At 35.8% G+C, this 102,336-nt stretch overlaps 2 protein-coding genes and 1 pseudogene across 2 annotated transcripts; 2 read left to right on the top strand and 1 right to left on the bottom strand.

Annotated features, from left to right (window-relative positions):
• The first annotated feature begins 5,162 nt into the window (after positions 1-5,162).
• On the top strand, positions 5,163-7,975 carry LOC120270955 (annotated as a pseudogene).
• A 20,422-nt stretch (positions 7,976-28,397) lies between these two features.
• LOC120270274 (rho GTPase-activating protein gacV-like) lies at positions 28,398-30,248 on the bottom strand. Its single transcript, XM_039277292.1, has 6 exons — positions 29,859-30,248; positions 29,196-29,447; positions 28,919-28,964; positions 28,787-28,818; positions 28,567-28,669; positions 28,398-28,486 (listed from the first exon to the last, which is right to left on the bottom strand). The coding sequence occupies exons 1-6, from the start codon at positions 30,246-30,248 to the stop codon at positions 28,398-28,400; spliced, it is 912 nt and encodes a 303-aa protein (XP_039133226.1).
• Positions 30,249-44,969: 14,721 nt separating this feature from the next.
• On the top strand, positions 44,970-101,394 carry LOC120270161 (mediator of RNA polymerase II transcription subunit 23-like). Its single transcript, XM_039277183.1, is given in 24 exon segments — positions 44,970-45,068; positions 45,151-45,194; positions 47,551-47,650; positions 47,745-48,702; positions 48,705-48,721; positions 50,574-50,762; positions 50,764-50,811; positions 52,541-52,786; positions 52,950-53,163; positions 53,973-54,253; positions 55,519-55,602; positions 73,310-73,404; positions 87,307-87,469; positions 87,554-87,652; positions 87,654-87,800; positions 94,576-94,746; positions 94,829-94,942; positions 95,138-95,263; positions 96,649-96,797; positions 97,998-98,238; positions 98,315-99,086; positions 99,628-99,809; positions 100,635-100,738; positions 100,868-101,394. Coding segments are annotated over 24 exon segments (4,830 nt in total). The 5' UTR covers positions 44,970-44,981; the 3' UTR covers positions 101,067-101,394.
• Positions 101,395-102,336: the final 942 nt, after the last annotated feature.

The following is a 102,336-nucleotide window of genomic DNA, read 5'->3' as shown; positions in this document are numbered from 1 at the left end:
TAAAGAATGCAAAGGAATGGAAAGGGAGTGAATCACAAAGGATGTGTGGGATGCCCTCATTGATAATGAATGGGAAACAAATGCATGGCAGTCTAAATCAGGAAAAGCAAAGGCAAACTGCTTAACAGAGAAAGAAGGAAGTATTACAAAGCACACAGGCGGTTCATGACCTTTCGATGTTCATGGTATCAAGTTGGTATGTATTTATATTTTATAAATATCATGTGATATGTTAGACAAGGTAGTCTCATTAGCCTTAATGCACTAATAATCCCTTAACTACATCATTATAGCACTAGTATTATGATATTGCTATTTTTTTGTCATTTTGAAATGAAGTGCTTTGTGTCACTTTTGTTAAATTATTAGTACTTATAATGAACAATCTATTTCTTTTATTTATATCTTTATACACTTTAAATTAAAATACAGGCTGAGAAGCTAGGTAGGGAGGTAGGATATTCAGAAATTTTTCAGGCTACACAGAAGCGCAAAGGTGGAGAAGGTGAATTTATAGACAACAAGTCAAGAGTTGTCAATGTAAGTAAATTTTGAGTCATGTCTCATTTTTTTTAATTATTATCATTAAAGTTTTGATTCACAAGTGTGATGAAAATGTTGGTTTTATATATATATATTCTTGTTTATAATGTTAATTCTTAGTTACCATTGTTTAAGTGTATTAGATGTTATTTGCATGAAGCCATAAAAGTTAATGAGCTTTCCTTTTTATCATTCATTTTTATTGTATAACTTATAAATGTTAATATTTACTTTTAAATGTGTTATAGGAAAAGTATAATGCTGCATTGGTCGATAAATATGGTGATGATACCTTTGTCCATCCAAGTTTCGATGGCCAGTCATGGTATGATGTAATTGGGGGAATGAAGGCTACACGCACTAGTGTATATGGCTTTGGGAGTAGGCTAGACTCAAGACAGTTGTTTAGATGCATTAGTAAATTTTGAGTCATGTCTCATTTTTTTTAATTATTATCATTAAAGTTTTGATTCACATGTGTGATGAAAATGTTTGTTTTATATATATATATATATTCTTGTTTATAATGTTAATTCTTAGTTACCATTGTTTAAGTGTATTAGATGTTATTTGCATGAAGCCATAAAAGTTAATGAGCTTTCCTTTTTATCATTCATTTTTATTGTATAACTTATAAATGTTAATATTTACTTTTAAATGTGTTATAGGAAAAGTATAATGCTACATTGGTCAATAAATATGGTGATGATACCTTTGTCCATCTAAGTTTCGATGGTCAGTCATGGTATGATGTAATTGGGGGAATGAAGGCTACACGCACTAGTGTATATGGCTTTGGGAGTAGGGTAGACTCAAGACAGTTGTTTAGTGCGGCATCTACATGTCCTTCCACATCTGATTCAGCTTGTGGACCTTCAACCTATCAACCTTTTGCAACAAATGAATCCATGTTGCAAACCCAGCAACTTGCAGAGAAAGTAGAGAATTTAGAAAATACAGTTCTTGAAATTCAACAAGGTCAAGTAGGGTTACAAAGTAAATTGGACAAAATCTTGGAGTTGGTGGAACGCGGTAATCCAACACTATTCTCTCAAGCAAGCCAATCGGGAATTAATTCAAGGGATGCCACTACCGGAGATGGTGGAGAAGATGCATTAGTAGATTGAGATGAACTTTAGAATGGTGTTGTTAACATTTGTTTTGTTGGAGTACTTTTAAAACTACTTTAATATTTTCGATGATTGCTTGCAACTTTATAACTTCATATACTTTACATGTGTTGTTGGATTGTATTAGGGTTTGTAGGATTGTTAAATGAATATGATATTATGTTCATATTATGCATAATACAGGTTTAATGTGTAAAATATGTATATATAATGAATTAATAATAGTATTCCCAACCGAAAAGTATATTATTTACCGACAGAATCGCAATTATTACCTACGGAGTAATTAATTTTTGGTGAATATAAAATACATTTACCGACAGAATTCCAAAATTTTAATATTTATTATCGACAAAAAAATACAATACCGACGCAAATTATAGTAATGATATTATGCTTCACTGACGAATAAGAATATTTGCTCCGACGGAACCATAATTTTTACCGACGAATACTATTAAATTAATATTTTTTACCAACAAAAAAAAAACTTGCTACCGACGGAAAGCTTTCTTCACTGACATATTTTTCATTATCAAATTATTTTTAGCGATGAAAAAAAATACCTTTTACCGATAGAAATTTGCCTTTTACTGACAAAATTATCATAGCCTCATATTTTTCACCAACGGAAAAAATATTTTTTACCTTACAAAAACATTCCATTAACGACGAAGAACACCGACAAAATGAATTAAATTTTTATATTTAAATAATTATTACTGACAAAAATTTAATCATTACCAACACATAGTTCTGTCGGTAATTATTAATTTGTACCGACAGAAGTTTTTATTACCGGCGAAAGAGCATTACCGACATGAGATTTAGTGACGGATTATTTCTGACCAAGTTTCCGTTGGTAATGATATCTACCGACGGAATGTCTTCTATTACCGACAAAATATTCTGTCAGTATTGGCCAGTTTTCTTGTAGTGTTTGTGTTGTTGTCTCTTCACCCTAAGTGATTCGTGTTATGTTCCTTTTGTTTATGTCTCCCCTCTGTGACATCTTTTTTGTTGCAATAAATTCGTGATTTATCCAATTTTTTTAATATATATATATATATGTTTTCAAAAATCTATTTCGTACGCAATATATTGACTTTAGTTGTGCATGTTGGGCAAGTGTATTAGAGTTAAGTGGTATTAAATTAATCCAGGTGATTTGGATCTTAATATATACTGTAATTTTTTTCACCAATTACCCGAAGTTCATGTAAGTGCTTTTGATGAAATCTAAATTAATTGAAATTTTTATAATAATACATATAATTATTTTATCTTTCATGTAATTAAATGCTTATTTTTAGAAAAAAGAAAGAATGGGACGTCTATTTTGTTTAAATTTATTTCATGCATATGCATTTACAATATATTGAAATTGTTGGTTTTCTATAATTGTTATTATAGAAAATATATTTATTTTTTAATTAATATAAAAGAATTTGAATTGTTTGAAGGATTATCTACTGATCTATATTTTAGTGTGGTAGTATTCTAAATTAGAACTTGTGAACTTTTTATTTATTATTCTAGATATGAATTTACAAAATGTGATACTTATAATTTGATTTTCAAGTTAATTTGATACTAGTTAAGTTAAATTCTTTTAAATTTCATTGCTCACCGATTATGCTCATCAGCTCATTTAATTTGATTTTATTATTATTAATATTATTAAAATATTTTTCTTAAACTTATCCCAATACTGAAAAATTGGATAAATTTTCAATTTTCAATTATTTTATATTATTATTTTTTAAATATTACTGTATTTAAAAATTTCACAGTAAATTTTTTTTTATAAGAAAAACATGTCAAATCTTTACAAACTAGAACCAAAGTAATTCATAAATTATTAAAAAAAGTATATAACCGGTTACATGAAATTGTTTATTTTATGAGTGTGATGTATAATTGAAGCTCGAATTTATTTGCCCAAGAGACGGGAACTGATGTGCTAAAAATTTTTTAAATGAAACCCCAAAAAAAAATTATTTTCTGAACTAATACTGAGCGGGAGTTGTTCATTTACAATGAAGTAATTGAATTAATTCAAATAAAATAGTTTTTAAAAAAATCAAGTAAAATAGTTAGTCCATAATTGTTCGTGTAATAATTTGGATGTGACGCGATGGGCGGACTGGTGACAATAATTGTACTGCACAGTCTTAGAAATTGTCATATCCGATTGACAAGCTTTGAAAATCCACCCCTCACAAACAAAGGGGACAAGTAGACAGCCTTTCACATTCAAAAGAAAACAGGGTATAAGAGGGTGATGCCTTCATGTTAGGGATGTAAATGAGATGAAGAATCCTCGTTCCCCGCGGAGACCCACCCCGGCGGGGAGGGGATTCCCCGAAATAACCCCAAGTGGGGCGAGGAATGGGGGAAAATCCCTCCCCGCCTCACGGGGCGGGGCGGGGGCGGGGAGGGCATTCCCCGCCCCGCGGGGATCCCCACGGAGATTCTCCGATTTTTAATAATATATATATATATATATATATTGAAAATAACTTATATAATTATTTATCTATTTTTTAAAAAAAATTCAATATGAATATAAGATTATAAGAACCAAATATTTGGATTTTAAAAAAATATATTTTTGGTATTTATTAATAATGTTTTAGACTTTTAGTGATACTAGTGGTACTCCCGTATGATGTACGAATATAATTATATGAAAATTTTTTAAAAAAAATTAATAAATTTTTTTTTATTTTCTATAAAAATTAAGATTAGATAAAATAAGCTATTTATCAATTTTAAAGATATAATATTTTTAAAAAATTAATTTTATTATATATTATGAGATAAAAATTAGTTTAAAATAATATAATTTAGTATTATGTTATAAATATTTTAATATTATTAAAATAATATTGGTAAAATTTTTATGAGAAATTGACAAGTGTCAAATATGTCTTCTATTTTAATATATATATATATATATATATATTGTGATACATAGTATTATTAGAATTTTATATAATAAAAAAAATTGGTGGGGGGCGAGGATTCCCCGACCCCGTGGGGATCCCTGCGGGGGAGTGAGTGGGGAGAATTTTTTCCCCCGCGGGGAATTTGGAGACGGGGAATCCCCGCCCCGTGGGAAGCGGGGATGGGAACGGGGATCCCATTCCCCGCCCCGCCCCATTTACATCCCTACTTCATGTGATGTGCATGTGGTGTTTATCCAGCGCCATCAACTGTCATCAGAATGATCAGTTTGAAAATCAAGAATTAATTAACCTGTCGTAATTAAAACATGAACGTGAATATCCATCCAACTATAAATAGAGGGGGCAAAGGATGTAATACCTGCATCAACTTTGACCAAGTTGACTGACTTTGGATGCCAGGCAAGCCCTCCTCACACTTTTGGCTTTATTACCAGATTTTGTGGATCTGAGTAAAGTTTAATCATGGTTTAATTGGCATGATTGAGCTGGAATAATTGATTAGCAAACTTTCTCCTTCAAAGCATGCTCCTTCTTCACCAAATCAACTAAACCTCTTCTTGAAGCTTGGGGACGGAGGAAGGACCTCTTCACCGGCGGCTCATCGGAGAGACTAGTGGTAGGTGATCCTTGTTGTTGTTGGTTTATTAGGTTCTTGCTTGTTGTTGAGTTTTTGATGGAGAAACACCATGCTTCATGTTTGTTTGGAGCCTTTTCTTGTATTGTTTGTTTGGCGTCATGAGTTGGTTTAAATGTCATTGTATCTAACTGTTTGTCTCCTCTGAATTTTTAGTTTCTGATGCTTGAAATTTTGATTTAAAACCCTTGTTAATTGCTTGTATTTAAAGATCATGTTTTAATGCTTTCTCTCTTTGAAATTCTTCGAATTATTGCACTTGCACATTAAGTGTTTGTAGTGATGCCTAACTGAATTTCAGCACTAATTAAAGCTTGTTTTCCTTCTAGTTTGTGGTTGTTAATGCATGCTTAAATACCTAGTTACTTCCTAATTTTTTATTATTCTTGTGCCTTGTTCTATTGAAGCGTTTTGGAGTTTTTAATATATTGAGTTTATTATTTGAATGTTAACTTACTTTGCATGAATGTTTATTCATCCTTGCAAGTATGTAACTACCAAAGAATGACTTTACTTTAATTATGATATTTTTATATGCATCTTGTAAGCTTGAACCTGTAAACTAAAATTTATGATTTAAATTATTTAGACATAGGTTTGCATGTTTATAAACTTAGAATTGTGAGTATGCAGCCATGTAATAATTCAACACTTTGGTTTAAGCATGACATCCTTTAATCATGTATGATAGTTTGTTATATATATATATATATATATAATTGTGAACAAGGTGTTTTGATGCTTTAGTTGGCCTAGAATTTCTGAATTTTGATTATCATGTTGTGATAAGGAAGATTGTTGGCTGTATCCTCATTGTTTAAGCTTGGTTTTTAAATGCTTGTTCATTTATTTTATTTATTGCTTTTAATTTAAGGTTGTGGTTTAAGTGAGTGTTAATTCATCCTTTGAGGCTTGTAAGTTTAGGCCGGCCCAAGGCTTGTTTTTAAGTATAGTGGTAGATCCTGTAGTGAGCTTTAATTTGCGGGATTTGTTGAACTCAACTTCGTAGCTCGGAACCAGGTAGGCTCTCGCACCCGTGTAATTCTGTATTTCTAGTGTGTGGTTAATTAATAAATTATTTAAAATTTATTTATTTATTTATTTTGTTCTTGCAATATTTATGTTGGTATTTTGTTTATTATTCTGAAGCGATTTATTTGGTACTTTCTCAGTCTGTACTCTGTATTTCTGAGGTTTTTAGTACATCTCCATTTCTGAGAAATTACCCAGCTAGGAGGAGTAAGGTTTAGCCATGTGCACATGTTTTCTGTAGTAGCGCTACTGGACATGTGTATCCATTCCAACTACAGTCGAAGATCCAGTTTCGGCTGTTGATAACTAGTCTATTATGTTCCGACTTCACAGTCGAAGATCCAGCCTCGAGCTGTTAATTCTGTTATTAGTCAGGGAGATGTATACGTCTGGTTTTATATATTTTTCTGTATTTTGAGCATTTTCTGTATTTCTGTCTAGATTATGATTATTCTGCAATTATCTGTAATATCTGTTATTTCTGCGATCCTATTGGGCCCTTGTGGCTCATGTACTCTGTGATTTTTTTTCGCATGAGAAGATTAAGCTTAAGATTGGAGGGTTGTTCTGGAGTTTTATTTCTGTAAATGCTATCTTGTTGAAATAACTGAGTTTTGAGGTTGTAGACCTTACAGTTGTTTTCTGTGAGTGAGATTTGTATTCCATGTGTATTCCTGATTCCTTTATGTTAAGTGTAGCACTGTATTTCTGTAAAGCTACTCAAGCCCATACTTGTATCACTTCTGTTACTGTTACCTTTGTTTGTAGTTCTGTATTATTATTCCTTACCTATCTATTGGGGTGACTCTGACTAGATTTAAAGTCTGAGGCCTTGCATCCAATGGGGCCCAGCTCTATTGGGTGCGGCTGATTTGTCAGCGGGCCCTGCTTTGGGGCTGGGGTGTGACAAAGGAAAGAGCAATGCATTCAAGTTATAGTCCGGTGAGTTTGTTCGAGATCTTCTGTGTTATATATATATATATATATATGGCTTTCTCAGGAGCATTTTCTTCCCTCTGCCTCGCGCTTCTCCTTTTTGCATCTCCCTGCTACTGCATGCAGGCTGCTTTTTCCTCTACTCTGGAGAAACCCTCCGAAATGAGCAAGAGCTGAATTGGGGGAGTTACACTTTTATCAAGCAGCATGACTGTAGTCTTGTCCTGTATGAGAATGGTGAGCCACAGTAAGCTTCCAACACTGGAGGCCTAGCGGAGCAATGCTACGCCACTCTCGAGAGTGATAGTAACTTGGTCGTTTATGATAGAGAGAACAACATTGTGTGGTCAGCCAACAACAAGGGACATGGCAACTGCGTCCTCGTCTTGCAAAAAGATGGCAACCATCTATGGCCCTGCAATCTGGGCAACCAACACCAACAGTACTATCAAGGGCGTCTCTCGTGGTATGTTCATCTAAAGGAAGGCCACCACATTTGCTGCTCTGCCGGCTAATAAAACTGCGGCAAAAGTCAAGACTGCACGAGTTTCCATGGTCGTCAAGGAGTGATGCTGAAGCCTACGTTCGAACCGAGCAATAAAATAAACACATTTCGTCGTGGTTTACACATGCGCACATCATAATAAATGGCCGTGCCTTGTATTATATATGTATAGCCTGCCGGCGTGTTTAGTTTCCACTGTTGCTCATGGTAATGAGAACCAGCTTGTGATCATATGCTATCCTGCCTCTTCTTCAATGGTGGTCACTTCTGAGCTTCAAATTGTTCAACGGCATGCATTCACTACTACTACTACTGTGACTAAATAAATAAATTGTATGATTTTATAAAATTTATTAACATAAAAATTATTAAGGAATATTCCTCATTTTTTGTAATTTTTCCACCTAATCAAATCTATAAACGATAGAGGCAAATAGATTTCAAAATAATTTTTTAAAAATTATTAAAATAAAATCTATGCAACGGCATGTAGAATGGTGAGGATGGTTGGCTATATCATTAAATAATTGAGCTGAATGCCATAATCTTGATTATTTTTTCAACTATAGAGAAAATTATATCCATTGTTTAGTAAACTAATTTATATATAATTAAAACATAGAAACTTTTGTATATTTTAGTTTTTATTGATGCAGATTTTTCTTAAGAAAAGTTTATTTAAATTTTGTTGGTAGAGCTAATTAATTAAAATCCATCATAAAGATATTATTAATATATTTAAAATTCCATTAAAACATAGTTATTTAATAAATTCTTAAATATTATTAACAAAATAATTAATAACATATTTAAAATTATATTTCAAAATAAATATTTAAAATATAATAAAAATGTTTTATATTATTTTGAAAAAAATAATTAGTTTGTGATGCGAATAAATAAAAAATAATTTATCAAAAATGATCAAGAAATAAAAAAACAAATTATATAAATTAGAAAATAATAAAAATATTTCATAATTAAAGTCATTAATAGAAGACATAAAAGCATTAATTTTCATTTTCCTTCACTCCCAAGTGGTGCCAAATATGCTCTACTCGATCGAAGTTGATGGTGTACTTTTTTATCACTTATTTTGGCATTTCTTCTTATGTATTGTTGAAAATCTTGAGTGCACCCTCGAGTGACGAGGAATGGAGATTTACTTTTTCAAAATCCCAATTTGTGATTGTATCGCCTTCATCTTCAACAATCATGTTATACAATATTACGCATGTGTACATTATATCTCCCAAGTTTTGCCTATGCCAAAAACGAGGAGGGCCACAGACAATAGCCCATCAAGATTGAAGCACGCCAAATGCTCGCTCAATGTCTTTTCTTCTAGCCTCTTGCATTTGATTGAACTTGATCCTCTTTAGGTCTTCTGGATATGAAAAACTTCTAACAAATGTTGCCTAATCTAGATATATGCCATCAGCAAGATAATATCCATTCGTGTATATTATAACATTAATATTGAACTGAATTTCTGGACCATGTCCATGTAATACGTCGTTAAACAGAAGAGATTGTTTGAGCACATTGATATCATTATTAGAACCAGCAACTCCGAAGAATGCATGCCAAATCCATAGGTCTACTTAAGCAACCGCTTCTAACATAATTGTTGGAACCCCTTAATCCCCTCGAGTGAATTGGCCTTTCCAAGTGACTAGGAAATTTTTTCAATGCCAATGTATCCAATCTATGCTACCAAGCATACTAGGAAAGCCATGTCGCTCAGAATGTAGTTGAAGTAAACATCCAACATCATTATTATTAGGTCTTCTTAGATATCTTGATGCAAAAATTTCAATAATACATCGACAAAATTTAAATAGCCATTCAATTGCAGTACATTCTGCAATGTACTCACCATACTGATCAGCCGATGCCTCATATGCTAACTGGCGGATAGCAGCAGCACATTTTTGAAGTGGTGAAAGCCCTCGTTTACCAGTTGCATCAACCCTTAATTGGGAATATTCTGAATGACTTGCTAGTGCATCTATGATTCACAGAAATAACACCTTGTGCATTCGAAATCTTTGACGAAATACATTATTAGGATAAACTGGTTCATTGGCGAAGTAGTCATTGAAAATCCTTTCATGTCCTACTTCACAATCACGATTCAAATGCCTTCGGCTTCTTCTAAGGCCACTAGATGATTCACCCTTTTTCCGCCTCTCCCATTCCTCTAGTAACACACACATCTTTTCTTCCTAATCATCCATCAACTCATCTACCAGAAATTGCTTGATTTGTTCCAACTGGGCAGGATCCATTGTTTAGAATGTTAACAAAGTGATGTAGTTTACAAAACATCGAATTTGTTAAGTGGAGAAGCATGGAACTCATTCTCATATGTATATATATATATATATACATATAGCACAATGTAATAACTAGTTTTCAAATGCCTAATTTTCAAATAGCTAGTTTACAATGGCTAGTTTTCAAATGGTTAGTTTGAAATGGCTAGTTTATGACGCCTAGTTTCAAACAGCTAGTTTACAATGGCTAGTGTATATTTAAATTACATTAAGGTCGCATTAATGATAAAGTGCATTAAACACATATTACATTATAAATAAAATTTGATTACGATACCACATTAATTTACAATTACATTGCATTAAAAATATAATTATATTACATGACCGGAATTTAAAATTACATAATATTAAAAATACATTATGATAAGTGCTTGTGTATTAGTAATATGAAGTACTATTTTCTTATAATGAGCATTACTTGTCTCAGATTTTATCACTCATACATGTGTATTTATGTTACTTTTGTGCATGTAGGGTTGTGGAGACAAGTATGAAAGAAAGAAGCCAGAGTAGATTGTGAATGCACGTTGTTGATGAAATCTTGGAGTAAACAAATGTGAAGACACAAGTTGTGCTCAAAGACATATAAGTGTGTGGCAACCTCCGTTGTGCTCGAGTGAACATGCAAATTGGAGGGGCACAAAGGCAGTCACACTCATGTGTTCCGACTTGTGCAATGCTAGCAAGATTATCGTCAAAAGTGATTTTATTGAAGATGCAACATGATCTATCGCATGGATGTGTTCTCGTTCATGTGGCAGAGCACTGTAGCAGGTTACTATAGTAAATCACTGTAGCAAATCACTGTAGTAGTTACTATTCATAGGCCGCTGAAAAATCGATTCTTGCAAATTCACACGCCCGTGTGGATGCCGATTCCAGTCTATTTAAGTCACGACTTCAGCCCTTTTTGAGGATCTTTTTTCCCATCTTTTGGCCCATCTTTTCTCATCTTTGGAGGCGCTCGCAGCTATGGTTTGGAGAGGCTTTGGCAAGGGTTTTGAAGTAGTTCTACGGCCTTCAACACCGTGTTCCTTTAGAAGATAGTTATTAGGGGAGCTTTCGTCAGCATCGATTCAGCGAGGTGTGCCCTAGGCTTGACGAGGGAACCTTTGGAGAAGACGTGGCTACTCCATAAGACCATCGAAACGAATACCAAGGAGGTTTTACTTATGGATTGCATGTTTTTTACTTTCGATTTCATTATTGATTGTATCTTGCTCCATGGAGAGCTAAACCCCTAGTGAGTACTTGGACTTGTAAACCCTAGGATGATATTGTTTCTCTGACCTTTCTATTTTGTTTTTTTAAATGATGTCTTTAATTGTGTTCCAATCTTGAATGCTTGTTGAATGGATTTTCCCTTAGAGTGACACTAGAGTCGAGAGTCTATATTGGTAATCCTTGTAAGTGAGTGACACACTATGAGGGTTAGAAAAAGCAAGATTGGAGAGGGTCGAGAGGGTGAGTCGAGAGGTAGCGGAACTCCCCCATTTTCCTCCGGTGTGATTTATCCTACCTCCACGTTCCAAGAGTTCTTTGCAGTCACAATAGAGTGAAGTGCTAAGAGACAATCTCTGCTAGGGCTTAGTTGCGCAAGCAATAGAGTGAAGCGTTGAAGTAATCCTTAGTATCTAGGACTTAATTGTGACTAGGGGTCTTTCGCCTGTACTAAAGGGTTAGATCTATATTAGGGAATAGGGTTTATCACTTGCAGTCCATAGAGCTTTAAGCAACCTTGCACAGTGTGAGGCGTCGAGACTGAGCGATTTCTCCGCTAGGGCATAGTGTAGGGCTAGTCACAGTTGACCTTAGGTTTGGGACCGTGTGTTTTAAGATTTCCATGACTCTTTAAGCATCGGTTAAGAGACATAACGGTTAGTCTTGCACTTGAAACACTAGTCCTAGGGTGAGCAATGTCCGAGTACCCCACTTTTTGTCAATTGCCTCTCTTATCATTTACATGCCCTTCATTCTTCTTTATTTCTTATCTATTTTCTTTGATATTGTTCACACCACTATTGATTCATCTTCACCATAGTTAAATATCAATCTTTATGTTTTTTTATCACTATTCCCTGTGGATATGACTACCCACGCACCAGGGTATGATTACTTTGACAAACCCGCGCACTTGCAGTTCACACGCAAAAGGACGTTGTGATAAGTACTTGTGTGATAAAAATACGAAGTGTTCTTTACTTATGATGAGCATTACTTTTAGCAGGTTTAAGCGCTAATACATACGTATTTGTGTTCTTTTGCGCATGTAGGGTTGTGAAGCTAAGTATTGAGAAAAGAAGCCAAAAGTAGATCGTAAACGCATTATTTAGTGGAATCTTGGAAGGAACAAATGCGAAGACACAAGTGGGACTCCAGGATACGTGAATGTGTGCCAACCTCCATGAATTCAAGTCATTATAATGAGTTAGAAGGGCACAAAGGCAGTCATATTTGCGTATCTTGGCTTGTGCATTGATAACAAGAACTTCATCAACGAAGCCTTTGATTGAAGAAGAGTTGCGATCTATGGCATAAACGTGTGTCTGTTTATGTTGCCTCGATAAAAAGTGTGGAATTGGGAGTGTTTTAGCTGAGTATTGGACCAGGTTACTGTAGAGAAACACTTTAGCAAGTATTGTAGCAGTTACTCTTCACAGCCAGACAAAAACAGGATTTCCAGAGAATCCACAAGGACGTGTGGAAATTCCCCACGCCCGTGTAGAAATTCTACAGGCCCGGGTGGCAAATCCACAAGGGCGTCTGGATGCCCGATTCCAGCCCTATTTAAGCCGCGATTCAGCCCCAATTTTTAGAATCTTTTTGCCCTCTTCCCTTCCACTTTTCTTCATCGTCTGGGAAGCCGTCGGCTAGGGTTTGGAGAGGCTTTTGGCAAGTCTTTGAAGTGGTTTGAGGGATTCGACACCGCGATTTGCTTGGAAGAAAGTTATTGGGGAAGCTTTTGTCAGTATATATCTGGTGAGGTGTGCTCTAGGCCGGACAAGGGGACCTTTGGAGAAAACTTGGCTACTCCACAAGACCATCGACACGACTACTGATTGGGTTTTCTTATGGAACACTTATTTTTACTTTCGATTTCATTGTTGATTGTATTGTGCTCCATGGAGAGCTAAACCCCCTACTGGGTACTTGGATTTTGTAAACCCTAGGATGTTATTGTTTTATTGATCTTTTATTATCCTTTCCTTAATTGATGTCTCAATTGAGTTCCAATCTTGAGTGCTTGTGGAATGATTTCTCCCCTAGATTGACACTAGGTTTGAGAGTCTATCTTGGTAACCATTGTAGATGAGTGACACATTACGAGGGTTAGACATTGCTTGATTGGAGAGGGTTGAGAGGGTGAGTCGAGAGGTAGCGGAGCGTCCCTTTTCCCCTCCGGTGTGATTTATCCTATCTCCATTTCCTTGAGTTCTTGGCGGTCACAATAGAGTGAAGTTCTAGAGGCTAAACTCCTTTGGGGCTTAGTTGCGTGAGCAATAGAGTGAAGCGTTGAAGGGACTCTAGTGTCTGTGGCTTAGATGTGACTAGGGGCCTTTCGCCTGGAACAAAGGGTTAGGTCTATACATAGGAAGATGGTTTATCACTTGGATTCCCTAGAACTCCATGCAATTTTCAACAGTGTGAGGTGTTGAGACTGAGCGATTTCTCTACCGGGACATAGTGTAGAGGTAGTCACGGTTGACCTTAGATTTGGGACCGTGTGCTTAAGGATTTCCACGACTCATTGAGCATTGATTAGGAAGTATAATTGTTGTTTTTGCACTTGAAACATTAATCCTAAGGGAGCATTGCCCAAGTACCCCACTTCTATCGATTGCCTGATCTCTCGCTTACTTTTGCCTTTCATTCTTGTTTATTTTTATCTTTGTTTTCATTTCATTTTATCAACACTATCATTGTTCACTTTCACGTGGTTAAGTAGCAATTTAAGTATTTTTACTCCCTACTCCCTATGGATACAATGCCCCACTCACCTGGGATTTATTTCTTGACAAACCCGTGCACTTGTGGGTCATACGTAAGGGGTGTTGTCAAGTTTTTGGCGCTGTTGCTGGGGAGTAGGCGTTTAGAGATACTTTGCACTTTGATATCTTTGCTATTCATTCAATCTCTTTCATATCTTCTTATCCTATCATCGTTCTAATTTTGTTTTCTTTCTTTTGGTGCAGCTCCAGGTTATGACCCGAGGGAACCCTTCGATACTATTGAAAGTGATCCTGAACTTGAATGTACACTTAGAAAAAGGTGTAAAGAACCTGTGCAAGAACCGTCGAATCTAGCTGACGTAGAAGTTGAAGGATTTGACAACATGGCAGAACAGAATGAACAATAGAGAACACTCTCTGATTACCCCAGACCTTCAGTACTGTGGACACAATATAGCATTGTATGACACCAGATTATAGCTCCGAACTTCGAGTTGAAGCCAGCATTCATCTAGATGATACAGCAGTCAGCGCAGTTCAATAGTTTGGCTGATGATGATCCAAACAATCACATTGAGAACTTCTTGGAAGTTTGTGACATGCTGAAGATCAATTGTGTTACGGATGATGCTATTAGATTGAGGGCTTTCTCATTCTCTCTAAAAGGAAGAGCTAAGTAGTGGTTACATTCTTTACCACGAGCATCCATCATGACATTGAATGAAATGGTCGAAGCTTTTCTTGCAAGGTACTTTCCTCCAGGGAAATCGGCAAAGCTTCACAATGAGATATCATCGTTTGTTCAAATGGAGCTCGAGTCCTTATTTCAGATATGAGAGCGATTCAAGGATCTGTTGCGGAAGTGCCCATAGCATGGATTCCCTGAATGGATGATCATTCAGATCTTTTATAACAGGTTAAATCCAAGTACACGACAACTTGTAGATGCCGCCGCAGGAGGTACAATGGAGAATAAGACCCCCGATGAAGCCTGACAATTAGTAGAAGAAATGGCCATGAATAGCTACCAATGGAATGCAAGGGAAAAGAAGAAAGTGGCCGGATTCCATGAGATCGATACGGTTACATCATTGGCGGCCCAAGTGGAGGCATTGAGTAAGAAGTTAGACAGTCTAACTTCTCCTAGATTGGCGGCCGTAATGAATTGTGATGGATGCGGGGGAGGACATGCCCCACTCGATTACTTGATAGCCGTTGGTGGTACTTTATCCGTTGAGCAACTTGACTTTGTGGGTAATGTAATGAGAAACCAAGGCAATCCTTATAGCAACACCTACAACCAGGGGTGGAGGAATCGCCCAAATTTCTCATGGAGTAACCAAGGGTAGCAATAGGCCATAGCACAACCGGGTTTCCAACAACAACAACAAGCCCCGAACATGAAAATAGAGTTTCAGGTTTGGAGACCCGAATGACCGACTTAGAGAAAGCCTTGACCTGATTTGTGCAATCATCGGATACACAGTTCCAATCGGTCGAGGCTACACTTCGTAAGCACACCACTTCATTGCACAACCTAGAAAATCAAGTGGGGTAAATCGCGAAGTTTCTATCGGAGGGACCACAAGGAAGCTTACCGAGTAACACCGAAACCAACTCATGAGAGCATGTGAAGGCAATCACTTTAAGAAGTGGTCGTGAGGTTGAAGGTAGGTTTCCAAGTGAGAAAGACAATGTTAAAGCACCGGAGGTCGTAGAGGTTGAGAAGGGAGCAACTAAGTAGAAGGAGGTGGCACCCCCACCTTACAAGCCAAGAATCCCTTATCCCTCTAGATTGAAGAATGACCAAAACTATGAGCAATACAAAAAATTCTTGGGTCTATTCAAGCAATTGCCCATCAACATTCCTTTTGTGGAGGAATTGTCTCAAATGCCTCGGTATGCTAAGTTCTTGAAAGATCTATTGACCAACAAGAGGAAGTTGGAAGAGAGTGCATCAGTGATCTCAGATGCTTCTTGTTCGGCGGTCTTGCAAAAGAATATGCCGAACAAGAAGAAAGACCCAGGAAGCTCCATTATCCCGTGCAACATTGGCAACTTTGGTGAAAAGATGGCAATGGCAGACTCAGGGGCCAGTATCAATGTCATGCTATACTTTTCCTTTTGAAAGTTAGGCTTGGGAGAGCCTAGGCCAACTCGAATGACTTTGCAATTGGTAGACCAAGACGAGAATGTTGAATCCGGATCTATACAAGGGGTTGCTAGACCAAGACGAGAAGAACGAGGAATTAATGATTCTTGGTTTAGAGGAGAAAGTACTACCTACTCCGGGGATCATGAAAAATATGCTCCAGAAGATGAATCGAGCGAGAAGGAGCCATAAGAAATGGCCCAAGGTTATTGGGGATGTACATGAATGGAACAAGGGTGACAAGCCTTTAAGTGGTAACAAGCTCGACAACTGTCCCTCTACCTTCAATAGGCTTTGCTCATCGTGCTTTCAAGTCATGGGTAAGAGAGAAACCTTTATCTATGAGCCCCCGTGATGTAAGAAAAAGGTACGCCAAGCTAAGTGATGTTAAACAAGCGCTTCTTCAGAGGCAACCCAAGTAATTACTGTTTTGTTAGTTGTTAGTTTAGTGTTTGCATGAATAAGATGTTGAGTGTTGGTGTCTATATGTTTTGGTGCATCGCTCTGATTTTCTTGTGGATGAGTTGGTGTTATCGTGTGCTTAAATGTCTATGGCAAAATTGTTGGTCGTTTGAGCATGTTTCGTGTTTTTCTCTGGTATATTGTGCATGCTAGAAGCAGGCTCTGAGTGTTTTTATATGTGCAGGAATTTTCTACAGAGCCTGTAGTTCCCCTAAGGCATCCAGAGAAAATACACGGGCATGAGGATTTTCCACACTCCCGTGGGTCTCTACTGAGAGCTCATCCAGAAAAGGCACAGGGGCGTGGATTCACACCTGTGAACGACCTTGTGAGATACACATGCCCGTGGGTAATTTTCGCACGGGCATGTGTCTTCCTGCAGAGATTCAGAGATTTTTCCCGAGAAGGCACAAGGGCGTGGACTCACCCCTGTGGATGGCCCTGTGATAAATACACTGGCATGGGTGATTTCTGCACGCCCGTGTTGATCTCTGCAGAGAAGCTCTCTTCCATCCCGAGAATACACAAGGGCATGCGAGTGCCCCTGTGAACTGGACTTGTACATGTTCACGCCCATGGGGAATTTCCGCACGGCCGTGTGAAACACTTAGAGTTTTCTCAGGTTGGACAGAGAAACTACAGGGGCGTGGGAATGCCCCATTGTGTCGGGTGCACAGGCGTGGGTATTTTTCGCAAGCCGGTGTGTATGCTTTCAGAAAGACTTTAGTGTTTTCTTGAGAGCGCATAGGGGTGTGTGTCTGCCCCTGTGAGTCTCTCTGGTAGAGGTGCACGGGCGTGGGTAATTTCCGCATACCCGTGCGAATGAGCAGGAACGCAAGAGCCGCGGGTTTTCTTTAAAAATCTTTCCACTCTTCTTCATCCTCACACCCCCAGTTACTCAGAGAACACTCCTAACACCTTTCCAGACCTCACACAGTTGATTTTGAGGAGTTTTACTTGATTTTTCTACCGATTTTGAAAGTTTCATCTTCAGCTCATCGGTAAACCCTTTTTCCTTCTTTTCTCCATAAATTCTTGATTTTAAGCGATGAAACTAGTGAATGTTGCTTCGTCTCTAGAATTCGAAGGGGTATACATGATTAGAAAGAAATTAGAAGGGATATAATGATGTATTTATGAGTTTTTAGCATGCGGCTGTGAGTTTTTCACGCCCAGTGGATCTACACGGGCGTGTGGAATTTCCACACGACCGTGTAGATTGTTGCAGCATTATTCCTTCAAGCCATTTTGAGTGATTTCATTTTGATTTTTATAGATATGGTACTTAGGACTAAGATCACGGTCGGCAAACGTCCTAGAGAGTAGTCCCCTGAGGTAGAGCGCAATGAGTTTACTATTCCCGAGCATCACGCTCGTTTTGAACATTTGTGGAGGCTTCGGTTCGAACAGACTCGCTTCCTAGACACGAGCGTATTGCGAGATATATAGCAGGGAGGCGAGTTGGCGAATGAGGTAGAGGATCTTGTCTTGGTTGGAGGTTGGAGACAGTTATTGACAATCAGAGAGCCTACTATCCATACACTTACACTCGAGGTGCTATCATCATTCGAGTTCAACTGTACTTATGATAGATTTGACAGTGGCGACACTATACAGTTCAGAGCATTGAGGGATCACTACACCATGAGTGTGACACAGTTCTCGACCCGGCTGGGATTGTATGAGGAGGCATTCACAGATACTGAGGCTTACGCTCAATTGCCGATAGATTATCCGGGCACCTTGACCCCCCAGAGAGCGTATGGAGTGCTATGCCGTTAGGGCCAGTATGAACCAGGAGTGTCCAAGGCCACGTGCCTTTCTCGACCTGCATATCGATATTTACAAGTATTTATGAGTAGGTCAGTGATGGCCGTGGTGACAGTACTAGAGTCCTGAGCCGGCAGGAGCTTCTGTATCTTTATTCGATGGTTTAGAGCACACCGATCCATCTAGGACATATCATCGCAGAGTATATACGGCATTAGGGGCAGTATGCCAGATTAGGAGTGATTTTCTCAGGCCCCTACATCACGAGACTGGTTATGGGTATGGGCCTTCTGGACGCGATTCGAGGCGCGGAGAAGGCTAGTATACCTGCTCCCCTGGGCATAGAGACGTTGAGGCTGATGGGGATGGTTCACAGAGTCTAGTCCGGAGTGTATGCTCTGATTACACCTACCCCAGAGGTAGCAGAGGGAGATGATGATATTATTGAGAGTTCTCAGCCTGCTCCCGAGCTTTAGCCGACACTAGTGAAGACCGAGGCACCTCCTGTGGCAGAGGAGCCACCCTTAGTACGCATGTTTTCACCGTCTTGAGCCTATAATCATTTTGAGAGATTCAATAGTGCGGTGTGGGTGTTTCAGACAGAGATCGCTGAGGTCCGGGCTACACAGGCCGCGTAGTACACAGAGTTTATGGCACATTTTGATACATTATAGCAGATTCTTGAGCGAGACGTTGCTTCATCATTTGTTCTAAGACCTTGGACCCCTATGGCTCCTCCGGCCTCACCATCACCTGATCCACCAGCACCTTTCGACTATCCAGCGGTAGCAGCAGAGCCAGAGGATGAGACCGACACTTGATGCATTTTTTATTTCTTTATTTCTGCATTCTATTTTGGACTTATACACTCAGAAAGGATCTTTATTCTAAGTTTATCTTTTATTTTATCTCGAGTATATTCATTACTCTATCTTTTATATACTCGAGTTGTTTTTGTTTTCTTGAGCTTCACTGAACCCCCTTGTGTATGCGTGCAGATGGTCTTGTTAGTATGGGAATCGAGAACTAGTCATAGATACGGCCAAGGTGATCTAGCACTTGGCCGTGTATGCTTCACAACCCATTAGAACATCACTCCCAAGGATTTAGCTCCATCACATGCAATACTAGGAGTCAGGGGAGTATTGTTCTGATTGCTTATCCCACATATATTCTTGATTGATATACACTATTAGTGAGCTTGCATGTGTACATTGGGAACAATGTACAACTTAAGTGGTGGGGGGAGGGGGAGTTCACATTGCACATGTCTTTTATATAAGTTTTGATTTACATACATGCTCACATAGCCAATGGCAGTTCACCCTAGTTGCAATGAATGTATTTTTGAGTTTAGGAGAATTTTTAACATTGAATATTCTCATGCTCTAGTTTTAACTTAAATTTCTAGGAATTTTTGCTCGAATGACACTTGTTGTACTACTCGCTTTTAAACTCTTTTGGAAACTCAAGTTTAATGTTAAAGGGACTAGTTAGTGTTACTTCTTGTGTGAATTCTGCTGATATATATATATATATATTTGTTGTTTGTGCATTAGGGGTGGAAAGAGCAACCACCTATGTTTTATGTAGCTACTCTCATAAGTCGGATACCAGTTATGCCCTAATGAGAGAAAGAGCTATCTCATGGGATGAGTGAAAGCTACCACCCCGGTAGAAAAAGCTACCACCTCGAAAGTGTGAAAGCCACCTTAGCGGCCGCTTGGGAAAGGGCTACCTTAGAGGATTTGTGAAGCTACTACCATTTTTTTTCTATATTTTGTTATGTTTTGTAGATAAATAAGTCCCTTATACTTAGGACTTTGAGGAGTATACTTTGGGTTGAATTAAGTGAGTTTACACACACTTACACCATTTCAAGTTTGTTGTCTTTTTTTATTCGAGTTTTTGGATAGATCATTGATTTTTCGTATTTGGTGTTGAAATTTCCCTTACTTGAAGAATGCTCTCCGTGCATGTTTTGGTGAACCTAAGGCCTAGCACTTTCAATATTTCCTTCTTCTATGTTTCAATATGTATTTCTTTGCTTGAGGACAAGCAAAAGCTTAAGTGTGGGGGAGTTTGATAAGTGCTTGTGTGATAAGAATGCGAAATGTTCTTTCCTTATGATGAGTATTACTTTTAGCACTTTTAAGCGTTAATACATGTGTATTTGTATTCTTTTGCGCATGTAGGGTTGTGAAGCTAAGTATTAAGAAAAAAAGACAAAAATAGATCGTAAACACATTATTTGGTGGAATCTTGGAAGGAACAAACGTGAAGACACAAGTGGGACTCCAGGATACGTGAATGTGTGCCAACCTTCATGAATTCAAGTCATTATAATGAGTTAGAGGGGCACAAAGGCAGTCACATTTGTGTATCCCGGCTTGTGCATTGATAACAAGAACTTCATCAACGAAGCCTTTGATTGAAGAAGAGTTGCGATCTACGTCATAAACGTGTGTCCGTTTATGTTGCCTCGATAAAAAGTGTGGAATTGGGAGTGCTTTGGCGGAGTATCGTAGCAGGTACTGTAGCAAAATATTGTAGAGAAATACTGTAGCAGTTACTGTTCACAGCCGGCCGAAAACAAGATTTCCAGAGAATCCACACGGGCATGTGGAAATTCCCCACGCCCGTGTGGAAATTCCACAAGCCCGTGTGGCAGATCCACAGGGGCGTGTGGATGCCCGATTCCAGCCCTATTTAAGCCTCAATTCAGCCCCGATTTTGGGAATCTTTTTCCCCTCTTCTCTTCCACTTTTCTCCATCGTTTGGGAAGCCATCGGCTATGATTTGGAGAGGCTTTTGGCAAGTCTTTGGAGTGGTTTGAGGGATTCGACACCGCGATTCGCTTGGAAGAAAGTTATTGGGGAAGCTTTTGTCAGTATATATCTGGTGAGGTGTGCTCTAGGCCGGACAAGGGGACCTTTGGAGAAAACTTGGCTACTCCACAAGACCATCGACACGACTACTGATTGGGTTTTCTTATGGAACACTTATTTTTACTTTTGATTTCATTGTTGATTGTATTGTGCTCCATGGAGAGCTAAACCCCCTACTGGGTACTTGGATTTTGTAAACCCTAGGATGTTATTGTTTTATTGATCTTTTATTATCCTTTCCTTAATTGATGTCTCAATTGAGTTCCAATCTTGAGTGCTTGTGGAATGATTTCTCCCCTAGATTGACACTAGGTTTGAGAGTCTATCTTGGTAACCATTGTAGATGAGTGACACATTACGAGGGTTAGACATTGCTTGATTGGAGAGGGTTGAGAGGGTGAGTCGAGAGGTAGCGGAGCGTCCGTTTTCCCCTCCGATGTGATTTATCCTATCTCCATTTCCTTGAGTTCTTGGTGGTCACAATAGAGTGAAGTTCTAGAGGCTAAACTCCTCTGGGGCTTAGTTGCGCGAGCAATAGAGTGAAGCGTTGAAGGGACTCTAGTGTCTGTGGCTTAGATGTGACTAGGGGCCTTTCGCCTGGAACAAAGGGTAAGGTCTATAGATAGGAAGATGGCTTATCACTTGGATTCCCTAGAACTCCATGCAACTTTCAACAGTGTGAGGTGTTGAGACTGAGCGATTTCTCCACCGGGACATACTGTAGAGTTAGTCACGGTTGACCTTAGATTTGGGACCGTGTGCTTAAGGATTTCCACGACTCATTAAGCATTGATTAGGAAGTATAATAGTTGTTCTTGCACTTGAAACATTAATCCTAAGGGAGCATTGCCCGAGTACCCCACTTCTATCGAATGCCTGATCTCTCGCTTACTTTTGCCTTTCATTCTTGTTTCTTTTTATCTTTGTTTTCATTTCATTTTATCAACACTATCATTGTTCACTTTCATGTGGTTAAGTAGCAGTTTAAGTATTTTTACTCCCTACTCCCTGTGGATACAATACCCCACTCACCTGAGATTTATTACTCGACAAACCCGTGCACTTGCGGATCACATGCAAAGGGCGTTGTCACGTTGTCACATTGCATTAAAAATAAAACAAATAAAATTTAAATATTATATTTTTATTTTGGGAAGATGGAGGAGTATTTTTATCCATAATATAATTGAAAATTCAAAAATGAAGAAGTAGAGAAGAATGTAAGTTTTGTTTGAGTATGTGGGTGTATTTATAGAGGTAAAATAAAATTTTAAGAATTAAAAATTAAAACAATAATAAAAAAATATGATTAACTGTTGAATTTTAAAAATAATAAAAAAAACAATTTAAAGATATGATTGAATTTTAAAAATAATAAATAACTTTAATGATATAATCAAATGGTTGAATTTTAAAAATAATTAAAAAAAACTCAAAAGATATGATCAATGGTTGAATTGATTAAAAAAATTAAAAAAAAAATCGTGGGTCTCACATTGATTAAAAAAATAAAAATTAAAAAAAAATTGTGAATCCCACGATTGAGCGCTCAGTGGCCACTGAGCTCTCATAATGGGGGGCAATTCCATTGAGCACTCAATGAGCTCATGTAAGCCACCGTTAAATTAAGAAACATCATTTCCAAGTTCACACATATATGCATGATAAAATTTTTCAAAAGCTGGTTTCAAATTTAATAAGCCAGCCGTTTTATAAATTAATTCAAACTTGACTTTTATTTATTTAGAAATCCCAGATAGATAGACATAAACATGCAATTTCTAATAATTCAAGTTGCTTCTAAACTACAGGGAATTCAGTCACATCAGTATGGTACAGTGGTAGAAGGGAGTTCAGTCACATCAGTATGGTACAGTGGTAGAATAGATATAGATGTTTATATTAATGTTGATAGAGGGTGCATTATTGTCAACTGTTTATCACATGTGAAAATTAATCGTTCCATTTAAAAGTGGCAAGGGATATATATATATATATATGGCCATTTAATAAATAGTGGCCACATTTGGTAAAAAATATTTTAGAAAAGGTCTAGAAGTGGCAAGGTTGCCACATTCACATTCAATATTTATCTGTAATAATTAGCTGTATCAAGCCCACCCACTTAGGATATCAAGAGTACAGTTCCTTGAGCATATTGTAAATTTTTTTTATAAACTAATAATTTCAGAGAATGATGAATATCTAATATTCTATTATATTTTATATCATTTTATACACTCATTAGCTATTTATGAGAAATATATTGTGGAATTTAACGCAAAATATACTGTGTTTTATATTCATAGTCTTCAGGAAGCACTTAAAAATGAAAGAGAGCCAAAAGAAGTATTCTAGAGCCTAAACAAAGCATATGGAAATCTCTCAGTATTAATTGAATAAGGACAAGGCAAACAGGATGGCTTACGGGTAGCTTACGGCCTGACTTACGGCCCGTAAGCCTCCTCTAGAGAACCTTGTGGGCAAGCTTATGTCAGTAAGGAGGAGTACAGAGTCCAACTAGAGGACCTTACGGGCATGATTTACGCCCATAAGGAAACCCGTAAGGACCATCTAAAAGAGCTTACGAGTAGAGTTTGCGCCCGTAAGGGCGGTCATAAGGGGAACACATAGTTTGCTCTCATAAGGACGGCCCTAAGCTGGACCGTAACACAAGATAAAAGACCTTACGAATAGGACTAATAGCCGAAAGGTTCTCATAAGGCTCATGACCCATCATCTCCATCTTCTTATGGCCATGACTTTACGCCTGTAAGCAGCCCATAAGTAGCACAGTATAAATAGATTTGATAAGGAGTTTAAGGGCAATATTTAATTCTTTTCTTGGAGGCGAGGATAGGGAAGAAAGGAGCTGAATCTATAGGGATTTAGAGGTGACTTTGAAGGAGATTTGAATCCATCATCAAGAGGAGGAAGATCGTAACTGTCAATCTTACCCTTGGCGGCATTTGCGGAAGGTTCTTGGGAGTTTTCCAGCCATCAACCTTTGGTATGATTGAGAAATGGGTTTTAATGCTTATGTTTATCCTCTTCATGTCTTGTAATTTTAATGCTTTCCCTCCATTAATGGAGTTTTAATTTCTTAGATGTTTGAGCATAGTTAAACTATAGGGTTTCCCTGTTAACATTGGTTGTGGATTTTGTTGCTTTACTTATTCTTAATTGCAAACTGTATTATTTGAATGTAATTGCGTGTTTGTATTGCTTGATTGCTATCATGGAAAATGCCCTAGTTATCATACTCGATCCGCTTTACGATGATTATAAATACCAACCTAGCATAAACATACCAGGATTAGAGGGGATTGTTAGTAAGCCTAACAATAGAGTAATTTGGAGAATTCTTCTCTCTTAATCCTTCCTAGTGAGTTAATGAGTATTTCCGCTCTCTTTACAATCATAGGAAATAGATTTTAGGATAAATCGCATCTTTATTCTATATTTGGATTAGGGTAATCTTTTTTGCAAGAAGGATTGCTAATTAAGAAATTCTTGTAAACTCACATTAATATCTCATAGGGCGTAATGCAATTGTGCGGTGATTGTATCGGCACTATATAGATTCAATTACTTCTCACCCTTGAAAGGGAGGTTTATTTTAATTTAGAAAATCTCTCAGTTCAAATAAGATTGCATGTGTTAGTGCAAAATGCACTTTAATTGGCATAATTTGACACCTAGTCAAGATGATGTGGCATCCATGGTAACGTGCCATAGATGATGATGTGGATAGTATGGTGACATGGCAAATGTTCTTGGCTTGGAGGTAAATATATTGGGAGATCTAGGTAGAGCTATTTTTGGTATGTGTTACAAATTTTTAGGCAAGTTCTTATCAAGACCATATTTAGGAGATTTGATTGAAGACTAAATATGGATGGAGGCTAATTGAAGAAATACCTTTCAATGATTGAAGAGTTACTTAATTAAAGACATAATTATTATTGGTATGATTTTAGGAATTATTGAAGGTATGATTTGAAGAACCTTAATAGTATGATTGAAATCTATTAAATGTATGATTGAAAATATGCCAAATTGGAAAGATACATATGGTTATTATGATTGGTATGAATAATTGAAGATCTATTCTTTTGAAGATTTGTAGGCCAAACTTGGGTGAATTGAAGATCAAGTTTTGGCAAGTTGTGTGAAGACGCACAAAGTTGTGCGCCCCTTGCATGGGGACTGTGTGGTGAGGAGCTGAGGAGATAGGCTAGTTGCTGGTAGTCAGGATCGAGAGATCTGGCTGCATCGACTAGGATTAAGCATGACTAGGAGGTTGATGGGTCTTGTGCTACCTTTGCAATAGAACCAGAACTTAGTCAAGTTAGCAATCATGGCCATGTTGGAAGTCCGGTTATAATAAGAGTTGCAATAGCTAATTTTGGAAGGTACTAAAGTTAGTAGCTGTGGAGGTTCTAAAAGAAGTATGAACTATATTTAAGATGTCGAGCCGTCTATATAAGCTACCTTGCCCTGAGATTGTAGTGGTGACATAAACTAGATATGGTACAAGCACTTGACAATCTAGTAAAGGTAGTGATCTTTATTTTGTAAGTGTAAGTAACAAAGTATTTGTACTCATGTATTTTCACCTCTTTTAGTGGATTATCTATCTTCAATCTTGGCCCCCTAGAAGTAGACAGGTTGATGCCGAGCTAGGTTAAAAATTTTGTGTGTCTGTTTCTTTGGTTTGTATGTGATTTTTTTTAGAGTGTTTGAGTGTTCTCTAAACCACAAACCACACCAATGGAACTAACAAGTGGTATCAGAGGCAGGTTTTCCTTATTCGCTTTGGTTTCAAAGTTAGTGAGGTCTAAGTAAGTTTCATTGATGACCGGAAGGGAAGGAGCTTCCGTCACACAACCACTAATTCTCATTAGATCTAATTATCCATATTGGAAGACATGCATGAAGGCTTTTAATAAATCCATTGATGAGAGAACATAGATAGCAGTGGAAGAAAGGTGGACTTCTCTGATTCAAGTTAATGAAGACACAAACAAAACTATGAAGAAGAAAAGTAACTGGAGTGCTGAAGATATGAGAAAAGCTAATGCCAATGGTAAGGCTATTAATGCAATTTTTGGAGGAGTTGATGAGAACCAGTTCAAATATGTTGCTATATGCGAGTGCGACAGAGAAGCTTGGGAAATTCTTCAAACTATCCATCAAGGTACAAACTTGGTTAGAACTTCTAAACTTCAAATGTTGACAACTTTGTTTGAGAATCTCAGGATGGGAGAAAATAAGACGATAGCCATATTTAATGCTATGTTGATGTACATTGCAAATCAAGCTTTCCAACTTGGCAAAAAGTATTCAAATAAAAAAGCTAGTGCAAAAGACTCTTAGATCTCTTCCAAAAAGGTTTGATGGAAAAGTTTCCGCAATATAAGAGGCAAGAGATATTACAACCATGAGACTTGATGAGTTGATGGGGTTTCTACAAGCATATGAGATGAATCTCAATCATGAAATAAAAATATAAGATTTGGCTCTGAAGGTAAAAGCAATAAAGCAGAAGGAGTTACAACAAGCTGTTGAATCAAAAAATAAGGATGAATGAGATAGTGATATTATTTTTCTATCAAGGAAGCTGCACAACATGATCAGAAAATATAAGACAGAAGATAATAAATTCAAAGAAAAGATGTCCTTAGTGAAAAAAAGGAAGAAGCTAAAGATCATCAAAAGAAGATCAAGTGTAGAGAATGTGGTGGCTTTGGACATTACCAAGCCGAGTGTGGTAACACTCATAAGAGGAAAGGAAAGTCACTGAATACTAGATGAAATGATGATTCAGATGGTAGCATAGAGGAAGAAGATGAAGAAAATATGATCAACCATCACTTCTCTTAAAATGATGTATATCCTAAATTATTTGTTAGAATTGCAGGTTATTCTTCATTTTCGTCAGGTTATTCTAAGGAGTTAAGGTTTAGTTAAGCTTACTTTCAGCTTACTTTCCGCTTTTCAAATGTGGTACTTTTAATTTTAAGGTTAGGTTAGGCTTTTACTAGTTAGTTGGATCAGTTTCTGGTTATTTTCGTGTCTTCAGATAGATAGTGATCCCTATCAATCAAGCAAGTTCATTATTACACATCGACCTGATTATATTATTTACAGAAACTTCACAACAAACTGAAAGTAAACGGAAAGTCAATTGAAACTTAACGACCTGGCGTCAAATAGAAACCGAAACCATCAATAATAAACACTGTCAATTATAAACACAAACTCTAACAAACATCATCCTGTCTTGATGAAAATTGTTTTTTTGATCTCTATATCCTCAAACCCAAATCTTCGTGTTTTTGTTTCTGACAAAAATGGATGTTGCTTGACGTACTCTACAACATCGTTTTTATTGGCCAAATTTTCTAAAAAAATCCGAATGTTACCATCTTTTCCTGTGATCAAATGGAAGCGCAAGGATTAGTAAATAATCTTTAAGAAAATATATGCGTGTATTTAAAGAATAAATTTCTTGACTGGGGAAGTTACCTAATTCATTATCATCAGGGATATTGTGAAAAGATTCAGGACAAATAAAATTGTATTCCTAACACGAACATAATTGAAAACATAAGAATAAAGCCAATAACAGATCTCATGACCAAATAGAAAAATGAAAAAATAAAGAGATGTTTACTCACTGGATTCATATCAACTTTTTTGTCTTGAATCATCAACTAACAAAGTATTTGAAGAGTTATATTGCTTATAATTATGCCACACTTCTCTGAGATCTTTAGTGAATACATGTTCATCTGTTAAATGTTGTTTGCATTGATTTTGATCCTGCATAAACACACACAATTAACAACAATTATTTGGATTAACCAATAATTTTTGTTTAGAACTAAACATAAAAAGAAAGTTACCCAAATGAAGAAAAACTTGTTTTTGACGTCTTCTTTCAAAAATGAAAGTGCTTTCCTCAAGTTATGGATGTATCATTATTAAAATTAAATCTCTTATTAGAATTATAAAAACTGAAATATCCAAGAGTAATTCAAACTACAGAGGAAAAATGAAAGTTTAAGGACATGTCTTACGGCTTCTTTGATGACCAAATGGCAACTTCATAGTGTTCAAAGCAAAATTCTAGAAAATCTTCAACAAAAGGTCTTGGTGTCACATCTGCAAAAGCAAACAATTAGACAATCAACCTAAAATAAACATGCTAATTGTTGAATAGAAGAGCCAAATGCATTTGGTACATTTGTGTTCAGTTTTAGCTAACACCCCATTAACATCAAAAATGAGAAACTTCTGCTTCAATGAGCCATGATCGACTTTGTCTTGCTCATTCTTTGTTTTGTCCTGTAAACCCAAAAAATAAAGAAGCAAAATGCTAACTAATAACTACAGAACATAAACCGAAACTCAAAATGATAGCAGTGATAGCAAAAAACAATTACTAGATTTTTTCATTCTAACCAGTGTTTCCTCATTAGGATTGACACAGCTTTCTGAGAAAAGAAATAAGAATTTAAGTTTAAATAGAAAAGACATCAGAAAAAGAAATAGTGTCCACACAATCGTTCTTACATAGAAAGTGAAAATGAATACCTGACTGTGACACAGACAATTCGTTGTGATCCTCTATTTTTTCCTGCTGCCATGGATAAATAAAAATGAGTATATAATTGTAACATTACAAGCTATTCATAATTTAAGACACCTAAACATATACATAACATAATTTAATATTTTACCTTTTTGTGCTCTTCAATTTTCTTTTTTCTTTTATTATGAAGACCACTAACAATGTCGTCCCTTATAAAACAAGATTGTTGAAGGTTTGTTGGGGTCTTCAAGGGCCTTAATTTACCAGAGCTCAGAATGCCTTCCAGTTCATCTTCTTTTCTTCTATTTTTTGAGGACCCAACTGCATTTTATCCATCAAATGAGTGCACTGCTGATCCTCTACCTCCTGCTCCTCTTCAACCTCCTTCTCCTCTTCCTTCTCCTCATCAACCTTCAGCTCCTCTTCCTTCTCCTCCTCAACCTCCTTCTCACCTTCCTTCTCCTTCATAACCACCTCAACCTCATCCTCTTGCTTCTCCTCCTCCTCCTCCTCCTCCTTCTCCTTAACCTCCTGCATATTTTCCGCACAAAAAATACAAACAAAACAAAAGATCAGATACTTATTGTAAGTTGAGGAAAAAAAATTAGTAATTAAGCTAAAAAAATCAGCCACTTGTACAAATATTGCCATCCACTAGAATTCGTGCCGCATATTGATGTCGCAAAACATGGGATATCATTGACATCCAAGGAGAGTTCCTCTCTATTCAGAATTTGCTCCATGAACAACATCAAATATAAAGAGCAGGAAGCACCATCTACTTGTTGTGGCCATTTGTGGACATGGGTCAAGGAGTAGGACTTGGTTTCTTCATTTTTTACTATGATGCTGAGGCATTTCTCAAAAACCATCCTCTGCAGTTGGATCAAGTAAATATTAGTTAAAGACAAAGGAAAACATAAAAGTTTTGATAAATAATACCATTTTTTTGGCAGCATCATTATATGTTTTTTTAGAGATGGATGAGAAGTGCAGATATTCCTTCTTCTCCTTGTCAAGGACAAGGAGATGGTAGTGATTATCAACAATTATTGGAATAAGGACCACCTCCACTTGATCATAGACACTCAAGGGATTGTTCATCAAATTTATTAAACTCTTGTTATCATCCTTTAATTTCGATAATTGAAAAGCTTGTGGTCTTGTGGCAATGCCCCGCCTCTTGTACACCGACGGTGTCTTCCTCAAAGATTCATTCAGCATGAGGCAGAAGACATCAACCACATCATCAGCTACCATACGCTGGCCACTCAGGAAATCAGAAACTTGGGCATGATTAACACACCCATACTCATTCTTCCACACATCCATCCTTAAATGAAAACGAATATAATAAAAAAAATAGAGCAATAAAACATAAGAATTAAATTATTAAGTATGCATTATTAATAAATGGAATGATACGGAGAGCTTAGTCTTTATGATACAGAATTTATTAAACTCTTGTTATCATCCGGCGCTCTCAGTGAAGGTTCAGGTTAGTTCATGATTTTACTACTTGGTTTAGTCAGTTTCTGGTTATTTTACATGTCTTCTGCTTCTTCAGTTTTTTCCTTTTATATATCACCAATAATCTTCATCTGGCTCCTAAAAAAATCTTAATTTTGGCATTCACAGGACCAGGTGTTATGTACAGGAACAATAGCCATTTATGGGATGCAAAGTATAAGAAAATTAAAAATGAGTTATAATTAAGGGACATGCCGATGATTGCCTTCCTCCACTAGTTAGTTCCATCTTTGCCTTATCTCTTATATATATGTCTGATTTTCATAGTGAAGGTTGTTTGTCAAGCTCTTTAGTGAATATGTTCTTATTGGATCAGGATATGTCACAACTAATGCCGAATCAGATGCTGATTGCTAAGGATTGGCTTTGAATGGCAATTCAAACATATATTCAGTGGTAAAAATCTTATCATCCTTGCACAATGCCTGTTTTGATTTTTTGGATATCATACATAATAAGTATGATTCCTGAATTTATTGGTCAACCTATTTGTCCTATAAAGTTTTGAAACTATTGGTTCATGATAAGTGACACTCCAAAGTGACTATAGCTTTGTTTATTTAACATGATAAGTATGTATCATGTTGGATTTGTACCCATATCACCAGGAAGAATATCTTATTGTCGAGTAATCTTACATGCCAATAGAATATATAGGAAGAATTTCAGTTGGAAAAAAATTTCAGATAAAAAACTGAAGAACAGTAAACATGTACACATTATCAGTTTTAGATTTTCAGAATCTTATTGTCAAGTAATCTTACATGCCAATAGAATATATAGGAAGAATTCAGTTCGAAAAAAATTTCTAGATAAAAAACTGAAGCAGTAAACTTACCCGCCCACAGCAACATTAAAAAAGTTGCCCATTGTCTTTCGCTACCTGTTGTCCAGCATCTTGTAGACTTCTGGACGCCTCCTTTTGTATGTTCTAGGAGTAGTGAGAACAGTCTGCAATTTGTCCTCCTTCGGTTCATCCTCCTTCGGTTTATTTATCCAATATTCAATTTTATGCATATTTTGTCTCAATGAATCCAGGAAGCTAGAAGGAGATTGTCGGAGGAGTCTTCTCTTGTATTTTCTTGCTGATTTTGTAAAGTGCACAACTCATGGGTTATTGCCTGCACTGCTCCCAATAAGTTGACCGTAGCATTATATCTTTCTTGGCTGCTCTTTTCAATTTTATCATCTACTGGCCTATCAACTCTAGTCCAAGTGGTTTCTAATATGGAAATCTCTTCTTTCTTGACGGGAGTGAGCTCTGAAAGCTGGGAGTAGAGAAATAAAAACTCGTAAGCAACAAATCAAATAATCTAAAACTCATAAGACATGAAATGTGCTTACTTCTCTCCTAGAGAGAGATTTCAACAGAGCACCCACTAATGCTGTCTTTCGAAAGTTCTTTTCTCCATAGCAAAGAGCTCAGGGTACTTTCCCATTTTCTACATTTTTCCCCGTGCCCGTCAATTCATAAGACCACATGTTTAGAGCAAGAACACATCCTCTCACATAGCTAGTCTTCATCTTTGCACCTGAGCTCCTTGCTTTGACATTCTTAGCTGCCTTAGAGATATCATCCATTAAAAATTTATGAACAGCCAATGCCCATGAATAATTGCCCAGTGAGTAGAGTTGATCAACATATTGTCCAGCCTAGTTTGGGGCAGTGCTAGTGGAGTGGGGGAAGAGGAAGCAAGCCATCAAATAAACCACAAGCAATCTCACAAAATTCTCTTCTTCATTTATGTCAGAGAAAAGATGTAACAGCTTCTCCTTAATGTTGTCCCGATTTCGATCTTTGCATGTTGCCAAATACTTCTTCTCAAATGAAGAAAGAGGCTTTCGTTGCTTGAACACCACAGTGGTTCCATTGCAAGGTAGACCCAATATTAATGAAATATCCTCGGGCCTAAAGCTTACATAACTTTTGCCAATTTTAAACTTTTGGGTCTCTTATATATAAAAAAAAAAATACATCTAAATAAGCATTTGTCTGAGATGTAAATAATGAGGTAACAAATTTTTTTATTAAAACAACCACACTTTGAATACATAATTAGGAAAAAAAACATACAATAGTTATTTATGCATGCTTGAACTAGAACCGATGGCAGCACTAGTGCTAGAAATGTGAGATATGTGGCTAAGACTAAGAGGAGGTAATTGCATCTGTTGAGTTTGCATTTTTTTGAAAATGTTGTAGAATTGCTTCATTGTCTATAGTTGCCAAAACCTCATGCTCAATATAGACAACCAGGCTATCATTCTTCCACTCATCACCCATTTTATTGCGTAAGTCAGTTTTCACAATATTCATAGCCGAAAACACCTTCTCAACACTAGTTGTCGCAACTGGTAAAACCAATGCCAACTTGATAAGCCGATAAATGTGTGAAAAAATAATATGCTTGCCTGCCTCAACTATCTTCCTAGCAAAATCTCGCAAGTCCCCAACATTTATAAAATTTGCATCATGCCGCACATCATAAATAAAAGTACCAACTTGATCCTCAAGTATCATGAGCTTAGTTATTGAGAAATCTTTGGGATAAAGTTCTACAAGATGAAGTAGCTTGTGGATGTTGAATTTCAAAAATGAGTCCTTTGGATCAAGGCATGACAGAAGAAGAAGTAATTATGTGCTAGTTTCTGGGAAGCGGTTTTGCATTTCTTGTAAAATCAAATCAATGACCTAACATTGCAACAAAGATAAAATTACAAATATTTCTAAGAAACTAAATTAATGAGATTTACAAAAACATAATAAATATAAAAAATACTAACCTCACAAAAAATTTCGACGCGGTAATGGTGAAAATGAGTAATGACTTGCCTTTCCCATCTAGAATGACCACGGATTCACATATAATTATCCCCCATATTAGGCACTGGAATTTAGTTTTCTTCACAAAAAGAGCTAACTTCCTCCAAATCTGCCTCCCATCCTGTCTCCCTCAAGTCTCGAAGACAAGCCTTTACAGGTTTAATTAAATGCACTGCTTGAACAATATTTTGATCCTTTTGTTGTAAGGCAAGTGATAACTCATTTTTTATTCCCAACAAATGCCTCATCAAATATATCACAAACACAAATTGATAATCCACCATTTTTTTAATCAAACTTGCCGCTATGCCTCTATTATCATTTGAAGCACCATCACCATGCACATTTTAGAGTACATCTAACACTGAAGTCCACATTGAGATTAGTCGGAGAATGATAGTGTAATATGATCCCCAACGAGTATCACCCGGTCTTGCTAAGCTAGATTCTTGATTTTTTCCTCTACCACTAAATATCTCTACCATTTCCAATTACTCAACCAACTTATCATGGTGATGTTGCCTAAGTTGGTCTTTCATTTTGCACTATGCTCCCGCCGCATTAACAGTCATAGTAATATATTGGAAAAAATCACTCACAATTCGATTGTCTTTAGCAACAACTAGCAACAATAACTAATTGGAGCTGATGAGTAAAAAAATGGATATACCTTGCGTATGGATTTTCTTTTAAGACAAGTACCTTCAAACCATTGAATTCTCCTCACATATTTGAATCCCCATCATATCCTTGTCCCCTTAGTCTTGAAAGAGATAACCCATGTTTGGAAAATAGACAATCAATAGCATTCATCAATGAAATAGCTAATGTATCCGCACATGAACCATAGCAAGGAACCGCTCGATCACATACCCATTTTTATTCACATATCACAAAACAACACCCATTTTCTCCTTCATTGACACACCCCGGGCTTCATCAATCATAAGAAAAAAATACTTGTCTCCAATATCATCAAATAATAGCACATGTAATACCTGTTGCACAAGCATTTGCTAACTGCTTTTGAACCTTTGGTGAAGTTATTTGATTGTTTCCAAGAGCATTTTGATTAAATGCCCTAAAAACTTTATCATTCCGCAGGCTATACCACTCTAGTAACTCAAGGAAATTACCTTTTTTAATGAGCTAGAGGGCTCATCATGTCCAGGAAAAGCCAATCCTTGCTTCAGGAGAAAATGTGTCATATCCAAAACGGCCGTTAAACGAGTGCGGTATTCAACCTCCATCTCATGTAAATATGTAGCCAATTAGTGTGACACACTCTGCCTTTTATTTTGGAAACTCTGAAACTGTATTCTTGCATCATTATACACACTATTCACAGCACCAACATGCTCTACAAATTTTTCTAGAGCTTTTTCCAATTATTGAACCCCATTTTAGTGAAAGCATCTTCTCTTATTTGATTTTCTATGCTTGCTGTGAAAAGATAACACCAAAAACAAAAGGCCGCATCTTTAGTCACACTGTACTCCGACCATGGATGTTGTTTAAACCAAACATTTTGAAAACTCCTCTGTTGTTTGCCATACTCTTTTTTTGGGAAATTGTGCCCAATTGGTTGGCAAGGACCTCTAGTTAATTATTCCCTTCTAACTTGATCTCTAACCGCAACATCAAAGTCTTCAATTGGCTTTCGTAGTTCCAAGTCCCTAACAATGTCATTGGAATTGAAATTCACATCAATCTTTTTTTCATTTGATTTGGAACCTAGTGGTGTTTTTTGAGAATTGGATGATTTTTCACTTTGTGGTCGTTTAATTAAAAATTTATCCATGTCCAAATGGCTGTGAAAGTGTATAATGCTATCCAAAGACATAACAAACATGTATAAAAAAATTGATAATAAAATAATAGCTAGACATTCAAAGCTAAAAATATTGCTAATTTAATTAAAACATTTTTTCCTAATATATAAATGAATGGCATTTCATCAGTTACATAGTTCATATTTCAACAAATTGAAAAATAAAGTTAAGTAGATAACCTACTTCAAGTGCATTATAAAGGATTTTCTCAAAATAAGTATCAAGCAACTTATAGATGATGGCATGATCTTTAGGCTTTAGATCAAGGAACTCCTCCACATCAAGATGGCAATAAGGAATAAATAATAGCTTTTCTCCACACTACAATGCATATAACCAAGAGAACTAAATTAACAAGAGCAATTTAACACATAGCAAGATTTTTTAGTAGTATAAACATTTTTTCATTAAAAATAAAATAAAATAGTGAAACCCAACACAATCTAACCCGGCTTCGTTTGGTTCAGTGGGGGAGGGGGAAGGCGAGGTGTGAGGGGGAATAAGGAGGGGAGGAGTATGGAGGATTTGAAAAAAATTTTATGTTTGGTTCAATGGAGGGGTGTGGAGGGGTAATCTATTTTTTTTGTTTGGTTAGAAGAAGGGGTGAGGAGAAGTGAGGAGAGATCTGATGTGTATTTTACTAATTTGCCCTTTTATATAAAATTGATCATAATACTTTTTTATACATATCTAAAAGATTATTTTGTACAAACTTTGTTAATATTAAAATTAAAATTAATATTAGTAATAATATTATTTGTATAACTCAATTTTTTATATTTGTTTATCATTCTTATATTATATTATATTATTATTATTATTATTATTATTATTATTATTATTTTTAATTGTTATTATGAAATTAGATTTAAAAAAGATATTATCGTAATTTCTCAAATTGACAAAGGATACTTTAGTCTTTTCATAAAGATTTAAACATCAAAATTTGTTTTAATAATCCCCACCGCTCCAAAAGACCCCGATTTGGAGGGGTGGGATATGAGGGGTTTGGAGGGGTGAAACACCCCTCCAAACTCCTCCTCCTCCTCCTCACTCCCCCAACCAAACAACTTTCACCCCTCCTAACTCCCCCTCACCCCTCTAAAAACCTCCAACCAAACAAGGGGTAAACCTAACCCTCAGCCAAACAAATACATTATACAATTTTTTCATGTCTGGAACCCTGAGCTCATGGATTTTGGACAAAAAAGAGATAGAGTCAACTGATGAGAACTAATCTCCAAGTCAACTTTTGGCAAGTGGTAACTCTTAATCATTTTTTCTTCCTAATAAAATTCTCATAAAATTCATAGTTTTTTTTTTTTACCAATTTAACAACTAAACTAGAAATATTTTATTTATCCCAAGCCCATATACTCATTGTTGTTTCCCCAACCCCATGGAAATATAAAATACTCACATAAGTGCCTGAATTTTTTTTCCCCTCTCTACTTAAAACATGTTGTCCAACATTCATGAAGACAGCCTGACACACAACATTTGAATAAGAAAGACAAAGAGCACTTTGGTTGCATAATGTGGGGTTATTTTATAAAATCATCCTCCTAACACATTGAATCAGATGACTCAAATCCATCATAAACCCACTCAAACTAGTCCCTCCAACAATGTTGCCTCCACCATCATTCCCACATGTACATCTTAACCAGGTCCACATTCTCTCTTCAAAAGAAAAAAAACATTGCATGGACATCAACTATGATTCACAAGTATATATAAATGATGACAACCACTACCAGCTGAGCATGAAACTTTATAAAAATCTCCTTGCTAAAAGTAAAATCTTAACACAAATATAACTTGCTTTACATGAGTTATAAGTTAAAACCAGTAGTAATAAGTTGATAACCACTAACCAAAGCATAAGCATTTTAGCTCCATCCTCCATGAAACTAAATTCAATAATCATTAACCAAGCTTAACCAGTTAACCTTGTCATCAGTGGGAAGTGGCGGAAATCCAGGCTACCAATTTTGAGATTTTGTGAAATGGCCCAAACGGGCTGCAACTTGTAAGGGAAGGGAAAGGAGGAAGAAGGAGAAGAGAATATGATCAAAATTATTCTTGCTGCCTTTCAATCTTTCATTGTAATTTGTAATGGATGAGTACATACATAAGAAGACAACAAAGATGTAATAGCTCCTATTACTCTATGAGGCATTTCTACAAACATGTGTAATGCCAACCCATTCCCCACTAACTTCATGATTGTTCACAACCATCAACCATGCTTTTATTAATTACAAATTTGCATCTCAATTACTCTCTCGTTACACAACCACCACATAATTATTCTTAAAAAATAACAATATATAATAGTTAACCACAACATCACCATGACACCATCCATAATAAAATCATCCAGACATCCACTATCTAATGTCCTTTGATGCACTCATGGCTCATGCACTCATAAATCATAATAATGTTAGCAAACTTGGACCGGTGCTTGGTGAGTCCTTTGCTCATCGGTGTCCAATGTCTGGCTCGCCATCTCCGTCGCCAATCGGTAACTCGATGGAGATTCACAGCCATGAGCTAACAACCATGGCCCAAGGGGGTTGAACTAAAACTCCTTGAGATTGAGGGTAATGAGAGAGAGAGAGAGAGGGGGGCTCATGGGCCTGAACTATAACCACCAACCTGTCAACAGTTTTTCCAGAGCCAAGCCCCCTGGTTCCGCCACTATTGACAATTCTCAAGGGAGACTTGTGGATATGTAACAGACCAAACATTTCTACACCGAGGAGGAAGGGGGGAGGAAGCACCCCCTTGACCCTTCTTGTAAGTTATATGTATATATGTGACATATATATAATATATTAATATATTAATATATTAATATTTAACATTATCTTACATATCATATAGACTTATTTTTTTATTCTATGGTAACAAACTACTTCATCCTATTGGAAATTTATTCGAATGATTTTTCTGTATAAAATCTTCAAATTTTGAAAAAAAAACTTTAGAAAATGTTTTGATTTTATTTAATGTTATGATCTTGCAAGTCTTACTATGAAACTAGTTAAAACTAAAACTAGATTGTATTTGACTGAATGATTCAACTTTTACCTCGCTGTGGTAGTTGTTAGTAGTATGTATATTTTATATATTTTTTTTAAATATTAATCATTATTATTTTTTAATTTGAATTAATATAAATTTTTTCATATTTAAATTGAAACTAGATTGGATTTAACTGCATATAATTTAACTCTCATCTCATAGTGATAGTTGTTAGTGATATATTTTTAAAAAATATTAATAATTATAATTTCAAATTTGAATTAATATAAATTTTTTTAATATTTATAATTTTTTAAAATTTAAGTTAGCATCCCTTGGTTTTGGCCCTAGTTTTCACTGATCCTACAATAATTTTCTTTGTCCGTGTAAATTACGTGGACAAAGAAAATTATTGTAGGACCCATTGAGGTCATGCTTTCGAAAATTATGAGAGAGAAGATGTTAGGTATCTTTCATGTTTAAATGTAACCGTTCCCAATAGCCCATAATGGTCTTTAATTAATTATAGTGAAAATAGATAGAAAATAATAATGAAGTAGACAATTTGAGATAGAACATTATGATTGATATGTATGACTTCTAGTGGGATATGTGACTTTTAGTTGCTTGATAGATGGTGGAAGGGGAGATACAAAAGAGACATTTCTATAACATTTTGCTGTCGTAGTGTACAAAAGTAGAATGTAATCAAAACTAAATCTGTCCATAATACTATTAAAACTGATACATATTAAAAATATTTAAAAAAAATAATTAACATATATATAGGGCCTGTTTGGTGGACGGGATAGGATATGGACAAATATGATATGAGGACTGGATAGGAGTAGGAAAGGATATAGGCATGATAAGCTCATATCCTATCATATGTTTAATGTGCACCGGATAAACCATTAGATAACATTTTGTTATCTTATTTTATGTTTTAAGTGGACCAGATAATGACAGGATATGATATGAATGGTATGTAAATAGACAAAATTACCCTTTATAATATAGTTATATATATTTTTTAAAATAGACTTTTTTTTTGAATTTTTTTCCTTAATGATTTACTTATCTGTATATTTTAAATTTTTAAAAAATAAATAACCTATAAATAATGTCCACAAATATATAGATTGCAATATCACCAATTTGCAAAAATTATAGTTAATACTTATTTCCTTGGAGAAAATCATACACAAAGTCATCAATATGAAATAAAGCTAGAGTAACAAATTCATTAATGGAAAATAAATAGATCACATCAAAATCAATTTGAAAAAAAATCATCACACTAGAAAAACTAAAAATAAGACATGATTAAAAAGAGAGATTTAGATGAAAAATAATTTGCTCAAGCACGAAGATTGACGGAGAAATCTTTTAACCACTCTAAATGCGTAAAATCCTACTTAAAATAGTAAAATTAGTGTTCTATCTAGTTGTTAACATTTGACAAGCTTCTTGTCCCAAGTATCGTGTTTAAAAGATCAAAAGAAGAGATACAATGAAACCCTAGACAAGGAAACAAACCAAATAATAAGGCAAAAAAGTAAATTTATTTTTTTATCATATCCTACTTGTTTCTATCCTGACTCCCCCCTCCCCATATGACTCATTATCATGTGGCTGGCAGGATAAAGTGGGCCAATAGGATAAGACTATCATACACCAAACAAAGGACAACAACAGTATATAATAGTCTATCATATCCTATAGTTCTTATCATGTCCACCAAACGGGCCCATATAGTAATTAAATAAAAAATTATTAATAAACATATCTGTTAAACTTCAACATCATGTTTATCATCACTGTGAAACAAAGTCTGTTGTATAGGCTAAAAGCTCTCTGGACTGGAAATACTAGCTTGTGATGAAAATGCTATGCTGCATTGAATATTACATAGACTCTCTTACTGTAATAAGAGCAATATATTTTTAATTAATATGAAATTATACATCATCTTATATTTGTATATTAATAAGGATGCCAATGTTGATCCGTCTTCAACTCTACATGCATCCGTCATAAAACATACATTGCAATCTTTTTGTTCTTAACATAATAAATATTGTGCATCATTTGGAAAACCTCATCATGTTAGAGATATAGTAATTCACTCACTACAAAAAGTTACTGTTTAGAAACAACATTTTTTTTTGTTTCTAATTCATTGCTAATTCAGTTTAGAAATGGATTTGAAACGTAATTTATCTATTTTGAAAAATCCTTGTTTCTAATTTAAATAGAAATGGGGAAAATTTGTGTTTCTAAATTTAGAAATAGATTGGAAACATAAACTAATCCGTTTCTAAATTTTGAAAATTAAAATGGAATAATGTCTGTTGGTAATTCGTTTCTAAATTCCTTTATAATTCCATTTCCAAATTTAGAAACAGATTTGATACAAAATTGTTACCATTACAAAAATTAGAAATGGATTTCAAACGGAATATTTTTTGTTCCTCCCTTTTCAAAACTAAACTATTTTTGTTTTTAATCCATATGTAAAATCAATTTAAAAAAACAATATTGAAACAAATTAATCCATTTTTAATCTATTTTTAAAATTCAAGCAAAAATAATAATAATAAAAATTATATCCCAGTAAATTATACAAACCTCCTGCATGAATTTTTTTTTTTAAACCTACAATGCTGACAAATAAGATAAATTCATCAATTCATACCAAAAAAATGTTTAAGCATATATCTTCAACATAAGATACTAACAAAATGACAAATACAACTATAAGTCATGAAGATCAACATCATGATCGTCAGTAAATGCCTGTGAGTCCTATGTGGTAAGCTACGACCTCTGAAGGATGCTCTTCTAAAAACTCATCATCATGTCCTTCATTTGGTGCATGATCTCCTCATGATATTGGTCCCTCTCCTTCATTTCGAGCAAACTTTGTTGAAGTTCCTTGTTGTTATCTTGCACTTGGCTAAGAGTATGTTGAAGCTTATTATTATTATCTTGGACTTGGCTAAGAGTTTGATGCAAATCTCTAACCCCAGCATGTAGTGCCTCAGATGATGAACCTGTGAAAAACTCTGAGATGACTAGAGATAAAAGATAGAGGCCTGGGACCGGATTCCATAAACCAGACTTTTCTTTCCTCCCCCCACAACCTCATAGTATTGAATTGTTTCACTCACAATTAAGAGCTCTCCATACCCTTCTTGTGTTTGAGATGCCTACTCCACAAGCTCCAGATAGAGATCCCACATCAGTTAACTCAAGTCATTAAATATTATTCTCAAAGCAACTAAATATATACTCAATTAATATTGTAGACAAAGTCTATAATTGAAAACTCCATGATGAGTGCGTGTTATATAGACATTTTACATACCCTATTTGCATGATTAGCTTGTCTTTTAGCATGTAATTATGTGTAATTCAAGGCTACAATGGGAATTTGTGCTTAATTGTGCAGGCAAGCAGGTCTTGGGATAAGAGAATGAGATTAGGAATGAATTCGATGCAAAATGAGCTCAATTTCACTATAGCATGGAAAGCACAATCAGAAAGCATGCCTATGCTTCTGCCCATGCAAATCTCCAGACTTAGTAAAATTCTTCAGGAGAAGAGAAGTACAATTTCAGAGCCTTGAGTATAATCGTGCACTGGGAGCACGGTCGAGAAGAACTCCTGTGCTTCTTCCAGTGCAGTTTACAGGAGGTTTCACAAGAAGGCAAGCACAAGATTAGGGCTCTAAGCACTATGGTACAATGGAAGCACGGTTGGGAAGCACACCCGTGCTGCCACCTATGCCCGTAGATTTTAGTTTTACTACTCATTGTGCTGAAAACATATCCCAAGATATCTTGTAAAGAGCATGGCCGTGCTTCTATCAGGAACAACCTTTTTAAGTCCAAAGTTAGTGTTATGAAGGGCATTCAATTTCTATTCTTGTGGATAACGTCTAGGATGGCTACTGGCAGCGATTGGGGATAGATCTAGGATGAGAGAACACTTAGAGAGTGGAACGAAGTTAACAGTAACTTCATTGGGAATTCTTTAACAAGATTTGCGAAGTAAGAAGGGAGTTCATGGCTATGAACCTCGACTTGTAATGCTTTGATTTCATAATTTTTTAACTATGGAGTTTCCTTGCGATTCTTTCTGTCATAGTTGTAGTTACAAAACTCGATGTGCAGGTTGCCATAGTTGCATTAGGGAAACTCAATGCATATTCCTACCATAGTTGTAATTGCAAAACTTGATGCGTATTCCTGTCATAGCTGTATCTTGGTCAGCTATGTAATGATTGAGAAAATATATGCAAAATAATTGCTTAATAAAAATAAACAAAAATTTTATATATAATATTTTTTATATAAGTTCACTAATATATTTGATATTCCAAGAAAATGTTATCCCATGATTCATGGGTAAAGATATAAAAGGATTTATATTTATTTTTAATAAAATTTTAATTTAAAATCTTTGGATAGAAAAATAAAAAGATTTATGTATATTTTTTATATGGTTTAAATTTTCAATATCTAAATATGATCACTTTTATTTATTTGAAAATATATAGATGTTATAAATCAAATCTTTATTTGATAAAAACGCTTTGAAAACTCTAAAATTTTTGAGAGATAAGAGAGCAAAAAAATAAAAAGGGGGAGAAGAGGAGAAGATGGAGAGAGAGAAGAGGATCATATAAATAGAGAAGGGCGTGCATCAGCGGAGGAAGTGAAGGAGGTGCAAGGTCGGAGAATTAGCGTCGTGGGATGTGGTATGTTGTGATTGTGGTAATTGATTTTTATATTTTATCGAGGGTGATTTGGTCTTTTGGTTGTGCTATACCACGATAGAATTTTTGTAACAAGGTTTTAGTGGTACAAAAATTTTATCCACTGTCCTATACTATAACAACCTCTTATGCTGTATTCTTAGCCAATTTATAAATCAAACAAGAAACAAAAAAACTTGTGCTGTGCTGTACCTCAAAACTTTACGTATCAAACGGGCCCTTTATCTCTCTCTCTCTCATATGAATGTTCCGAAATATGTCTCAAGTTTTGATTCCCCTTATATGTATTTAGGGTCCGTTTGGTTGGAGGGCATGAGAATATGGGAATGGGAATGGGAATGGGGAAGGGGAAAGGGATGGGGATGGGGATAGAAATAGGGAAGGGGGATTGGAGATGGGAACAAAAGTAATGTTTGGTTGAAGGGAATGTGGATAGGGATAGGAGAGGATATGGGGAAAATTTTTAGTAAAATTACTTTTGTACCCTCTCATATTTTGATTAAATAATATGTTTTAATTGTAAAAAAATTATTAAATGGCTCCAATTTCTATAATTTTTTTAAGTAAGTTATTGATATATTTATTTTCTAAATAAAATTTTAAATTTATACATTTTAATAGATGAATACAATTTAATTATTTTATTTAAAATAAACAAATGTCCAAAATTAATTATTTTAAAATCACTAAAAATTTAATAAATATAAATTTTAAAAATAAATGAGATTTTTAATTTTCATCAAAAACATTATTAAAAAAATTAACAAAACTCAATTAGAGGGGTATAAAGGTAAATACATTATCTATAAGGGTATAAAAGTAAATTCCTTATTAAGGCATACTCAATCCCCCCAAAATGAGGGGGATGAGCATGAGGGGTTTGAGTGGCATGCACTCCCCCCTCATTCCCTTCCCATGCTCTTTGGTGCATGCCCAAACATGAGCATACACATGCCATCCACGGGATCAATCCTTGCATCCAAACACACCCTTAAATATGAAAGAGAGGTACGTCACTTCATAGGCAATTCCTTGTATTCGTTTTATTAATTGGTGGTCATGATGATTAATAATTGAAATTTTTTAATTAAGGCCAGTGAATGAATGATAAAACTAGGCTGGCGAATACCAAACTAATTAAGTTCATTACTAAGGCACAAGTAAATAGAAAACAAAAAAAAAAACTAAAGCCATTTCCAACCCAAAACAATAGAGAAAGAGAGTCTAGTTTTCGGCCATCTCCAACCCACAACCCCAAATTTTTATCCCAAATCCCAAATTTAGTTCTGCTACAGTAAATTATACTCCAACCACAAACCCCAAATCTAACCCCAAAAGAGAATATTCTTTTACCCATCTCATTTTTACTATTATTACAATTCAACCACAATATATTTGAAATTAATTATTTTCAACAATGGTTTAATTAAATATTATTTACAAATAATATGTAATTTTTTTAATTAGTTTGACAAATAATTAATAAACACATCGTTGATTATAATTTTATCAACAAAAATAAAATTACTTAATTAAATATTTTACATTAAAAACCATAAAAAAAACATACAACAAAACCAAAATATCACAACATAAACTAATTTAATTAAGAATTTTATTATTAAATAATTAATTGCACATAAAATTTAAAATTATATTAAAGTATTACTTATAATTATATTAAAATATTACTTAATTATATAAATTAATAACATAAAATTTTTTTAGTTATAATAATAAAAATAAAAAATATTGAATAAAATATTATAAAATAAATGGGACCCTAAATTTGGGTCACAATAGTTGGACCCCAAATTTGGGGTCCCCCCCAACCTGTAAAGTTGGGGTAAGGAAAAAGGGTCGGGTTAGAATCATGTATGACCCCAAATTTGAGGTTTGGGGTCATGGTTGGAGATGGCCTTTAACATCTTATTTACTTAAAAAAAACATATTAGATAAGAGAGAGCCCTTTTCGTGGGCCAGGCTGGGCAAGGCGGTATGGCCCATTTGACACAAAGGTTTTAAGATTTGGAGAAGGACTGCCGGGGGAAGAGAGAGGGGACATGGAGCAGGGGCAGAGAACCCCCAGGGCTCACCAGCTCCACTCAGGGAGGTCCGCCGTCGTCGATCTGTTCAACCTTTACCTTGGGGTAAATCACTAAGCTCCCTTTTGCTCTTCTCGCTCGTTCCTTGTGTTCAATTGCTTCTAATTCTATCTGTCATCACTTGCAGAGGAATTCTCGTTCCAAATTCGATGAAGCAAGCCGTGAATCACCGTGAGTGGTTTCCCTCGATTTCTATCCTATTTCTTACAATTTGAGAGACATTGACTTTTTCCATTTGTCCAAGATGGAATTTTTGAGCCATTTAGAGTGTCTCCTTTTAAGGGATTTGCTCTTGCATCAAAATAGTTGTCTGTATTTTCATCATGCTTTTTTTTTCATAGAGTAGCATCTGTGAGTAGCATCTGTGAGTAGCTTTAAAGCATGGTTGACATACTAGCACGTTTCTCTTGCAAAAACTTTTGTCCTGTTTATTTCTAGTGCTATGCCCATGCCCTAGCTCATGTGTTAAAATTTTGTGAAGCTCTATGGCTCCTTTAATGATTGGTTCTAATTAATAGACTTTCAAATCTTGTTCATAAAATGAAACTTCATTGGCGTTCTCATGAATTGAAAGATGGGACTAAAACCTAAAGGAGTTGGACAATAATCTTTATTAAGGGAATTTGATTTCAAGTGCAATGATTTGGCATTCATAGTACATGAAAATTGATCATTTCTAAGTTTGGAGGTCTTAGAGTGCTGGATGACAAGTATGATCCAAGCTTCTAATTGATGGATGTGTAAATACTGTTTGTGGGACTATTTATGTGAATTACCAGCCAACATTACAGTCAAATTTTATATTTATCTTTTAATCCACTGTTAATGAAATGAGTTTGAGTAGCAACATGCCATTGCGCATTGGGGAGACTATGAGTGGATTGAGGAAGAATTTGGAATTTTTTCTTTGTGTTGGTAGGGCATGATAAAGAAGTAATAACCTTTGGTCCTTTACACAAAACTAATATTGAATGGCTCTAGAATTTATATTTCTTTAGTTGTTGCCAGTCACAGGCATTTCACTAAGTTAGTAGTGGATGAAAAAACTTTAGTTTATAGAATAAGAGATGTAGACTTTTGTGTCCATATTGATATTTATGAACTTAACGAATGTGGAAACACTAGTTTCTCTAGTACGCCCATTTAATGTATGTAGGGGGTGTTTATTTCGGAGGAAGTGGAGGGAAGTGGGAGAAGTGGTCTGACTTCTCCTCACTTTTGTTGTTATTTTGATTTGAAGTGGGTTTTGAACTAAACCCACTTCACTAATTTTTTACTGAAGTGGGGGGAGGGGGGAGTGAGCCATTCTATAAAAACCAATTTTCTCTTATTTACAGTTTTGAACTCATAGAAGTTCATCAAACGTCTGAACTTTCTAGTTTTATTTTTATTTTCTGACAAATGAACACCAAAAATACTGGAAGTGATATCACTTCTCCTGAAATGAATGCCTCTTTGTCGATTTGAGCTAGCTGCTTTATAAACAAACTAATCAGTCCCAAAGATATTAATTGGGACTGATTCAGTCTATAAGAGACCTAAACTATATATTTATATTCATATTCACTAATTTATCTAATGTGAGACACAATTAATTACTCTTATAGTGGAATACACAAGGGTGTCTTAAGTCAAAAGTTGGCAAGGAAGTCACTAGCTGCAAGGCAAATCTTTTTGTTTGAGTTAGTAACTTAGTATAGCATGGTATAAAACTATGTTCTTTTTGAGATTTGCTGGTGTCAATAAAAAAAACCTGTTATTGTATAATTTCTGTAGAATTTAGATTTTGTCTGTTGTTGGAGTACATAAAAGGAGTCTTGAAGAGGTAACATGCAGTCATCATTGTATTATGCTCCAACAGTGATGAATCAAACCATCAATTTTCAAACTCACTGACCCAGCTGCAAGCCTGAAAGTCATCTTTTTTCCTTTTTGAACTAAAAATTAGATGTTCATAAGTTAAGGCTCCAAATCATTTGTCAATATAGAAAATTATGACTTCTTCGGTAGCATTAGCCAACAACTATAAACCTTGTGATATTTGATCTAACTCAGACTTCAAGATGCCCTAAAGGGATTAGGTGGTGATGGTATAAACTATAAAGTATGACTTGTTTCCTTCTTTCTCAAAGCGTAAGAGACCTTGAAAGGCTAAGGAAATTCTTGATTTTTTCCCAAATATTTCTCATTTAAGTCATAGTCTAAGTTGTCTAACTCTTCCCTTTATATTTGCAGCTGCAGATATGAACTATTCTGATTTATGCCTGGTTCATGGTGGAAATACCTGAAATACAGTAGATATTTAACACATGAAATTCACTTTATCCTTTGTAAAAGATAGATTCATTGGATATTACATGCAAATCAACTCGTTGGATTAATCAAATATAGAAAACTCATATTTGAGCAATTATTATTTTAAATTTCCCATGATCCTCTTCGATCTTCCTCCTGATGATGATGAGACCATGTTCTCTCATGAGAAGTAACTTTTGATGACTTTATGCATGTTATCATATATAATCAGGAACAAGATGCTGAAAAGAGTGACTGCTCCTAACAGAGAGCTTCCTCCAAGAAATGAGCAGTTCCTTTCTGACTTTGAGCAGTTGCAGGGGCAATTTGCTGTAAGCATTAATTTAAACATGTTTACTTCAAGCCATGCAGCTCATCATATCTTAAAGGTTTCATTTGTTCTCTCTCTCTACCATTCACATTCAGGACCGGGAGCAACTACGTGTGGTAACCGAGTCAGTTCTCTTATCTCTAATTATTCAGTGTAGTGGTCATGCTCCACAATCAGAATTTCTACTATTTGCATTAAGGAGCTTGTGCAACATTGGTTATGTGAAGTGGGATACATTTCTTCCTGCACTTCTCTGTACAGTTTCCAATGCAGAATCATCAGTTGGGCAAGGAAATCTGACATTTACTGGCATGCCATCAGGTAGCTTGGCAGCATCTGCTGTAACACCTTCAGCATCTTCAGTCACCACAAACTTTCATGTTTCAAATCCAACATCTCCTCTAGGGCCAATGCATGTTATTGGATCTCCTTCCCAATCTGCAACTGAGCAAGCTATTGGTGGAACTTTATCACCTGTTAGAGCATCAGATATTGCTGCTTCTGGACAGCCTTTTGCATTGAGGGTTAATCAGTTACCAAGGAGTACTGCCATAAGCTATCTACGCCAATTGGTATGCAAGATAATCTTAACGGGACTTGAATCCAATCTGAAGCCAATAACCCATGCTGAGATTTTCATCCATATGATAAATTGGTTGGTCAATTGGGATCAAAGACAACAAGGATTTGAGGAAGCAGAAAGTTTGAAAGCTTTGAGTCTTGAAAGACCATTGCATGAATGGCTACATATTTGTTTGGACGTTATCTGGATGTTGGTTGAAGAGGATAAGTGCCGCGTTCCCTTCTATGAATTGCTTCGGAGTGGCCTGCAATTTATTGACAATATTCCTGATGATGAAGCATTGTTCAGCATCATCTTGGAGATCCACAGAAGGAGGGACTCGGTGGCCACACACACGCAGATGTTAGATCAACATCTTCATTGCCCTTCATTTGCAACTCATCGGTTCCTGTCTCAGGTTTATCCTAGCATACCGGGTGAATCATTGGCGAATTTGCGTCATTCACCAATAACATATCCCAGTATTTTAGGGAACCATTGCATGGAGAGGTGAGGAGACTATACCTTTTTAAGTAAAGATTTCCTTTTACACTTGCCAAGTAAGATTCTAAGTTTTGTAGCTAGCTTTCTTGCCTTTGACTTTATATTTGATAGGTTTTATTATTTCCAATATTTTTTATACTTTAAAATCACCACCATCCATTTAGGCACATTGGCAGTGAGAAACAGTACCACTTTGGCACAACCTGACTGCTTAAAAATCTGTTTTGTTTGAAAGCTGGTTGGAAAACATAAATAGAATCTAATTGATAGGCCCAGTGGTTGCTAAGGAGTATTGAGAACTAGTGACCTGCACTGCAAAGAACTTTGGGGTCATCATAGCTGAACCCTCTATGCAAATTGGGTCACCACTTGACTAATGTTGCATATCTTGGATCTGAAAATGCTGCAAATAGATGCCCGAATTGATTTTTTTATTAGTTAGTCTTGAATGTTGATTATTCTCTATGGCTGAAGCAATGATTTACTCAAGTGGGAATGTAGTTAGAAGCTGTTGATTGGTAGAAATAAACAATGAAGATAGTTTTATGGTCTAAGGTCAGCATGATTTGCCTAGGCCTAATTAGGATCACAAATTGCTTTTGTTTATCAACCAGGTAGTAAGGAAGATGACAAGATACTTTCAACTTCTTTGCATTTGATTCAACTAGAAGACATAACTAATGAAAAATGTGATAATTTGCCAATTCTTAAGAAGACACACTCTTAAGTGGTGCATTCTTATGCTAGTAGATTCTATGTTCATGTTTCAAGAAATAGATTTGTTATTTGTTTAAAGCATCATTTATGGCTCCATGCTTAACAAGTTCTTAGTAAATTGCATATGGTTCATATTCCCATTAAATGAATGTTGATGAGATGCTTTATGGGCAAATTCCTTTTTAAATTAAGTGGTCTTCTAAAATATTTTTTGTAGCATGTTGATATTTTTGAATAAAGTGAAAACTCATTTATGTATATGCTTATGCCTTCCAAGTTGGTGCCATTTCCAAGGGTTCGTGTTCCCAAGAAGTTCATGGTGTGAGCTTGATCTCAAGTTCTCTGGGTTAAACTATTTATTAACATAGTTTATAGCTTTTTGAATGGTGTGACGAGTGTTGGAGACAGATGGTTTCAAATTTTTATGTCTGGGTTAGTTTCCTAGTCTCATCAAAGGATATTCATAATCTGACAGATTCAAAAGGTCAGCAATTAATTAAGATAGTTGTTCACTTCATCATTAAATGAGCAGATGAAGGCTGAGTATAATAATATCCAGAAATCTGCTTACTTTCATTAAGAGGAAGCAGTGGTAGGACATCGGGAATTAGTATAGGGAACATATAGCATTGTCAGATGCTATTCAGGTGAGGTAAGGTAATTTAGCTTCTTGTGAACAAAATTAATGATAAGTGGAATATGCCAGGTCCGAAAAGAATATATAAAGCTTTCTCTTCTGACAGAAGTGGAAGAAAATGTTGATTATAGACGTTTGAAGGTTAATGAATTAATTGTTTTCCTTCCATTTTTTGTGTCTGACAAAAAAATTTGAAGTTCCAGGTCAACTTTTACTCGTGATGCATGAGTGTGCGCATATATTATATATTATTGGCGGAATTACAGCATATTTAAAACATAAAATAGAAAATCTCTGTTTTCCTGAACTGCTTATGATTTAATATATGTTTTCCATGAGATTAACGCTCAAAGAGAAATTCAAGGGAATTGATGCAATTTAAATAAATGTCAAACTAAGCCCATAATGTCCAATTTCTTGAAGTTGAAGTTGTGCAAATGGTTTTTATTTGTCAGTTTCATTATTCTTCTAGTTCTTAAACTTCAATCAATGTCTCACATGCAGGACCTTGCCTTTTCTATTCAGAGGGGGAGTTTGGATTGGGAACGAGCTTTACGTTGTTTAAGGCATGCGCCGGGTAAACACCAAACACCAGAATGGTGGAGGCGTTTCTTCTTATAGTTCCTAGTTATAGGCCACGGGCTCCACAATCAGTCAATTCCTGGTGCTGTTTTCTCACCTGGAATGGTCACATGAAGCTGTCATTGATAGAACTGTTGACTCGTTGATGTCAACAAAATTCGTGTAGCACCGCAAAACTGACAACTGTGTTTCATTTTTCACCATAAATAGCAATATGATGGTCACATAGCTTGGTTTCAAATTATTCTGATTTATCCTTAATTTCTTTATTTCCCAGGGTGGTTTTCCTTTGTCTTTGTTGGAGTTTCTCTGTTTTTTTTTCCTTTTTCTTTTTTCCTTTTCCTTTTTTTTTTTGGAACATGTTCTTAGATGTATTTATTGATTCTCTATTCACAATCTTTTGATCCTTGATAATTTTTATGTCTGCATTTTCAATGGGGAAAACTAATATATATGACCATCATCGCATTTCAGATGCCTTTTGGACATCATGAAGATGTTCAGACAAATGGACGAATGCTATGAATAAGGGAGTTGTATCACCTCTGCTTTTAGGTCCTGTTTGGTAGACTTCTACTGAAAGATCTTTCAAACTATTTTTTATATTGAAGTGTTTCCTTTGAAGAATCTAATTCAAATCATCTTTTTTTTTTTAATTTATAAAAATTTTATTAGTAAGAGTGATTTTGCCCCAAGTTTCAAATTGGAGCTTTTGGCAAAACTTATTTTCTTTTTCATGTTTGAGGGACCCGGAAGTGGGTTTGGGAAATTGTTGGGTGATCTGTCTTATGAGTCAAAAGTGGAGCTATTGGTAACAACAAATGCTTTTGGAGGTGTTCAAATGTTAGGTCAAATGCACCCTTTATCCAATAGGATACGTTGCCAAGCAGCATACAAAATCTTTGGTTCCTTTTGTAGGTGTAAATGTTTTGTGGAAGTTAGTTATAAGAGGTACCACATGCTTCTTCTAGGTGATTAGGGAAACTGTTAAAAATGGGGAACGATGAAAAATGGAAGTAGACTCCAAAATTTTCCATAAACTTTTGTAGTCCAAAAGTTCGCCGGATATGGTTATGGAAAGAGTTATTCCTTTGTTTTCCATGTATGAGATATTCAGCATTATTGTGTTGATACAAGAGAACTGAACCATCCATTTAGCCTGAGCCTAAGGATGAGTTTTGCTGAAAAGAAGTGAAAGCAGATAGTGATAAGGATAGTGGTGCAAATATGAATCCAACTGTCAGGAAAATTAGTGTAGGATCTTTTGCAGGGACGCTAGAGATGTTATGAGTGAAATCAAAGAAAAGTTAAGCTATTTTTATAAGCATTGAACACTGCCATTCTAAGTGGCACTCCAGTTGCCACTTAAGTTGGCCAAGAATCAATCAGAAACTGGTTTGCAAACTCTATTGATATATTTTACTTCAATCTGATTGGAAAGCAAATGAAATAAACTTTTAAAATATTAGAGTTAATTGATCCTATCTTAAACTTAAGGTGATAGAAAGAGGAACCTAGACTGATATATTCTATCAAGATTGACTAAGGTAATTGATCTAGGACTATTAAAATTATTATCTCTAACCACCGTGATATGTGCTAGCCCTTTAGTTAGCAGTAAGGCAAACCAAAAACACCTTGATATGTGCTAGTCATTACCGCCTGCTTTACATTTTGATGAGATTCAGTTCAAATGATTAGATAATTATATGATCTTGACTATTTTCTTAATACCACTTGCATTGGAAGCTTTGATCTGTGTTTATTATTTTATATGACTAATTATTGATTGGTCTTTATATGCATATTGTCTAGATTTCGGCAAATTGACTTTTCAAATTTAGTTTTGGACTGTTTTCTCCTTATAATTGTCCTAATTTTTACTCCAGGAATTCAATTGCTTTATGTTTTTTGCAGAGACACAATGCTGGCAAGACTGGCTTGTATTTGCGGACATGTTTTTCTATCTGATGAAGAGTGGATCGATTGATTTTCTTGATTTTATTAACAAACTTGCATCAAGAGTCACAGCCAGTGATCAGCAGATTCTTTGGAGCAACCATGTGACATGGCTTCTTGCCCAGATTATTCGGATTGATGTTGTGATGAACATTTTAAGTTCAGATCCAAAGAAGGTTGTTTTCGTTTCAATATACAATCCCAAATGCATTCATAGAAGGACTTTCTTTCTCATATTCTTTCCCACATCCAAGCTTTATTGCTACATGCTTGTGTTGCATAATTTGTATCTCATAAGTTATTATTTTGGTTATATTCATCTGCTTTTTTTCATACCAGGTTGAGACTATCAAAAAGATTATTTCATTTCATAAAGAAGATAAAAGTCCAGATTCTAACAATATCAGTGCTCAAAGCATAATTCTTGACTTCATAAGCAGTAGCCAAACTTTGCGTATTTGGTCCTTCAACACTACTATAAGGGAATATCTAAATAGTGATCAGCTTCAGAAAGGAAAACAGATAGATGAATGGTGGAAACAGGTGACGAAAGGTATGTCATATATGTAATATTGTCATTTGCCTTGCTGCTTAACAAGCCATCTTTTTTGTACTGTCTGACCGTTATGTCATGCCCTTCATTTATTATTTTATCTGAAGGCGCCATATCTTTGTTAAGTATAATTTATGTGGTTGTGGCATCATATAGATAATGTGTTTTTTATTGTCCTATTTTTCATAATTTCACAAAAGGAAAAAAGAAAAAGAGCTGTGAGGTGTCATTTCTTCTTCATTTCAATTACCTACTGTATAGCCAGTTTCCTTAAATAAACTATAAGTAATTTTATCTTTGTCAATTAATTTGGTCCGAGATTTAACAAGATGGAAGCATTTGAGTTTTCAATTTCAAAAACTGAATTGATTTGATTGTATCTAAGCTAATAGTCCCACATTGGTCAAGATGGTGAAAATGAGTATGAATGTATAAATTTGGGTCTCTCATCTAAGCTTAAACTTTTGGGGTGAATTGGATTCAGATATTATGTTTGGATTGCATTTAACAATGCAATTAATTTGTTGGTGTCAATTTTGTTTTATATGATTTTTTTGCTTTTATTCCTATGGTAAGGGATGAGGTCCATGTTTCCATCTTCAGCGTCCTTTTCTCATTATTCTTTGATATTTCGAGGTTCTCCTTTTGGTGATGTACTATTGCTTTTATCATAATATTTCTTCTATTTGTGATGAAAACAAGAAAGTGAATTTTCTGATTATTTATTTGCAATGTAAAGGGGGATTTGGTACAAGATTGATATATATATATATATATATTTTGTTGATATAAAATTGATTTAATATCAGGAGAGCGCATGATGGATTTAACAAACTTGGATGAAAAATCAATGGGTATGTTTTGGGTTTTGTCGTTTACCATGGCACAACCTGCTTGTGAAGCAATCATGAACTGGTTGACCTCATCTGGAGCTCAGGATTTACTACAGGGTTCCAATGTACAATCTGGTGATAGGATGATGATGTTGCGTGAGACTTACCCACTGCCAATATCTTTACTTTCTGGTCTGTCCATAAACTTATGCATGAAGCTTGCCTACCAACTTGAAGAAACAATATTTCTGGGCCAGGTAGCTGAGGCATGATATTGATTGTTTATTTTTTTAGTGATTTATGGTATATTATTTATGTCCTTTCATAGCTCTCATGCTCTTTTCTTATTTTATGGAAATATGCACTCATCTGAATGATCATGGGCGAGAATGTTTTGTCCTACATTTACTACAAGCCTATAGAATTCTAAATGTATCAGTTGAATCTGTAAATGCTAGGTTATGATATGTTAAATTGCATTAACGTTTTATAAATTCATTGTCTAGTTTGTTCATGCAAGAAATATGCTTTGTCTGATGACCAAATTATAGTGTGTTAATACATTTGCTGTAAGAACTAGAAATTCTATAAGGCTTAAGAGCCTTGATAGCAAATTCTGTCATATTTTCTACCTGTATCTCCACAGCTTTTCCTTCATGGGAATAACATCCATTCAACTGGAAATAGTTGGATTGCCAGATGGCTGTTGGCTATGAATTTGCACTGGACATAGATAGTCTACTCTTCTTTAGATTGGAACTATTCAAATTGGCATATCTTGCATGTTATCTTGTGCTTCCTGGTAATCTTTTATTTTTTTGTCCCTTGTTCTGGCAAGAGAAGGGAATGAAAGAAACTGAAGTGCTATGTGATCTGTTTTTACTGAGTTGGTGTTGCCACCGGTATGATTATGGGAAGCTGATTTCTGGCTAACCTGTGCATGCTAAGCATAATAATGGCAATTCAACATGCTGAATCCATAATTATCATTGAGAATTTATTATTAAGTTGAGCAATTATGTTATTATTGTAAATGTAATTGGTCATGCTCACCTGTGCACACAAAACATAATGATGCCAATTCAACATTACCACTATGCTAACTGAGCCCAAAATATGGTGTTTTATCATCCATAACTATCAGCATCATCTGACTATTGTCTATGCATTATTTAAAAATGAAGCCAGATGCTTGATCTTCGTTTTCTATGTTTCTTTGGCCAAATGAAGTAACACACATTATACTCGATTAACAAATTTTGAAATCCAATCAGTATGGTTAGCCTTTCAACATGCTTATGTTCTGAGTTATCTGCTGTTAATTTCATTAATGATTTTCGATAGTATTTTCTGCAGAGACCCTTCTAGTCATTAAAGGGGCAATTATTATAGTTGCTTTCATGTTTTAATTTTTGAATTTTTTTTTGTTAATACCATGTTTTTTCTTCTCCAGTGCCTTTTTCCACATTTAGGCAGTTCAGGCCATTAACCTGTAAAAGTTTTATTCTGTTATACAATTCAGGCAATTCCTAGCATTGCGATGGTTGAGACGTATGTTCGGTTATTGTTGATTGCACCCCACTCTTTGTTTCGCCTTCATTTTACGGTAAGTTCTGGCTATTAAATTTTTTCTAACTCTCTGAATTACCTCCGGTTATCTCTGTTTGATTGTATCTAGCTGATATGCCTCATGGCCTGGTTTCCTTTACAAGTTTATTTGTCATTTAGTTCTAACTGATGCCTCATTAGGGTGTGATAATACTTCAGAAAGTTAGTTATGTGGTATTGTTGTATGACATTTGACAATTTTGTTGTGATGATGACTATGATTTCATAGAATTTGAGGCATCTACAAGTATAAGCTTGAACGAAGCAGTTACCTTAGGCTGCAAGTGTTATTTTTGCCCATATTGCTTTGCTGTTAAAAGCCAATGGGCATGGCAAGCTTGAAATCAAACTCATATTCAAATTACATACTTTTGTGCATGCCTGATTTGCAATTCTGAACATGTTTATTTCTACCCTTTGACTAAAAGTTGTACACCAAATGCAAATTAATTGGGTTTTAGTAATGGCTATGAACATCTACGTTGGGATCTTATTCAAATTGGCTTATTATCCATGATAAAAATACTTGAGAATAGACTAAGGGACTTAGGAGTGATTTCTGAGAATTGCTTGCGTGATTAGGCTCTCAGCAGGTTGGAATTTATTTACACGCATGAAAGAATAATAACATTTTGTATCTACAAAAATACCATTTAAGATACTATTATTTCCAATACTATTGCTGCTATAACCAACACTATGATTAACTGCTACTTCTATTTCTAACCCTCCCCCTCAAGTTGTAACATATAAATCATATGCACCTAGCTTGTTACAAATAATTGGACTTTGAGGACCTCTAAGAGCCTTTGTGAAAGTTACCCCTAGTTGATCATTTAAATTGACAGATTCAGTGACAATTTCCTTTAAAAGAATTTTTTCTCGAACAAAAGGAGAGTCTACATCTATATGTTATGTTCTTATGTGCAGTGTTGTTTGCTTATCACAATGTAACTTCACTTGTTGAATATCTCCAAATTTCAACTCCTGAGGAAGTTGTTCTATCCAAATGAGCTCACAAGTTAAGAGCAGCCATGGCTCTTTATTCAGCTTTTGTACTAGAGTGAGCAACAACATTTTGCTTCTTACTTTTTCAAGATACAACTTAGCACCATAGTAGTCAAATCGAGATTCGAATCGTGAATCGAAATTCTAAATTTACGAATCGAGAATCGTGAATCGAATCGAATCGTAAGATTCGGTTCAATATTTATATATATATATATATAACATGATTATACCAAAAAAATAAAAAATAATAAATTCTAAGTCATGCATTAAACATAAAATATATAATTAAAAACAACTTAGTTCAAAACACTTATCCACCAACCAAGTTAATATTTTAAAAACTAAAAAAAGCTCAAAGGCCCAAACTCAGTTCCTCAAACTATGAAATTATAAGTTTCATGTCCATGATGCCATATCAACACTCATTCAAATTTGTAACCCTTCATCGCCATCATCCTCATCTTCTACCATAACATCTTTCTTGCTCTCTTCCTCATCAGACAGCTTCGCCATCATCATCTCCTCTCACCTCCTCTTCAACTACAAAGGCTTTTCTTTTTCTTTTCCTATCAAGTTTTAAGTTTCTTGGTTCTATATAAAATACATTATACATTATATAAAATGTTAGAATTCAATATTTTAAATAATGAATGCTTATGCATTTAGAGAGTGAGTTATTTATCTCGTTTTCTTTTGTTATTCGATCCAAGCCCTCCATCATCTTCAAAACATTCATTCATATCCATCCATGAATTGTCTTGGGTAAACAGTTGCTTCTACTGTGATCCACTCATCATCTAACTCCATATCACTCAAACAAATTGGATCATATGTCTCACCTTTTTTTCTCCCTTTTTCTTGTCTTAATTCGGGTTGAATATTGTACTTGACAAACACAAGAGCATTTAATCTTTTGTTGCTCCAAACGGTTTCTGGAATGCACATGCTCAAATGTACTCCAATTTCTTTTCGCGATCCTGTGGCGCTACATGTAAGGCTTAGAACCCGAATGGCAAGATTTTGAAGCTCTTTGCATTCTTCCTCATAACTTTCCCACCATAAAGCTAGATTACATAAGATAGGTAGTTAGATTTTTATTTTTGAGCGTAACTAAAAACTATTCACAATTCATCTACAAAAATTATTACCGAGGTTGCTTCTTTTCTCTAGTTAAAATAGCCATGCTCATGCCAAATAATCCCTCCGCTTTCTTAAACTTTTCTAATTGTTGATCAATTTTGATTCTTGTTGCAAGATCGGGATACATTTTCTCTATTGTCTTGTACAATCCCATTTTTACTTCCATGTCCGCATTGAAAGAATCACTATATTGGAACCTAAAAAATTATAAAATTCAATGCAATGCAAGTAAAAATTAGCCAAACTTGAAAATGAAAATTAACAAAAATACTTTGTAAATTTACTTGGGATTGAGAAAATAGCCCGCCGCATGAAGTGGCCTATGGAGTTGCAAATCCCATCTTGTGTCAATAATATGCCAAATGCGTTCGTATCTTGCCTTTTGACAATTGAAATTTTGAGCAATTTGTTCTTTTGCTCTATCCATGGCTTCATATATGTAACCCATTGCGGGTTTTGCATCACCATCCACAAGTCTTAAAACTTTAATGAGAGGACTTGCACACTTCAAACAATACTTAATAGATTTCCAAAACTTGTCATCCAATAATAAGATTGCCTCTACTTTCTTTGCCTCCATCTTAGAAGAATAAGAACATCTAGCCCACTCTTCCGATGCAAGCATTGCCCTAAGAGCAAGTTTAGAGTCATCGATACTTTTCAAAGTGAGAAATGATGTAGCAAATCTTGTAACCCCCGGCCTCTTCAATTCTTTCTTCTTGGAGTAATTTCTAAACATGTTAAGAACCCAAACATGTCGATAGATGTAAACACACACTTCCTTTGCTTATTTTATAGCATCTCTAAAAATTGGCAATTCACCCATGTCATGCAAAATCAGGTTAATGCAATATGCAAAGACAAGGAGACCAAAAATAATTTTGTCCTACTTCGCATTAACAAATCACCACGACCACATAAGCGTAAGCACTATCGTCACCACATGCACGACATTTTCCTCCCCACTCCTCCACAATTGAATCAAGCAACTCAAACAACTCTCGAGCATCTTTTTACTACATCTGAGGTATCGACAGATTTAAGGAAAACAGTTCCACTCGGGCTATTAACCAAAAAATTAGTGAGAGATATATTTTTCCGATCACTCCATCCATCAGACATCAAAGTACATCCTGTCTTTTTCCACTCCTTATAATTCTCCATCATTGAGTTCACATTATCAACTTCTTTTTTCAAAAATGAAACTCTAGCTTCATGATATGAAGGAAGTTTTAACCCTCTCCCATATTTACCAACCATCTCCATCATTGAAGAAAATAGTGGACTTTTTACCAAAGTAAAGGGCAAAGCATGCCCATACAAAAATCTGCAAATGCTCTGGACAACCGGTTCTCTTTTTTTAACCATTGCATTTATAGTTTGTTGCTTGACTCCCTTATCTTTGATGATAAAGGCATCCATAGCTTTTCCTTTTCCTTTTCCTCCTACGCATTGAACATCTTCTCCCACTTGTTCTTGAAAGCATTCATTCCCATCTAAAATTTTCTGGCTTTCCATTTCCTTTAAAAGCTTGGTAAAATTTTCTCTCACATTATCTGGACATTGTTTGCAAGGAGCAACGTTATCATGAGTGCTAGCTAAATGATGTTTCATTCGAATTATCCCTCCCCACTTTTCAAGTCCACAATAATTGCATTTCAAATGCATTCTACTATCTCCAATTCGAGAGCAATATTCCCAAGTCGGATCAATTTTCTTAGTTTGAGATCCTTTTTTAAGCGTGGAAGACATTTTCAATTATTAGGCAAACCTATATATATTTAAAAAAAACACATTAGTTATTCCAAAAATAGTTCAGATTTAAGAATAATGAAATAATTTTAAATTATGTTACAGATTAGTTTTTTAATTAAAAAAGATTTCTTCTATAACAAGATTTAAAATTTAAAAAAAAACATTATCTTTTAACTAATCTTTAAATTTGTTATTAACAAATTTAAAGATTAATTAAATAAAAACTAATTTAAAGAATTTTTAAATAACTAAAATAGTCGATTGTATATATTATAATAAAGAATTAAAAAAAAAAGAAGAACCGCAAGAAAGATGAAGAGATATGAAAAATACCTTCTGTTGAGGACGTTGGAATAAAACCACAATTTCTCCTTTTATGCTTCTTTCTCTTTTTAGTCTTCCTTTTGCTTTGATTTTTTTTCCTTCGTCTATGTTTTTTCCTCTGTTTAGTCTTCCCTTCGATTTTTTTTTTTAAAATTTTGGTATCTAGATCGTCAGGCTCTTCGTTTTCTACAAGGACTAATTTGTCTTTTTCTTTTTTTTGAAAGGTCTGATTTGTCTTTTTCTTTTTTAAATTCAAAATTCAGGAAATCAATAACTGAATCGTTGATCTTCTCGATTCATGTCGATTCGACCGATTCAAACGATTCATTCACGATTCTGGATTAATTTCGATTCTTCTGTAAGATTCGAACCGTTACAGATGGAAAACGATAAGAATCGTATGATTCGTATCGAGAATCGTACGATTCTAACTACTATGCTTAGCACCAACAATAATAGAATACCTTGAGGTAGATCACCGCCAATAGGAGAACCTGCCTAGTGTGCATTGAAGTATCTTATGACTTAAGTGTATTCTTAATTTTCATATAGTAACACTTGGAGCTTTCGTAATATATTTGAGAATTTGAACAAAAGCATCCAATTGATCGGTATAAGGGGATTGCATGAAGTGACTTACTAATCCCATAGCTTCTCAACCAGTCTTCAGTATCTCTCAGCATCTGAATAGTGTTCTCCTTGATCCGAAAATAATTTATTGTTTGGATCCATGGGACTGTCAACAGGTTTATAGTCCAACGTATCAGTTTCCTTAAGAATGTCCGAAGTACACTTCCTTTGTGAGATAGTAATTCCATTCCTTGACTAGGCGACTTCGATGCCAAGTATTTTAGTTTACCTAGGCCTTTGCTTTGAAATGACTAAACAAATGTTTCCTTAATTGGGTGATCTTCTCAAGGTCACTGCATGTGATAATTATCATCCACATAGACTACCAGGTATTGGCAATAGAAAATTGAATGTTTAGTTTTGCTGCATTGCATGTCAAAATTTTGAATGATAATGCTGAACTTTCCAAACTAGCTTGCAGGGACTGTTTTAGTCCATAAAGGGACATCATAGTTTGCTAACCAATCCAGACTCCCTTTGAGCAACAAAGCTTGGTAGTTGCTCCATATAGATTTCTTCATTAAGCTCACCACGGAGAAATGCATTTTTTTATATCCAATTGATATAATGACCAGTGACCAATGACAACATTGCAAGAAAGAAGTGAATAGAAGCAATTTATCGCCATGGTTGAAAAGGTATCTCTATAGTTAAGTCTATAGATCTGAGAATATCCTTAGCAATGAGACGTGCTTTGAGATGATCAATTTGCCCATTCAGACCAAGTTTAACGGCATATACCCAACAACAACCAATAGTTGTTTTTCTTGCAGGAAGGGGTACCAAGGTGCCCCTATGCTTAAGAGCAAGCATCTCATCAAACATAGCTTGTCTTCACCCTGGATGAATAAGTGCCTCACTGTTACTTTTACTTTGAGGAAATGAAATAAGAAGACAATGATGAGTAAAATGCAATATATGTCGGAGGTAAATGATAGAAACTCGAGAAATTATAGATTGGATGAGGGTTTCTACAAGACCAAGTACCTTTCCGAAAGGTGGTAGGTAAATCATCAGTAGTATTAGACAGGCGTATGGAAGGAGAAGTCGCTAAAGTAGAGTATGATTGACAAGATTTAATTGCATCCGGTTCAAGTACAGAATCCCTAATCATCGCTGATACATGATAAAAGGTGGTTCAATAAATCATTAGTAGTATTAGACAAGTCCATGGTAGGTGAAGTCGCTAAAGTAGAATACGATTGACAAGATTTAATTGCATCCAATTTAAGTACAAAATCCCTAATCATCGTTGATACACGATAAAAGATGGTTCGGATGTTACAGATGACGGTACTTCATTAGTGTCTTTAGGAGAGAGATTTGAAGAGTCTGGTGAGAGGATCTTCAGAAGAGATGAAAATGGACCAAAATAGGTGAAAAGCAAAGTTTCAGAAACAAACTTAGACTTGACCGAAGGAGAGAAATATGTTGTTTTCTTAAAGAATGTGGCATTTGTGGACATATAATAACGAAGGGTAACAGGAAAGTAACATCAATATGCTTTTTGTAATCTGGAATATCAAAGAAAAACACACTTGATGGCTTGAGCATTCAACTTGTCCAATTCTGGAGTCAAATTATGAGCACAACGAAACATACAAAGAGGTGACACGAGGAGGTGATGCATACTGCAAATGCATGGATCTTTCAAGTAGTGAATAAAATATCGTTCCCATGAGGACTTTGTTGCTAACTACCAATTTTTTGCAATTAGAGCCATTTAGGCGCATCGATATATATGTGAATTGTGAAAATAATAAGTACTGAAAACTAAAGCTAACAAAATTAAGGCTACTAATGTCTTGGGTGATTAATTTAGATACAAGGGCTTCTATGATTAAGGTTCGCCACAATGATAGATAAAAGATTTCGTATGGACCCTTTCTAGGTTAAGTTTAATTGCTTTGAAGATAGAATATCCTAGGATACTCACTATTTCCTTTTAGAATATTGCGAGATATTTAACTTAGAACAACTTCTACTTTCGTGGTAATTGGCTCTAATTAGATCTTTTAAGTTCTATGACATCTAGTAATATTCAAGAAATCATAATTTAGGCTTTCAGGTCAATTCTATGGTTTCCAACACTTTAGTTCACCTTTCGGTCCTTCCTTTGATGTCTAAAATCATGCAAATATGAGGGCTCAACTTATTCACAAGCATTAAGTACCATAAAATTGAATCAAAAGCAAATAAACATTAATAAGAAAATAGAAGTCAATACATCGTCAATTATCTAAACATTGGGCTAATCCCAACCCTAAAATAAAAGATCTATTTGCTCATGTTTGATTTATAAGCCAAAAGGTTTAGAGTAATCATTGATCGAAACATGAAATAAATCAAAGTAAAAGAAAGAAGAAAACTTTTGATCTTCCACAAGTGATGTTCTTGTAAGTTGATGAATCTCTCCTTCAATCTTTATCCTCTCTCCTTTTTGATAGGTTTAAATGATCCCAAGCCTATAGAGAAATCATATCCTTGTTATCGTAGCCCAAAGATTCCCTGACAAAGTAAAAGAAAGAAGAAAACTCTTGATCTTCCACAAGTGATGTTCTTGTAAGTTGATGAATCTCTCCTTCAATCTTTATCCTCTTTCTCCTTTTTGATAGGTTTAAATGATCCCAAGCCTACAGAGAAATCATATCCTTGTTATCGTAGCCCAAAGATTCCCTGAAAATCCTTTCTTGGCCTTATATAGAGGAGGGTTAAATTAGGGTTGAGATGGCGTCAAAGATCCACAGCTATGTGAGCTAGCACAGGCAGATTGTGTTTCTTCTAAGGTTTCAGTCTTTTGAATTTCTACACGACAATTCATGGGTGTGGTTGCTACCACAGGTCATTTGCGCTTCGAATAAAGGTTGAACTCCACTTATCTACATACAAACTGATGAAGAATAGTAACTTGAACTATAGAGTAAAATTCAATTAAAAAGATGGAGAAAGATGCATAATAAACTAAGAAATTAAACCTAAATCTATTAAAAATATACTATAAGTTAATACTTGTCAGGAGGAACATGATATAATGGATCATTAGGAAACATAATAGAATTTGGAAATTGATTATTGAGGGAAGAGGAAAGTGTATGATTTATTAAATAACAAGCATTTTAAACTGCAGTACCCTAATGGTAAATAATCACATTTGCACATAATAAAAGAGTGAGCGCTTTCCAATTATGTTTTGATTCGTCTTGTTTGAGTCATGTTAAAGTTTAGATTGATTAATATGGGCCTATACCGCAAAACCCCTAATATTTTTCTATATTTATCTTTGTACTCGTTTGCTAATGAATATACAAATTATTTTTTCATATTCTCACATGGTATCAGAGCACTGGGTTAAACCCTAGCACCCGCCACCGCCGTCACCACTACAAACCCTAGCCTTCCACCGCCACTGCTTATCACTCGCCGTTCCCGTTGGTCTTAAGATTTGTCTCTTCGTCGTTATGTCTTCGTCTCATGATTCTTTAGTTAAGAATCTCCTCGTTCCCATTGGTCTATGGGCACCTGGTGATGCTACTCAGCCTTCACCAGTCATGCCCTTGTCTCGTTGTTGAAGGACTTGTCTCTTCATCGTCATGTCGCTTCATCGTCATGTCTTCGTCTCATAATTCTTTAATTAAAAATCTCCCCGTTCCCGTTGGTCTATAGCTACATGGTGATGTACCTCAGCCTTCACCAGTGATGTTCTTGTCTTGTTGCTGAAGGATTTGTCTCTTCATCGTCATGTCTTCTGTTGGGATCTTATCATTCTAATAAGGTAATTACCATGCAAAAAATACATGCCAAAACGCAGCGGATAACAAAATTTTTAACGGCAAGTAAACATGATAAAACCCTAGCGCATTCTAGAACTAGGATTAAATTCTAAATAAATAGATAATTAAAAGTTATACTTTTCTTTTGATGACCATTCTAAACGCACCCTTGTTTCCCCGAAATCGAAAGGTACTGCCAATCGTGGCTCCCATCTACTATCACGTACACACGAACGCCTTTGGGAATCACGTAGGTATGCTAGTATCTTAAGAAACTAACACTTGTTTCTTGGTTCGAATACCAAGCACCCGATATTCAAGAGAAAAGGGACTGTAGGCGCGGCGGTGGCGGGTTTCGGCGGTGGGATCCGACGGCGGCGGTCAAGGGAGAAGAGTGGATGGTGGCTAGGGTTTCTTAAGAGACGATCTCTCAATCACTCAATTTTTTTATTTTTATTTTGTCTCACATCTTCACATTAGGGTTAGACTATCTATTTATATTGGAAACCCAAAACCCTAATTTGCGAAAAAACCATTCACTCCTAATCAAATTAGGAATCTCTTCTTTACTTGATTAATTAAACCATTTTAATTAACCAAATCGATTAGATTGGATCAACATTTAATAAGACCCAACCCGAAAAAGCTATTCGCTCTACCTAATTTAGGTTTTTCACCAAAACCCTAAATAGGTGATCTAATAAGGGGTTGTTTGGTTACCTGCAACTAGCTGTAAGTAGCTGTAATGTAACTGGTTTTACATGTAAAAGGTTGTTTGGTTTGCTGTGGAATCAGTTTTACATGTAAACAATTTTGCAGTTTTGTGTACTTTTGCTGCATTTCAACTTACAGCAAATTGCATTTCAACTTACAGCAAAATTTGCTGTAAGTTGAAATGCAGCAAAACATTTGGGCTAAAATCACCATTCTTCACTCCAAATTATGCATTAAAAAAAATGAAAACTTACATGTAATCAATTGTTAAGATAATTAAACTTATACTTATTTATGTTTTATTAAATTTATTTATTTTTATTTAAAATATACCAATTTGTATTTAATTTTAATTAAAAAAATATTTTTTATATAAAATTAAAGAATTTTATATATTTTTAATTTAATAAAATTATTATTAAGTTAATTACATTAGTGTTAAGAGTAGAAGGGGAGAACTAAATTAATTATTTAGACTTAGTGTTTAATTATTTAAGTTTCTTATTATTATTTGGCTTAGTTATTTGAGTTTCTGATTATTATTTTTAAATGTAATAAATACTTTATTAAATCATTTAATTAATTTAAAAATTAAATTAAATTAAATTAAATTAAATTAATTATTTTAACTTAAATTATTTTTTTAAAATGTATTAAATAATTAATAATAATACAATATATTGGGGGCAATCTTACCCCATTTACTTACATGGTGACCATATCTTCTAACTTACATCAAACCAAACAAATTAAAAGTAATGCAGCATTTTCAGTTACAACAAACCAAACAGCAGTGATGTAAATAGAAATGCAGCATTTTCACTTACACTGTAATTTCACTTACATGTAATTTCACTTATAGACAACCAAACAGCCCCTAAGTAACAAATACTAAACCTTGATCTCGGCATTCTTAGTGTACAATCCTGTAGGTCCATTTAACATTGGCAATGAGCTTAAACAATTTTAACGCTCATAAATCATAATTATTCTCTTGCAAGATAATATGATTATTCAATATTAAATGAAGGTCAATTTCAAGAATTAACGGAACCTATCGCAACCTCATACAATCCTTTGCCACTGAATATCTTAATTAGCATAAGGCATGGAGCAAGTCACCCTTATTTTAATGCTAATTAATTTCTTGATCTCTTAGTGAACTAACTAGGTTAAGTAAATGATAACTCTTATCATTTCCCTTGGGCGTGGCCACGCAGTATTCAGTCTCACTAATCAAGTGGCCGGTGATATTCACTCTCTATAGAGGGACAATCTCTTCATTTCACTCATGTTTCTCAGCATGAACCGCGATATGTCCAAACATATCCGTACTTGTAACTCATTTACAAATGACGTTAGGCGTAAGTTAAAGCATGTAAGGATTCAGTCGAGATCGATAGTGATTTCAGGTCGGAGGATTCGAGTACAAGAATTGCTTTAGAAAAACAGTTATGACTTTACAACCATGCAGTGTTCTCAAGAGCGGATTGATACAGGTACATTATTCCCTAACATGTATCTATGTCCTTTGATTGATATCCTTTATCCTATATCCTATATCCTATATCCTATAACCCGTAAAACAAGGTCATCTCACGAAAGACATACTAGTCTTAATTTATTTTCATTCCCATGAAAATAATTGATTAGGGACATATAGAATATTGTTCTAGTTTATGCTTCAAGGTTTTATTATCTAAATCACTCATTTGATAACTTGAGCAGAACCAATATTCAAGGATATGTTATCTTATTAACTATGCACAAAAATAATAGATAAATCGATGCCTCATAATAATTATCCAAATAATAAGAGTTCATACAATGTATTGGGCTAGGGCTACATTAACAATCTCCTACTAGCACTAGTCCCAATCAGGCATAACTCTAAGACCAAAAGACCTAACATGACGATCATGTTTTGGCCTAGCCAACTGCTTGGTCAAAGGATCAACTACATCGTCTTTTCCAACAATCTTGCAAACTTTCCCATCTCCTTTATCGACGATCTCCCGAATGAGATGGAATCTCCTGAGTATGTGTTTGGACTTCTTGTGTGACCAGGGCTCCTTGGGCTTTGGTATGGCCCTATTGTTGTCACAAAAGAGGTTTACTGGATCTAAGATGCTTGGGACAACTCCTAATCCAGTAAGGAACCTCTTAAGCCAAACTGCCTCCTTAGCAGCATCCGATGCAACTATATACTCAGACTCTGTGATAGAATCAGCGACGGTGTCCTGTTTTGAGCTTTTCTAGCTTACAACACCTCCATTCAAGCAAAACACATAACCAGATTGCGATTTATTGTCGTCGACATTGGTTTGAAATGCAGCATCAGTGTAAACCCGTTACAATGAGCTCATTCTCACCACCGTACACTAAGAAGTAATCTTTAGTCCTTCGCAAGTACTTAAGAATACTCTTGACAGCAGACCAATGGTGTTTCCCTGGATCCTGTTGGAATCTGCTAGTTATGCTTAGTGCATGTGCGACATCCAGCCTAGTACATAGAATGGCATACATGATAGATCCTATAGTAGACGCATAAGGGATCTTACTCATGTGTTCCCTTTGTTCTTCAATCTGAGGACAATCCCTTTTACTTAAAAGAACTCCCTGAGACATGGGTAACAATCCTTTCTTGGAGTTAGACATACTGAACTGTTTCAGTATTTTATCTATGTACTTTTCTTGACTTAGTCCCAAAAGCCGTTGTGATCTATCCCTATAGATGATCTTTATACCTAGTATAATTTCAACTTCACCTAAGTCCTTTATTGAGAAACACTTCCCTAACCATTGCTTAACATTTAACAATGTCGGGATGTCGTTTCCAATAAGCAAGATGTCATCGGCATATAACACAAGGAAAACGACTATGCTCCCACTAACCTTCTTGTACACACAAGGCTCATCCTCATTTTTGAGAAAGCCAAACCCTCTGACTGCCTCATCGAAACGGAGGTTCTAACTTCGGGATGCTTTCTTGAGTCCATAAATGGACCTCAATAGCTTGCACACCTTGTTAGGGTTCTTCTGATCGACAAAACCCTCAGGCTGTGTAATGTATACATCCTCAAGGAGGTTTCCATTAAAGAAAGCCGTTTTGACATCCATTTGCCATATTTCATAGTCATAATATGCTGCTATGGCCAGAAGAATCCTAATGGATTTGAGCATGACTACTGGTAAAAGGTTTCATCATAGTCAATACCATGAGTCTGACTGAAACCTTTCGCCACTAGTCTACCTTTGAAGGTGTTATCAGTCTTACGTTTGAAAATCCATTTGCATTCAATGAGCTTAGCACCTTCCGGTGGATCAACCAAAGTCCATACTTGGTTATCATACATTGATTGCATTTGGGATTTCATAGCGCCTAGCCATTTATCCGAATTAGAACTCTTAATTGCCTCTCGGTAGGTGATGGGATCATCATGATCCAATAGCTCTAAGCTTTGATTGTCAGTAATGAGAAAACTATATTTCTCAGGCTCGTGACGAATCCTACCAGACCTTCTTGGTTCTTGTGTAATGGGTTCGGGTTCCACAACTCTTTGTGAATCCGTTTCCATTTCCAAACTATCCTCTACAGGAATTTGTGGTACTTGAACCTTCTCAAGTTGTAATCCACTCCCACTGTTCTTGAGAAGAAACTCCTTCTCCAAGAAAACAACATTCCTAGCAACAAACATTTTGTTCTCGTTAGGGTTGTAAAAATAGTATCCCTTAGTTTCCTTGGGATACCCCACAAATAGGCATATATCGGTCTTGGATGTAAGCTTATCCGATGTTAACCTTTTAACATGTGACTTGCAACCCCAAATTCGTAGAAAAGTCATATTAGGTTTTCGTCCAGTCTATATCCCAGATGGTGTCTTTTCAACTGCCTTAGTTGGAGTTCTATTTAGAAGGATTTGCCTCTTCGTCGTTATGTCTGTCTCATAATTCTTTAGTTAAGAATCTCCATTGTACCTCGCAAAAGTTAGGTTGGAGGAACTATGTGTTTTTGGCCACAGAGTTTGAGCAGTTTTTATAGCGGATATTTTCACCAAGGGTTTTGATGTTAAAGTCTTAAGTAATCTATGTAACAAGCTGGGTATGTTCGATATATATGCTCCAGCTTGAGGGGGAGTGTTAGAGTTATGCTATAGTTTAGATTGGTTGATGGGCCATATTGAGCCCATACCACAAAACCATTAATATTTCTTTATATCTATCTTTGTACTCGTTTCCTAATGAATATACAAACTATTTTTCCTATTTTTACACATCTATTCAGTTGTCCCATGTTTTGTTGGGGGAGTGTGAGAAATGGATTGATACAAAATGCCAAGAGAAGTCATGAAGGATTAAAAAACAGAAGAAACGAACCTTTTGCATTATCACTATAAAGGACTTTAGTTGTCGTGCCAAATAGAGTTTTAATCTTAATTCAAAACGTTCTTTCATTAGGAATATCCAAGTGCACCAAGAATACTCGTCAATAAAGATAGCAAAACGCTACTAACCCAAAGAAGTAGCGATTCGACTTAGATCCTATGTATCAGAATGGATTAAGGACATAGAGAGTTGACTAAACTTTTGACCTGCCTTGGAAAGGAAGCTAGAACTTGTTTACCAAGTTGACATGACTCACAATCCAATGTTTTTAACTTCAAAAGACTTTGAATCATTTGTTGAAGTTTTAATAGACTCGAGTGTCCTAGATGTTCGTGAAGAAGATTGGGACAACACAAACCATGGATGGAGATGGTTGGAGGTAGTAGAGCCTATGTGATTCATGTCCTATGTCAATTATCCGACCTTTAGCACGATTCTGAATAACAAAATAGCAACATTGAAAGTTACAGAACAGTTAAGAGTGTGAGTAACTTGACTAAGGGAGATTAAATTGAAAGGGCATTCATGTATGAGAACCAAATGAGAAGATTTGGCCAATTCCTTTGTTTGCAACTTTGGAGCCATCTGCCAGTGTAATGAAATGAGAAGATTTATGTATGGATAGTGAAGAAAATGAGGAACTATGACCATCAATGCGACAGAGGTGCCATAATCAATATCTATTAGAATAAGACATCCAGACTGTTGAGTTACCAATATGACCAACAATGGCTGAAGAAGATATAGTCTGTTTCGCTATCTTTAATTCAAAATACTCCCAATAATTAGATTTTGAAAAATTAATTTCAGTAGGTTCAGATTGAGAAACATTAGCGGTTTTCTCGGGAAATCGATGGAGAGTGAGCTCCTTACAGGTGACCTAATTCTCTATTGAGGGAACCTTTTGACCAAACAAAATTTGATCATGAACATGTTTAAAGTTAGGATGTATAACCCATAATACAAGCACCACATATAGGTTATCTAATTTTGCAGCTTGTGCACGAGTTACAAAAGTAGTCATATCATGGTAGGGTTGCTTAAGAGCTGCCAGCTTTTAAGTGGACTCGTCCAAATGCTGAAAATCTTTATCAAACACTTCACGAGCCTTTTTCCAAAAAAGTGCGCCATATTTAAAGGTTCTGAATTAATTAACTAGTTCAATAGACTGCTATTGCAAACCGCAATTGATAATAGAACTTTTCCCATTCATTTTTAATATCTGAGAAGATGTCATTAGGGGTTTTGACAAGGTGGTCGCAGTGACCCTGACTAGAAAACAAAGTATAGATGCTGATTGAGCTAAATAATTTTTAAAAATCAACTACTCGGAATACTAAAAGACTTTTTTTTTTTACAAAAAAGCTGAAAAAAACCAGCTGACCACAAAAAGGATCAAAAGAAACAGAAACAATAAACCAGCCCACTCAAGTGAGGACCACATGAGACAACTAAAGAAAGAAATAGATAGAGAAAATTGGAACTAAAAACCCATTCTAAAGTAGCATCTAACAGCCAACTAGGGAGGTCAAGCCCTTGATGAAACAGGGATAAACTCAGGTTTTGGCCAAAGTTGGTAGACAATCAGCCAAACCATTAGTCACGGGGAATCAAATGCAGTTTGTTCAGAGGAAACTGATTCAACATTGCTTTGAGGTCTTCAATAGCATCAGTGAATCTCCAACTAACTTGAAGGTCAGCAGAGGTTTGGTAATCCACTACACTGGTACAATCAGTAAAAATTAAATTGGGCCGAATGCTCCTACTGCAGCAATGTTCCAAGGTTACCCTGATAGTAAATAACTCAGCCACTAGACTGGATTCAGCAACAATAGCATCAGCCCCTGCAATGATGATATTATTAAAATTTAAAATAATGACAACCTAAGCCAACAGAAAGAGAATCCCCCAACCAAGATGCATCACAAATCACAGTATTGCAGTGAGTATGAGAGTTTAAGTTATACTCCCTTTTGGTTGGAATGCAGGACTGGGAATATCCATGGCATATTGCCATCCTCTCTGAAACACTTTGTTAAATTCAGGATCTATTCTATTAAAAATTTGGTTGCATCTGCCATTCCAAATACCAAATAGCCCGAGCACAGGAGGCAATTAAAGCTTTAAAGCCTTTATCACCAATCCTAGACTTGAACTTCTGAAACAACAATCACAAGAACAAAAATCAGAAACTGGTTAAGATTAACACCAGCATATGCTGATACAAGATCCGAGTAGATTTTACTTCTATTGAAGCTCAAAATTAGGGCGGCGTTCATTTCATCATAAGTGAGGGGAAGTCAGAAAGTGGGGGAAGTGCCACTTCCCTTAAGTAGGGGAAGTGATATCTCTTTCAGGACTTATGATGTTCATTTGTCAGAAAGTGAGAATAGAACCGAAGGATTTAGGTGTTGGATGAAGTTATATGAGTTCAAAAAAAAAACTTTAGAAGTGAAACAAAGTTAGTTTTTATAGATTGACTAACTTCCCTCTACTTCAGTAAAAATATTACTTAAGTGAGCTTAGTTCAAAGTTCATTTCAATCGGAAGTGGGGGAAGTGCCACTTCCCCACTTTAGCACAAATAAACACCAGAAGTGGGGGAAGTCAGACCACTTCTCCCCACTTCCCCTAAAATGAACGACCCCTTACATATTGAGCTGTTTCAAGAACCATACCATAAAAAGTCTAGTTTTCAGGAAGGTCAATATTAAGATGGTAGAAGTAAGCATAGGTAACTAATTTACTATGAAAATATTTCCACAAGAAAAATTTAACTCTTGGGATAACATGCAAACGCTACATGAATCCTTCCGAGTGCTCCTAAGAATTGCTAGTGAGATTCAACTGGTTATAAATAACATTTACAAGCTTGGTAGAGGAAATGATAGGAGTTCATACCCAAGAGGTATTGGCATGGTACTCAATTTTAAGCTTTGAGATTTTGTCCGAATTTATCTCATTGCCCTGGAAGATTTTGGATAAGATCGACATTGAGGGCACCATTATGCAGAAAATCAAGGAAAGTCATGTTTTCCACTGGAATATGCATATTCAGACATGTAGGCTTAAAGGCAATAGGGATCTCAGACAACCAGGGTCTTTCCAAAGGTTAACAAGAGTTGGGTTGCAGGTAAAACAACCAGGGTCTTTCCAAAGGTTAACAAGAGTTGGGTTGCAGGTAAACACAAGATTAACCCTAACATCAACAACACTTTTAGATAAGGAAGTATAAAGCCAAGAAGCTTTTGAAATATCAGGGCTACTCCAAATGTAAAATTTTTATAGTTTGTCTAAGAAATATCAACCTAGAATTTATCATCACAATTTAAAACCGCAAACAAATTTTTAACCATTAAAGAAGTTTTAACATGCTTAAGCTTACTGATATTTAAACCACCCTCAGCTTTATCAATTGTAGTAACATCCCAACTAATGGAATGGAAGCTTTTGCGATTACTACTCCTACCCCACAAAATGTCCCTAGCAATCTTGGATAGTTTTTTTTTAGATAGAATCAAGAATATCATGGACATTCAAGGAATAAATAGAAGACATTTTAAGTTGAAAACTGATGCTGCCGTGAATATTTTGAAATATTGGGCCCTTGAGGAATCTACTAGACCAAAATAGCAAAACCAGAGATATAGGATGGAACCCAACCTGTACTGAAAATTGCTGCACTTCCAGAGTCTCCACTTGGTTATGATTTAAACAAAAAAATTTCAAATGAAAACAAATTTGCTAGTTAATTGGAAGAACCTGAAGATAGTTTGTTGGCATGAAACTAAACCAAAACATCACACACTTGAACTAAGTGCAATTTAGTCATTTACTGTAATATGTCTCTCAATTATAATCTTATTTTTACTTAGTCAAGTGGCCAATTTTTTTTTAATATGTTTTATGTTCCTTTTCTTCTCATTTTTGCATCATTCAATTTCCAAGTCTCCTTTTCTTACATTTGTTTTTGCAGACTTTGAGTCAAAGATCCCCTTCAATAATGAGCAAACCTGGTGCTACTATTCTGCTACTTGAAATGTTAAACTATCGGTTACTTCCCTTATACAGGTGATTTATTTACTTTTTCACCAATTCCACCTTTAGTAAAGCATATCAGGGGTGTTAGAGATTAATATATTCTTGGGATAACATGTGTAAACATTTACATAACAATATATTATCATAATTATAATGGATATCAAATTACACCAGCTGAAAGCCACACCTAAGCAAAGAATTGTGCCCATGTGCTACATTGCAATGGATTTTGTGATTTGTTGACATTCTAAGAAATGCACACTACATAGCTTATAAATAGTCAATTATTCTAAGAATTAAAACCAAATTTGGTCCCTATATTTTGGCTTGATGATTATTTCCATCACTGTACTTTAAAAATGTTCATTCACTGCCTCGTACTTTGCATTCTTGTTCATTTTCATCCTGATGCTGATGTGGCGGACTAGTTACATGCTATCCAAAATGCATGGCATGTCTTGTTGGCCTATTATTCCATGTTAATGGCTGTGTGGTCTAAAATATTATTTGTTTTATTTTTAACTTTTTTTTAAAGTATCTTTTAGATATGATGATGTGCTAGCAGATATATCTTGTGGCAATTTTTTATTATTTTTATGCCATCATATGCTAGATTTTCGGTACATGCTTCATGTGCTGCATTTTCATGCTACAAGCATTTTTGTTTTATAGAATAAAAAAATAGAGATTATGATGTTTTCTTGCCATGTCTAGATTGTATCACCATCAACGATGGAAAAAAAATGAATGTTTTGAAGAAGGAAAATAGAAATTATGATTTAAGAGTTGTAAACAGGTCGAGCTTGAGCTCGAAATTAGCTTAAAAAAGTTTGTTTAACCTTATCCCAATTTTAATTTTAAAGCTCGAGCCCTTCTTGATATAGCTTGAAATTAAAATCGAATTGATTTATTTTTGAGAATTCAAATATGAATAAATTGTTAGAATGAAGAAATGAAGAAAGAATGAACATACACTTATCACATTGTTTACAAGTATATATATACACTCAAGTAAATAGTAATGGCTTTATATGTTTAACACCCCTTTTCAAACTTAAGGTGGATCAAGAGGATCTGAGACAAAGTTTGAGAAGATGGAACCGATGTTCTCGAGTCTGGGCCTTGTTGAAGAAATCAACGACTTGAGACTCGGACAACACATACTGAAGAACAATGGTCAACAGTTGACAATGTGAACGTGAAAGACGCATCAACACCAATATGCTTGGTCAATTCATGCTCACGGAACCGTGTTGTCACAAGGAAAAAGAGTAAGGGAATCACATGAGACACCAAATTCAGCCAACAACCGACGAAGCCATATAATTTCATATGTGGTAGTAGTAAGAGCCCGAAGTTCCGCCTTAGTGCTAGAACGTGACACCATAGTCTGTTTCTTGGACTTCCATGCAAGAAGAGAAGTGCCGAGAAATATGCAACATCCAGTGATGGACCGGCGGTCAGCATGGTTACTCGCTCAAGTGGAATCTGAGTAAGTGTGAAGCTGAAACGGACTGGAATGAGTATAGAATAGATGTTGAGAAACTGTCTCGCTCAGATAACACAACACACGAAGTAAATGGCTGTAGTGAACTGAAGTACGAGTACTAATGATTTGGCTCAACACCTGAACAGAATAGGCAATATTAGGTCTAGTGATAGTGTAACAGTTTAGTGGACCATTTGGTAGCGACTCGGTGTTACCGGGTGATCTTGGTGGAGAGCAAAAGGGCCAAAAATATTCTAAGTATGGAAACCCATCTCTGTAGGTAGGTGCGCGAGAAAATCTGCCATGACCGGGAGCTAAGGGAAAATTTGCCGTAATCGAGGTAGCCTAACAGCGTGACCGAGAATGTTGAGAAAACTTGTCGTGGGCAAGTTGGCTAAGCAGACGTGGCTAAGAAAACTTGCCGTAGCGAAGTGGGCGCGTAGGTGTGAGCGAGAGACATGAGCGCATGCGGACATGCGGATTGTTGCATGCGCATGGTTGAAGCGCCCGTGCGTGGGCTGACTGCCATGTGCTCGTGATCATGTGACGTGCGAAGGGACGTCCGCGCATGACTAAGAATGTTAGCGGTTGAGGGGACGATGGTTGCTCCATGTGGTTTCCAAAGGAGTGGAGTAGTGGGTGGTTGCTGCATGTGGTTACCGAAGTAGTGGAGTGATGGACGGCTGTTCCAATTGGTTGCTTAAGTGATGAAGAACATAAGAAGTGGGTAGCACATCTCACTCGCATACACATGGCCGAGGTGGCATCTGGTCATAGGCGAGTAAGGTTGGCGGGAACGGTTGCAACGGGTGGTTGTAATGGTACACCGGTAAGGGTATTTTGTTTCAAACTAGTAATGAACTAAGTTTTGAAGCACACACAGATGCAGATTATGCTGGACAATTATTTGATAGAAGGTTAAGTTCTAGTTGTACTTCCTGGAAAGAAATCTAATCACTTGGAAAAGTAAGAAACGAGTTGTAGCATGTGTTAGTGTAGAGGCAGATTTTCGGCTATGGCTCTTGGAATTTGTGAATTGTTGTGGTTGACAATAGCCTTAGATGACTTAAAGAGCAACAAGAAGATGAAATTGTTCTGTGACTAAGTCTGTAATTAGCAAAGCTCATGATCCTATGCAGGTGTATTGAACTATACATATTGTTATTGGCAAGACACTTTGTAAGGAAAAAGCTAGATGAAGGCAACCTTGGTATGGAGTTCATTTTATGAAAACGAGTGGAAGATGTGTTAACTAAATGTCTTGCACCCTAGAGTTTGAGGACTTGATCACAAGTTGGGAATCAGGATATTTATTCACTAGCTGGAGGGGGTGTGTTGGAAGGTTAAAATCTTGCTAAGATCGTGGGTTGAGCTTATGGGACTATCAATCCCTTACTTTTGGGAATATTATTTTATTCATTGATGCATATAAAAGGAATAACTTAACAAAAGAAAAAGAGAAAAGAGAGACTAACCTCCTGAGAACTTCTGAGTTTCTTCAGTTATCCTTTCTACTCAGAGTGCTAAAACAAAAAAGAAAAGAGAGAAAAGCCTTGGATCAAACTCAGGAAATTCTTCTATTACTTGAAAGAAGGCTTAGAGATGTCTGAACTATATCCCTTACAAAAGCAAAGTGTCTCCTTATATAGATAGAGAACTCTTGTGTAAATTACATAGATACCCATGCTAGCTGTCTAAAGCAATGGTAAGATGAGTAAATTTGAAAATTACAAAAGATACCCCTCTATTATTGAAACAGTCGAGGGTATAGTAGACTTTTTACAATAATCTTCTAGAGATTGAATTTTATCCTGTCTGATAGTGAACTATTGTCAGTCTTCATCTAATTCTGAAATTATATTGGCTGGTTGAACAGTTCTACCAAAACCTTCTGGATCTCATCCTGGAATAGGTCCATGGCTTTGACTTCTGATTGCAACACCATTGAGTACCCATACTTCAGATTGTAAGTGAGTCTTGAAAGCAGTTTCTGTTGAGTGTTGGGTATAAAACCCTCTCCATCCTTGTGGAGTATTCCTCTTTCCTACAGCTTTTTGCAAGTTTCCCCATGTATGATATACTCCTGCTTTCTTACCTCAAAAGATTACAAAAAATTCGTAATCTTGTTTCATTTCTTTTGTAAAATAATGACATAATGCATTTTTTAATGTCTTCTGTTGAATATCAAGTTCAAGTCTAGAAGGAAGCCTAAAATTACCTTTAGCTCCTTCTACATACTGTGGTAATTCTTTATCTTTCACACTTCTTTTAATTAGTTGTGGTAATTCATTTCCTTTGTCTTTTTCTGCCATTTATCTGTAAAGACTTGTGGAGATGATTCTTGATAATCTGTCAGCTCCCAGATTCTCCGTTTCTTTGATATGTTCTATATGCACAGTAAGACCAATCCGAGTTAGTTGATCTACAAAATTTACCTAGCGATTGATGGATAATTTTTTATTATTGATTTTATTATAGAAATTAACTATGGCTATACAGTCTGTTCGAAGAGTAAATTCTTTTTTGTTATAAAGAAATATTCAAAATTTTGTAAAGTATATATACAAGCCATTATTTCTGCGTCTATTGTAGTAATAGTTGTTTTATAAACTCCACTACAATACCTAGCAATTTTTTCATGTGAGGGAGATAAGTCTTTTGATGGTTTCCATTTAAGGATTCCACCCCATCCCTCTAGACATCCAACTGTCTCTATAATTATGTAACTGTTTGGTGTTGGCAAAATTAAAGGAAATAATTTTTCAATTATCCCTTTAATATGTTTGACCATTTCCAATCTTGGTAATTAAACTTCCTTTCTCCTTCAAGGGAACATTTATTATAAAATATTCTGGTATACTTACTTAGGTTTGGAATATAATTCCTTGCGTAATTTAGTATTCCTAGAAATCGTTGTAAACCTTTTATTGTTTCTAGCTGCTGTTCTGGATATTCTATTATGTTCTTTATGATATGTGGTTGCAACTGAACTTTTCCTTCCCCAATTTCAAGGCCCAAAAAATCAATTCTCGCAACGCTTATTTTCATTTTTGTTTTGGAGAGAATTAATCCTTCTTGTTCACAAATTTCAAAGAATTTAAGTAGGTGCTGGACATGCTGTTTAATGTCGTCAAAAAATAACAGAATGTCATCAATATAAACACAGATGACATTCTTGATATTGCCCATTTTCTTTTGTAAGACTGTAGGAGCATTCTTGATACCAAAGGGCATTACTAGCCATTCATAATAGCCATATGGACATATAAACGCAGTCCATTCAATGCTGTTTGGGTGCATCATCATTTGATGAAATCCTGATTTTAAGTCAAACTTGCTGTAAACAGTTTTATCTTTTATCTTTAATAAAAGATAATCTATTCCTGGTAGAGTATACTGGTCTTTGTGTGTATTATCATTCAATCTTTTATAATTGTAGACCATACGACTCTTGCCTCTTACTTGTTCGGAATGTTTATTGACAATAAAAGCAGTTGTTCTATGTCAACTTGTAGATGGTTGTATGACTCGTAAGGTCATTAATTCAGAGATATGTTTTTTATACTCTTCAGCCATTTCTGGTGAAGGTATAATTGATTTGTCTTGTATTGTTATGTCTGGATTCATAAGATCAAGTTGACATAGAATCTTATTCTTCTTCTAGTGTTCTAATGGATTGTTGCCTATGTACTGCAATTGCTCTAGTCTATTTAATATAGGAATTATCTGGGTTTCAAAGTCAGTTAATTTTCCTGTATTATAAAAAAGACTATCTTGAATCTGTTGGATTTCTCCGTAAGAGAGATTTTCTTCTTCTTCAAAACTTGTTGAAATTCTTTCTTCTTCTGCATCCATTAATCCATCTATTTGCTTCACAATTGGAGAAGTTTGGATAATATCTGTTTTTCTATAGAATGTAATAACACCCTGGCAGATATTGATTCCTCCCTTAAAAGAGTGAACAAAATTCACCCAAGAACAAACTGAAGATTATCATATATAATGGGTGTGACATATGTTAAGGGAAGGGGATATTTCTCTTTGTTTAGAATCACTGTGGCTGGCTTTAATTTAAGTGTTGAAATTCTACTGTTGTTTCGTCTTAAAAGAGTAATAGGTTTATCCATGTTTTCATAGCAGCTTTTAGGTAATGCACTATCAGTAATGCAACATTTAGTAGCTCCTGTATCTAAAATTGTCCTAACGGGATACGATTTTTCACCAATGTCTAGAATAGCTGTGAAATTCAACAGGTTGTTTACTATAGATGCTAGAGAATTAATAGAAAAGAGATTAATATGTGACTATGTTTCACTTGTATAGTCTGTATTTTATTTCCTATTCTTAGGTGTAATCATGTATATATACCTATGTACTCTTGAACCTGGAGGGTATTCAAAATTTACTCCAATTTTTAGAATAGGCAGAAAGCCTAGATAAGATAAGCACTAACAAAATATTGAATAACTGATATAAGATAAGGTAATGGTCAAACTAATATAAAATCCAACTAGGACTTGAATAAGACAAACTACTAAGATCGGCACATGCTAACAGCCAATAGTATATATCCATTCTCAAGTGTATTTTGTCTGAATATATGCTTACTACTGGAAATTAGGACACACTTAGGGGCTGTTTGATTCACTGAAGTGAAACCACCAAATGAGAAATGAATCATTTAAGTTGACTTCATAGTATTTGTTTCATGAAAGTGGGTTGTGAAGTCAGAAGTGGGACTTTGGAGAATAGCAAACTTCTGTGAAATTTTTATTTTGAAGTGGGATTCCTATCAAATTTAATTAAAATACTGAAGTCCCACTTCATAACAAATTCAAACCCTTTTTGTAATTGTCTCCTTTAAAAGATATTATTTACATATATATCTCCAACATAGTTAAAACCTATGCATATATCTTTATAAATAATATATGTGCATGTTGCATAAATCTCAAAAAGATGATGCTTGCTTGCAATCATATTACTCATACAAGAAAATATAATCTTTTACGTGGCGTGCATGCAATTTTTTTCAAATAAATACAAAAACTAATGCCACCTCCATTATCCTCATCCAATCAAATAGTCAATTGGACTCCTTCGACAAATTCAATTGCATCTTATTGCTCTTTGTGGAGATATATATGTAATTTTTCCAAATATCTTTCATACATATGTATTTTTGATAAAGTAATGGGCAAGTTTGGTCATGAACACATCCCACTTTCCTACACCACTTTCATCATCCAAACACCAAAAAGTGATCCTTGAGTTATGGTAGCTCAGTCAAAAGTTATGCCTTCAACTGAAGGCAGGAAGTTTGTGACTTTACCACTTCCACCAATTCACTCCACTCCTGTGAACCAAGCACTCCCTTATCATCTGGATGTGATAGTAGGAAAATCTTTTGTTTATATTGGTTTTTTCTCATCATAATATACGAATAAAATGTTAAAATGTTCAAGGTCGAAATATTAAGTTACTGTGAAAAGTCTTATCTGTTGGTTTAGTGCTGGCTGTGAAGGACTAAAATTGAAATCCATGTGGCTTCTTTTTAATGATTCCATGACAAAGTTACCTGTTAATTCTGTTCTAGCGATCAAGCTTCAATTATTCTCTAATCAAGTATTTGTACTAGGAAATCATGTTTTTTAGGTTTCATGTTTTTCTAGTTATGGCTATGATTTGTTATTTCCATAATAATATTCTTCAATGTTTCAATGTTTTCATGGACTCCAACTTTGTAGGTCTCGTTTGAAATTATTATTTTATGTGTATGGTGTTAGAATTAGGCTATATAGAATATAAAGAGAATGAAGAGATGAAGAGATGAAGAGAGGAAGAATCCTCTTCATGTTGTGATGTATACAAGTATATATAGACACAAGAAGTAAAAGGCTAAAATGGGCTATATAGTAATGGGCTCTTTAACACCCCCCCTTCAAACTCAAGGTGGATTAGGATGATCCGAGACACGAGTTTGAGAAGATGGAATCGATGTTGTTCTCGAGTTTGGGCCTTGGTGAAGAAATCGAGCAACTTGAGACTCGGGACGGCACATACTTGAAGAGCAATGGTCGATTCTCGACAATGTGAACGTGTGAAAAAAATGCATCAACACCAATATGCTTGGTTAATTCATGCTTCACGGGGTCATTGGCAATCAGTATAGCACCGAGTGTTGTCACTAAAGAAGAGGAGTGGGAGTATCACATGAGACACCAAATTCAGCCAGCAACCAACGAAGCCATACAATTTCAGATGCGGTAGTAGCAAGTGCCCGAGTTACGCCTCGGTGCTAGAAGCGTGACAACTGCGATCTGTTTCTTGGACTTCCATGCAAGAGAAGTGCAAGAAATATGCAATAACCGATGATGGACTGCGATCAGCAGGGTTCACTCGCCCAAGTGGAATCCGAGTAAGCGTGAGTCGAAGCGGACTAGAATGAGCATAAAAGCAGGGCGTCGTGATCGTCGCCCGCTCGATAACGCAACACGCGAGTAAATGACCATAGTGGACGGAGTAGGAGTACTAACGAGCTGGCTCGAAAGCACATGAAACGATGATGAGCAATATCCGGCCTGGTAACGGTAAGATAGTCAAGGTTGCCCACAATATAACGATAACGAGAAGGATCCTCTAGTGGTGGGCCATTCGTAGGTCGAAGCTGAACATGAAGCTCCATAGGTGTGGCGGCAGTCCGTGAATCGATGAAGGCCGGAGCGTATAATGAGGTCCTGAATATATCGATGTTGAGAAAGATAGTAACCATCATCTGTAGAAGTCGCTGATCCCAGGAAAATAGTCGAGAGGTCCTAAATCAGACATCATAAACTGCTGGCTGAGACGCTTCACAAAAACAATATACTCCATATCATCACCAGTAATCAACATATCATCAACATAAAGCAAAAGCAAAGTGCGACCACGCTGAGAGTTATGGATGAATAATGCAGGATCATGATCACTGGGCAAGAAACCAGCTGCACGCACCACAGAACTAAATCGCTCAAACCAAGCACGTGGAGCTTGCTTGAGACCATAGAGAGCTCGACGAGGCGACAAACATAACCTTTAGATGTCTCAATGCCAGGGGGTGGGTGCATGTATACCTCCTCTTGTAAATCACCGTGAAGAAAAGCATTCTTCACATCCATCTGAGAGATAGTCCAAGAGCGAGCAATGCACCACGCGAATCAGTCGCGAATGGTAGTCGGATGAGCCATAGGGAGCAAAAAGTCTCATCATAATCACGACCATGTGCGGTGAAAACCCACGAGCCACGAGGCGAGCCTTATAGCGTTCCACTGAACCATCAGACTTTGTCTTGACCTTGTACACCCACTTGCATGTAATTGGAGTGGCGTGAGCAAGTAGAGGAACAAGATCCCAAGTGCCCGTCTTTTCGAGAGTGAAAGCTCCTCGAGACGTAGCCCAATTGCCACTCATGGATCTCGGTTGCCTCACGATAAGTGTTGGGCTCGTATACCGCACCGCTGATAGGAAAACCATATCACTCGGTGCGAGAAATAGTATTACGATCACGAAGGTCATACCGAGACGTTGAGGCGGGTAAAAAGACCATCGAATGACTGCATCGATGAGTACTTGGCCGGAGTATCGGAAGGAGCGGGAATAGGGAGTTGAGGATCTTGGGGAACTTTAGGCCCTACTGACGATAGTGAAAAGGAAAGGTGTCGGGAGGCGAGGGATGACGGTATAGCGGAAGATGGAGTGAAGGTGGAGCAAGAGATGAAGAAGGAACAACAGGGAGACTCTAAAAGTAGGAACTAAGTCGAAGGAGAAAGTCGAGAAGAAGCAGATTAGACTACGGGAAAGGAGAGGAAAAGGGAGGTCGAGTGGCTAAAGAGTAGAAATAAGGGACGACTCTCGTCAAAAGTGACATCACGAGATATCGCGAATGCGACGAGCGGAAGGGTCATGTAAAGCGATAACCCTTATGTTCGAGACTATACCCAAGAAAGACACACTCGATTGATTGAGTTGTTAACTTAAATACGTTCACGAGGTGCAAGTAAGACATAACAGACACAACCAAAGACCCGAAGATGATTATAACGAGGAGGAGAGCCAAACAAGATTTCTCGGGACATTTACCACAAGAGAAGATGATGGTTGCATGTTAATGAGATAAGCTGGCGTGGAAGCGCCTCGGCCAGAAATGAGCAGGAACAAAAGACGAAATTAGGAGAGTCCGAGCAGTCTCAATCATGTGACGATGTTTACGTTCAACGATCCCATTCTGCTGATGAGCACCAGGACAAGAAAGTTGAGGAAGAGTACCCTCAGATGAGAGAAATTGACGAAAAACGGTGAGCGGATACTCTCCCCGAATCGAGCGAAAAAAATCACGAGATGGCGGTAGAAAAGCGAGTGTGAACCATGCTAGCAAATGAGTCGATAGATGGATAACAATTGAGATCGATGTTTCAGTGAAGTAGACCCGTGTATATCTAGAGTAATCATCAATGAAAATGACATAATACTTGTGACCACCTTTGGAAGTAAAAAGGCGCGAGGACCCCGAACATCGGAATGAACTAAATCAAAAAGGCGACTAGACTTAGAGATGCTTTGCGAGAATATGGCGGATGTACTTGCTTACCAAGCTTACAACCCGAACAATGAAAACCAACATCGATAGACACGGGGACCCAAGACACCTTGATGAACTAAGGAGGACAAACGTGAGCCACATAGATGACCTAGGCGATGATGCCACTGTGGAAAGGTAGCAAAAGCAAGAAAAGCAGATCCCTGAACATGGATCGTAGAAGCAGGATCTGTGGAGAATGTAGGCATGGTAGAAGGAAGAGGAAGAGAAAGACGATCTAGAACGTAGAGTCCGCGAGAACCACTACGGCGATGGCTGATACTAATCACGACTTTTGGTCCGAGGCCCCTACTGCACATAGCAAGAAGAATCATCAAACCCAACAAAAGCGAGTGAAGGTCGGTGAAGTTGACCAGCGGACATAAGATTCATAGAGCAGTGAGGAGCGAGGGACACATCGAGAACGATGAAATCAAGAAGTAGAAAGAATCCCTTGATGTGAGGCGAACAAGAAGTTCCATCGGTGATGCGAATATACGTACCATCGGGGAGGCGGGGTTTTGCGAGGGATGAAAAGGCGAGAATCATCGGAGGTCATGTGAAAAGAAGCCCCTGAGTCTAAGACCCAAGAGGAAGTAGTAGTACCTGAGGCTGACATTGAGGCAGCGGATCCAAATGTACGGACGGGAGGATTAGAAGAAGATCCAGGAGCAACTCCGCGACGAGATCCAGAGAAGCGCCTGATCCGAAACTCAGCAAGCTGCTCAGGATGCAACTTGAAGCAGTGCTGAGCACGATGACCTGTCTTCTTGCAATGGGTGTAGATGATAGAGTCTACAGAAGGACCCTTAATCACCACAGGCCGATGAGAAGCTGCCAAAACAGCGTGTGAGGTCATTGGAGTAGTAACAAGAGCACGAAGACGTGTCTCCTCAGCAATTAAGGCGGCAAGCGCTTCAGCAAAGGTCGGAAGAGGATTACGTCCAAGAAGTTGAACGCGTACGGGCTCAAACTCTGAGCGGAGGCGCATCACAAACTGAAACATGAGGTTTTGTTGCTCATGTTTTTCTTTTGCAGCACACTCTTGCAACCAGAGCATCCCTTTGGCACCATAGCATCCAATTGACCAGATACACGAGTGAATACCGTGTAGAATTCCTCCACTGATAGATCCTGTTGTTAAAGACTATGCAGGTTTTGTAGTAGGGAGAAACGGAGTGCCTCACTGGTGTGTAGATAACGCTGTTGAAGATAGTCCCAAATTTCTTTTGCTGATAAATGATCAATAAAGCTCATCCTGATGGAAACAACAGTACTCATGCACAAGATAGCCATGACACGATCATCGGCAACCCACCAAGCCTTGACACCAGCTGCAGTAGTCGTCGCCTCATCAGGAGGATCGTCAAGTAGATGAGAGGCTAGACCAATTGATCGTAAAAGCATGCGTACCGAAAATGCCCACTCACGATAATTTTGACCGTTAAGTCTAATGTCGATGTTAGGAAGAGCACCACTGCCAATAACTGGGTCAGAGGACTGAACTGGGATCGACATTTTTTTTTTTTTTTTTAAAACACTGCACACCATTAATGTTTTATGTCACTGTGCCACGTACTGTATGTCAGTGCTGTACACATCACTGTGCGCTGTCACTGTATGTTGGTACTGTGTGCTGTCACTGTATGTCAGTGCTGTGCACATCACTGTATGCTGTCACTATATGTCGGTACTGTGCACATCACTGTGCGATGTCACTGTATGTCGGTACTGTGCGATGTCACTGTATGTCGGTGCTTTGAGGAAGGAGAAGAGGGCCGGCGGCAACTTGAGGAAGGAGAAGACCGGCGGCGACTTGAGAAAGAAGGTCGGCGTCTTGAGGGAGGCCGACAACTTTATGATGGGAAAATACCGACGACTTGACGGAGGCCGGCGGAGATGACTGGAGAAGATGACGATGATGACCGGCGAAGATGACCGGAGTTAAAATTTCTAAATCCTCTCTGATACCATGTTAGAATTAGGCTATATAGAATATAGAGAGAATGAAGAGATGAAGAGAGGAAGAATCCTCTTCATGTTGTGATGTATACAAGTATATATAGACACAAGAAGTAAAAGGCTAAAATGGGCTATATAGTAATGGGCTCTTTAACATATGGAATCTTTGTATCATAATCTTGTATCAGTCATGTTCAATTAATCTTAGTTTTTTGTATCTTATACTTCTTTGGAACTCTTGACGTCCAAGTATTTCATTCTTCCAAATTATTGCTTCCATCTGTTTTTGAGTCAATATTATAATTTTTTGACTTGTTTACCTCTTGAACTTTATATTAATGTTTCTCATACCTACAACTTTATATTCATGTTTTTCATCATCATAATGAAACATCTTGATGATTTTGATCCTGTTCTAAAATTTGTTTATAAAATGGAATATGTGTAATTTCTCAAGGAGAAATTTTTTTTTGTAGCCTGGACCTACTCTTGCTGGACTAGAATTAGTTGTTTATGACCTAGATTTTCCTGGAGATGATATTAATAGATCTTTCAAGTCTTTTAGTACGAGCTTTCTTGCTTGTTTTGCCTTTGAGATTTTAATGATGCTTTAATACTATGCATATTCATTGGTGTAAAGGACTATTTCTTCTTAAGTTCTTTTACCATGTTTTGCAAGTATCATCCATCTCATAAAAAGAAAAATGTTTGGATGGTTCTGTAAGCCTCATTAGTCTTGATTTCTCATTGTGGAAAGCCCACAATGTATGAATCTAGTGAATTTTCTCACTTTCGAAAATTTCATTGGGAATATAGATCTGATCCTGATTAGTAACAGTCACAATATGAAGTTTTTGCCATTAATAATTAGGTTGTTGAGTGCCTTGATGGGAGTTCGCTTCAGTTTATTTGGTTTCCCATTTTTACTACCTGGCATTCCAAATGGCATTCACATTATTGAACTTGTACTAACATGGAGCAGATTTCTATGGGAGTGCCGGTGTGCCGCAAATTAGGAAGTGCATTTGAGAAATTGATTTAAGTTTGAATTGGTGCTACTTAGGGCAATTAGAGTTTAGTTTTGTACTTAGCAAGCAAAGTAGCTAATCCAAGTTGGGATAGAAATTAAATTTTCAATCTCAATGAGAGGGGTTGAAAGAGTAGTGGAGATCTCTTTATCCTTTCTTTTTCAGAAATTGCTTATGAAGATAGATACAGTGATGACAATACATCCAATGAAATGGGAATAATTTATAATTCCTTGATACAGGCCAATGCCATCTATGTGTCCTCCTTTTACAATTTTTTGAGTTTTGAGAGCCAGGATCAAAGATATTCCATGAAAATGCAATTTTTGAAGACAAATTCATTTTCTTTTTTTATGTAATAATTGTCTTTTAAAAAAAAAATGGTTAAATTGCGGAAGATTTTTTCCCTAGCTTTTGTTTGGCATTTTAGATTGTAATGATTCTGTTGCTTGTTATACTTCATGTAATTATTACATAGAAGTTATACTTATGTTTATTTAAAAAACCTCTGTAAAAGCTTTATCATGCTTTTATTAGATAAACCTACTTATCTTATATAAGAAATTATTCATTTATTCAAAAATTGCAAGGAAGCATATTGCAGATAAAAGGGCATTTTACCTGATACATGTATTCGCTAAAAATTTTCTTCTTCTTTTTCAACTTTCTGTTGACCTATTTGTGGCACACAATCTTTCAAGGTCTCTAGTTTTTGATAAAATCGTTGTCAATTTGAGTAATCCCCCCTTTTTTCTTTTTCCATTCATCTTTTTGTGAATATTAATTCCTATATAGTCCTATTCTTATTGGTTTCTAATCACAATGTTCTGTCACCGCAGGTACCATAGTAAAAGCAAGGCATTGATGTATGATGTCACAAAGATAATCTCTATGATAAAGGGTAAACGCGGGGAGCATCGTTTTTTTAGATTAGCTGAAAATTTGTGCATGAATCTGATCCTATCTATAAGAGACTTTTTTCTGGTGAAGAAAGAATTAAAGGTCTACCTTCTATATACAATCATGTGCTCTTTGATTTGTGATAATACTTGTTATTATCATTTCTTATTAGAATAGTCCTTGCAGGGCCCGACAGAATTTAGTGAAACACTTAATAGGATAACGATAATTAGCCTTTCAATCACCATTAAGACACGTGGAATTGCTGAGGTTGAGCACATGCTTTTACCTTCAGCCTTTGCTTGAGCAGATACTGGCAACCAGTCAACATACATGGTCGGAAAAGACTCTCAGACATTTTCCTCCACTAATCCGGGAATCCTTAACTGGGAGGATGGACAAGAAGGGACAGTCTATTCAAGCATGGCAGCAAGTTTGTTCCTTATAGCTCTTCATGTTTGTTTAAATACATTTCACTTCATTTTCATGATCGTGGAATAATCTTTTGGAATCGTATAATATTTAATTTAATAATTTTCCTGTTTCAGTAATGTGTTTTTTTTCCTACTAACTAGCTTTACCAAGACTTCCCTAATCACTTGAGTCTTTATTTGCTTTTCAAGATTCTTGACGCCACATATCAAGATGACTGGGATGGCTGTTATTCATTTGGAAAATCAATTTAGTAAAGCTAAATGGTACAAATAGCATTATTTAGCTTTACTCATCTTTTTCCACTTTACCACGTTTGTTTGTTTATTTTTTCAATCTTTTATCGGCCATCTTTTATATTTTACAGTATGTGGTCATTTAAACCTGCTGTTTTCTTCTAGAAGAATTTTTAAAAAATGTTACCTGGTTTTTTTTTTTTCATTTTTTAAACTGAGTTCTTGTAAGGAATCATTAGAATAGTGCATGATACTTATTAATTGTTTACTTAACTTTTAAGGCTTGTATATGTTGCTAAGGTTGAAAAGATGAAGGGCAGCTGGTCACTCTTGATGATTCTGCTAATTAGAACTGATGAAATAAAAGTAATGTTAAAAACCTTTGAGAACATTAATTGTAACACTAGCTGTAATTATTATATATATGGTTAGTTTATATTTGATTGGAGTTGTACATAGACAATTGTATATTTTCTCTTTAATTTCCTTTCTGTCCTACATTTACCTAGATGTTACACGGATTAAGCAAAAATTGGATTTTGAGGGCTAGTTGAGTTATCTATATGGTTTAGACTTAAAAATTCCCAAAAGTCTACTTGTCGCTAGACCTATCCCTTATATGTAAAACTCATCACATACGGGTGGAGTATATGATTTAAACCCTGCTCAAGTTGATTGCTGATTTATTGAAAACATTGTATAAGTATGCATTAAATTAACAGGGTAAATTTGGACAAAAATTATTTAACGTCGGTGGCTCACGTATATTTCTACATGTGTACAAGTATATTTTTAGGAACTAGTGAGATAAAGCTCTATATGCATGAGCTTTAAGTCAAAAAGGAACGGAGTGGAGTATTTTTCATCTCTATCCTTTTTATTTCCTAGGATTTGACCTAGATATTACCGATGGTGGTACTAAATCTCAGCTCAAACAAAACAAATAATGACAAGTTTTTCATAATCATTCTTCATAGTAGTGTTCTCTTTGTGTCTTTTTCCTTCCATTATGTTTTATGGTATCAGAGCAATAAAAGATTTTTGGCAAGCAAAATGAGACATAATTTAGGATTAAGCGGGATAAGGCTTTTGAGGTGTCTTCTGTCACATCCAAGTCTATCACCCACAATTCTTCCCACTATTATGGTTGAAAATTCTTTTCCAACCCTCTAGATCACCACCCAAAAGCTGAATGGAGAAAATTACCTTCAATGGTCTCGTTTGGCTACCATGGTGATTCGTGGAAAAGGAAAATATGCATTTGTGGATAGTTCTTCTCGGCCCATCTCAGGACAACCCTTTCTATGTGATGCGGTAGTCCAACTCTATGGTGATGGTGTGGCGCATTCACTCTATTGGAGACACCATTAGAGAGACCTATATGTTTCTATTTCCACAGCCATAGAAATCTAGGATGCTAGTTCACTTAGCATACTCGGATTTAGATAATTCATTGCAATTATTCGAGCTGCGGAATAGGGCAAGGATCTTCATCAAGGTGATCTTGATGTTACACAATATTTCAGTATGTTGCGGAAACTATGGCAAGAAGTTGATCTTTTCAAAATTGCTTCTTGGAAAGCCCTTGAAAATGCTTTCCTATTCAAGAAACTACGAGATTAAAACAGAGTTTATGACTTCCTTATTGGCTTTAATAGGGAACGTGATGAAGTTCGAGGACGATTGTTAGGTCTGCGTCTTTTACCCTTTATTGATGAGGTGTTTGCCAAGGTTCGCAGTGGAGAACATCGTCATTGTGTGATGCTGGGTGATTCCCCACATTTTCAGCTTGAATCTTCCGCTATGGTTGTTTGTTCAAATTGGCATGCATCATAGAAAAAAACTGTGGTGTGACCATTGCAACAAATCTTTTCACACTCGTGACACGTGCTGGGGCCATACGTGGTAAAGCCACTGATTTGGGTGCCTTATAGATCTCGGGAAAAAGGTTTTGCTTCACCAGATCATCGCTAGGTACTCACCAACTACTGCACTAAGCACTGTCAAATTTTCAAAGGAACTAGTTGATCATTTGTGTAACCTTCTCTCTCGTTCCTCGATGACCAACAGTTCTTTCATGGCTCAAACAGGTACTTTGAGCTATTCTGTTGCTGATATGATTGACTCAGGTAAGATATGGATTGTCGACTCAAGTGCAACTGATCATATGACCAGTAATGCATTTTTTCCCCACATTTTTTGAATTCCACAGGTGGTAAATTTTCTGTGGTTGCTGGAACAAGATCTATTCAGATTAGTCCTGATATTTTACCAGAGAATGTTCTACATATCCCTAGTTTATCCCACAATCTTTTGTTTGTTTGCAAGTTGATAGCATATCTTAATTGTCATGCTCATTTCTCCAAATCTACTTGTGTTTTTTAGGACTTGAAATCGGGGAAAATGATTAGTAGTGCTAGAGTCGTCAATGGGTTTTACTACATTTCAAGTGTGATTCCTCTGTGTAGGTCTTATATCCTTTTTATGTGGCTGAATACCCAAGGAAAACACATTTGTTAAATTGTGGGTCCAATTTAGAATGACCTTGGCTTGGCATATGGACAAAAGCTACACATCTAAAAAAATACGTGACTCTAACGAGGAGAAGTTTCTGTATGTTGGAAATATGCTTGAAAAGAAGTTAAATGAAGTTTGAAAGTTGAGAATTTTTGTTGGCAATTGGTTTATTAAATAGTATGCAGCGAGAATTGCATCCCAAAAATGTTTGGAAATATTGGTAGAAAACAAAAGGGACCTTCCCACTTGTAGTAAATGACGAGTTTCACTCTCAGCAACTCCATTTTGTTTAGGAGTGTCAATACAAGAACTTTGATGTAAAATACCCATTGTTCTTAAAAAAGTCGGCAAGAATCAAATTAAAATACTCCCTGCCATTATCAATGCAAAGCATTTTAATTTGTTCATTGAATTGAGTATGAACCATTTTACAAAATTCTTTAAAAGCTTTTGCAATATCAGATTTATCTTTAAGAAGATAGACCCATGAAACCCGTGTATGATCATCAATAAAAGAGAGAAACCATCTATGAGACCTAAGAGTATGAACATGAGAGGGACCCCAAATGTCACTATTAATCAAAGCAAATGGTTTGGAGGGGTGATAGGATTGAGAAGGTAAAAACGTCCTAGCATGCTTAGCCAAGGGACAAACATCACATTAGAAAATCGAACTTTTATTCTTGAGTAAGGAAGGAAGGAAACAAGTGTTTCATGTAAACAAGATTTGGATGTCCTAAATGGTAATGAAACAACATAATCTGGTTGTTTAGAATATTTCACATCTATTGATGCCACTTTTTTTTTTTTAAAAAAAAATTAAGCATGTTTTCTTTGTAATTTGTCTTAGGGGGAGAGTTTGAGTGATCTAAATTTCGGAAATTAATTTCTTTCCCTAAATGGTTTGAATTTTCAGAATTGTAACTCTTGTCCAAATTCAGAAATTTCAAATACACTTTCAAATTCTGAATTTCCAAATAAGCAAACAAATTTTTGGGAATATTTTTTGGGATCCTTGTCCTCAAAATTTGAAACCCTCTAAGGGAGAACTGAATTTCAAATTTCAACAACCAGGTTCACTTGAAAAAGAAAAGGAAAAAATCTGTTTACCCAACTTCAAAATAACAGTCTCACCTAGGCCTAGATAAACCGAATCTTGATGAACCAAAAACTCCTTTAAAAATCCCTAATGATCCTCACATACAACCAGAAATCACTCCTACGGTCAAAGAACTACTAATCTATTCACGGAGGAAAAAAGTGAAAGAGGTATAGGATACTTACCCCTCACATTCTCAAGACTGACTAGGAATCAAGTTCAAAGGACCATGATTTGGAGGTCCCTATTGCTTTGTGAAAAGGAACACGTTCTTGCACAAATTACCCAATCTCAAGGTTTATCGACTATGAACACCTTTCTAAACCGATGGAATCTTTTATGAGTAACTTGTCAGGAGTAGAAGTTCCAAAAACAGTGAATGATATGAAGAAATTATAATGGAAGGTTGCCATCATGGAAGAAATTCATTCCTTAGAAAAAAATGGAACCTTGGAGGTGGTGGAAAAGTCTAAAGATAAAGCTACAATTGGCTGTAGATGGGTATTTACAGTCGAATACAATTATGACATAATGGTAAAGCATAAAGGCAGACTAGTGGCAAAAGCATGTATTCAAACTTATGGAGTTGATTATCCGGAAACTTTTGCTCTGGTAGCAAAGATCAACACCGTACGAGTTCTTTTGTCCTTGGCTACCAACTTGGACTAGCCACTTCAGCAACTAGTTGTAAAAAATTCTTTCTTGAATGGTGAGCTTGAAGAAGAAATTTTCATGGATCTCCCCACGAGATTCAATCAAGGTGGACAAGGGAAGGTGTGCAAGTTGCAGAAGTCTTTATATGGGTTAAAGTAGTCTCCTTGTTTATGGTTGGACTGGTTCATGAAAGCCACTAAAAAGCAAGGATATGTTCAAGCTCAAACTGATCACGCTTTAATTTGCAAACACAAAGAAAGGAAAGTAACTATTTTAATTGTGTATGTGGATGATATTGTTCTTACAGGTAATGATGTTGAAGAGATGACTTGAGTAAAAAAAGGTTTGGCTTCAGAATTTGAAATGAAGGATCTAGGGAAACTTAGATATTTTTTGGGAGTGAAAGTTGCAAGAAACAAAACAGGATTATTTTTCTCTCAAAGGGAGTATATTCTGGACTTGTTAGAGGAGACTGGCATGTTAGGATGCAAACCAGCAGAAACTCTTATGGATCCTAATGTAAGATTGGGTGATCAAGAAATGAGCATCACGGTGAATTGAGGAAGATTCCAAAGATTGGTTGTTAAACTGATTTATTTGTCACATACAAGGCCCGACATTAGTTTTGCAGTGAGTTGCATCAACCAGTTTATGCATGCTCCTACAAAGGAACACATGGCTGCAGTAAATCGAGTGTTAAGGTACCTTAACAGAACCCCAGGTAGATGGCTATTTTTTAGAAAAGCCTCTAACTGTGGAATTGAAATGTTCACAGATGCATACTGGTTCTATTGTGGATAGAAGATCAACATGAGGTTACTCGTCCGTTGTTTTGGAGAAGTTTAGTCACTTGGAGAAGTAAGAAACAAACAGTGGTGGCAAGAAGCAGCTTAGAAGCAGAGTTAAGATCACTGGCTCATGGTGTATGTGAAATGTTGTGGTTAAAGAATTTACTCAAGGAACCAACAATTCCAACACAAGAACCACTACAACTGTTTTGTGATAACAAGGCAGCTATTAACATTAGTCATAATTTGTTCATCATGATAGAACAAAGCATGTGAAGGTGGATCAACATTTTAATAAAGAAAAAGTGGAAGATGGAACAATATGCGTTGTGTATGTTCCAACCTCAAGTTAAGTAGCTGATGTTCTAACTAAGAGCCTTTGGAAACCTGATTTTGAGAGAATGATTGACAAGCTCGAACTGTTTAATATGTACAGTTGAGCTGGAAGGGCAGTGTAAGAAACCTTGAGAACATTAGTTGTAATACTAACTATAATTACTCTATATATGGTTAGTTTATATTTGATTGGAGTTATATTTAGACAATTGTGTATTTTTTATTTCTTTCCTTTTCTTCTAGGATTTGACTTAGATGTTACATGGCTATATATATCTTTGTAAACAGGACAAACAATGACAAATTTTCATAATCATTCTTCATAGTAGTGTTCTCTATTGTCCGTTTCCTATGGTTATCTTTTAAATAAACTAGGCAACTTTCACTTATTTGGGAAGAATCGTCACCCTGCTGTCTAGTTTTGTGTGTATGTCATTATTTGACAGTGACAATAAGCAATGAAGAGAACTGTAGTAGCATCAGTAACAGTGCATATGCCACTTTGACAATGGTGTTAAGTACATATAGAGATTATTTTTTATGGTCTTTCAAATACGCTTTGTGCAAAAGTGTATTTTGGGTTAGATAAGCATATTTGCTCAAAAAATAATATGGAAGACGAGATTTTTTTTATTGATAATATTTGATGAGATTATTGAGAAGAATTATGTTATGCTTGTGAACAAATTGTGTAGCGTCATAAATTTCAAGCAGCTGGCAGCCAAAACAGCCATATGTATATTTTGAGACCATCAGGAGAAGCTATTGATGATGCTCAATTGGTTGAGAAAGCAAACATTTGAGAGACATCAAGGAGCAAAGATGTTTGTTGTTGTGCTTTTTTTTAGCCTCACTGATAGTTTGTGTTTTCTTTTTGGGCTTTAACTTTTTGGACGTTAATATATTAAGTTGTAATATTCTTGGTCCAAACCAGCAAATGAAGGAAAGAGCACCATATATATTTATTATACAGTTATTGTACACTATACAATTGTATAATATTTGTATCCTGATGCATCTAAACAGCTATTTGTATTAGTCAGATTTTTAAATTCGTTTTCTATTGCATTGTTAATTGTTCAACTTTTCTGTCACCTATCATGAATTATCTGGCGCTTGGTATTAATCTTCTTCAATTTGAACCAGGCTGAACAAACTGTCATTAACCAATGCACACAACTACTTTCACCATCTGCTGATCCAACATATGTCTTGACTTATCTTAGTCATAGCTTTCCTCAACATCGTCAATATCTTTGTGCTGGTGCTTGGGTCCTCATGAAGGGACACCCTGATGGCATCAACAGTATCAACCTCGTGAGTATATTTCCTTGAGCAATTTTAAAGAAATTCAATTCTATTTCCTTATCAAATTTAGTCTTCTTCATACTGAATGCAGGGGCGCGTTTTAAGGGAATTTTCACCTGAAGAGGTGACATCAAATATCTACACAATGGTTGATGTCCTTCTTCATAATATCCAGGTTGAACTCCAACACGGACATGTCGTGCAGGTCTCTCTCTCTCTCTCTCTCACGCGCGCACCCGCCCACCCACCCACCCACCCACCCACACATATTCATTTGCTGATAATGTTTCACTTTGTGTCTATCACACACACACTCCTTTTGTAATAATGTTTTACTTTGTGTCTTTCTCAATTTGATAGTTTCTTTTTTTAACTTGATTTCTTTTGCTTGCCTTATTAGGATCTTCTAATGAAAGCAATTGCAAACCTTGCCTTCTTTGTTTGGACGCACGAACTTCTTCCACTCGATATTCTGCTTCTGGCACTAATTGATAGAGATGATGATCATTGTGCTTTGCGTATAGTGGTAAGCATTACTATGAAAAGATGGGTTCCATTTGAATGTGTATATTGATTGCAAATGATGAGTAGTTGAAGTCTGATATATATATGTACACTCTTGTTGTAGTTGGTTTCTTGCTATGCAATAGTACAGTCAGATTTATAAACCGAATCAAATCCACCTAGAACATTTATTATAAGTTACACAAGTTGGATGAGGTTTAAGAAGCTGTTTATCCTTGATAGCTATAATTTGTCTTATCAATATTTAAATCTGATTATATGTCTTCATGGCTCCATTACCAGATGTATCTGTTTAAATGTAGTTAGTCTTGTCCATAACCTAAGTTTAGCATGCTAATGATAGAACTATTTAGCGAAGTTGCTGTGTTTGGTGAAGGTAAGATGGTGTGGGTGTGCGGGGAACCTTTCTCCCATTTCTACTAAAAGACCGTTTGAAACTTGGGCATTTGCACCTTTTGGGTGGACTACATGTCATTTTACCCATCTCTTCAAAACCCCCTGCACTGGGAGGGAGCGAACAACACCTCTACCTCTATCAGATGGGTCATGTGGCCCTTAAGTAACTGACCATGCGTACGGTTATTGTTATAGATTATTGAAATCTATGTGTATAAAACTATTAGCACTGATATCTGAGGATAATTAACATGAATTTTTTTATTCACTAATATAATTTTCTTAAATCTGTATTCTTCTCTAATTTAAAATTTTCCTTTTTCTCTTATGTTTATTTTCATTAATTGTGAAATGAAAATTGAAAATAACTACAATTATGATTGAAACTGCAGAAATGACTGAACTAGTTCATTTGCATGTGAATCAAGCCTCATTGTGAAGCCATATTTTAAAATTAACACACAATACACACCATTAACAAATTGACCAACCTACTAAAAGCAATCTTTCCAATAACTCTTGGTGTTTTCCACAAAATGCATATCCTATAATAGTCCACTGCATGAACATCTGTGAGTTGTGAATTGGCGTAAAGCAAACTGCTTGAATTTTGGAAACTTGGGATGTCAGAATTTGGATGTGAATTCTTTCCTAAAAGAAGTTCTTCCATGCATTGTCAATTGTGAGACTCTTCTTTGCAACATAGTATTTACAATCGATTGAAGATCAGCATTTTTTCCCCTAATGCTTAAACCAATAATACATTAGTAGTAATTGCACTTGTGCGGAAGCTATTTTGGATGTTCTCTTTTGAATATTAGTGCTACTTTCAACATTTTACATATACTTTGCCATGCCAGCTTTTGAATTTTGCATAATTTAATGTTAAGAGTTCTTATTTTGTATGGTCTGACTTGAACTTACAATTGAACATGTTCACTATCTTCACATTAAGAGTGCGTTACATGTAATGGACTGACTACTCTCCAGATTAGCATGCTTGACAGGCCAGAACTTCAGCAAAGGATTAAGTTGTTTTGTTCAAATCGGCAAGGCCCAGAACATTGGTTTAATAATCAACCTCCAAAAAGAGTTGATCTTCAAAAAGCATTGGGCAACCATCTCTCATGGAAAGAACGGTATGGCTCATCACATGCCTTAAAATAATTTGTAGTAAAAGCTACAATCTGGTGTTTTATAAGATACTGTCTTCATCTCATTGAAAATTGTGTTTGTGTTATAATTAGCTCATTGAAAATTATGTTAGTGCTAAATTATTTATATTGTCCCTAAAGCTTTCCTATTTCATACTGCTCACAGACGTAGGAATTATTTGGTATTGCCAAAGAGGTGTTTTACGATGGGCATTGATAGATACAAAAATGGAAATTTTATTATCCTTCCAAAACTTCACTTAAATTAAAAGATTGCAAATCATTGGATGCTCAAATATGATTCTAGATGATGTTCATGTTTCATTAAGATTTTTTATTCTATATGATTGTCTTCAGCAGACTTAGTCATTTTTTGGGTGAAGGCAAAAATACAGCAGGAGATTCACAGATTCCAGGTCTGACCTGGATATGATTTGGTTTAATTGCTTGTGTTGATGTGGCGGTGAAGTTTGTATTCTTGGTTTCATCTTTCATGCCTTCAAAGATTTAGATAGTTTTTTTATATTGCATGTTGCCCGCTTTACACCATTCATCTTTATAAAGCTTTTTGCAAATGAAAAATATCTTGAAAAAAAGAGCAGGCCTTGGTTGCTCATTTATAGCTAAAATCTGTGCAGTTGTCAAGTTGTTCATATGCGGTTAAGTGGTTTGGTTTTAAAGAAACAAGCACCTTCTTGTGTTAGGATAAAGCTGCTGCCTATTATCATGACTGATATTTAGACATTCTCTTAAGCGACCTAATTTTCATCTTATTCATTGTAATAGTGCTAGGAATATTAATACACTCTAAAATCTGGACCTGTTAATTAACTCTCTGAAGTTAGTTCAGTGTAATGCTAGCCCATGGGTGCTGGTTTGAGACTGATCTTTCAGATTCTCCAATTTTGCTATGGAGCAATAATGCTATGAAGGTATTGTAGTTCCCCAACATGTCTGGCATAACGGTGGGCCTACAGAATTGCTTTGCATATGCCAATGTCTGATGATGCTAAAGATAAAAAGATGTTTCTTGAACACTTCTGATTAGAATAGGAACATATTGGTTAGTGTACATCTTGTGTATTCAACCTCAATTAAATTATTTGAAATAATGTCTGGAAATATTTTCATGATATGGATTGATCTCATAACATAATTTTCATTGATGTGTGTTGATCACCACAGGAATCCCCCTTTCTTTGATGATATTGCAGCGCGGCTTCTCCCAGTTATTCCACTAATCATTTATAGACTGATTGAGAATGATGCCACAGATGTTGCTGATAAAGTTCTTGCTTTATATACTCCGCTTCTTATTTACCACCCTCTTAGGTTCACATTTGTTAGAGATATTCTCGCATACTTCTATGGACATCTTCCTATCAAGCTCATTGTCCGTATACTTAAAGTACTTGATATTCCTAAGGTAATAATATTACTTTCTTTGTCAATCATTTTAACCTCATTACAAATTCTTTGTACTGACACGGAATATGTTTCAGATTCCTTTCTCCGAGTCATTCCCACACCAAGTTGGTTTAAATAATTCTGCTTTCTGTCCCCCACCAGATTACTTTGCAACCCTGCTATTAGGACTTGTGAATAATGTTATACCCCCTTTGAATAGCAAGTCCAAATCAGATTCAATGGCCGATGCCTCTAACAATCCTGGAAGCACAACAGTTAACAAATCTCAAGTATCTTCTCAGGGCACAGTCAATAGTTCTGATGGTCAAAAAGCATTTTATCAAAACCAGGATCCTGGAACTTACACACAGCTTGTACTGGAAACTGCAGCAATTGAGATACTTTCACTTCAAGCAACAGCTTCTCAGATTGTATCATCACTGGTTCAAATTGTGGTTCATGTACAGCCCACCCTTATCCAGTCAAGCAATGGCTTGCAAGGGATTTCAGGTGGCCTTGGGCAGAATTCTGGTCTACCAACATCCCCATCAGGGGGAAGTTCTGAATCATTGAATACCAATCGTTCAACTCCTTCAGCAACAGGACTCAGTGCAACTAATTTTATGTCCAGAAGTGGGTACTCCTGCCAGCAGTTGTCTTGCTTGATGATACAAGCATGTGGCCTTTTGCTAGCTCAGCTGCCACCAGAATTTCACATGCAACTTTACATTGAGGCATCACGCATCATAAAAGATTGCTGGTGGCTTGTTGATGGTAAGAGGACAATTAAAGAGCTGGATTCTGCTGTTGGCTATGCTTTGTTGGATCCAGCTTGGGCTTCTCAAGACAACACATCTACTGCTATAGGTAAAATCTGACTGATGTTGTTCCATTTAAACAATAATATTTGATAGATATAGGTTCATTCTTCTTGTAATTTGTATCACTGAAAGTAATTATACCATAGACCACTTTGATTACTATAAAGCTATAAAGTTAATAAAATCAATGCATCTAAGATTAAATAGTGTAGATAGCAGTACAATTTCTAATTTTAAAGAGTTTCAGATTCTTCATATGTTTTATTATAATTTACCACTTATTCTTGAGTAAAGCACATAGAATTCCTTCATGGTTCTATTTCTATGGAAACATCAAAGTTATTCATGAAAGTTCATAAAATCCATTTCTATATGGAGTCATTGTAAGGGTTGTAGTAAACACTAGCAATCCTTGCTTCTTTTGTTAGAATATAAATATAATCATGAGGTCAATAAATTAATGTTATTAAAATTTAAGATCACACCTTTTAGAAAAATAAAAAATGGTAAAATGTGTATTCTTTATTCACTAAATGTTCTCTACATGTGAAGATTAATTTTCATGTTTGCCCTTCTCATTATTTCAGGTAATATAGTTGCACTTTTGCATGCCTTCTTCAGTAATCTTCCACAAGAGTGGCTAGAATCAACACATACGATCATTAAGCATCTTCGTCCTGTGACATCTGTTGCAATGCTAAGAATTGCCTTTCGCATAATGGGCCCGCTGCTTCCTCGTCTTGCTTTTGCTCGTCCACTTTTCATGAAGGTTCTAATTTCTTATAGTTGAGAAAAGTCATTAGCAGTCAATTTCCTTATAAACGTCTCAACATGATATGGATTTACTTGCCCCTTTCTTCTGTGATAGTTTTTTGTGCCTAAAATACTAATTAAACTTAAATCACTGTGAGTGTTACTGTCAATTTACTTTTATGTTTAGTGCTCATTTCATAATGATTAGATTCTAGCATTTTGTTTGTGACATAATTGAGAAACCCTACAGAGCGACACTGGTAACCTAATAGGCAATGATGTGGGAATTTTTGTGCATTTTATCTATTGCATGAATTTCAAAGTTATTATTATATCTGCACTATTGGCCTAAATTCCTCATCACAATTGATTGCAATTGCTCATGTCACTTCATTTTAGTTTCTATCTCAATATTGCTGCAAATTTTACTTCACATGTTTCATGGGTGTTTTTTCTTGCACTTTTTGGACCTGAATGTGTAATCTAACCCTATAATTTCTTTGGAACATATTTAAGATGCCAAGATATCCTTCAAAATATGAGCGCAATTTAACATAGAAATTAAGGCTATAGATTGCATACTTGCCCATAGAACCATTATTCCCAACATTTAGATATTCTCTCCTGTGAAACACTCATGAAACTCAAATGATGAATAGCGTCTGTATTCCCTATAGAGATCTCTGTCCTTTTGGTACGTTAACACAATCGATTGGTTTATTATTCCATTTTAAAATGCTTATTCTCACAAGGTGCTTCTATAATCCAGTTTGGCAATCAGATTATGAAATTTGAACTCATTTATGCTCTAACTAAGCTGTTTTATACCTACATTTGTCAGACTCTAGCTCTATTATTCAATGTGCTTGCGGATGTATTTGGAAAGAACTCACAGCCCTCAGTTCCAGTTGAAGCTTCGCATATAACTGACATTATTGATTTTCTGTAAGTGCCTTGAATATTCACAAATATTTGAACTCATAATCTTGCTTCTCGAATCTTCTTTTTCTTTCTTTTTTTTTTTTCTCCCCTAAACTCCTTTGCATTCATTTGCTTATTTGACATGCATTGCAGGCATCATGCAGTCCTCTACGAAGGTCAAGGAGGACCGGTGCAAAGCACGAGCAAACCAAAACCGGAGATCTTAACGCTTTGTGGCAAAGTAATAGAACTCTTGAGGCCGGATGTGCAGCATCTTCTTTCACATTTGAGGACCGATCCGAGCTCCATTTACGCCGCCACTCATCCCAAACTGGCCCAAAACCAGACATAAAACTGACCATCTACAACTTTCAACAATGACCAGACTCTTGTTATATCCTTTGACACTGTTTGGCTGAAAGAGTTGCTGAAGACAGAAGACCTAATACAAGATCTAGTTTATCATGAGTAACAGGTATAATTGGTACGAGGATTGCATACATGTAAATATGTACTTAACCATATAATCTACTGAACAAGTTTAAAATACAAGTTGCTAAACATATGCACAAGAGAATTACTACTACTTGTGCATTTTAAGGTGTTCTTAATTTGGGCCTTGTTTAGAACAGGCTTGTTGTTTCTTCTGATTTAGCAAAGAATTTATGGTTTTGATGATTTATTGGCTAGCATACAGAAATTGTTTGTTGAAAAGGCATCGGCATCGGTATCTATTCCCTCTCTGTTTGACATTAATGCATAAATATTTATGTTTATGTTTGTATTAAAAAGACGCATTATGTGAATTGTGGTGGTAATTCATCATTATAAATCGAGTATTATTTCAATGTACCATTACACAACTCTTTCTCATCAATGCCGAACTCGTACATAGTATTTTATTATAATGAACAAGTTGATTTTAAATTCAATGCATGGATAAATATGTATAAATCTTAACAATTGTTATTCTCGAAAAATAAATGAGAAGACAAAGCAAACATATAAATGTTTTGTTTCATATATAGTGTATCAATTAAATAAAAGTCTCCAAAAAAAAAAAAAAACCTAAATGTATTCTACATATAATCCTTAAATAACTTTAAATGCATTTATTTTGTTTAAAGGATCAGTGATCATTAATAGTGTTAATGTGTTGAATAATTATTTCGTTAGCGAGGAACAAAAAAATTAATTAATACAATACAACATCAATAGTAAAAAATGAATTGATATAATACATCAATGGTTTAGAAAAATTTCTTAACATCAATCTAAATATGAAACTCTTTAATCACATTACATTACAACACTAATTTAACAAATTTGGTATCAAGAGAAGTAGCAAGTAAACTAATGCATTTATTCAAAAGATGGCTTTGTCGGCAACTATAACAGTTAACAAAAATTAACCAATAACATCTATGTTACTAAAGCAAAAGCATGTGGTTCTTTACAAGTACCTTATCACCTTTTTATGATTTTCTAAAAAATCAAAAGATTACTGTAATATCTTCGTAGCATTTCAATAACAACTATAATACAAAATCTTGAGCAAATATATTCATACATAAGGTCTGACTTAAGCATAAGAAATATAACTATTCTCCCTCTAAACATAT

The sequence above is a fragment of the Dioscorea cayenensis genome, chromosome 10, assembly GCF_009730915.1.
Source record: "Dioscorea cayenensis subsp. rotundata cultivar TDr96_F1 chromosome 10, TDr96_F1_v2_PseudoChromosome.rev07_lg8_w22 25.fasta, whole genome shotgun sequence".
Lineage (NCBI taxonomy): Eukaryota > Viridiplantae > Streptophyta > Magnoliopsida > Dioscoreales > Dioscoreaceae > Dioscorea > Dioscorea cayenensis.
Note: the sequence above shows the minus strand (reverse complement) of the source record. Positions and strands in the feature narration are given on the sequence as shown.

What these genes read in the sequence shown, in the direction of transcription:
- LOC120270274 (XM_039277292.1), bottom strand. Translation starts at nt 30,248, where the DNA reads ATGGATGTGTGGAAGAATGAGTATGGGTGTGTTAATCATGCCCAAGTT. An exon ending in ATGATGCTGCCAAAAAAATG is followed by an intron (nt 29,448 to 29,858) that starts GTATTATTTATC and finishes GAAAATATGCAG; the next exon opens with GAGGTTAAGGAGAAGGAGGA. An exon ending in AAAAGAAGATGAACTGGAAG is followed by an intron (nt 28,965 to 29,195) that starts GCATTCTGAGCT and finishes TATCCATGGCAG; the next exon opens with CAGGAAAAAATAGAGGATCA.